The sequence below is a fragment of the Amblyraja radiata genome, chromosome 27 (assembly GCF_010909765.2).
Source record: "Amblyraja radiata isolate CabotCenter1 chromosome 27, sAmbRad1.1.pri, whole genome shotgun sequence".
In the NCBI taxonomy this organism is placed as follows: Eukaryota; Metazoa; Chordata; class Chondrichthyes; order Rajiformes; family Rajidae; genus Amblyraja; species Amblyraja radiata.
This window is the reverse complement of record NC_045982.1, coordinates 30,518,734-30,662,912: the sequence shown is the minus strand read 5'-3', so window position 1 is coordinate 30,662,912 and position 144,179 is coordinate 30,518,734. Positions and strand designations below refer to the sequence as shown.

The window sequence follows — 144,179 nt, the reverse complement described above, 5'->3', positions numbered from 1 at the left end:
ACTCTCTGGCTGAGCAAGAACCTGATTTTGTATGGTCTCACTGTGCTGCATTGCTTTTGGGGGATTTTCAGTGTTGGCTGCTCCCTAGGTTTTAACAATATTTCAGATGTTTTGTCTTTAATCCTGACCTCGGGTATTCTCTGTGAGAAATATGCACGTTCTCCCTGTGACCGTGTGGGTTTCCCCAAGATGTTCCCAAAGACAGGTTGTAGGTTAATTGGCCTCTGCAAATTGCCCCAAGTGTGTAGGGAGTGGATGAGAAAGTGGGATAAGGTAGAACTGTGAACAGGTAGACACAAAATGCTGGAGTAGGTCAGCAGGTCAGGCAGCATCTGATCTTTCACTTTCAACCTTATCGTGCATTTCTTGCAGAACTGAGCCTCTTCACCCAAACTAATCATAACTCATGGAAATGGACAGGCTAACATTCTTTATCTTCACTCAATAATATTTTTTAAAAGTGCTAGAAATACTCAACAGGATAGATAACATCAAGTCGAGAATGTTGAATTGTCACATGTACTGATAATGGACCGTGAAATCCTCACTTGCAGCAGCATAACAGGCCTGTGGATAAACTACGCATCGATAATATATCATTAAAAATAAGTTAATATAATAATAACCACAATACTAGTGCAAGACAAAACCCAAACATCCTTAGTGCAACCAAAGACAGTCCATAGAAGTTCATAGATGAGGTTTAGTTTAGTTTAGTTTAATTTAGAGATACAATGCAAAAACAGGCCTTTCTGCCCACTGAGTCTATGCCGACCATCGATCCTCGTACACTAGCGCTATACCACACACTAACGACTATTTACAATTTTACCAAAGCCAATTAACCTACAAACCTGCCCATCTTTGGAGTGTAGGAGGAAACCGGAACACCCGGTAAAACCCACGCCGTCATGGCCCATACAGACAGCACCCGTAGTCAGGATCGAACCCGGATCTCTGGCGCTGTAAGGCAGCAACTCTACTGCTGTGCCACCGTGCCCCGTTAGCGTGCACCAATTGTGTTGGGCAGTGCAGTGTTGTGTGGTGTTCAAGAGCCTGATAGTTACTGGAAAAACTATACTTGAAACTGGAGGGCATGGTTTTCAGACTCCTGTACCTTCCTCACAATTTTTGGAGTGATATGAGAAATATCTGTGGATACTTAAACAAAATTCATGTTTCTGGTCAAAACCTGTTTTGTAATCTGTATTTATGATACCGTCTTTGTTTATTTGTTTCAACAAATTATTCTGATAGTTTTTAACTCTGCTGGAACAAGCGGCATTTTAAATGGTACATTTCAGCTCATGTTAACCTTTTATATTCCACTTTACATTTAACATTGCCTATCTTTTATAATTATATAATTTACTCATTCCTACTGTTCTCATCTACCATTTCTGCTATTCAGCCCTCTGCATTGCCCTTTGGATCCGCCTAACACAGCTTTCAATGCTAAGAAATATTGTTAGAAGAATTAGTTATATGCATCAAAGTCATTCATCAGCCTTGGTCGGTAGTCAAGGATCGAGAGTCAAAAGTGTTTAATTGTAACATATACTGACAGGAGAACAGTGGTGCAGTGGTAGAGTTGCTTTCTCACAGCGCCAGAGACTCTGATTCAATCCTGACTGCGGGTGCTGTCTGTGCGGAGTTTGTACGTTCTACCCGTGACCGCATGAGTTTTCTCCGCTTTCCTCCCACAGTCCAAAGCCGTACAGGTTTGTAGGTTAATTAGCTTCAGTAGAATTGTAAATTGGACTCAGTGGGCCGAAGGGCCTGTTTCCACCCTGTATCTCTAAGGCCTAAAGTAAAGGACCGGGCAATGTTTTGGGTCTGCGACTCGACTCTAGAAGTGATAAAGAGAGATGCAAGTCAGTGTTCAGTAGGAGTGAAGATGGGGAAGGATATGTAGCACAAAGTATAAAACTGTGCGAGGATGTTGAAATAGCATTAGTTACCAACATGTCACAGTTGTTGGTCACTGTAATGAACTGAGAATGGTAAGGTGGTGTAAATCTATTCTGACAGTAGAATACTGCCTAATAATAATTCTGAATAATCCTGAATAATCCTGAAGAAAGAAGAAGAAAGGTCTGAAGAAGGGTCTCGACCCGATACGTCATATTTTCCCTTTCTCTAGAAATGCTGCCTGAACTGCTGAGTTCATTTTGTGTCTATCTTCAATAATCCTCGAAGATGGGTTCAAACTCCCTCATGATAGTCTGGGAATTTTGGAATTAAACTTCATGAATGAAAATACAACAAAAATAATGCCCCTGCCCCACTTAGGAAACCTGAACGGAAACCTCTGGAGACTTTGCGCCCCACCCAAGGTTTCCGTGCGGTTCCCGAAGGTTTTTGTCAGTCTCCCTACCTGCTTCCACTACCTGCAACCTCCGGCAACCACCTACAACCTCCGGGAACCTTGGGTGGGGCACAAAGTCTCCAGAGGTTTCCGTTCAGGTTTCCTAAGTGGGACAGGGGCATTAGAGCATCTTGCGGAGCATCTTGGACAATACAGCTCACCCCCTCCGTGACATGCTGATCAACCTGAGGAGCACCTTCAGCAACAGACAAAATGTGTTTAAGGGGGAGGTCAGGGGGGATGGTGAACACGCGGCAAGGGTGGGGGTTGGGGTGGGAGGAAGGCAAGTTGGTAGATAGAGGCCTGGTGGGGGGATGGTGGGTGTTCGAGAAGAGTTTTAAGGGGTCTCAACCTGAAAATCAGTCTGAAGAAGGGTCTCGATCTGAAACGTCACCCATTCCTTCTCTCCAGAGATGCTGCCTGTCCCGCCGAGTTACTCCAGCATTTTGTGTCCACCTTCAGTAGCAGACTGGTTCCACCAAGGACAGAACTGTGCAATTCCTCCCCTTCCCTTTCCCCCCCTCCCCCCCTAAACACCTCCCCCCTCCCCCCTTCCACCCCCTCCTCGTCCCCAATCTTTGGACATCCCCAATCCTGGACTTTCCACTTGTCATTTTAATTTTATGTATCATTTATCTTGTGTTTTATGACTGTTGACGGACCAATTTCCCTCCTGGGACAAATAAAGTTTTATTGTGTCGTATCATAGCATAAGGACTATCACAAACTATGAACTGGTTTAATGACGTTGTGCACAAACCACCTAGTGCTGGAGGAGCTCAGCCAACAATAAGTGTCCAGTAACCGTGAGTGTAACCTAGGGTGAAGCTGGTTAACCAATGCCAAGTTTATTATAAAAGTTTGCTTCCGTAAGGGCCTGGCAACATCCCATCAAATCACACCAGCTAAAGGCTGGCAAACAATATTCCAAGGATATATATGTAAATGATCCCTTATAAAATTATTCTCCATCATGCCATTTGAACGTAATGCATTATAATTGCCCTGTGACTGTGCTAAATACATTTATTAAATATACAACAGTCAGAGGCTGCACTGTGATATGCCGATTGCTTTATTATTAATGCAGCTATTGACAGAGTCTTTTAATCCACAGATGTTGCAACTGGGCCTGACTGGGTGACAGTGCGGAGATGGCAAATGTATCTAAGAGGCTGGCAAGAGCAGCCAGCACCTCCTCAGTATCACCATCAGCGTTCTCGACTTGGCCTCTCGTTAACAAGACTAGGCCTAGTTCAGCTTAGGAAAGACACAAAATACTGGCGTAATTCAGCGGGTCAAGTAACACCACTGGAGAACATGGATAGCTGACGTTTTGGGTTGGGACCTTCCGTCGAGTCCAGCTGAAGAACGGTATCGACCCGAAACGTCACCTATGCATGTTGTCCAGGGATGCTGCTGACCTGCTGAATTACTCCAGCACTTTGAGTTTTTCCTTGGTAAGCCAGCAGCTGCAGTTCTTTCTTTTGACATTTTCCCAGTTTACCTGATATACAAGCTACCTCCCCACCCCCCAATAATGGGTAATGATGAGTCAGAGTACAGGAGGGAAGGTGAAAATTTGATTGAATAATGCCAGGACACAATCTTGATCTCAATGTATAACAAAGAACTGCAAATGCTGATTTAAATTGAAGACGGACACAAAATGCTGGAGTAACTCAGCGGGACAGGCAGCGTATCGGAGAGAAGAAATGGGTGACGTTTCGGTCGAGACCCTTCTTCAGACTGATGTCAGGGGAGTGGGTGGGATAGAGATAAAATGTAGGTGGACACAGTAAGACTGGTGGGAGAACTGGGAAGGGGCAGGTATATCTCTATTTCCTTTTTTTTTTCTTTTTTTTCTCTCTAATATCTTTATTCACTTTTTGGCCACACTGGTAGTCTAGGGGTCTTTTCTATGTGCTTTTTCGAGCTATCTTTTCACCTAACCTTTTCCCTCTCTTGTTCTTTCTCTCTTCTTTTCTCTCAATTTCAGGTTAAAAGGTTAAAATTGAAGCTGTACAATAATTGTATAATTTTATATGCCGAATGTTTTATCCTTGTACAATTGCTTCTAATAAAAATAATTTTAAAAACTTTATGACAAGGTGAAAGTTTTGGTTGAACCAGCCAAATAACCTAATAATGTACAAAATGCCTGAATTTTACTTTGGGAATGCTCAAATAAAGATTAACATAGATTAACACATGGGCTTTGCAAACTAACAGCTCCGACTTCAAGGCATTGATTCTTAAATAATCTTTAAACAATAATTCTGAAGCCTCATGATCAGCGGTGTTTTCAAATAAGTATGTATTTTGTGTAATATGATAAATTATATTTGATCACCTGTAACTATTTATACTGGATGTTGTAAATGCATGTGGAAATAAAGAAAAGATAGTCATGTTTCTCAAAAAAAAAAAAAAAAATTTAAAAATCATCATTTATTGAATTTAAAAATATATATTATATATTATCATTTATGTCGACCATCGCTTTACTTGTGTCATTGGGGAGCAAGTCCACTGTACTATACGTGACTCCAAACCAACATCTAAGCGGTTTAGTTTCGTTTCGTTTGGAGATACAGTGCAGAAGCAGGCCCTTCAGCCCTGCAAGCCCGCACCGACCAGCGATCCCCGCACATTAACACCACCCTCAACACACTAGGGAGAATTTTTTTTTAAATGACACCAAGCCAATTAACCTACAAACCTGTACATCTTTGGAATGTGAGAGGAAACCGAAGATCTCGGAGAAAACCCACGCAGGTCACGGAGAAAATATACAAACCCCAGTTGGCTCTCCCTGACAGCAGACCTTGGCTCGCCCACCATAGATTTGGGTGAGGCCAGGCTCCTGCTTGACCTCGAAGACCAGGACCCAGAGGGAAGGTGGAGGGAGTCGGCGACAGTGGCGGATGCTGGATAAGGACGGTAAGAAGAACCGAGGGTCTTACTCTCCACACCCTCAAGGTCGGTGGCGGGAGGCACTACTGGGGCATGAAGGTCTGAAGAAGGGTCTCGACTGGAAACGTCACCCATTCCTTCTCTCCAGAGATGCTGCCTGTCCCGCTGAGTTACTCCAGCTTTTTTGCGTCTATCATGAGGGTTCAAGATGGAGAGGGACGATGGTTCACGGGACAACCGTAAGAAGGCGATGGCTGCAACGGATCTTTATGGCCAGCTGCAGCTGGGAAATGGCACCGAAACCTGGCGACTCTTGCATATAGACTCAGTGGACTGTTTCTATGCATTATGACTTAATCAGAGATTGTACTAATGCAGGGTAATAATCCTATTGATTTGAATGCAAAAAATAAGAATTTCACTGTATCTTGGCACACAAGATTATGATTAAGCCATTGAACCATAGTGAAGGTAACTAAGGTCATGCTAGAAGTTTTGGAAGTGTTTAGATTGCAAGGCACAGCAAGCTGGAGTAAAAATAAACACAGGCATAGCAGACAGAAGGCAATATAACTGATCCAGAAATAAAGTTGTCCTTTATTGCACACACTTGTCAGACAAATCGGAGAATACCTTTCTAAGTAACAGGCAACAGAAGATTAAAGATAACTCTGGGAAAAGAAACAAAGATGAAACATTACAAAGCGTTCATTGATCATTGTTAAATTATTTCGAAAAATGTAAAATCCACATGTAACCATTGGGCGGCAAGTGTATAAAAGCCCATAGATGCTGCGGATCATTGAAACACTTTGGGTTCTCTCAGATAGTTTCCCCATATCTCGAACAACTCCGTTACAGAGGACTGTGATTTACGGATTGTTCCCAGGGACACATTCAGAGACTGACACCGAGTGTTGCTGGCAGCTCATCAACTCGGTGAAAGACGCTCTTTGGTCCGCCCAAAACTTTTGGTCTCCCAGCAAATTGAGATGTCCGTCGGCGAATGTTGCCAACTGGCCCGCTTCGGATTGCAAGAGTACGTGCTGAGGGACGCACTAAAGCTCAGTGTAGCCAACAGCCAACACTATGGGGGAGGACAACAGTCAAGGGTCCCTCCGCTCTTGGCATGGGGGGGGGGATGGGCAGGGTGTGGTGGAGATGCCCCTCAAACGGTGGATGGGATATCACCCCAGGGGGCCGCATGAGTGGCAAGGGTGCGAAGTGACATTATGGATTTTAGAAACACTACCAAATATAAAGTGAATTAATATATGTATATGCGGAGAAATTCAGAGGATATTTGCACAGTTCTTGTTTTGTATATATTTTTTATTCTGAATAAAGTTTATTTTTATTAATTTAAAAAACACATACGGTGTTGATTAAACCAACTTGTTTAAGGAACTCACCACTGTTCCACAAGAAGGTAGACAAAAATGCTGGAGAAACTCAGCGGGTGAGGCAGCATCTACGGAGTGAAGCATCTATCCTTCGCTCCATAGATGCTGCCTCACCCACTGAGTTTCTCCAGCATTTTTCTCTATCTTCGATTTTCCAGCATCTGCCGTTCTTTCTTAAACAAACTGTTCTACAAGATGTTCTTTGTGTCTGTTCTTATCTGAGCCATAATAAAGGGGGCAACTGGGTCCAACGTGAAAACCAGATTCAGGGTACAGGGTTAAATGGTACGGCACGGTGGAGCAGCGGTAGAGTTGCTGCCTTACAGCACTTTCAGCGACAGAAACCCGGGTTCAATCCCGACTATAGGTGTTGCCTGTACGGAGTTTGGACTTTCCCCCCGTGACTGCGTGGGTTTCCTCAGAGATCTTCGGTTTCCTCTCACACTCCAAAGACGTATAGGTTTGTAGGTTAATTGGCTTTCTATAAATGTAAATTGTCCCTAGTGTGTGTAGGATAGTGTTAATGTGCGGCGATCAGTGGGCCGATGGGCCTGTATCTGCGCTGTATCTCTAAACTAAATTAAACTAAACTAAGCACACAAATCCCTCCAACAGCACCCATTTCTTCCTATAACCTGCTCCTATTTAGGGACGACAGATGGTACAATGGGCTAAGTGTTCGGCTGGCAACCGGAAGGTAGCCGGTTCGAATCCCGCTTGGAGTGCATACTGTCGTTGTGTCCTTGGGCAAGACACTTCACCAACCTTTGCCTGTGTGTGAATGCGTGTGAGTGATTGGTGGTGGTCGGAGGGGCCGTAGGCGCAGGTTGGCAGCCACGCTTCCGTCAGTCTGCCCCAGGGCAGCTGTGGCTACAGAAGTAGCTTACCACCACCGAGTGTGACTGAGGAGTGAATGAATAATGCGATGTAAAGCGCCTTGAGTATTAGAAAGGCGCTATATAAATCCCATCCATTATTATTATTATTATTATTCTCCTATCCCAACTATATATTTTCCTCTGGCTTCACATTTTACGCCCGTTAAGGGCCTGTCCCACGAGCATGCGACAGCATGCGGCAAGTGCAACCAAACCGGAAGCAGAGGCCGTGCAGGGGTCGCGTGGAGGTTGAGTGATCCCCGTCCAGGGTCGGTCCCACCAGCATGCGCCTGCATGAGGCGAGCGCGACCAAACCGGAAGCTGGGGCCGCACGGAGGTCGTGTGAGTGACGTGAAGTTCGAGCGAAGTCCGCGGGAAGTTTGCACGTGACGTACGGCGTCAAGACGGTGCGTACGCCCATCGAGACGGTGCGTGCGGCCTCAATGCAGCTGTGGGCCAGCAGGCCGTTGCCGCGCGGAAGTTTTTAACACTGTCAGTTTTCCGGAGCCCCGCGCGTATTCGGGATCAGCTCCGCACAACTCCATATGGCTCCGGCGATCAAAGTGGGACCGGCCCCGCGAGGCCGTATGACTCAAGCGACCACGTTAGGTCGCGCTTGCCGCATGCAGTTGCATGCTCGTGGGACAGGCCCTTTACTTTCCTTGTCTGACAACCTTCTGCCTTTTCATCTTGAGTCTTTGTCCACCCATCTGCCAATTAAACCCTCCCTTCCCCAAATGTATCCACCCATCACTTGCCATGCTTTGTCCCACCCCCACCTCTATTCCAGCTATCTCCCCCCCCCCCACAATCAGTCTAAAGAAGGGTCTCAACCCAAAACGTCCCCTGTCCATGTCCTCCAGGGATGCTGCCTGACTCACTGAGTTATTCCAGCATTTTGTGGGGGGGTTTTGTAAACCAACATCTGAAATTCCTTGTGGGTCCAAGTAGTTTTACTATTTGGTTTCATCGTAATCTGTGTTGCAGCAGGTAGTGCTGTTACCGCAGAGCTCTAGTTATGGAATGGGGGTGAAGCAGAGGGGAATAAAATCCTGATGCTGGGTGCTGCGCATAAGTTCACATTAGAGTAGATCTGGCCCATCGAGTCTACTCCGCCATTCAATCTATCTTTCACTCTCAACCCGATTCTCCTGCCTTCTCCCCATAACTCCTGAACACCCGTATTAATCAAGAATCTGTTCATCTCCACCTTAAAAATATCAATTGACGGCCTCCACAGCTGTCTGTGGCAATGAATTCCACAGATTCATCACTTTCTGACTAAGGGAATTCCTCCTCTTCTCCTTTCTAAAGGTACGTCCCTTTATTCTGAGGCTATGACCTCTGGTCTTAGACTCTCCCACTAGTGGAAACACCCTCTCCACATCCACTCTCTCCAGGTCATTCACTATTCAGTACGTTTCAATGAGGTTCCCCCTCATCCTTCTAAACTCCAGTGAGTACCGGCCCAGTGCTGTCAAATGCTCATCATATGTTAACCCGGTCATTCCCGGGATCATTCTCGTAAACCTCCTCTGGACCCTCTCCGTGGCAGAACATCCTTCCTCAGAAATGGGGACCAAAACAGCTCACAATACTCACAATGCAGTCTGACCAGTGTCTTATAAAGCCTCAGCATTACATCCTTTCCATTACATCCATGCTGTCTGAGTGAACTTTCTCCCTGAGGCCGTATGCATTTCCCCAGCTCCCTTGGCTTCCTCTTATAGCCCAAAGACAAGCTCCCAGGTTAATTAGTTAAGGGCCTGTCCCACTTTCCCGAGTTATTCACGAATTCTCCCGAGTTTTCAAACTCGCAGAATGTTCGTAACGAGTCCGTAGGAGGCTGTGGATATATCGTAGCGGCTCGTTATGTCAGCCGTAGGTACTCGGGGCTATTTATTTACTCGTGGACATTTTTTATCAGGCTGGAAAAAACTTTCCGACTTACCTGATGCCCCGAGTACCTATGGCTGGCTTAACGAGCCGCTACGATATATCCACGGACTCCTATGGACTCGTTACGAACATTCTACGATTTTGAATCAAGGGGAAAATTCGGGAGAATTTGTGAATAACTCGGGAAAGTGGGACAGGCCCTTTACTGTAAGCTATGCCTTGCGCAGGTGAATGTTAAGTTGATGGGGCAGGTGAAAGAAAATAGAGCACAGGGAAATAATGTAGCTGATGGGGATGTCTAAAGCCCACAAAGGTTTTATAGACCATTTGGCTCCTTCTAAGTTGGAAGAAAATATGAGAAATATCGTTCCCCAGGGATATGTTCCACATAGGAAGTGAGGAAGATAAAGTAGGTTACAATATTGTAGCTGACACTTTAACCCAACAGTGTAGTCAGTTCCCTGGGTAAAGCCTAAATAATAAATGTGATAGCTGTTCCTTTGCCTCAAACTCAATGCAATTTCCTTGGCAGTGTGCAAGGTGAAAGGAGAACTTAAAGCATGTTCATAAGGTCCAAAAGCAAACTTAGGGCATTCGGCCCATCAATTCTTTTATTTATTTATTTTTTAAAATAATATTTTTATTAGAAGTAGACATATTATAAAGTATAGTTACATATTATAGTAAAAAAAATTTTCATATACATCAGTCATACATTATTAAAATTTTCAATTGTCGATTACTTCTGCTTCTAGTGTTTTTTTTACATAGAAAAAGAGAGAAAGAGAGAATAAAGAGTTACAAATATCAAAAAAACAAAAAAGGTGGAATGGATTACTTATAATACATCCTTGGAGATAGGTCCGTAGATTATAAAGTATGACTTTTCATCTAATCCTGAGTTCAAGTTTCAGTTGGGTTTTTGTGCTGGGCCAATCTATCCCGTCAGATAATTAATGAATGGAGCCCATATTTTATCAAAAAGTTCTTGTTTGTCCATTAAGACAAGTCTAATTCTTTCTAGATATAGGGTCTCCGACATTTCCACAATCCACATTTTAATTGTGGGGGTTGTAGGGCCTTTCCAAAATTTTAATATTAATTTTTTCCCGGTTATTATACTGTAGTCGAGGAAATTTTTTTGGCTTGTTGTGAGTGTTAAACTTTGCTCTGATATTCCAAGTATTATTAATTTTGAGTTTGGATCCAGTTTTGTATTAATAACTTCGGCCCATCAATTCTACTCCGCCATTCTATCAAGGCTAATCTATCTTTCCCTCTCAACCCCATTCTCCTGCCTTCTCCCCAAAACCCCTAACACCCTCACAAATCAAGAATCTATCTATCTCTGCCTTAAAAATATTAATTGACGTCCTCCACAGCCTTCTGTGGCAGTGAATTCCACAGATTCACCACCCTCTGAGTAAAAAAATTCCCCCTCATCTCCTTCCTAAAGGTTTTATTCAGAGGCTATGACCTCTGGTCATAGATTCTCCCAATAGTGGAAACATCCTCTCCACATCCACTCTATCCAGGCATTTCACTCATCAAAATGAATACACAAAAAGTCTACTTGACACCATGGCTTTTATTATACCGCCAGTGCCTCTTCCCATCCCAAAACTGATAATGTGGCAGAGAAATTGTACACTGCTACTCTCTCAGAAAAGACACAGAGTGCTGGAGAGCTCAGTGGATCAGGCAGCATTCCTGGAAGAAGGGTCCCGACCCAAAATATCACCTATCCGTGTTTTCCAGAGATGCTACCTGACCTTATGAGTTATAGAGTCATACAGTCATACAGTGTGGAAACAGGCTCTTCGGTCCAACTTGCCCACACCAACCAACATGTCCCATCTACACTAGTCCCACTTGCCAGCGTTTGGCCCATATCCCTCTAAACCTGTCGTATCCATGTACCTGTCTAATTGCATCTTAAAAGTTGCGATAGTCCTTGCCTCAACTACCTCCTCCGGCAGCTCGTTCCATACACCCACCACCCTTTGTGTGAAAAAGTTACCCCTCAGATTCCAGTAAAATCTTTCCCCCTTCACCTTAAACCTATGCCCTCTGGTTCTCGATTCACCTACTCTGGACAAGAGGCTCTATAAGATCACCTCTCATCCTCCTGCACACAAGGGAATAGAGTCCCGCCCCATTCAACCTCTCCCTATAGCTCAGACCCTCACGTCCTGGCAACATTCTTATAAATCTTCTCTGCACCCTTTCCAGTTACTCCAGCACTTTATATCTTTTATTTTAAACCAGCATCTGCAGTTCCTTATTACATCTCAGTTTATTTCTCGCTTGACTACTTACAAATGGTGTTGGTAAATGAGATTAAATACAGAATATTAGTCTGATTCCGTTTTCTTTTGCCCCACACCTACCCATTCAACCCCCATTCAACCAGATCATTATAATCGTCTTATCCACATCTTTGCTCGGGTTAATTTCATTCTTTCCAATTCATCACACAGACCGATGTCTTCACAAAGCCAAAAGAAAATGTCATGAATTGTTCATGAAATTATACATCTGCACCAGATGGAACATTATATTCTGTTTAAAGGGCTCATTAAAAAATACCATGTGACATTCTCGCAGTGAATAATGTTTGCGTTTCTTGGACACACACTCTCACAGTTCTTTCAGTCTCCGTGACGCCAATAGCTTTTGTCGTATCTTCTGTGTCTCTCCCTTCCCCAAACTCATAACGTGGCAGATAAATTATACACCCGCTACTCCTCTATCTGTACAGTGTCCGCCTTGTTTCATTTGATGCCACTCTTGCCTGTGAGTCAGAAAGTTTCAGGTTCATTTTTACACCTCATAGACTTCAACATTGAAGGGTGGTTTGCCCAACTGGACATCCATTATGTCCTCCTGGATAATGTCTGTCCATTCCACTTGCTGGTGTAGCACGAGCCTGTTGACCTCTGGAATGAGCTTTGCCGTCTAACCCTGTGGTCCACTCAACACTCACCATCAATTCGAAGAGGTCACATGAACTAACCCTTGTTCACGCACCCTTCATTTAATCTGAACTAAACAAGCTTTGAGGATTCGGATCAATGACGGAGAAAGGCTTTCTTCAACCACCCTTTATACCTGCATTGCCACTTTCAGGAAACTATGCACTTGCACTGACTCCTTGGTCTCTCTGTTCTATAACACTCTCCTGGGACCTTCTCTTTACTGTGTAAGTCCTGCCCCGGTTTAACTTTTCAAAATGCAACACTCCACGCATGTCCAGCTTAAATTCCATTTGCCAATCCTTGGCCCACTTCTTCAATGTTATCTTCAATGGACATTGAAGATAATCTTCTTCAATGTCCAAACCATACCATCTGCAAACCTACTAACCATGCCAACTACATTCTCCTTCAAAGGTACACAAAAATGCTGGAGAAACTCAGCGGGTGCAACAGCATCTATGGAGCGAAGGAAATAGGCAACGTTTCGGGGCGAAACCCTTCTTCAGATTGATGGGGGGTGGCGGGGAGAAGAAAGGAAAAAGGAGGAGGAGGAACCCGAGGGCTAAGGGATGGGAGGAGACAGCACGAGGGCTGAGGAAGAGCTAACAAAATTGGGAGAATTCAATGTTCATGCCCTTGCTGTCTCCTCCCCTTCCCCAGCCCTCGGGCTGTCTCCTCCCATCCCTCAGCCCTCGGGTTCCTCCTCCTCCTTTTTCCTTTCTTCTCCCCGCCACCCCCATCAGTCTGAAGAAGGGTTTCGCCCCGAAATGTTGCCTATTTCCTTCGCTCCATAGATGCTGCTGCACCCGCTGAGTTTCTCCAGCATTTTTGTCTACCTTCGATTTTCCAGCATCTGCAGTTCCTTCTTAAATACATTCTCATTCAAATCATGTATTAGTGCTCTCCAATAATTTGCTCAATCTTAACCTGTGCGGCAGAGAGTGGCAAGTAATTCTGTTGAAGGGAGGTGAAAGGAAAGGGTTTAGGAAACCCCCTGGACCCTTCTCTCTTTAGCCGCTAGTTGACATTGCCACATGGAATGAGCACTACGGGTAAGCTGAGCTTCAATGGGCACGAACAAGAATGGAACCTGGGGCCTTTTACCATTTGTACTGTCTAGTGTGCAATGTGTGGCAGCTCACTCGATGCAACTAGTCAACATTCAATGGATCTTGCATGAGAGTCTATCTAATTATTATAACAATATCTCTGCTCTGCATTTGAAACTTGATGGAGCCTGAAATGTGGCGCCTCTTGTGTACTCTACTGCTCTTACACCCTTGTACTTAGGTTTGATTGTGCTTAATTATCGTAAGATCTTTCTGAATTGTATGCAATTTGATTTCACCAGGGTACATGTGACAATAAAGTACCATTGACCCATTGAACCTACTCAATGTGATCACCATGGTGACCAGATCTGGAATGTAAGTACAGTTGAAGAATAGTTTTGGTCGGGCCAGTTCTTGGAAGAGAAAAGTGATTGTAAATTGCTGCAATTAAAATGTTTCCTTTTCCTGCGTCCCTACCATGGGTGCATTTTCTAAATAGACACTTTGAACTTGCTCTTCACCCTTGTGCTCACTTCTCTGCTTTACGCTCCATTTTACAATTTTCGTGTTGTTTTCAAAATCTGTCACTGCCTTACATTTCCTTGTCCCTTTCACCCCGATTCCTCCAACTCTCTAATGCACACGTCCAAGTCTGGCCTCGTGCACATCTCCCATTTTCGCTGCCTACTAGGTTCAGAAGAGAGATTTCAGTTCGTACCCCAGCCCTAATGCTCCGAGTCCCCTTTTAACCTTTCTTTCTTCTTCTTTGAGTCTCCTTAGAAATGCCCAGGTTCTGCCTCTTGGTTAATTTCAAACGTTCCCTTGCAAATCATGATTGCCATTGCAAGGTGGCATGAACTTTGGGGATAGCCTATACGTTAACTACTTTCTTACACATGTGCAGGAAGGAACTACAGATGCTGGTTTACACCGAAGATAGGCACAAAAACCTGGAGTAAATAGGGGCTGCACGGTGGCGCAGCGGCAGATTTGCTGCCTTACAGTGCTTTCAGCGCCGGAGACCCGGGTTTGATCCCGACCATGGGTGCTGTCTTTACATTGTTCGTACGTTCTCCCCGTGACTATGTGGGGTTTGTCCGAGATCATCGGTTTTCTCCCACTCTCCAAAGACGTACAGGTTTGTAGGTTAATTGGCTTGGTATATAGGTAAAGAAATCGTCCCTAGTGTATATGTCGGGTGGTGTTAATGTGCGGCGATCGCTGGTCGGTGCGGACTTGGTGGGCCAAAGGGCCTGTTTCCGCTGTATCTCTAAATTAACTCAGCGGGTCCAGCAGCATTTCTTGTGAATAGGAATAGGTGATGTTTTGGGTCAAGACCCTTCTCAGACTGGGAATGCAACTAGAGAGTTTGTTGCAGAACTCTCGTCGGAGAGAGGAGAACTTCTTCAAAGCAGGTATTTCTTCAGCAGATTTCTCAGTGGTGCAGACAAAATGTGTGAAGGAACTGCAGATGCACTGCAGATAGACACAGTAGACACAAAAAGGCTCCTGCCTGTTTAAAAAAGTCACAATAGTTAAACATATAGGAGCCTTTCCCCACTCACACAACACACAGGACCCTAGCAAGCAGTTCTTCCAATGGAGCAAGTCTTTGGCAAGTCTAGGGCAGTTGTCATAGCAGCTACATTGTGATGAGAATCAGTAGCTTTGAGAAACATCAATCTGAAGAAGGGTCCCAAAACAAAAAGTCGCCTGTCCATTCCTTCCAAAGATGCTGCCTGACCCGCTGAGTTCCTCCAGCACTTTATGTTTTGTTCAAGAGTGCAGCATTTGCAATTACTTGTGTTCCCATCAGTCACTTTAAAGATTAACAGATTTAGATTTTTTTGATTTAGAGATACAGCGTGGAAACAGGAACTCCTCCCCACTGAGTTCGTGCTGACCATACACCAGCACTATCACACACACGGGACAATTTACAATTTTTACCGAAGCCCATCAACCTACAAACCTGTACGTCTTTGGCGTGTGGGAGGAAACTGGAGCACCCACGCTGTCACAGGGAGAATGTGCAAACTCCCTACGGACAGCACAAAGGGCGGTCACGGTGGCGCAGTGGTAGAGTTACTGTTTTACAGCAAATGCAGCGCTGGAGACCCGGGTTCAATCCTGACTACGGGTGCTGACTGTACGGAGTCTGTACGTTCTCCCCGTGACCTGCGTGTGTTTTCTCTGAGATCTTCGGTTTCCTCCCACACTCCAAAAACGTACAGGTTTGCTGGTCAAATGGCTTGGTAAATGTAAAAATGTCCCTAGTGGGTGTAGGATAGTGTTAATGTGCGGGGATCGCTGGTCGGCGCGGACCCTGAGGGCTGAAGAGCCTGTTTCCGCGCTGTATCTCTAAACTAAACCCATAGTCAGAATCGACCCTGGGTGTCTGGTGCTGTAAGGCAGCAACTCTACTGCTGCGCCAACATGCCGCCCCAAATCTGGTTGCTATTCATTGCACTAATTGCTTTTGAGTAGGTTACAATAAACCATATCCTTGAACAGTTCAGGTCCCTTTGGATGCTATGGACAGGAGATGTTGAAAGCACACCCATGGAGCTGTTATTGATTTACAGTATTTTGAAGCAGAGACAATAAAAGAATAGAAATATATTTCCAAATCAGGATAATATGTAACCGAAGGCTGATAGTTTTCCCTCAGCCCTTTTCTCTCTGGGTGACAGAGGTCGTGAATTTGTGAGGTTTCATTATATTTATATTTTAACTGAAAGTCACTATTCCATTTCAGAGCTTCTTCCAGCTATATACAACCAACGTGTTTGAATATCCTGACTATAAATAAAAGATAGTGTTTTTCTTTTCAAATTCGGGAGAATATTAGTTTACAATTTTGTCCCTATTAAAATAGTTAATTGGTTTAATTTGCTTGAATTACACAGATAATGGAAGATTAGTGCCAGTAATATTTAATATATATTAAATGACATTCAAAATACTGGGTCATATTGCAGGCTACATCATATTTTTAAGTTAATTCTTTACCGACTGCTGTTTGTTATTCCTGTCTGACAGAATTTCTATCAGCAGTGAAGCAGAAATAGTGACAGAGGGATATATTAATCCCCCCCAGAAGTCATATTTCCTTATGAGTTTATTAAATCAATTTCTGTAATAAAAATGTAGGAACAGTTAAATTATTATTGGCCTTGTGCATCAGTGCACATTTGCAAGAATGGCTAACCTGAAATAATTAGTGTAACTATATGAGTGAAACTGAATTAAATTTAATTCTCAAAACAATTCAAGTTAAAAAAAAAACATAATGCCATTTTATGTTTCTGAGACCATAACAATAAAGGACTTGCCAACGTTGGCAACTCTTGTTTGCCTGAGAACAAAGGGATGTAATCTTCAGCAATACACAAAGTGCTAGAGGAACTGAGGTGGCACAGTGGCACTGCGGTAGAGTTGCTGCCTTAGAGTGCCGGAGACCCGGTTTCGAGCCTGACTAAGGGTGCTATCTGTATGGAGTTTGTACGTTGTACGTTCTAACGGTGACCATGTGGGTTTTATCTGGGTGCTCCGGTTTCCTCCCACACTCCCAAGAGGTACAGGTTTCAGTAAAAAAATGTAAATTGTCCCTAGTGTACAGGATGGAGCTAGTGTGCGGGGTGATCACTGGTTGTTGTGTAAGGGCCTGTTTGCACGCTGTATCTCTAAACTAAACTAAAACTAAACAAAACTAAAGGAACTCAGCATCTGTGTTGGGAAAAGGACAGGAGACGTATTGGACCAAGAACATTTTTCAGACTGATTGGATGGTGCTAATCCAAAATATCACCTGTTCATTTGTCTCCAAAGAAGGTGCCTGTCCCATTGAGTTCCTCCAGAACTTTGTGTTTAGCTCAAGATTCCAGCATCAGCAGGCCCTTGAGTCTCGATGTATTGTGATCCATCAATAGGTGCAGTGTGGGGACAGGCCCTTCGTTGTCGCTGGTACAATTTACAGAAGCCAATTAACCTACAAACCTGTATGTCTTTGGAATGGGGGAGGAAACTGAAGCACCTGGGGAAAACCCATGCGGTCACGGGGAGAACGGACATACTGTACACAGACAACACCCGTAGTCAGGATCAAACCCAGGTCACTGTCGCTGTGAGGCAACAACTCTACCGCTGCGCCACCATGCTATGCTCTCATTGTCCTATATCCTTTGAGATAGACACAAGCACAGGCCAGGAACAATGGAATCATGTGCAGGCAACTGAGCAGGAAGGAACTGCAGATACTGGTTTAAACCAAAGATAGACACAAAAAGTTGGAGGAACTCAGCGGGACAGGCAGCATCTCTGGAGGGAAGGAATAGGTGACGTTACGGGTCGAAAACCGAAACGTCACCAATTCCTTTTCTCCAGAGAAGCTGTCTGACCCGCTGAGTTACTCCACCTTTTTGTGTCTATCTGTAGGAAGCTGAGATTAGTTAGATTGGCATCATTGTAGGCACAGATGTTGTGGGCCGAAGGGCTTATCCCTTATTGTTCTATGGTCTATGTTTGTTCTGTGTACCTCTGTTCAACTGCTGACTGGACGGATTGACTAAAATATCCCTCCCTAAACAGGCACAGTTATCACCTCCGATCTCTGCGATTTGTGATCCAATCTTGCTGAGTTGGATGTTGAATAATGCTTTGAAATGGGGATGTTACGTGGGGAACTTTGTTTTGCCTCCACAGTGCAGATTGTCCAGGTTGTCAGCTACAATCCAGGTAAGCTCATAAGTGATAGCAGCAGAAATAAGCCATTCGCCCATTAAATCTACTCCGCCATTCAATCATGGCTGATCTATCTCTCCCTCTCAACCCCATTCTCCTGCCTTCTCCCCATAACCACTGACACCCATGTATTAGCTACTAGGCGAGGTTAGATAGACTAGGATGGTTTTCCCTGGAACACCAGTGATTGAGGCGAGATCTGATAGAAGGGCGGCATGGTGGCACAGTGGTAGAGTCACTGCTTTACAGCACCAGAGACCCGGGTTCAATCCTGACTACGGGTGCTGTCTGTACGGAGTTCGTATATTCTCCCCGTGACCTGCGTGGGTTTTCTCCGAGGACTTCGGTTTCCTCCCACACTCCAAAGATGTTCAGGTTTGTAGGTTAATTGGCTTGGTATAAATGTAAAAAGTTGTCCCTACTGTGTGTAGGATAGTGTTAATGTGCGGGGATCGCTGGGCAGTGCGGACTCGGTGGGCCAAAGGGCCTGTTTCCACGCTGTATTTCTAAACTAAGTATATAAAATTATGAGAGGCATAAATATTTTAGACAGCAGGACCTTTATACCAGGATGGAAACATCAAATACTACAGGACATACTGTAGCTTTAAAGTGACAGGGGCAAAGTTGAAAGAAGCAGTGCAGGGCGTTTTTGACACAGAGGGTGGTGAGTGTCTGGAATGTTCTACCAGGGGTCGTGGTGCAAGCAGATGTGATCATGGCATTTAAGAGACTTTTGAATATACAGGGAATATACAATACAATATACACATTGATATACAGGGAATGGAGAGATGAGGATTATGTGCTGGCTGATAAGAAATAGTCTTGGCAATATATTTGGAATGGACATTGTGGGCCAAAGGGTCGGTGCCTGTGCTGTATGGTTCTAGGCTCTATGATCTAGGCGACAGATTTGCAATGGCATGCCGGCTTTTCACATCCACGGCATAATTTCAGATTTGGAAAGGCCCAGGAGCCGCGGAGAAGCCGGGCGTAGGGTCCCCACGGAGCGTTGCTGGGGCGACGCTGCGGAGCGTCAGGAGAGGACCCGGCAGCGGTTGAGGATGGGGCCGAAGGTCGAGGTCGAGAATGGGGCCGGTGGGTCGAAGCCGAGGGCGGTCTAGGTCAATGAAGGGGCCGGAGGTCGGACCGGCTACTTGGGGGCTGGCGATCGGCCGCACCGCCAAGAACAAAGGGGGACCTGGCATGGGAGGGGTCACTGAGAACAAAGAGGACCCAGCATGAGGACCTGGCGTGAGGGGGGGGGGGTGGGGGGGGGGGGGGGGGGGGGGGGGGGGGGGGGGGGGGGGGTAAGGGGCGCCGAGCACAAAGCAGGACCATTGGACACAAAATTGAATACTTTGTAACTATGTCGGTGTCCTATACGTGGCGATTCTTTGCATACCTTGGGAATCTCACTGTGACATTTCACGTGTGACAATAATACAGTATCATTCATCATTCAGAAAAGGCAAGAAGGTAAAATATAAAATTATTATCTTAAAAAGTTTGTCATCCATTTCTGGAACTCTTAACAGATGAGTGAACATAGAACACAGAACTGTACAGTACAGTAGCAGGCCCTTCGGCCCAAAATGTCCATACTGAGCATGATGCCAGGTTGAGCTAATCGCTTCTGTCTGCACGTGATCCTTATCCCTCCATATCCATGTGACTATCTAAAAGCCACAAACCAGCCTCTCTGGTGGTTGCTAAATGAATTGAGATCATGCCCTTGCGTAATATCCAGTGAAACAAGCCTGCTTAAACCATCCATCACTTAGTATTAATTGTCAATCAGAAAGGCACTCGCAGAATGAGCAAATTTTGTGCAAGGCTTCAACATAGCACTTTAGCGCCATAAAGCATACTTCAGAATGTGAGGGTTGAGCCAATTGTAAAGCCACTGTGTGTGGAAAACCTGATGTGGAAGTGCTTAATGGAAGAGGAGAAGGGAGACATGATGTTACAAAACCTGTCGGACATCAGGCTCCTCCAGTCAATAAAATCTCTCATAAAATAAACAGTTTGGGCATCTCTTGTCAGATTATGAAATTGTGTTATTTTTCCAAATGTCACATATCGTGACAAGTTAGGCCTCTTTGTCTTGAATTGGTTTTATGCAGTTCTTTCTTTAATGGACAACACAGAACTTAAGTTCATAGGTGATAAGAACAGAATGAGGCCATTCATCCCATCATGTCTCCTCCACCATTCAATCATGGCTGATCTATCTTTGCCTCTTAGCCCCATTCTCCTGCCTTCTCCCCATAACCCCCAACATAGAACAGTACAGCACAGGAACAGGCCCTTTAGCACTGAGGAGATCTTCCTGGGCTCTTAGCAACAGGCTTCTCCTCATAGTAGCAAACTATGGAGGTGATCTTCACAATCTTTCAGGATTTTATTTTGTAGAAGGTCCAAGAGAAATTGTAATGGCCATTTTAGATGAGATGGGCCAGTGAGAAGCAATGACAATGCCAGGGTCACCATGAGCTGTAACAGTTGATGCTAGCTCACCATCTTCTCAAGGACTCTGAGGGACGGCCAATAATTTAAAAAAAATTATCTCCTCACAACCAACAATATCTGACTTCTGAACGACCCTATCATAAGCTAGGCACAGTGGCGCAGCGGTCGAGTTGCTGCCTTACAGAACCAGAGACCACGTTCGATCCTAACTAAGGGTGCTTGTCTGTATGGAGTTTTACCTTCTCCCCATGAGCTGCGTGGGTTTTCTACGAGATCTTCGGTTTCCTCCCATACTCCAAGACGTACAGGTCTGCAGCTTAATTGGTTTGGTAAAAATTGTAAATTGTCCCTAGTGTTTGTAGGATAGGGTTAATGTGTGGGGATCACTGATTGATGTGGATTCGGTGGGCCGAAAGGCCTGTTTCCGCGCTGTATTGTCTATTGTCTATTATATCTCTAAACTAAACTAAAATATATGAGACAGAAATCAACCCACGCATTCTGTGGTAAACTTGATCTTTGGCAGTAGTTTTCATCCACTGATCAGCTCAGAGGGATCTGGAGTGCAATCAGACTAGGCACTGCTGGATAGTAAGACTGAAGCAGTTTAACAACAGTGTAACAGAGACAAGTGTAACCAAGTTAGAAATAATGGAAATTATGGTCAAAACAGCAGAAGAGAACAGGTTAGAAGGTCAGGTTAAAAAATATCTTAGTTACTCCTCACACCTGTGCTCCCTGTAGCTCAGTAGAAACTTCCCTCTTGCCTGTATTAGAGATTGTGTTTCAAACCTTCCACTGTAAATATAAGCTGTAGTATCTGCTTAAGTTTATGTTTATTATTGTTAGGTGTACAGAAGTACAGTGAAAAGGTTTTTTTTATGTGCTATCTAACCAGATCAGGAAATACTATACATGAATACAATTGAGCCAAGGAGAAGCACAACAGATATTGGGAAAAGGAAAATGCTAAAGTCCAGAAAATAGTTCTCAGCACTGCAGCGTAATGGTTCTATAGTAAAAGCCCAATGTCCATAACGAGGTAGGTTGGAAAATTGGGACGGTACCCGAGCTTATGAAAGGGCCATTCAGAAGTCAGATAACAGAGGGGAAGAAGCTGTTTCTAAGTCAGGTGGGTTTTATTTCATGGCACTTTATAGTCACATGTACCAAGGTGCAGTGAAATTCCTTTTTTGCATACAGTTCAGTAAAACGCTTACTATAATAGGCACAATCATACTTAAGTAAAAGAGTGTAAAAAGAGTAGATTACGCTAAATAGTAAGGGCCGCCATGTTTCTGGCGCCATGTTGAATCTTCAAAGTTGTTAAAAGAGTAGAGGCTTAACTTGGCTTTAAAGGCCTGTTGCCATGGTGCTGGCACTGGATCGGAGTTGCAGGAGTCGGCCTGGCCAGGCGATGTTGTCGATGTCCTCCCCATTCCTCCGCCGCTCCGTGCCACTACGGGCCGCGTCCGTTCTGCTCGCTCAGCCTCTTGGAGCGCGCCTGATCCAATCGATCTTCAGACTAAGAAGGGAGAACCCAAATTGTTGCGATATAGTCATGAATTTATCATCCCTTGACGCAGACAAATATGAGCAGCATTACCGTGAGCTAACTGTTTCCTATAACTGACGCTTCATTTTTGAGTAACACCAATCACCTTTATTACCAATCACCTTTAATCACTTCTTGATCTCAAACACAATCCAGGACAAGAACAGCCACTGCGTTGGTTTAGTTAATAATATCAGGTTCTCAGTTCCAAGTCCCTCATAATGCATCCAGTTACCATCAACCATAACAGCAGCAGATTAATGGTGTATCTTCTACTCAATGGGAGCAGGGAGAAGAAGGAATGATTGGGCTGGGATGCCTTTGATTATATTGGTTGCTTTTCCAATGCAGTGTGAAATGTATAGATTATGTTGGGGAGTCAGGTCTGTGTGATGAACACAACTCTCTGCAATTTCTTGCACGTGAGCAGAGGTATTCCCAAACCAGGCTGTAATGCAACCCAATAATACGTTCTTCACAATGCTCCAGCAGAAGTTGGTAAGAGTTGTTGGAGATATGCCAAACCTTCTCATAGAGGCATTGGAATTATTTTTTGTCTGTAGATTCAATGTAGTTGTTTCAGGACAGATTGCTGGCAATATTCACATGTAGCAACGTGGAGTACTCAACCATTTCCACTTGAGCACCATTTGATGCTGGTTGAGGCCTGTATTCCACCACGCTTTCTGAAGTCTAGTCTTGACATTCATGCATGCGTTTCTTGGTTGCGTTGCCGAGGAAATGCTGCACAGTTGGATGGCAGTGAGGATGGCATCGTGGGAGGCTATAAACATCCAATGGGACTCTTCCGAGAAGGACAAGGGATTTCTGTTTACCCCTTAACCATTTGAAAACAAATTGCCTGGTTGTTATATTGCCTCTGTTCATGGGAGCTTGTCTTGTGCGAACATCGAACAAAGAACAGTACAGCATAGGAAAAGGCCTTCGTGCCCACAATGCCCATACCAAACACAATACAAGTTAAACTGAGCCTTTCTGCCTGTACATGATCCATATCCCCCCATTCCCTGTATATGTGTTTGTCTATCTAAAAGCCTCTTAAATATTACTGTCAAGTTCAAGTTACATTTATTGTCACATACACCAATTGGTGCAGTGAAATTTGAGTTACCATACAGCCACACAAATAAATGTAAATGAACACAACACTATAGAATTTAACATGACATCCCCCAAAGCGGCATCAACGTTTCCCACTGTGAGGGAAGACAATAAAGTTCAGTCATCTTCCTCTTGTTCACCCGTGGTCGGGGCTTTTGAGCCCTGCGCAGCCGCCGCTACAGCTGCCCGATGTTCAGGCCCTTTTGCCAGGATGATCGGAGCACCGGCGTCGTAACGGAAGAACACTCTCAGCGGCTTGGAGTTCCGAATCGGCCACTTCTTACCGGAGACCACGGCTTCCGAAGTCCACAGGCCGAGCTGGGTGGAGCTCCAATACTGGCGATCCCTGGCAAAGGATCACAGGACTCCGTGATGTTAAAGACAGCGCCGCCCGTGGCTGGAAGCTCCGCAGACCACAGCTCCACGGTGTTAAAGTCGGCAGGCCCAACATTCCGGAGATTCAACATGGTGATCCCCGGAAAGGCATCACCCGCTCCGCGATGGTAATTCAGTGTTGCGCTGCTGCTGAAGCTCTGCCCGGACTCCGGCAGGAAAGACTGCGCCAATCCAGATGCTGGCGAGGCTGCCACACTCTATGGCGTAGCCACTGTCATATTTGCCTCCACCACCACCCCTAACAGCATGTTCCAGGCATCCACCAATCGCTGTGTAAAAAATGTATCCTGCATATCTCTTTCAAATTTTGGCCATCTCACTGTAAAGTTATGCCCTCTAGTCTTTGCCATTTCCACTCTGGGAATGTCAACTCTATCTATGCCTCTTACAGTATTATATAGTTCTATCTGGTCTCCCCTCAGCCTCTGACACTCCAGAGAAAACAATCCAAGTTTGCCCAACCTCCCCTTATATTGAATAACCTCCAATCCAGGCAACATTCCGGGAAAACCTCTTCTGCATCCTGGTCAAAGCCTCCACATTCTTAATGTAATGGGAGACCAGAACTGCATATAGTACTCCAAATGCAGCCAAACTAACGTCCTATAAAGCTGTAACAACACTCTGAGGTGACCAACAATCACCCATTGTCAAGTCAAACTGAAATGAAAGAACAGGTGCAGAGAAATGCTACAATTGAAATCACGAGACAGTGATTAAAGTGGGCGGAACCTTAGCCTGCCGAGTTCTGCCTGGGGGTCAAAAGGGCACACAGCACCAGAAGCCAGTGAAGAAGAGACAAGAGATTTGCGAGCAGAGAACTTGAACAGTAAATCAAAAGGACTGTCCGAAAAGACTGCCGCGAGAGCCAGAAAAGGCAAGCAGGTCTGATTTTCTACAGACCCGATTGGCAGCCGGTTTTTCACCTGATAAAGACCAAAACTGGTAAAGACTAAAACTGCTAAAAACTGCTAAAGACTAATCTGCCAAAATAAAAGAAGGAGAAAATAAAAAAGGTGGAAAAGAAGTGTTTGGTCTGAGTGAATCCAGTTCATCATTTCGGGGTAGATAAATCAAATCCCTTTCAAGCGGGGAAACTGCAAAAACATTAGAAGACTTGACAGTGAAAAACCGCTGTGACCAGGAGATCTGGAAACAGTAGAAGACTTGACAGTGAAAAACCGGGTGGGGCCAGGAGATCTGGAAACCTGGAAAAGAGACAGTTAAGTCAAGATAAAACATGGCTGATGAAGTGGCTGGAAAGTCAGCTGAGCAGCTCAAGCTGAAGAGGACAACAGCAAAACGGGCATTCTCTCGTCTTGTTAACAGCATCATTAGAAACCATGAAGAAATGTCTGAAGAGGAGCTCAGGAACAATTTCAACAAACTCATGCAGGAGGCCGAAAAAGTCATGGAAGCCAATGACGATGTGGAGGCTGGACTCATTGCAGAGCTGGAGGCGGAGCTGGACGCAGATGAAGAAACTGTGTTAACTGAACAGCAAAATGCCGACCTGGCAAAGACTGCAAAGGAGTGTGAGTCGAAACTAAAAGAGGTCAAAGGGCTCATCCAGGACACTCTATGGGCAAACTTTGGAAATGTTGAATTATCCACCTCACTACAGACAGCAGATGGTGCATGTGAACTTGCTGCTGCCACCGCACCATCAAATAGCAACCAAGAAGCATATGAATTCATGCTTAACCACGTGCAGAAACTGGTAGAGACTGCAAAGGAGACGTATAGTCGGTGGAAACGTTGGGTCCCTCTGGATGAGCAAGAGAGCTTCCAGAAACACCTAAGAACACTCGAGCTTCTCGTCCCCAAACTGGTTTCCAGGAAGGCTGACTTCATACAGGCAAGAATAAAGAAGGACGCTGAAGGATTAGCACAAGCGGCGAATGCTTTCAATTATCCTTCACCAGCCATCAGACTGAGGCCCATGGCTCTTCCTAAGTTTACTGGAAACAAGCGTGACTTTTATAGATGGAGGAAGGATTGGGAAGCACTGCAAAAGCAAGGTGAACCCACTGGATCAAATGAGGTGAAGAAGGTTCAATTGCTGGACAGTCTGGAGGACAAAATTACAAGAGACCTCCGCCTCAGAAGTTATAACACTGCAGATGATATATTTCGTGTCCTAGAGAACCGGTTTGGAAATCAAACAGCTATTGCTATTGAGATAGTGGAGGAGCTTCAGGGAATCCCACCTGTCAGAGGACATCAGCCACGTAAAATAGTGGAATTAATTCAAGCTGTGGAAAAGGCGCTTAATGACTTGAGCGATCTCGGAGACACAGGCGCTATTAAAAATCCACTGATGACAAAATCAATTGAAACCAAGCTTCCAAAAACCCTTAAGAAAGAATTGCTGGTTTATGTAGCTGACAAGAGGAATGCTGTGGCACCAGAGAAACGGTTTGACAGTCTCTTGTCATTTCTCAAAGAGCAGGAGAGCATATACGAACAGCTCGAGCAACTGAGGGACGAGGAGCCGAGTAGAAAGGAAACTCGGACTGAACCAAGACATGCCAGAACCAAGTCTACCAAGTCAGAAAATGACCACACAAGTTGTGTAGTCTGTGGTGACATAAAGCATAAAAGGAAGCTGTACTTCTGCAAGCAGTTTCGAGGGCTAAAGCTGACAGAGAAAAGAGCTGCAGTAAAGAAGTTGGGAGCATGCAAAAAGTGTCTTGAAGTTCATGATGATGGTTCATACTGCAAACCTGCATACCTGTGTAAAAATCAAATCTGCAAGGATGAACAGAATCCTGAGCATCATTTTTATCTGTGCCCCAATTATGAGATGAGGAAAAGCAGTGTGGATCAGAGAAGGAGTAAATTTGGTCCAGAGGAAGATAAAGGCAAGAAGAAATATACAGTGGACCAAGAGGAGTTTTTCAGCAAACTTCCACCAGAGTTGGCAAAACAATGCCGAGATGTGTTCTCGAACACTGCATCAAGAGCCTTCAACACTGCAAAGCATCAGCCAAGCCTCCTAAAGGAAGGTGGACTGCAAGAGCATCCAGTGATTATGATGCTTTTGGAGGTCATAGCAAATGCTGGACAAAAGGTTGGGACATTAATTGACTTGGCTTCAGATACCAACTACATAACTCACAAGGCTGCGAGTAGACTGAACCTTAGGAGTGAAGACATCACGCTTATCGTCCATGGAGTTGGGGGGATGAAGGTCCACGTAGAGACGATGCGCTACCTTCTAAAGAACCAAGTGAAGACTCCCAAGGGCACACTCAAGTCGCACCAGTTAGTTTGTTATGGATTGGACAGCATTGCAGATGTTCACAAACATGTGACACCACAGCAGCTGCAAAAGTTCTTTCCAGACGTCCCACTTGAGGAACTTGTGAGACCAAAAGAGATACATTTGCTCATAAGCCATAGAGAAGGTCAGCTAGCGCCTCAGAGGATTAGAACTGTTGGAGATCTCATTCTGTGGGATGGACCACTGGGAAAGACTGTTGGAGGTTGTCATCCTGAGCTGTTTGGGAAGCTTACCATGTCAGCCCACATGTCCAAAACACACTTCGCAAGATCAATGAGAGCAGCTGCTTTAAAGTATGAGGAGCTCACTGCCCCAGTCCCTGAGGAACTTTCACCAAACGAACAGGTCGCCGTCAAAGTTCAGAAGTCACGTACATCAACCGCCAATCGGGACTTCTTGGATTGGTGGAAGTGGGATAGCATTGGAGCAGCATGCGAGCCAAAGTGCGGGGGTTGCCGCTGTGGAAACTGCCAGCCAGGCGGAAAAGAAATGACTCTTGCTGAAGAGAGAGAGCTCGAAGTGGTAAGGGAAGGCCTCACCTACGTAACAGGAGACCGTCACAGTAAAGACCAACATTGGCATGCTAGCTATCCTTGGTTGGAAGACCCAGCTTCTCTACCAAATAATAAAAGGACAGTGGAAGCCACATTTCTCAGGACGGAGAGGCAGCTATCCAGAGAACCTGAATGGAAAAGTGCCTACACAGCTCAGGTGCACGACATGGTGGACCGAAAGGCTGCAATCAAATTGTCCGAAGACATGATTGCAAACTGGAAGGGACCAGTGTGGTATGTGAGTCACCTTATTGCTCCAAACCCCCACTCTGTCACAACCCCAGTGAGACTAGTGTGGAACAACAGCCAAAAGTGCAATGGTGTCAGCTTAAATGATTTGCTGATGAAAGGTCCAGACGTCCTCAACCAAATTCGCGCCGTCCTCCTCAGATTCAGAGGCGGAATCTATGCTGCTCTGGGAGATATAAAGAAGATGTATAACTCAGTCTGGTTGGAGGACCGTGAAGTACACTTACACAGATTCGTCTGGCGAGATTCCGAGGACGAGGAGCTGGGAGAGTATGCTATCACAAGAGTGAACATCGGAGACAAACCTGCGGGGTGCATTGCACAGTTGGCAATGCGTGAGACTGCTAATCTTCCTTCTTTTACCCACCTCAAGGATGAGCAGCAAGTACTCCAGAAAGACAGCTATGTTGACGACATCCTCATATCTCACAACAGCCTCGACCAGTTGAGAATCATCACAGTAAATGTGGAACGAATCCTGAAAGCTGGTGGGTTTGAGCTCAAGCCTTGGGTTCTGTCTGGCCAAAGTGGGAGGAAGGAGGACAATGATGCTTTACAGAAAAGCAAAACAAAAAGCATGATCCTACCAAACCAAATGCATGATGATGGTAACAAGGCACTTGGTCTGGGCTACATTGTTGAAGAGGACATGCTCCACGTTATGGTGGGAATCAATTTCTCCAAGAGAAAGAAAAAGATGCGGCTTGGTCAAAGCCTTCTACAAGAGCAAATCAAAACTCAGACGCCAAATCCCCTAACAAGAAGAGAGCTTCTCAGCCAGGTAGCAGGGCTATATGACCCCATCGGCATAGTGGCTCCTGTTAAGCAAAAGGGAGCGATTCTGGTACGCAGAGCTTTCCAAGAAGCAAAAGAGGGAAGCTGTTCGGTCAGAGACACATGGGACATGGCACTCTCAGATGGACTCAGGGAGGATGCAATTAAGCTCTTTGAAGAGTACGTACAACTTGGAAAAGTCAAGTTCGTCAGGGCACTGACTCCCTCTTGCTCCGCAACTGAACCCTTGGGAATCACCTTTTCTGACGGAAGTGAGCACACCTACGGGGCAGTGATGTACCTGAGATGGGATTCAGACCATGGCCCAATTGTCAGACTTGTGGAATCCAAGGCCAAGTTAACTCCCTTGGACCACAGAGGAGACGCTGTTAAAGCAGAGATGTGCGGAGCAGTGTTCGCCTCACGCTTAAAGAAGTATTTTGAGCTACACAGTCAAATTCAAGTGGAGAAGTGGTATCGTCTAGTGGATAGCCAAACAATCCTTGGTGCAATACAGCGAGAAAGCTACGGATTTCAGACATTCTTCGCCAATCGGATTGGAGAGATTCAAACAAGCACCAACATTCAGGACTGGCGGTGGATTCCTGGCCCACAAAACATCGCTGATGTAATCACCAGAGGTGCCAGCCCTCAAGACCTTGATCAATATTCGGAGTGGCAAAATGGACCGAAGTTCCTGGTATTGCCTGTGAGTGAGTGGCCAATAAAATCAGCTAAAGAACTGGCTGCCACTGCCAGAGAGAACATCAACAAGTTACAGAAGAAAGCTTTTGTTGCAGCACTATCAATAGCCAAAGTAGAGAACCAAGAACCGGAACCAACAAGCCCAAAGAGACCACCTGCAGGGTCAGCTATTCAGAACCTTGTTGATGTCAAGCGGTTCAGCATTCTAACTCGACTGATCAAGACAGTCGCATGGATTTGGAGAGCAGCGAAGAGGTTTCTTGGCAAGAACAAAGCCCTAAACAATCCAAAGTGGGAGGCCATCTCTTTGACAGGAGTCATTACAATAAGAAAACAAGAAAATGCTCTAAAATACATTTTTTGTGCTGCGCAATGGGGCACAACTTTCCCAAGCACCACAACAGATCGACTGGTAGCCTATAAAGACCAAGTTCAAACCTAGACTTCAAAGTTTGACTTTAAAGCGTCGATCTCCCAAGTGGTTCCATTGGAAGATCGAGTGGGAGGTGTCAAGTCAAACTGAAATGAAAGAACAGGTGCAGAGAAATGCTACAATTGAAATCACGAGACAGTGATTAAAGTGGGCGGAACCTTAGCCTGCCGAGTTCTGCCTGGGGGTCAAAAGGGCACACAGCACCAGAAGCCAGTGAAGAAGAGACAAGAGATTTGCGAGCAGAGAACTTGAACAGTAAATCAAAAGGACTGTCCGAAAAGACTGCCGCGAGAGCCAGAAAAGGCAAGCAGGTCTGATTTTCTACAGACCCGATTGGCAGCCGGTTTTTCACCTGATAAAGACCAAAACTGGTAAAGACTAAAACTGCTAAAAACTGCTAAAGACTAATCTGCCAAAATAAAAGAAGGAGAAAATAAAAAAGGTGGAAAAGAAGTGTTTGGTCTGAGTGAATCCAGTTCATCATTTCGGGGTAGATAAATCAAATCCCTTTCAAGCGGGGAAACTGCAAAAACATTAGAAGACTTGACACCCATTCACACTAGTTCTATCCTACACACTTGGGACAATTTACAGAAGACAATTAACCTACAACCTGCACGTTGTTAGAATGTGGGAGGAACCAGAGAACCCGGAGAAAACCCACATGGTCACAGGAAGAACGTACAAACGCCGTACAGACAGCACTCGTAGTCAGGATTGAATCCGGGTCTCTGGTGCTGTAGGGCAACAACTCTACCGCGCCACTGTGCCACTCTTAGGAAATAAGAGCATAAGAGTCAGGAAGATCCATTTTCAATGTCCCCAACAACTCTTCTGGACTCCACTACAGCTGATCCTCGACCTGCGATGGGGTTACATTCTGATAAACCCATCGAAAATCAAAAAAATATCGTGTCAAAAATGTATTTAATACAATTTGATCACCTGACCGGAAGTGAGCTGCAGTCGCTGCCGTGGCCCGGCGTTTGCACCATCGTAAAGTCGAAATATCGTAAGTCGAAGTATCGTAAATCAGGGAGCATCTGTATTCTTATTGCCTACTCTACAACAGTGACTGCACTTCCGAAATACCTAATTGATTATGCAGCACTTTGAGGTGCTTTTAGATCATGAATGATGCAAGCTAGAGGGAACCCTTTCTATTATTTTTATATAAATCAATAGATCTGTGCATAGCAAATAACCATGATTCTGAACATTGCCAGAATGAATGGAAAGAAATTGACTATTTAATTACACAAGTTTTTATTTTAGTTTTGGAACGGCATTTTGCACAGAGCAATAACAGTAACATCAGCACATTATCACGAGGAACACCTCAGGAGTTCCAGGATTTCTACATTTAAAAAGAAAATCCTGAATTCATAAGCAAATTCTTTTTCCAGCTTCAAGTTGTGAATTGAAAGATCTAAAAGGTTAGATTTAGGTTTAATATTGTCGTGTGTACCGAGGTACAGTGAAAAGCTTTTTGTTGTGTGCTATCCAATCAAATCAGAAGTCCAATCTCAATGGCCTAGAACAGTGGTTCTTAACCTTTTTGGCACCAGTACGTGCCTACGTGAACAAAATAATGTATGTGGTATGTACCTTTGTTAGGTTCCTAAACATGGGCTCAACAAATTGATATATTTGTGTCCCCTTCATGACCCTCGGCAAAGCCCCAAACGACCCCCATAGTGGGTCATGACCCCCAGGTTAAGAACTACTAGCCGAGAAGCAAGTTCACTGGCTCATATGTTAGCAAAATTATTGATTGATTTTGAACATTAAAGGGTATAGAGATGTAGTATCGGATGATGTTGTCAAGGTTAAAGATCAGTCCTGATTTTAATGAATGTTGGAGCACATAGAGGAAGCTTCCAGGCTTCTTTACAGTTTAGTTTAGTTTATTGTCAGTGTACCGAGGTACAGCAAAAAGCTTTTGTTGCGTACTGTCCAGTCAGCGGAAAGACAATGCCTGATTACCATCGAGCCATTTACAGCATATAGATACATGATAAGGACATTTGCTTATCTGTAAAGGTGTGGAATTGGGCCGCATTTACTCTGCTGTGTTGGAGGTGCATGATGTGTATTTGTTATAAGACCATTTGGAAGACGGAAAAGTTCTAAAGTCCTTTCTGCAATAAACCAAACATCAATGGAAAAGTCTGTATATAAGTAGATGAATCTTTGTTCATTGAGCAATCTCCTAGATTGCTCCCAGTGATCACTGGACTTGGCGCTCTTGAATAAAGCCTTGATTATTTTACCCGATCTTTGTGTTGTGTTTTAAAGTTTTCTTTAACAACCTCCATACTGAATACAATCAATGACTGATGGTGCACAGTCCTCTGTATGGGGAATTCCAAAGTTTAACCACTTAGTAAAATATCTTCTCATCTCAATCCTACATGGCCTACCTCTTATTCTGAGACTGTAATCGGGAGCCTGGGATCTCGCGACGTGATCGCCAGTTGAGCTCCATTCGGCGCGGCCTTGTCGGCTCTGGAAGCCACGGTCTCGAGTAGGGAGGCGGCCGTTCCAGGGTTCCCAGGCCGCTGGGAGGACTCTCCCGACGCCGGAACATCATCACCCGGCGAGGACGGCCTGGAACATCGGGCCTCCGTAGAGGCAACTGTGGAGGCCTCAATAGGCCCGACTATGGGTGGACATTGGGGATGGGACTGGACTTTGTGCCTTCCCCCATAATGGGAACCATTGTGGGGGGATGTTTTTTATGTTAAAGCTATTTATTATTGTTATGTTTGTATTCCTTTTTTAATGTGCTGCATTGGCAAAAAGAATTTCACTACATCTAGGTGTATGTAACAATAAAATAAACCTTTGAACCTTAATCCCTAAATTCTCTAGCCAAGGGAAATGTCCTCCTTCTACCTATTCTGTTGAACCCTATCAATACATTTTGTTGAAGTCACTTTTTATTCTTCTATAATCTAAAAGTACAGACCTAGACTATGCAATCTCTTCTTGTGTGACAGGCGCTCTATAACTGAGATGTATTCTCACTAAAGGTTTATATAATCCTTACTCTGGTATCTAAATCATTTCATAATGAAGGCCAAAATATAATTTGCTTTCTAAACTGTCTTCAATATGTGCATTAGCTTTCAGTGACCCAATTACAAAAGCATCCAGGTCTTCATGAACATTAACATTTCCCATTCTCTCACCATTTAACCAATGCTCAGAATTGCTGCCTTCTCCACTTAAGTGGATAACATCATCATTATATTGCATCTGCCATATTCATGCCCAATCACTTACCTTGTCTACATCCCATCGACATCCCTTTGTGTCCTCCTCACCATTCACATTCTCACTTAGCTCTGCCACTGGATCCTTCACTTTCTGATCCACACACAATAGTCAATGAGGGTATGTGACAACACCTCCTCCACATTAACTCTCAACACTATCGCCCTGCGAGGATAGGTTCTCAGTCCCCTACTATACTTCCCATACACCCACAAATGTATGGACAAATTCAGCTCCAAATCCATCTACAAGTTCATAGATGACGCCAGTGCGATGGGCTGGATCATGAACAATGACACGAAGGAGCTCAAGGAGATAGAGATGGTGACATGGTGTCAGGCAATAATTTCTCCCTCAATGTCAGAAAAATGAAAGATCTTGACTTTCTTCTTCTTCTTGCGTATGGCGTGCACAGCCTATTTGATCTTATTTGATTGTGCATGCCAGGTTGTTTGCATTCGTCGAAACAGGGCGGACCACGTGAAGGTTGCAATCTTCCACCCCAAAGGATCTTATTATTGGTAGACACAAAATGCTGGAATAACCCAGCGGGTTAGTAACTCTGCAGTCTGAAGAAGGGTTTTGATACGAAACATCACCTGTTCCTTTTCTTCAGAGATGCTGTTTGGCCCGCTGGGTTACTCCAGCATTTTGGGTCTACCTTCAGTGTAATCCAGCATCTGAAATTCCTTCCTACAGATCTAGTTATTGACTTCAGGAAGCAGGGAGGAGTACATACCCCAATCAGCATCAATGATGCCAAAGTGGAAATGGTCAAGTGCTTCAAGTTCCTAAGTGTAAATATTACCAATGATCTGTCCTGGATCAACCACATTGAAGCGATGACCAAGCAGGCACACCAATGCCTCTACTTACTTACAAACTTCTACAAATGCACTGTAGAAAGCGTATTGCTAAGATGCATCACAGCTTGGTTTAGGAATAATTGCCCAAGACCACAAGAGCTTGTGGAGAGCTGTGGATCTGGCCCAGTCCATCACAATTTCCAGTCTCTCCACCATTGATTCCATCCACACTTAACACAACTTCAGAAAGCAGCCAACATGGCCCACCGTGGTCATTACCTTTACTCCATGTTGCCAAAGGGAAGGCACAGAAGCAAGAAACCACGTACTATCAGACTCAGGAAAAGCTTCTTCCCCTTTGCCATCAGGCTACTGAACATTCCTTACATAATTAGGATACTCTTCGTTTCACATCCACTTCATTGTGGACATTGGACTTTGTCTCTGAAACTGGTGAGCTACAATACTGGCTATTTTTCCCTGCTCTCCACCTATTGCAATTGAGTTTGACTTGATTGTATTTATGCATAGTATTATCTGGTTTGATTGGATAGCATGCAAAGCTAAGCTTATCACTATACCTTGGTACAGGTGACAATAATAAACTTAAACCTGTGGCATTCTCCCTGGTAGTAATGCAATTCCTCCTCCATTTTTACTTCCCTCTCTATCTGGAATGCTCAGTTGTTACGCCCGCCTGTCTCAGCAGCACTTCTCCCTCAAAGCGGCCCCCCCCCCAAAATGGCCGCCCCGCCTGAGCCCACCTGGTTAGAATTGACCTTTAGACTTTAGAGATACTGTGCGTAAATAGGCCCTTCGGCCCACCAAGCCTGCTCCAACCAACGATCTATTTTTACTCGCATTATTCAACGCACGAGGGACAATTTACAATTTTACCAAAGCCAATTAACCTACAGACCTGTGCGTCTTTGGTGTGTGGGATGAAACCGGTGCACCCGGAGAAAGCCCACGCGGCCAAAGGAAGAACGTACACCCTCCGGCCAGACAGCACGTGTAGTTAGAATCGAACCCGGGTCCCTGGTGCTGTAAGGCAGCAACTCTACCGCTCCACCATTGTTACACCCTAAATGCTGTTACTTGCTCTTAAGACCTTAGGGCCTGAAAACAAGTCCTTACTGGTCTGACTCCTCTTGTCTGCAGCAAAGGCACCAGTTAACATGTCTGTCATTGCTGGGTGCAACAATTCATAGCTACAAGATTTCCACGGCATTGGCCCAGAGGCATTCATTGATGCCTAATTAATGTCAGAAGTCATAACTGAGATGGGATTACTATATTCATGAGACACTTACAGCACACATCCATATTTTATAGAAACAGAACTGAGCTTACTCAAGTAGACGTATGAATTGCATACTTTGGGCAGTTTAAATTATTTAGTAGCTCGTGTGCACAATTTATGCTTTCCAATTTGGGGAGTTCTCGAAACAGGAAGGATAGTTTCATACCATATTGTATTTCCTCCCTTTTGAATGGTTATCCACTCTGCTAGAGTGTAGTTCCGATCTTCCAATCTACCACATTGTGGACATTGGACTTCATCCCTGGAACTTAATGTTTTAAGGAGCAGCTCACTGGCGCAGCTGGTAGAACAACTGCTTCACAGCGCCAGAAATCCAGGTTCAATCCTGACCTTGGGTGCTGCAGTATCTGTGTTGAGTTTGCATGTTCTACATGTGGCCACATGGGTTTCCTCCGGGTGCTCCGGTTTCCTCCCACGTGGAGAGTTTGTGATGTTATGGAGTGAACAAAGTTGGATTAGATTAATGTGGGGTTTGTGTAAATGGGTGGTTGATGGTCAGCATAGACTATGTGGGCAAAAGGGCTTGTTTCCATGTTGTATCTCTCTATCTCTACCGAACTGCAATGCTACAATATTGACAAATATACTGTGCACTCTGGTAGTTTATACTTTAATATGCCTGCTGTACATGTTTGGCTTGATTGTATTCATGTATACTATCTGATTTAATTAGATAGCATGCAAACAAAGGTTTTCACTGTATTGCGATACATATGACAATAATAAGCCAATACCAATATCAGAGTCTGCATCAAGCCCAGATCAAATCCAGAAAGTTGTTCTTCTACCCTAAGCTATCTCCTTTGTTGCTTCAAATCATGAACTACAATCTCCCACCACCTCCATCCCATATTTCTATCAAGAGACACCTGACATTTCCATCTTTACGGCAAAGCTTGTTTTGGGACCTTTTGAAAGAGAGCATGCCTCAAAGATGATTCTTAATTGTTAGTTGTAGAGTAATGTTCCCACCGTGGAACTATTAATTGTTAGCACAGGGTAATTAAAGAAAATAAGGGTGGAGCCACAATTCTGTTATCAGTTTCAGTTCAGTGTAGTTGATTGTCACGGGCACTGAGTGAAACGCTTTTGTTGCGTGCTATCCAGTCAGCAGAAAGACAATAGATGAGGCTGCAGCACCGTGGATCAGGGGGCCATTCAAGAGGGGGGAGTTAGAAGAAATGCCGTTGTGATAGGGGATAGTATTATTCGGGGGGTAGATAAGCATTCTCTGCGGCCAGCAGAACATGTCCCGAAGGCTGTGTTGCCTACCCGGTGCTAGGGTTAAGGATATCTCTGCGATGCTGGAGAGAAATTTGCAGAGGGAGGGGGAGGATCCAGTGGTCATGGTCCATGTGGGGACCAATGACATAGGAAGGACGAGGAAGGAGGATCTGCTGAAGGAGTTTGAGCAGTTAGGGAATAAATTAAAAAGCAGAACCTCGAGGGTACTGATCTCCGGATTGCTACCTGAGCCACGGGCCAAATCGGCGAGGGTACGTAAAATTAAAAAGCTGAATGCGTGGCTCAAAGACTGGTGTGGGAAAAATGGGTTTGGTTTCTTGGGCCACTGGCACCAGTACTGGGACAGGGGGGATCTGTTCTGTAAGGACGGACTTCACCTGAACGGTGCTGGGACTGGGGTCCTGGCAAATCATATAACTAGGGCAGTAGAGAGGTCTTTAAACTAAGTAGCGGGGGGGAGGTATCAAGGGGGGTAATAACGGCAGGGGTAGAGGAAATAGAGCAGGGTATCAGTGGGGAAACGGAAAATCAAAATGTGACAGGAGGATCCAGAATGTGTGAAGATAAAGCTCTAGATGTAAAAGGGGCAAAAACGGAAAGGAAGGGTAGTAAAAATCATCTGAAAGTGCTTTATCTAAATGCACGGAGTATTCGAAATAAGATAAATGAATTAACGGTGCAATTAAGTATATATAGTTATGATATCGTGGCCATTACGGAGACATGGCTGCAAGGGGATCAGGACTGGGAGTTAAATATAGAGGGGTACTCGACAATTAGAAAAGATAGACAGGAAAGAAAGGGAGGAGGGGTGGCCCTTTTAATAAGGGAGGGAATAACGGCAATAGAGAGGAAGGATATTGCGTTGAAGGATCAGGATAGTGAAACAGCTTGGGTACAGATAGAGAATAACAAGGGGAAAAAAACACTAGTGGGTGTAATCTATAGACCTCCAAATAGCTGTGACGCTGTTAGTCAGAACATAAATCTGCAAATAGTTGACGCATGTAAAAAGGGAACTGCTGTAATCATGGGGGACTTCAATTTTCATATTAATTGGGCAAACCAAACTGGGCAGGGTAGACTAGAGGAAGAGTTTATAGAATGTATTAGAGACGGGTTCCTAGAACAGTATGTCACAGAACCGACAAGGGGGGAGGCAATCTTGGATCTGGTCCTGTGTAATGAAGCAGGATTAATTAAAAATGTCATAGTTAGGGACTCGTTGGGAACAAGTGACCACAATATGGTCGAATTCCATATTCAAATAGAAGGGGAGCAGGTTGAAACTCAGGCTAGGGTGCTTAGTCTAAATAAGGGGGATTATGAAGGTATGAGGACTGAGCTGATCAAAGTTGACTGGGATAGCAGACTCAAGAATAAGACGGTACATGAGCAGTGGTGTACGTTTAAGGATCTACTGTATAACCTTCAAGAAAAATTTATTCCTATGAAGAAAAAAAGGGGTAAGGGTAAGAACAGTCAGCCATGGCTCAGTAAAACTATAAAGGATAGTATTCGGCTGAAGGCAAGGGCATATAAGGTAGCCAGAGATAGTGGGAGGGTAGAGGATTGGGAAGCATTTAAAGGTCAGCAAAAAATAACTAAGAGATTAATTAAGACGGGGAAAATAGACTATGAAAGGAATTTAGCGAACAACATAAAAACTAATAGTAAGAGTTTTTATAGCTATATAAAAAGAAAAAGGGTGGCTAAGGTGAACGTTGGTCCATTGGAGGGTGAGACTGGAGAGTTGTTGGTGGGGAACATGGAAATGGCAAAGGCATTAAACGAGTATTTTGTATCAGTCTTCACCATAGAAGACACAAAAAATATTCCAACGCTGGATAAACAGGGGGCGGTAGGAATGGAGGAGCTAAATACTATTAAGATCACCAAGGAGGTGGTATTAGGGAAATTAATGAGACTGAAGGAGGATAAATCCCCTGGGCCTGATGGATTACATCCAAGGGTCTTGAGGGAGATAGCGGTGGGGATTGTGGATGCATTGGTGATAATTTTCCAAAACTCCCTGGAGGCAGGAACGGTCCCAGTGGATTGGAAAATGGCCAATGTAACACCTATATTTAAAAAAGGAAGTAAACAGAAGGCGGGTAACTATAGACCGGTTAGTCTAACATCGGTGGTGGGTAAAATGTTAGAGACAATTATTAAAGAAACACTAACGGGGCACTTGGATAAACATGACTTCATCGGACAGAACCAGCATGGTTTTGTGAAGGGGAAGTCCTGTTTAACGAATCTGCTCGAATTCTTTGAGGAAGTAACAACCCGGGTGGATAAAGGGGAACCGGTGGATGTGGTATACTTGGACTTCCAAAAGGCTTTTGACAAGGTGCCACATAAGAGACTATTGCTAAAAATAAAAAATTATGGGATTGGGGGTAATATATTAGCATTGGTAGAGGATTGGCTAACAAATAGGAAGCAGAGAGTGGGGATAAATGGTTCATACTCGGGATGGCAACCGGTAACTAGCGGGGTTCCGCAAGGGTCGGTGCTGGGACCCCAGTTGTTCACAATTTATATAAATGATTTGGAGGAGGGAACCAAGTGTAATATATCAAAATTTGCGGACGATACAAAAATGGGAGGAAAAGTAGGGGATGAGGAGGATAGGAAGAGTCTGCAAAAGGATATAGATAAGCTAGGTGAGTGGGCAACAACTTGGCAGATGAAATTTAATACTAATAAATGTGAAGTCATTCACTTTGGGGAAAAAAATGATAGGGCAAGTTTTTTTCTAAATGAGGAGGAGCTGCGTTGTAATGCAACGCAAAGGGATCTAGGGGTAGTAGTACATGAATCACTAAAAGTTAGTATGCAGGTGCAGCAAGCAATCAGGAAGGCCAATGGAGTTTTGGCCTTTATTGCTAGGGGGATTGAGTATAAAAACACGGAGGTCTTGCTGCAGCTGTACACAGTATTAGTGAGACCACATTTGGAATACTGTGTACAGTTCTGGGGTCCATACTTAAGAAAGGATGTACTAGCCCTGGAGGCAGTGCAGCGAAGGTTTACAAGATTAATTCCTGCAATGAGGGGATTGACATATGAGGAAAGGTTAAGTAGGCTGGAACTCTACTCTTTGGAGTTTAGAAGAATGAGAGGCGATCTCATTGAAACATATAAGATCGTGAGGGGCCTTGATCGGGTGGATGCACCGAGGATGTTCCCAATGATCGGGGAAACTAGAACTAGGGGACATAGTTGCAGAATAAGGGGGGGCTCTTTTAAAACTGAGATGAGGAAGAACTTCTTCACCCAGAGGGTGGTTAATTTATGGAATTCACTGCCCCAGGGAGCAGTGGAAGCAGAAACGTTAAATATATTTAAGTCTAAAATAGATGTTTTTTTAGCTGCCAAGGGGATAAGGGGCTACGGGGAGAGGGCAGGGATATGGACCTAGGTATGGTTAGTATAGTAAGACCTGAGTGATCTCCTGGACAAGTGTCGATCGCCTGGATTGGGGTCGGAGAGGAATTTCCCGGATTTTTTTCCCGAATTGGACCTGGGTTTTTATCCGTTTTTTTGCCTCCCCCAGGAGATCACGCGGTTCTTGGGGTGGAGAGGGGTGATAGCGGTATAAAGGGGAGGGTAGTGTCTTGTGTTCTGTGTCTTGTGTCTACTGTTTGTGGGTAAGTGTGTCTGTTTAGTGTTCAGCCATGAGCGAATGGCGGTGCGGGCTCGACGGACCTGGTGGTCTACTCTCGCACCTACTTTCTATGTTTCTATGTTTCTATGTTAGATGATAATAATCAAGCCATCACAGATACATGATAAGGGAATAACATTTAGTGCAAGGTAAAGCTAGCAAAGTCCGATCAAGGATAGTCCAAGGGTCTCCAATGAGGTAGATAGTAATTTAGCACTGCGCTCTGGTTGTGGTAGAATGATTCAGTCGCCTGAATTTGCCGCAGCATGTTAAATTTCTATTGGACCTGGACCTCATAGTACTTATGCAGATAACAATAAACTTGAAATTCTGTTCACAAGGTTTGTCAATTGAAGGGTTTCATGGCATAAAACAATATGTTTTCAAATCGGGTTCTCGAGAGAGAGAGAGAGAACAACGTACTGATGGAAACTGCAGATTATTTGCCCCATTGGGTCTCTGCATCTCACATCGAACAATTCCCATTCTCCCTCTTTTTTTTTGTTGGAATTGATTTTATTAGAAGCAATTGTACAGGGATAAGGCGATCGACATAACAGTTATACAATTATTGTACAGCTTCATTTTTACCATTAAAACCTAAATTTTAAAAAAGAGAAAAAAGGAAATAAAAAGAGAAAAAAGAAGAGAATAAAGAAAGAGAAAATAAGAGAAAGCAAGAAAAAGACCCCTAAGCTACCAAAGAAATGCAAAAGAAAAGAAAAGAAATAAGAAGAGAAAAGAAGTAGATATACCTTCCCCCCACCCCCTCCTCCCCTGCACGGGAAGGTAGACGCTCCAGCCCCTATGAGTCTCGGCAGATGGGGCTCGTCAGCCTGGGAAGGCAGTCCATCTAGGAGAGGGAAAACTCTGATTTAAAACCTCCATGGCCATATCCAGTCATGGAAAAGGCTCCAGGAGCAAACCTCAAGAATATCCGGAGTCGGAGCCCCTAAGGCAGTTCATCGTTGTCTACAACCTCACTCTGGCAGCTCCTGCGACGGCGCTGTTGCCAAACTGTATCGGCCTTGCTGTTCCTTTGGATCGATCAGCGACGTGGAGAGGGGGGACGTGCTGCATGGGCAACAGCCTGTCCTCCATATGACATCGCCCAGGCTTGCATCCGATCTGACCAGGATGCATCACCCATGGTCAGTCATGACCGAGAGGGGCCTACTACTACTGTGCATCTATGTGATATGTGATAATACAAGAGGATCTAGTGGAAACCTTATAACCACAGGAAAAACATTGAATCTGTACTCTCTATATATACCTATATGGTTTTTTTTCTGAATGAATTTTACTAGTTTAGTGCAGTATTGTGTTATAAACTTTTGCAGAGTTTGAGCGAGAACTGAACTCCATTTCCAGAGATTAGACCTTAGAAAATATGAAAGAAACACAGCGAGGGGTTGTCGTATGAGGATAAAATGAAGAACAATAGCTGGGCTGAAATAGAGGGGACTGCTCAGTTTTATGTTTTGTTACTTCTATTACTGATTGATATCTTCAAATAAAGATGTGATATGTTTTTAGTGCTCATGCACGCAAACAAATGTTTTTCACTGTACCTCGGTACACGTGACAATAAATTTAACTAAATCGGTAGCAGGGAGACATTTATGTCTGGATCGTACTCTGAGTACAGTTAGTGTTTACTTGTTAACTGTTCATCAGGCATTCTGTGCACCAACTGGTAACTTGAAAGACTTCAAAAAAACTTGCCAGCTGTACAAACCTACATGAACATATGTACATTTGGGGCATATCTATGTTTTGTTATCACTTTCCTCAAGACTCTTTCACTATACGTGGCGTAGTGCAGTCAGAAACTCATTGGTATTGGTACTGGTTTATTGTTGTCACGTGTATCGAAAAACTTTGTATGCCAAGGAGGGAAGTTTTAAGGATAAGGGGGAAGTCTTTTAGGACCGAGATGAGAAAAAAATGTTTCACACAGAGTGGTGAATCTGTAGAATTCTCTACCACAGAAGGTAGTTGAGGCCAGTTCATTGGCTATATTTAAGAGGGAGTTAGATGTGGCCCTTGTGGCTAAAGGGATCAGGGGGTATGGAGAGAAGGCAGGTACAGGAGACTGAGTTGGATGATCAGCCATGATCATATTGAATGGCGGTGCAGGCTCGAAGGGCCGAATGGCCTACTCCTGCACCTATTTTCTATGTTTCTATCTAATCAAATAATAATGCGTATGAGCACAATTAAACTAGCACAACTGGTAGTGCTGGCAGAAAAATACCAGCGTGTAGAATAAGTGTTACAACATTATGGCAGTACAGTTACAGAGAAAGTGCAGGTAAACGTTCAGTGCAAGGGACACAATGAGGTAGGTTGGAAGATCAGGGTCACACCCTTTAGGAACTGTATAATAACATTGGGGAAGAAACTGTTCCTGAATCAATGTTTTCAAACTTTTGCATTTTCTGCCCGATGGGAGAGGGGAGAAGTGGGAATGACAGGGATGTAAAAGGCCCTTGATCATGTTGCCTTCTTTTTCTAAGGCAGCGTAAAGTTAAGATGGAATCGATGAGGGGCTCCTGGTTTGTGTGATGAACTGGGCTCCATCCACAAAATGCTGAAATTTCTTGCTGTTTTGTTGCAAAAGCAAGCAGTAATGCGGCCTCTGACAGAATGATTTCGGTGGTACATCCCTGTTTATAGGTTTCATTGCTTTCTTTGGATCTGCATATTTATGGGTACGGATTTTAGAAACATAGACAAATAGGTGCAGGAGTAGGCCATTCGGCCCTTCAAGACAGCACTGCCATGCAATATGATCATGGCTGATCATCTAAAACAGTACCCTTCCTACTTTTTCCCCATATCCCTTGATTTATTTAGCCCTAAGAGCTAAATCTAACTCTCTCTTGAAAACATCCAATGAATTGGCCTCTACTGCCTTCTGTGGCAGAGAATTCCAGATTCACAACTCTTTGGGTGAAGAAGTTTTTTCCTCATCTAAGTCCTAAATGGCCTACCATTTGAGAACGCAGAACCAAGGAACTGCAGGTGCTGTTTTACAAACAAATTACACAAATGCTGGAGTAACTCAGTGCATCAGGCAGCATTTCTGAGGAAAAGGTGACGTTTCGGGTTGGGGCCTTTCTTTAGAATGGGGAACATGGCTAGGTGATGTTTCAGGTCGGGTCAGTGTTGCATTACCAGCTCTCTCCCCACCCCCACCACAATCAATCTAAAGAAGTGTCCAGACCCCAAACGGCACCTATCCATGTTCTCCAGAGAGGCTGCCTGACACGTTGAGTTACTCAAGCACTTTGTGTTTATTTTGGTTTATGAGAACACCTGACTTAGAATCAGTTATGACTTTTACCGCCGCAAACTATTTATTATCACTTTTCCCAGCTGTAACATATCATCTCGCAGGAGCAACAAATAATTTATTGCACAGTACAAAGGCAATGCAACCAAGATGATGCAGCCTTCTGGAAGAATAATGGCCAATATTCAGCATTGCAATGATGCCATCTTCCCCTTGGTGTTTTAATGTAATGAGTACCTGTGAAACTGAAATGAATGCTTCAGTTTTACAATTATGTCTGACTGGGGCTTCAGTTTGTCTTTTCTCTTTAAAAAAAAATGTATCCATGCCATGGGTCAAAAATCTCCCTGGATGCCCAGCGCTTTAGAGCAGATAATAACCCATCTCTAATTGGCAGTCTCCACACAAGGCTGACAGCAATGGTTTAAGAAACAGTGGAGGTACTGCTTTAAGAATGAACTTTAAGCCATGATGTTGTGGCAGAACAAGCACTGTTTAATTTCAGTTGAATCTGAGCTATCTAATCAAGAAGTACTTGCCATTGACTCTGACTGCAGTGGAGGGAGGGGTAAATTCTATTTCCCATATCTCCATCACCATAGATATTTAATAAGGACTAAAATATATATTTTGAATTTAAAAGCTGCACTTTCTTCTGCAACATTTTCTTCACTTTTCTGCTGCAATTATATTAAATGTGCATTCAGCCATGTAGACACACGGAACTGAAGATGCAGGAATCTTGAGCAAAACAAAGAGCTGGAGGGACTCAGTGGATCAGGGAAGGGAAATAGACAGACAACATTAAATGTCGAGACCCTTCTTCATACTGGTTCAATCTGCAGTTCCCATCAATGTGGAGACCTGAAATGTTGTCTGTCCATACCCTCCACAGATGCTGCCTGACACGAACGTGAGAAGCAAAGGCTGGTAGGAGGGTGAACCGGGGTAATGCCTCCAGCACCTTCAAGGCAGGCTGCAGGATGTGCCCATGAGACTCAAAGATGGCTGGGCAAGGAGATGGCCGGGCGTGGAGGGGGCTGTCGGTTCGCAGGAACTCCTCCACTACAAATAAGCACCATTGAACCTGCTGAGTTCCTCCAGCACTTTGTGTTGTCATTAAGCCCTATAATTGTGCCATTGCAGTAGAATATTCTCACATCACTATCAGAAGGTTGTGGATGTCATTCTTACCGCAGAGACCTGTGATCATAGCCTAAGCTAAAGACCTCAGCGTTGTACTGGCCGAATACTGCACTGATTGAGTTGCTATTGTTCTTATGTCATATTGTATGAGGCCCCTTCTTCTTTCTCAGGCAAATTTTTAAAAAAACATTTTTTAAGAGCAAGGTATCTTCTGGCAAATACTGTACATTTCTCTCAACCAACGTCATCTGAGAATAAGAGTTGCTGGACACCAACTGTACAGTGAGGTACAGTGGCGCAGCTGATAAGAGCTTCCGCCTCAGAGCGCCAGAGACCCGGTTTCCACCCTGACCTCAGGTGTTGTCTAAGTGCAGGTTGCATGTTCTCCCTGTCACTGCGTGGGTGCTCTGGTTTCCTCCAACAACCCAGACGTGCCGGTTTTTAGGTTATTTGGCCTCTGTAAGTTGCCCCTTGATGTGTAGGGAGTGGACGAGAATGTGGAATAATGTGGAACTAGTATGAACGGTTGACGGGTGTAGACTCAAAGGGCCAAAGGGCCTGTTTCCATGCTGTTCCTTCAATCAATCATTCAACTGAATGCTGCTTGTGGGATCTTAGTGTATGTAGGTTAGCTATTCATACATTACAACAGAGACTCCATTGCAATAAGTATTTTCTGGTTTGAGTTGCTTTAGCAGATTCTGACATTGTGAAAAAACACTGCATAAATGCATATGATAACTTGGGTTTTATAGTACAATAGCGCCATCTGCTGCTTATCCTTGTTAAAGCATTGGACCAAGCAAATATCTAAAACCCTCAAAAAATTGTTTTTTTTGCGAGATGTGTGAATATAAACAACTTTCATGTAATAAAACACAAAAGAAAATACACATCTAAATAGAAAAAACAAAGGAGAACATTTTCTTGCTATTCCAAAGGCATGCAGGTAGGTTAATTGGCCCCAGTGTGCAGGATAGAACTACAGAACAGGTAATCATTGGTCGCCGTGGGCCGAAGGGCCTGTTTCCACGTCGTATCTCTAAATGTGACTAAGTCTAGGCAGCTTGATTCATCCTTAGCTGATTAAACATGACATTAAATTTGCTGGTCCCTTCTACCCACCAATGCTACTCAACCACTTGCTGTAACTAGTACAGACCCTCTGACCTCATACATGTCTGTCCAAGACCCTGCCCGTTGAAACTTCCTATGGCCAAGGATTAGAAATCAGAGAATGAAGGGATTTGCAAAAGCAGCACAGGAAGAAAACAAGCCATTAGGATCTGGAATGTAGCAAGGAGGCATTGGAGGCTGATTCAATCATGGCAGTCGAAAGAGAACTGTAGTTGGTGTTGGAAATTAGAGGTTACCAGCGATCACAGCTGGTAGAGCTGCTGCCTTGCAGCGCCAGAGACCCGGGTTCGATCCTGACCTCGCATGCTGTCTGTGTGGACGTTGCACATTCTCTCTGTGACCCCGTGGGTTTCCTCCCACATCCCAAAGATGTGTAGGTTTGTAAATAAATGGGCCTCTGTGAATTGCCCTTAGTGTGTGTGGAGTGGATGTGGAAGTGGGATAACATAGAACAAGTATGAACGGGTGATCGACTGTCGATGTGGACTCGGTGGGCCGAAGGGCCTGTTTCCACGCTGTACCTTTCAATCAGTCAATACTAATTTCTGCAGCCAGTTCCACATTGCTGTCTGGTGCATCACAGCAAACTGAGGCGTGAATGCCTTTTTTTAACCTTCACCAGAGTTCCACCTTACGAACTCATTTCTTTCTCTTGAAGGGGCACCACCACAAATGTTTTTCCAGCTTCACAAAGGTGAGCTTTACATGATGAATGTGTGAACTCAATTTTTTGTAAGACAGCTTGCACAAGCCTTCAAAAATAAATAATAGCATTCAAAGTAACTGTTCCTTGTCAGAATGCTACATCGACTTTAAAAAAAAACTCAAATGAAAAGCTAATGACAATGTAATGAAAGAAATACAATGCATTACTGCAGCGACATTTGAAATTGGCTTAACATCAATCAAATGGGGCATTAATGATGGTTAAACTGCTGAACAGATACAGTTACTATTTTCTAACAGCCTGCACTGAGAATTTATTAGACATAAATATATCCAAAATGTCCAGCCACAAATTCCCCATGGCTTATTTTAATTAATTATGAGTGACATTCAATACAGAACTCTTGGGGCAACTTGCCAAAGCAGAGGAAATTTTGATTTTGAAAACCCTGTCAACATAGCACACTAATAATTTAGGCAAGCAACCCCATTTAATTTAATTGTTGCAGTGGAATGAGATTCATGGCTTTCTGCTGGTTCAAAAGAGCAAATGTGTTTTCATTAACTGTACTTGGGTGTACAAACCTAATTTCACGCAACACATATAGAAATCTCAAAGGGTCAGATCCATCGACCTGTTGGAGCCGAACATTCTATCGATTAAAACACAGGAAAGATGACTTACTTCTTATGGACATACAACCCACTAGATTGTCTTCCATATATTTCCCCCCCCCCCAAGATATCCTTCGTGCTCAGCCAAATGGAGGCAATTCGGTCCCACAAAGAAATCAAGAATGTATCGAGGACCGATGGCTGTGTGCCTTTTAAAGGACAAAGTCTAGCTGTAGAATTTCCTTGGTGTTGCATTGTTAGTTTGAGACTGTAGTCCTGACCTGAAATGTCTCCTATCTATGTTCTCCATAGATGCTGCCCGACCCGCTGAGTGACTCCAGCGCTTTGTGTCCTTTTCCCATAAAAATTAGATTTTACAATCTTCTAACTCCGAGGCAGGATGCTACCAACTAGGCTTAAAAGTACCCCGAGTCTATTACAGAAGATACAGCACAGGAACAGACCCTTCCGCCCACAAAGTCTGTGCCGAACATAATGCCAATATAAACTAATCTCTGCCTGCAGGTGGTTCATATCCCTCCATGTATATCCATGTGTCTATCTAACTATCTGCCTCCATAACCCAAATGCCAATATCCTCTAATCTAGCAGCATTCTGGTAAACCTCTTCTGCACCCCCTCCTTCTGCTGGTGGGGTTTCTAACCTTCTTTTGTATAAGTCTCTCTGGATGCCCAGTGTCAACCCCAAGCCAAATAGTTTTGTATTCATATTTCTCTCAAAAGAAGGCCATTGAGATCATTAAGTCTCCACTGGCTCGCAGAACAGTTCCATTCTACAAATATTTCCTAGAGGACAAGGAAGTGTGGATGATTGTATATGCAGTAAATGTAACTTAATTTTTGTAAAGCCAGTTAGTTATGGGTTCACTTACTAGCATATTGCAGTGAGCTTACCAAAGAGGAATCCCTGCATTGTCCAATGGGTCTTTATTGTCACATATGCACAGCACAGTGAAATTCTTTTGCACCACCCACAAATACACAATTACCATATTCTGGCACCCTTTACAAAGAAAAAGTACAAAGTCCAGTCCACATGTTGAGAGCACTGGAGTTCCCCGATCCGGGTCAGCTCCAGGCTGCTGCAGGCCCACAACCTGAAGTCCCTCTCCTTGCCCGACCGCCTCTGTGTCCCTGGGGCACCTCCTGCTGCCTACCTTGAAGTCCCTCTCCTACTGCTGTCGCTAGTAGTTTCCTCCTCGACCCTCTGGACTTCAAGGCTTTTAAGCTTCCCCCTGCTGGCAGCAACCCTTTTTTGCAGCAGCGAACCTAGGCCAGTCGCCGCACAAGGCCACAGACGGCCCGCTGAGTCTTCATTTTCTGCAGCCGCCAGGTCCACTCTTGCACAGCTCTGCGGTGGCCACCGGGAACTTTCATTCTGCCAATGGTCTGCACTCCTCTTTCTCCTTCCAATCCTCGTGACTGAAGGATTGAGCCCCAGTGGAAAACAAGGGGGGGCCCTGAACCAGATCTTTCTGGGTGGGTGGATCTATTCCAGAGTTTGAGATTACCACCACATTTGCACATGGGCTCAAGTATTGGTGGAGCAGGTGGCCGCATTTTCCCTTGACCCGAGGAAATTCTGTTTTGAGGGTTGTCCACCATCTTTGAGGAAAGTTGTAGCCAGGGACTGATGTGATGCCACTGATGAGGAACTTCTTCCAAACACTGGATGAATGCCTTATATTGTTCAATCTGGATAATGAGCTTGTGCTTACAGTATAGACAGTGGTTAGTCTTCCTGAAATGGCTGGCTGGATGTTGAAGGCTTTCGTGCTGTTTTTTTTATTCTGGGTAAATTGGTCTTTAATCTATGTTCCAGTGGACATTTGAATTGCAATACATGGCCAGTGGAGCAGCAAGGACTAGAACAATTTGCCATTTTAAATATCTCCACCCACATGACATTATTGATATGTATACCCATTGCCTTAGTGGTTGCTGCAGGACTAGGAGATGGGGAAGTACTAGACAGTGGGGTACACTAAGACAGGGATATGACAAACAGATTCTCAAGGCAAGGTAAAGTACAAACTATGCTTGCAGTCGAGGCTCAATTAAACCTCATTCGGGATAAGATAGAGCATGTAAAAATCAATCTGACGGCCACCTTTTGCTTCGGCACACGACAAGGCACTTCTTTTGGCATTAAGGAGAAAACTAAACCAGGGGTTCCAGTGAACAGGCGCAGCTATTAGGATCCTTGGCGAGACTCCAGGAAGAATGCCACCCTGAGCAGAGTCTCTGCATCATAAAAAAGGCCAATGTCAGTGACTCTTCACAAAACAAAGCTACGCAAATATCTTATTCCCCCCAGTTTAAAGATTTTCAACCAATTCGGTTTTAATAAAGTGAAATGGTGTGAGTTTCCCCTCACCCCTCCCCGCATTTTGAGTGTATGGCCGTCACTGCCAAGTGGGCACTTGTTTTGTTGATGCATCTTGGCCAATTCAAATAGTTATTAGTCAACCACTTTGATTTGGGAATGGATTTACTAATGGTACGATAGAGACCCACATTTCCTAATCCCACAACTAGTCATAGAGTGATACAGTGTGGAAACAGGCTATTCGGCTCAACTTGCTCACACCGGCCAACATGTCCCAGCTACACTAGTCCCACCTGCCTGCCCTTGGTCCATATCCCTCCACACTTGTCCTATCCATGTACCTGTCTAACTGTTTCTTAAACGTTGGGATAATCCCAGCCTCAACTACCTCCTCTGGCAGCTTGTTCCATACACTCACCACCCTTTGTGTGAAAATGTTACCCCTCAGATTCCTATTAAATATTTGCCCCTTCACCTTGAACCTATGTCCTCTGGCCCTCGATTCCCCTACTCTGGGCAAGAGACTCTGTGCATCTACCTGATCTACTCCTCTCATGATTTTATAAGATCGCCCCTCATTCTCCTGCACTCCAAGGGACCCAGCCTATTCAATCTCTCCCTATAGCTCACCACCCTCTAGTCCTGGCAACATCCTCGTAAATCTTTTCTGAATCCTTTCAAGCTTGACAATATCTTTCCTATAACATGATGCCCAGAATTGAACACAATATTCTAAATGCAGTCTCACCAATGTCCCATACAACTGCAACATGACCTCCCAACTTCTATGCTCAATACTCTGACTGATGAAGGCCACAGTGCCAAAAGCCTTCTTGACCACCTTATCTACCTGTGACTCGACCTTCAAGGAACCATGCACCTGTACTCCTAGGTCCCTCTGCTCTACACTACCCAGAGGCCTACCATTCACTGTGTATGTCCTGCCATTGTTAGTAGCCCCCAAAATGCAACACCTCACACTTCTCTGCATTAAATTCTATCAACCATTCCTCAGCCGACCAGGCTAATCGATCCAGATCCTGCTGCAATCATTCTCAACCATCTTCACTATCTGCAAAACCACCTACTTTTGTATCATCAGCAAACTTGCTAATCCTGCCCTGTATGTTCTCATCCAAATCATTGATGTGGATGACAAACAGTAATGGGCCCAGCACTGAACCCTGAGGTACACCACTAGTAACAGGCCTCCAGCCCGAGAAGCAACCTTCCACTATCACCCTCTGCTTCCCTCCATGAAGCCAATTTGCTATCCATTCAGATTTCTCTCCTTGGATCCCATGCAATCTAACCTTCCAGAGCAGCCTGCCATGCAGAACCTTGTCAAATGCCTTACTGAAATCCATGTTTACAACATCTACAGCTCTGCCCTCATCGACCTTTTTGGTCACGTCTTCAAAAAAATCAATCAGATTTGTAAGACTCGACCTCTCACCCACGTACCATGCTGACTGTCCCGCTGTATAACCTATCCCTTAGAATACCTTCTAGCAACTTTCCAATTACAGATGTTAAGCTCACCGGCATATAGTTCCCTGCAGCTTGAAAAGAGGCACAACATTTTGCCCGGCATTCCCTCTCTCTCTATCCCTCCCCCACCCAAGTCACACTAGCTTCTCATTTTCACCCTACAAACAGCTAACAAATGGCCTGTTTCCTTTATCATTGTTACTTTTTTTCAACTTTTATTCATTTGTTCTATATCTCTCTACATCACCGTCTATATCTCAAGTTTCCCTTATCTCTAACCAGTCTGAAGAAGCGTCTCGACCCGAAACGTCACCCATTTCTTCTTTCCAGAGATGCTGCCTGTCCCGCTGAGTTACTCCAGCTTTTTGTTTCTATCTAAGATGTTTATCTGAGTCAGTCCCATTTGCCTACATTTGGCCCAGATATCTCTAAACCTTTACTCTGTGTACTTGACTCAATGCCTTTTAAACATTGCAATTGTTCCTACCACTACAGCTTCCTCAGACAGCTCGTTCCACAATTAACCTGTTTAGGTATGTTTAAATATATCTTCAATTAATGCCCATGCAGTGGTTCACCCAGTTATGGTGAAATGATAATGATATATCAGATATGCCAGCCCTAAAAGGCTGGAACACTTGGGTTTTCTTGTAGATTGCTGAGTTTAAGTGGTGGAGAAATCATCCCAACTTTATATTCCCACTGGATCTGAGAGATCATCTAATCTCAGCAAAATGAGGAAACAGCTGAACACAACTTAAGGAAATGACATCCATGTACAAAAAGCCCGTCCCTTGTTAAATTGTGTAATTCTGGTTTCAGATTTAAACTAATTTCTGTCCTCTTAGAGACACTAAAGGCTGGAGTAACTCAGCGGGTCAAGGCAACATCCCTGGAGAGCATGGATAGGTGGCGTTTCTGGTCAGGTCCCTACTTCAGACTCAAAACCACTTCGTACCTCTCCCCCTTCCAACAGGGAACTGCCACCTGCCACTTCAAGTACCACCTCCACAACGGTACCACTGGGTCTTGCTTCACACCCCCCCTATTCTAACCACGCTATTCTCCTACCCCTTCCCTCCGAACTATTATCCCCCCACATTACCTCGCCCGAGCCTCTCTCCTCTGACCCATCCTCACCCATGTCGTGTTTGTATCATCCCGGCTGACCTCTTTCCGTTGCAGAACAGTCTTCAAACATAAAATGATGGGTCTGAAGAAGGCTCGACCCGAAACGTCACCCATTCTTTCTATCTAGAGATGCTGCCTGTCCTGCTGAGTCACTGCAGCATTTTGTGTCTATATAACAATGGAACTTCTGTCCTCCTAATTTTATCCACAATGCCATTCAAAGTAGCAGTACTAGCTTCAGGTGTAGTCCATCCAACTTGCCATTCCTTTGCTGTGATAGGAGCTTAAAGAAGATGGGAACAGAATGAAGGAATGTCCAAATTACCTTGAATCAAGTCTTGATCCATCTGTTCTGACACTCTGTTCCAGGATTGTGGGAGAGCTTGAATATTTTGCAGATTATCACAGTTGATGTTCTGAAGCAAAATTTTCCTGTCAAGATACCTTGTGTGATTGTTAAAGAAAATGGTGTGATAGAATAACTAATTATTTGAGAACCAGATGAATCTTTCAATCACTACCTTCATCTTCCATAACCACCTTAAATTTATTTTTTAGCTTTAGGACAAGAAACTAATAACAGGCAGAGGCCTGGGCTGAGTTATATAGTTAATGAAGACAGACATGAAATATTCTGTCAGGACAGTACAATGGCTTAGCTGGTGGAAGTGTTGCATCACAGCACCAGAGACCCAGGTTCGATCATGACTCGGGTGTTGTCTGCGCGGGGTTTGTGACTGCATAGGTTTCCATCGGGTGCTGCAGTTTCTTCCCATAACCCAAAGACATGCTGGAATTTCAATTAATTGGCCTTTGTACATTGCCCCTATTGTGCAGGGAGTGGATGTTAAAGTGGGATAACATATAAAAAGTGTGAACGGGTGATCAATGGTCAGCGTGGACCAGGTGGGCCGAAGGGCCACTTTCAGACTATCAAGAAAGTGAAAATAAATCAAAAAACTACCAGTGCTGGAAATCTGAAATAAAAACAGAAACACTCAGCAAGTCAGTGCGAAGATGCTACCCGACTTGCTGAGTGTTTCCTGCATTTTCTATCCTGGGTAAGCAGGCTCTTGGTTGGGAGTGGCAAGATGTAGTATAATAATAATAATATATTTTATTGTCATTGCACGTCAGTGCACCGAGATTTAGTATGCAGCTCCAACCGATGAAAAAGAAAAGTAAAATAAATAAATAAGCTGTGTGTCGTGACCATCCGAGGGAGACAGTCCAGGGGGGGTGGGGGGCACTCAGCAGGGCCGGTTCAGAGCCGCTATAGCTCTTGGAATAAAGCTGTTTCTGAGTCTGGAGGTTCGGGCATAGAAGGCCTTGTAACGTCTGCCGGAGGGAAGTAGTTCGAACAGACCGTTACAGGGGTGTGATGAGTCTTTATGGATGCTGACGGCCTTCCTGAGGCACCGTGTGTGGTAGATGCCCTCCAAGGCTGGTAGCTCTGTCCCAATGATCCTCTGCGCTCTGTGGATGACGAGCTGAAGAGCTCTCCTCTCCGCCGCCTCCGTGCAGCTGAGATACCACACAAAGATGCCATACGTTAATATGCTCTCTGTGGTGCAGCGGTAAAAAGTTTTCAGCAGCTGTTGGGGCAGACCAGTTTTAATGTCCTCAGGAAGAACAGTCGTTGCTGTGCCTTCTTGACCAGCGCAGCAGTGTTGGTGGACCATGTGAGGTCCTCTGAAATGTGAGTGCCCAGAAACTTAAAGCTGGACACTCTCTCCACTTTCCCCGTAAATGGAGATTGGGGCGTATTCTCCATTATGGGACCTCCAGAAGTCAATAATCAGCTCCTTGGTCTTGGAGGTGTTTAGTGACAAGTTGTTACGTGTGCAACAGTCCGCCAGGTTCTGCACCTCCGCCCTGTATTTTGTTTCATCACCGTTGGTGATCAGCCCAATCACTGTTGTGTCGTCTGCAAACTTCACGATGGTGTTGGTGTCGAATGCAGGAACACAGTCATGAGTGAAGAGGGAGTAGAGCATGGGGCTTAGTACACAGCCCTGTGGTGTGCCGGTGCTCAGGGTGATAGTGGAGGACAAGTGCGGGCCCAGTCTCACTGCCTGCGGTCGCTCCGTCAGAAAGTTCAGGATCCAATCACATATCGGCGAGCTGAGGCCTAGCTGGTGGAGTTTGGTGGTGAGCTTGGTGGGGATGACCGTATTGAATGCAGAGCTATAGTCAACGAAGAGCATCCTCACGTACGTATGAGAACATTCTAAGGAAAAAAGGAGGGAAAACTTGAGAGACGGTTGCTTGGTAAAACAAGTTGCGGTGGACTTAAAATGGGGGCAGGAGAGTGAACTCCATTACTACTGTCGCTGGTATAATCTTCATAGTTCACTATGAAACAGGAGCAGGTGTCTCGAAAATAATAAGATAAAAGTCATCTCTGTACTGTGGTCACTGAGTGTCATTGGTGATATGGCCAATGATAGGCTTAGGAAACTGCACCCAGGGATTGTGATTAAAATGTCACCTGAAAGCTCTGGCTCCAACAACTAAAACAGATCGAAGGTAGACACAAAATGCTGGAGTAACTCAGCGGGACAGGCAGCATCTCTGGAGAAAAGGAATGGGTGTCGTTTCGGGTCGAGACCCTTCTCATACTGATCAGTCTGAAGAAGGGTCTCGATCTGAAATGTCACCCATTCCTTCTGTCCAGAGATGCTGCCTATCCCACTGAGCTACTCCAGCATTTTGTGTCCACCTTTGATTTAACCCAGCATCTGCAGTTTTTTCCTGTACATGTAAAACAGATCATTCCGGTGTTCCTGTTTCTATCTTGGGATGGGAGCTACTGGCTGGAAATAATTCCCATCAGTACAGCAGTAGAGTTCTTGTCTTACAGCGCCAGAGACCCAGGTTCGATCCCGACTACGGGTGCTGTCTGCACGGAATTTGTACCCTCTCACCGTGACTACGTGGGTTTTCTCTGAGAGGTTCGATTTCCTCCCACACTCCAAAGACGTACAGGTTTACAGGTTATTTGGCTTGGTATAAGTGTAAATTGTCCCAAGTGTGTGTAGGATAGATAGTGTTAATGTGCAGGGATCGCTGATCAGTGCGGACTCAGTGGGCCGAATGGCCTGTTTCCCCAAACTAAACAAAAGTGCCACCATTAAATGTCTTCACTGCATCGTACCATCTGCAGATTTTGTTCCAATGATCAAGACTTCACAGTTGGTTTATACCAGTTCTTCCATTTCAAGAAATAGGAATTTACAAACTGCAGGTCCAACGTTACTAGTGAAATTACAGCAGATGGAGCAGTGTCAGCCATGAAGAAAGCTCCCTGAACTTTAGATATGCACAAAAGGATACTGGCTTTGGTAAAACCGTTCGATGTCCTGAAGCCATTCCAGCATATCTGCCACAGAAGGGTAGAGACTGGAGTGCTCAAGTACTGAAGTTAAACCAATTGTGTCAGCATGTAGCTCATACATTTGGAAGCACGTTGCCACTTGGTTACTTGTCGTGTCTCGCACCCTCTGTAGAACGTTCCTTAAAAGATGGGAGGAAAGCACACAATTAATTCCCCGTTCTCATTCCAATAAAAGCCTCATGGACAATTGCATAAATGAGTGGGTTAGCATATGATGTGCATTTGACAAATGGGCTTCTGCTGCCTGGAGTTTAGAAGGGTGAGAGGGGACCTCAATGAAACTTACAGAATAATGAAAGGCATAGATAGAGTGGATGTGGAAAGGATGTTTCCACTGGTGGGAGAGTCCAGGACCAGAGGTCATAGCCTCAGAATTAAAGGGCACTCTTTTAGACAGGAGGTGAGGAGGAACTTCTCTAATCTGGGGAACTCATTGCCACAGAGGGCTGTGGAGACCGTCAGTGGATATTTTTAAGGCAGAGATAGACAAATTCTTGATTAGAAATTGTGTCAAGGGTTATGGGGAGAATGCAGGAAAATGGGATTAGGAGGCAGAGATCAGCCATGATTGAGTAACGTGATGGGCGAAATGGCCTAATTCTACTCCTATAACTTGTGAACTTGTGACAACATAGTTTTTAGAAGGAGCATTCCTTCTAGGCTCTCCCTTCATGAGAAATACGATGACTCTGCATCACTAGAAATTCATTTCAACATTTTGAAACTGCTCAAAATTAAACAATTACAGTTCTTCTTTAGCACTGTTTTCATGCATTGTGAAACAATTTAGTCTAGCAGTGCTTAAATCTAGTCAGATTATAGGTCCAGTGGAAACATCATTTGAGCAGGACCTGTATCAACAATCTATATTGTTTAGGTGGTGCTGTATCATCATGTGCGTCTTTGCTCAAATATTTAACCGATTTTGAAGGATTCAGTTTTCAAGCCAACAAATGCTTTTCAGCTATCAAGGCAGACAAACAATTGCCTTTTTTTAGTTGGATTTTTAATTTAAATTCTCACTATGCTTCATGCACATTATCTATATGTAGTTCTCTACATCTCAAAGATGATAAAAGCTTCCTCAAAGAGATGTACTAAAATAAAGTTTCTGTTTTGTTCTAAACATTATCCTGCATTAGTAATCTGTCAGTAAATAGCCTGAGCAATAACTACTCCACATTGGGACCAAAGTTATTAGTATTGCCTTTTAGATTCAGCAAGTCCAATGCAGGTTTGCAGCAACTAAGAAATCAGAACTAAAGTACATGGGGCAATGTGACATTTCATGAGAAGTGCAAATCCCACAACTGATGGGATGAACACTGACCTTTTGTGCACCACACTTGCTTGGAGCACCGTAATGGCCCCAAAAGGCAGGAAGCTGAGCAAAATACAGCAATTATAAGAGGCTTGTTGAACTTTGTGTTCATCCAGGTGTCAGGTAGGGGAACAGATTTTCAGATGTGACAAATCAAAAATACGATTAACCCTCTGAAGAGAAAAATGCCAATTAAAATATGGTGTTATGCTGGATGTTGAGCTCCATAGAGTTACCGTTCAGGCAAGTATCTGCCACAAAACCAGATAGCTTTATTCTGGACTCAACCTTGCTGGCTGCAACAAGGAACTATGCATTTAAAAAAATGCTCAAACAGAAAATATTTTCTTTCACCAAATCCAACATGACAACTAGGTTCCTATAACTGCTGTATTTTTCTCAGGTTCTCCAGTCTTTTGGGGCCAGTAACTCATTCCAAGCCAGTTGCCGAACCTGAGACAATGAATTATTTCTACCTTTGCTTGGTAGTTTTTGTCTAATTTCACCATTACACAAATAAACAGGACACTTTAGGCTTCATTATCAATAGTTGCTCAACATGAAGCATACATTATCTCTTCAAGTTTTTCCAAATTGATTTCCATTGCCTGGGTAAGTTTGTACTTGAGGCGGTGTTTCAGATCAGGAAACTCTCGAAAGGGTGTCGTCTTGAAGTCAACGTTGTTGCATGCCCGGAGTTGCTCGGCCAGATTACTCGAGGAGCTCAGGAGATGAGTGCATTCCAACAACGTACTGTCCCACAAACTTTGTTGCTTCTCAATGGCCTTGAAGCTTTTCTCCAGGGATTGATGAACAGCCAGCAATGCTTGTTTCTGAGCCATTAATTTCCCTTGTAGCAACCTAAATAGAGAATTGTGCAGTAATAAATCCAACCTATGAAATCAAGCATCTTGGGATTAAACACCATTAAGGAAAATGCTTAATTAGCTCAACAATGTGAAAATGTTTGCCTAATGCATTGATTGGCACACTATAGATATTTTTTTTTTATAGTGCATGGTTAAATAAACAAAAGCTGGTCATTCTTCCATTGTGGGGGAAAAAAGTATGTGATTTAAAAGGTCCAATCTAAAAATTAATCCCACAGATTCTATCTGACCAATGTTTGTTGCTATTTAGCAACCCATTACCAATTAAATCATGAAGCGTTAATTAATTGAATTAATTAACTGCACGTCAAAGATTTATGCAAACATTTAGCATAAAAATGCTATATTGCAAAACACACCATAGCTGTGACAACATTTGTAAAGTACCTGATTGCTAATGAAGTATGCTTGGGGTAAACTAAGGAAACAAAGCTACCATTTAAATGTAATCTCTTGAACTATTAAAAGCACTTCATACAAAGATTTTAAAAAGTTTGTTTTAAATTGTTGGAATGTTGCGGTCAAAATTAGATAAAATGGTCGACATCAACTATAGGATAAACACTTGGTATCAGTTCGGTGCAAAGCTCCTCCATTGTGTTTTGTCATTCAAACGCAGAAGAATGGGCTCCCGCAAGGGTCAGTTTTAGCCCCAACCTTGTTCAACCTTTACACAAATGACCTACCCACCACCAAATCCCGCAAATTCATCTATGCAGATGACATCTGTTTGGCCTTCCAAGCACCAGATTTTGGTACATTGGAACAGGTGCTCAATGAAGACCTTGCTAAACTGGACGAGTACTGCAAAACCTGGCGCCTAAAACCAAGCCCAGCAAAAACGGTCTCCAATGTGTTCCACCTCCATAATGCAGAAGCCACAAGAGAACCAAACATCTATCTGAGCAGGACCAAACTGAAGTATGCCCCCACTCCAACCTACCTCGGAGTGACCCTTGACAGGACCCTGTCCTTCAAGGAACATCTCAAAAGAACAGCAGCTAAGGTGAAGTCCAGAAACAATCTCCTCAGTAAGCTTGCTGGCTCAAAGTGGGGGGCAGCAGCCCCCACACTGCGCATTTCAGCACTAACCCTTGCATTTTCTTCAGCCGAATATTGTGCCCCTGTTTGGTCCAGGTCATCCCACACACACCATGTGGACACCCAATTGAACTCAACAATGAGGATCATCACAGGAACAATCCGCTCAACACCACTCCCCTGGCTCCCTGTCCTATCCAACATAGCCCCTCCACACATCCGGCGAGTAGTCCTCACTCAAAGGATGCTCCAAAAGACCAAAAACTCCCCTCACCTGCCAATTCACATGGACATCTTCAACCCACCCACTGCTCGACTTCCATCTAGACGACCAATTTGGAAGAACCCACCACCAGCTGATTTCACCATCCAATCAGCTTGGAAAAAGGAATGGGAGTCCAAGGACATCCCAAATAAACATCTGGTGTCAGACCCCACCCTACCGGTCCCTGGCACCAATCTCCCAAGGCAGCAGTGGACGACGCTGAATAGATTCAGGACTGGACATGGCCCCTGCTTGGCCAGCCTTCACAAATGGGGCAGCAGCCCAACCCCACGGTGTGCTTGTGGAGAGCAGCAAACAATGCAACACATCATTGAAGCATGCCCTCAACAAAGACTCAAAGGAGGACTTGTCACCCTTCATACAGCAGATCAAGAGGCAACTGCTTGGCTAAAGGACTTTGCATTCGCTAAATAAAATTCAAACTTAGATGTTGGTGCACTCTCCTTCCTTCCACCCCATCATGCACTGGGATTAATTTGATCCCTTTGGCATAAAACAGACAATATAATCACATTTGCACCACACCACGCAAAATATAAATCTAGATTTTGCCTTTCAATGTTTTAATCACTGATGGCAAGCTCTCAAAGTAATGAACCACACATGCAAGTGTTCACCTTTTACAGTTCTTAACTCCAACACAACAGCATGAACATTGAACTCTCCAATTTCAGGTAACTAACCTAAAAACAACCCCCCCCCCCCCCCCCCTTTCTTCTCCCTCTCTTCCCTGTGTTCTACATGGATGCACAGCCATTTCTCATTTGTCCGCCTGCGCCCCTCCCCCCATAATCATGCCTCTGGCTTCACATTTAGCGCATCTTATATCCTTATCTCATACCTTTTATCTTTTCATCTGTTGCTTTTGTCCAACCACCTACCAAATAAAATAAAATCCTCACCTATGTGCACCTACTGCCAGACTTTGTCATGCCTCTCCACTCTTCCAGCTTTTTCCCCACCACCATGACAACCAGTCTGAAGGATCCTGACCCAAAACGTCACCAATCAATGTTCTCCAGAGGTGCTGCTCGCATTTGCCGCAGCACTTCGTGCCTTATTTTGTAAACCAGCATTTGCATTTCCTTGTTTCTACATTAATCACAATTGGTTGGGAACATTAGACTTTTAGATTTTAGACTTTAAAGATGCAGCATGGGAACAGGCCCGAACAACAGTCAGCACCGACCAGTGATCACCCAGGCACTACCCTACATTCAATTTACAATAGCCAATTAACCTACAAAACACACATATCTTTGTAGTGTGGGAGGAAACCAGAGCACCCGGAGAAAACACATGGAAACATTGGGGGGAAAAAAAATCACAATTTCCAGACAGACAGCATCCATAGTCAGGCTCAAATCTGGGTCTCTGGTGCTGTATGGCAGCAATTCTAACACTGTGCCACTTTGCCACCCTTTAAGAAACATTCAATTCTCCAATTAAGAAATGCACATGGTAAGCTCATAGCAAAATACAGAATAATTTGGTAAAAATCAAACTGCTAGAAGAAATCAGTGGATCAGGCAGCATCTGTGGAGGAAAACAGACAGATTACTTTTCGTGTCAGAACCTTTCCTCAGACTGATGGAATAGAAGGGAGATAGCTGGTAGAAAGTGGTGAGGCAAAACAGGGAGAACATGCAAACTCCACACAGACAGCACCCAAGGTCAGGTTCAAGCTTGGGCTCCTGGCGCTGTAAGGCCAGGTGCCCTGTGCCAGCTGCGCCACTGTGCCGCCCTATTAAAGTAATAGATAATATTTTCTAAATGGGGAAAGAATCCAGAAATAGGAGATGCAAAGGGACTTATGAGTTCTGGTGCTGATTCCCAAAATGTTAATCTGCAAATCAAATCGGTAGTAAAGAAAGCAAACGCAATGCTAGCATTTATTTTGAGAGCTTGTATACAAAAACTGGGACGTAATGTTGAGGCTCTATATGGCGCTGGTCAGGCCGCATTTGGAATATTGTGAGCAATTTTGGGCACCGCATATGAGGATGGATGGATGTGCTGGCCCTGGAGAGGGTCCAGAGGAGGTTTACAAGAATGATCCCAGGAATGAGTAGGTTAACATTTAAGCATTTGACGGCACCGGTCTTATACTCGCTGGAGTTTAGAAGGATGAGGGGTAGATCTCATTGAAACATACAGATTAGTCAACGGCTTGGATAGAGTGGATGTGGAGAGGATGTTTCCACTTGTGGGAGAGTGTAGGGGTAGAGGTCAAAGCCTCAGAATTAAAGGACGTTCTTTCATGAAGGAGATGAGGAGGAATTTCTTTAGTCAGAGTTTGGTGAATCTGTGGAATTCTATGCCACAGAAAGCTGTGGAGCCAAAGTCAGTGGATATATTTAAGGCAGAGATAGATAGATTCTTGATTAGTATGGGTGTCAGAGGTTATGGGGAGAAAGTAGGAGAATGGGGTTATGAGGGAGAGATAGATCAGCCATGATTGAATAGCAGAGTGGACTCGATGGGCCGAATGTCTTAATTCTGCTCCTATCACATGATCTTATGAATCTTCAAAATAACAATTTGGATTGTGAATTATAGTGACATCAAATTGCTGTCGTTATAGTAAATAATGAGGCAATCCACAAATAAATAAAATGTACATTTAAATGGAGATAGACACAAAATACTGGAGTAACTCAGCCGGTCAGGCAGCATCTTTGGAGAAAAGGAATATGTGACATTTCGGGTTGAGATCTTTCTTCAGACTGAGAGTCAGGGGAAAGGGAAACGAGAGACATCTACAATAATATAGAGAGATATGGAACAAATGAATGCAAAAATGTAATGATGATCAAGGAAAGGTGGAGCCCATAATGGTCCATTATTGGCTGTGGGCTGCATGACAATGAGTTACACACGAGACAATGAAACTCAACAGGACGACAGTGAAACTAGTATGACGACTAGGGTGGGGGAGGGATGGAAAAAGAGGGGATGCATGGGTTATTTGAAGTTAGAGAAATTAATATTCATACTGCTGGGTTGTAAACTGCTCAAGTGAAATATGAGGTGTTGTTCCTTCAATTTGCATTTGGTCTCACGCTGACAAGGGAGGAAGAGGCCCAGGACAGAAAGGTCAGTATGGGAATGGGAATTAAATTGTTTAGCAACCAGAGATCACGTAGGCCAAGGTGGACTGAGAGAAGAAACAATCGCCTTTCTTCTCTTGCTCTCGCCGATATATAGGAGTCCTAGAACAATCCTGGAACAACGGATACAGTAGATGAGATCAGCATCTGCAGTTCCTTGTATCTAGGATCTAAGAGTTACTTCCTTGTGTTAAGTCTACTTTTGAAATGAAAGCATCATCTCCACATCTACCAGAATAAACACTTCCCCTAGAAAAAAGAGCAAAAAGAGGAGCTCCATTATTCCTCTTCCTTAAGATACTCAGTATATGGTGGCCCTTTAAATGCGATTCATTTTCCACGTTTCACAGCTTTCATATTAATTTTTTTATAATCTGGAGAACAGAATAGTCCAATACCATGGAGTAACTCAGCAGGACAGGCAGCATCCCTGGATAGAAGGAATGGGTGATGTTTCAGCCAGTCTGAAGAAGGGTCTCGGCCCATCTCCACCCCTTTCTGCTTTCCGCAGGCACCGTTCCCTCCAAAACTCCCTGCTCAACTCGTCCCTTCCCACCCAAACCACCCCCTCCCCAGGTACTCTCCCCTGCAACCACAGGAGATGCAACTGTGCCTCACGGTCACCCCGACTGGCACAGTTATTTACAGCTCAAAAACGGGCCGTTTTCGCTGTTTTCAACGGGTGTGAAAGTGCACGTTTTCAGCATCAATAACATGTACCGGAAGTGACGCTTGTACCCCAGTTAGATTTTGCGGTCACGTGGGTGAGGATCTATGATCCAGTGACCTTTCGTGAAATAATAATAATAATAAATTTTATTTATGGGCGCCTTTCAAGAGTCTCAAGGACACCTTACAAAAATTTAGCAGCTAGAGGAAAACATGTAAGGGGAATGAAATAAATAGTAGAGACATAACTAGTACACAAAGTAAAGACAGAATTCAATTCAAAACACAATATGAGGCAATTAATGCACAGATGAAAAGGGAGGGGGTCGTGGGGCTAAGGATAGGCAGAGGTGAAGAGATGGGTCTTGAGGCGGGACTGGAAGATGGTGAGGGACACGGAATTGCGGATCAGTTGGGGGAGGGAGTTCCAGAGCCTGGGAGCTGCCCTGGAGAAGGCTCTGTCCCCAAAACTGCGGAGTTTGGACTTGTGGATGGAGAGGAGACCGGCTGATGTGGATCTGAGGGACCGTGAGGGTTGGTAGGGGGAGAGGAGGTCAGTGAGATATGGGGGGGGCCAGATGGTGGAGGGCTTTGTAGGTGAGGATCAGGATTTTGTAGGTGATCCGGTGGGAGATGGGAAGCCAGTGAAGTTGTTTGAGGACTGGAGTGATGTGATGCCAGGATTTGGTGTGGGTGATGAGTCGGGCGGCTGCGTTCTGGACCAGTTGGAGTCGGCTGATGTAGGTGGAGCTGATGCCAAGGAGAAGTGAGTTGCAATAGTCCAGTCGGGAGGAGATGAAGGCATGGATGAGTCTTTCAGCAGCGGGAGGTGTGAGAGAGGGTCTGAGTTTGACGATGTTGCGGAGATGAAAGAAGGAGGTTTTAATGACATGGCGGATGTGAGGCTCAAGGGAGAGGGTGGAATCAAAGATCACGCCAAGGTTGCGGGCCTGGGGAGATGGGGAGACAGTGTTGCCGTCGATGATGAGAGTGGGGTTATTGATTTTGCTGAGTGTGGATTTGGAGCCTATGAGGAGGAATTCTGTCTTATCGAGAAATCACCCTATACTGGTACTGTTGTTCCCTGTATGTTCTAAAAGCCACTCTGTACTGTGGTGCCCAAGACATGGATGTGCCAGAGAGGGAGCAATGTGACAGATGTGCCCGAGATGGGGATATATGAGAGATACCTCATTAAAAAACACTCACTTGCACTAACCCATGTTATATGTTATTGCCCCTATTTCTCAACCTCCCCCGAGTTCCCCACTCACCTTCACACCAGGAAACTGGAGCAACGCGGTCACAGGGAGAACCTGCAAACTCCACACGGACAGCTCGAGGTCCGGCTCCAGCAGCAACAGCCGAGTCGCGCCGCACTAATAACCCGGCCACACGGACGACAACCCGGGCGGACACGGACACGGACACGGACAAGGCAACATCAGGGCGGGCGGTCAGCGCCTGCTCCACATCCCGCAGGCCCAGCGGACAGCGCCTGCGCATTGACGACAACCTCCCCTACCCGGAACTACAACTCCCATCATGCCTTGCCCTGCCTCCAACTCCAATTCATTTCTGTCTCAACTCTGGGAAACTTTCGTTCAGTGTCAGAGAGAGAAAAACAAGCTCAAGCGGGGTAGAAATAGTACTAAACCCGAGAGGAAGAAGGATGAGAAAGACCAGAGGAGGATTATATCATTGAATGTCAAAATGTAACACCGATATCTTCTAGAAACAGTCCTCTCCAGTCAACTTTGCTATCAAAGTTTCACGAACTGGCAACGTTGCTGTGTCCAGCTGGAGTCCGTGGGAGGTGAGGGTCAGCATCGGAGCGGATCCATAGCCCGAGATTCATCCCCGCGGCTCCAGAGGCGGCACCGACGTCCCCACTCACCCGGTCCGCTCCTGGCTCCGGGCCGGGGTTAAAATTCCATGCGGTGTGGACAGAGCGGCCGATGGACACAGAGCCGCCGGAGGCGAGGGTGGGAGGTGTGAGGGACCTCTCACCTATCACACCATCTGCACGGGAATGTGTAGTTTAGACTCTAAACGAAACTACTTTCCCCCTCCCCCCCCAAAATCATCCCGCGGGCCAGATTGGACCCCTTCGCCATTCGGGAAGTAGGTCATTCGGCCCTTCGAGCCTGCACCGCCATTCAATATGATCATGGCTGATCATCCAACTCAGTATCCTGTACCTGCCTTCTCTCCATACCCCCTGATCCCTTTAGCCACAAGGGCCACATCTAACTCCCTCTTAAATACAGCCAATGAACTGGCCTCAACTACCTTCTGCGGCAGAGAATTCCAGAGATTCACCTGTGTGAAAAAAGTTTTCCTCATCTCGGTCCTAAAGGATTTCCTCCTTATCCTTAAACTGTGACCCTTTGTTCTGGACTTCCCCAACATCGGGAACAATCTTCCTGCATCTAGCCTGTCCAACCCCTTAAGAATCTTGTAAGTTTCTATAAGATCCCCCCTCAATCTTCTAAATTCTAGCGAGTACAAACCAAGTCTATCCAGTCTTCATATGAAAGTCCTGACATCCCAGGAATCAGTCTGGTGAACCTTCTCTGTACTCCCTCTATGGCAAGAATGTCTTTCCTCAGATTAGGAGACCAAAACTGTACGCAATACTCCAGGTGTGGTCTCACCAAGACCCTGTACAACTGCAGTAGAACCTCCCTGCTCCTATACTCAAATCCTTTTGCTATGAATGCTAACATACCATTCGCCTTCTTCACTGCCTGCTGCACCTGCATGCCTACTTTTAATGACTGGTGTACCATGACACCCAGGTCTCGTTGCATCTTCCCCTTTCCTAATCGGCCACCATTCAGATAATAATCTACTTTCCTGTTTTTGCCACCAAAGTGGATAACCTCACATTTATCCACATTATACTGCATCTGCCATGCATTTGCCCACTCACCCAGCCTATCCAAGTCACCTTGCAGCCTCCTAGCATCCTCCTCACAGCTAACACTGCCCCCCAGCTTCGTGTCATCCGCAAACTTGGAAATGTTGCATTCAATTCCCTCCTCCACATCATTAATATATATCGTAAATAGCTGAGGTCCCAGAACTGAGCCTTGCGGTACCCCACTAGTCACTGCCTGCCATTGTGAAAAGGACCCGTTTACTCCTACTCTTTGCTTCCTGTCTGCCAACCAGTTCTCTATCCACATCAATACTTAAGTTTGTATACTAATCTCTTATGTGGGACCTTGTCGAAAGCCTTATGGAAGTCCAGATATAACACATCCACTGGTTCTCCCTTATCCACTCTACTAGTTACATCCTCGAAAAATTCTATAAGATTCGTCAGACATGATTTACCCTTCATAAATCCATGCTGACTTTGTCCAATGATTTCACCACTTTCCAAATGTGCTGCTATCCCATCTTTAATAATTGATTCTAGCAGTTTCCCCACTACCGATGTTAGACTAACTGGTCTGTAATTCCCCGTTTTCTCTCTCCCTCCCTTTTTAAAAAGTGGTGTTACATTAGCTACCTTCCAATCCTCAGGAACTACTCCAGAATCTAAAGAGTTTTGAAAAATTATCACTAATGCATCCACTATTTCTGGGGCTACTTCCTTAAGTACTCTGGGATGCAGCCTATCTGGCCCTGGGGATTTATCGGCCTTTAATCCATTCAATTTACCTAACACCACTTCCCAGCTAACCTGGATTTCACTCAGTTCCTCCATCTCATTTGACCCCCGGTCCCCTGCTATTTCCGGCAGATTTTTTATGTCTTCCTTAGTGAAGACAGAACCAAAGTAGCTATTCAATTGGTCTGCCATGTCCTTGTTCCCCATGATCAATTCACCCGTTTCCGACTGCAAAGGACCTACATTTGTTTTAACTAATCTTTTTCTCTTCACATATCTATAAAAGCTTTTGCAGTCAGTTTTTATGTTCCCTGCCAGTTTTCTTTCATAATCTATTTTCCCTTTCCTAATTAAGCCCTTTGTCCTCCTCTGCTGGTCTCTGAATTTCTCCCAGTCCTCTGGTAGGCTGCTTTTTCTGGCAAATTTGTACGCTTCATCTTTTGTTTTGATACTATCCCTGATTTCCCTTGTTATCCACGGATGCACTACCTTCCCTGATTTATTTGACACCCCTGCCTTAAACCCTCTAGTTCTTGAATCACATATCGTGGAAAGAAATATGCATTCACCTTATATATTCCCCTCGTGGTTTTTACTCACCTCTAAAACAATTTTTGCTGTATTTTGAATTTCCAGCACCAGCAGATTTTGGTTCCATGAATGTCAAATGGAATCATTAGTACTGCAGTTACATTGCCATTTTAAATAGTGTGCGATGGGCTTAAGAGAATCAAATTGCTCGTTCTTTACAGGAAACCCGACGACAGAAAACTATTCTCATTGGTGAGTGTGGAGGAGATCTGGAAGCCTTGGGCGAATTGAATTCTTTGTAACTTTCTTTATTTTTAAAATAAAATGTCAATTAATTTTTTGAGCGTGAGAAATTCTGTGATCAGCGTGTGAATTGCGTGAAATGCGTGAATCTCACACTCACATGGCACTTAAAACCGAATACCTTTCATGAATTACCTCAGGAAAATTCACAGAGATCCCACCCCGTGTGAAGATCTTCAAAACATCTGCAAAGTGGCTCGTAATATTTGGTGCACAAATGTGAGAAATGGCAAAAAGGATAGTGAGGGACTAGATGAAGCGAGTTGGGTATTCCGACTGCACATGCCCAGGTCATGGGTCACTCGCGATAAACACCTGCGTTTCGTCCGTGGTCGGGATCGGGTCTCCGGCGATGCAGGCGCTGTTGAGTTGCTGCTGGGCCACCCCATCCTCTCCCGGGTGTCCCATCCCTATCCGGGGGCAACCGGGGATGTTCGGTGTGGCCCTGGACTGGCGGGGCGCCGGTCCGTTGCCATGGCGGCCCAGGCTTGCAGCCGGCGCAGAAGAAAAGCTCTGGCTTGACTCTGCCTGTCCCGCCGGGTTGACCGGCAGCCCTGGACTGGTGGGGCGCTGGCCCGTTGCGGTGGCGGACCGCTGCTCCAGGCTAGTGTCCCGTCAGTCCAGGGCTGTCTGTTAACCCGGCAAGACAGGCAGAGTTGAGCTGGAGTTGGCGTTTCTTCTCCACGCATTGCTGTCGGCCTGGGCCGCCGCTGTGAACACGCCGGTGTCCCGTCTGTCCAGGGCTGTCGGTTGGTCCAACGAGGTGGGCGGAGTTGGGCTGGAGTTGGCGCTGGCTGTGGGCCTGGGCCGCTGCTGCAGCTGGCCGGTGTCCCGTTGGTCCGGGATCGCCCCGGGCATTACCGGCCACCCCCGGACGGCGATGAGGCGCTCGGGGGGGGGGGATGGGGATGGTCCAGTGGCGGATCGGCGGCGCGGGTTCGATCCTGGCTACAGATGGGGCGCGGGTCTGTGTGCATGCGGCGGCACGGTTGCCGGGGGTGATTATCGTGAGTGACCTTTGACATTGATTCCTTGCAATTTTCGGAATACCGAACTCGCTTATTAATAGGACTGTTCCGAAGGAGTAGGCCATTTGGTCCTTCGAGCCAGCACCGCCATTCAATGTGATCAGCCACAATTAGTACCCCGTTCCTGCCTTCTCACCATATCCCTAGACACTGCGATCTTTAGGAGCTCTATCTAACTATGAAAGCATCCAGAGAATTGGCCTCCACTACCTTCTGAGGCAGAGAATTCCACAGATTTACAACTCTCAAGGTGAAAATGTTATTCCTCATTTCCATTCTAAATGATCTACCCCTTATTCTTCAACTGTGGCCCCTGGTTTTGGACTCCCCCAACATTTGGAACATGTTTCCTGGCTCTAGCATGTCCAATCCCTTAATAATCTTATATGTTTCAATACAATATCCTCTCATCCTTCTAAATTCCAGAGTATACAAGCCCAGCCGTCCATTCTATCAACATATGACAGTCCCGCCTTCCCTGGAATTATCCTCGTGAACCTACCCTGTATTCCCTCAATAGCAAGAATGTCCTTCCTCAAATTTGGAGACCAAAACTGCACACAACACTCCAGGTGTGGTCTCACTAGGGCCCTGGACAACTGCATAGGATGCTCTACGTATATGTGTAAGAAAGAGCTGCAGATGCTGGTTAAAATCAAAGGTAGACACAAAATGCTGGAGTAACTCAGTGGGTGAGGCAGCATCTCAGATAGAAGGAATGGGCGACATTTCGGGTCGAGACCCTTTTTCAGACTGATGTCAGGGAAAGGGGCGGGACAAAGATAGAGTGTAGGCAGAGACAATAAGACTAGTGGGAAAACTGGGTAGGGAAGGGGATGGAGAGAGAAAGCTAGGGCTATCTGAAGTTAGAGAAGTGAATGTTCACACCACTGGGGTGTGAACTACCCAAGTGAAATGTGGGTGCAGTTCCTCCAATTTGTGCTGGGCCTTACTCTAACAATGGAGCAGGCCCAGGACGGAAAGGTCAGATTCCCAATCTGACTTTTTTTTTAAATTTCAAACTAGACTTTATTCAAGTGATAAATATATATAATACAGGAACCATGCAAAAAATTCATCCGACATTCTCAGAGGCTATAAAAACGTTCAATACTGTTTACATAAATCACACCAATTTTTTCTCCCACCCTTGCCACTCATGTGGCCCACTGGCATGAAATCCCTTCCCTTACTTTGAGGGGTGTCTCCACCACTGTCCCCCATGTCCAGCAGCTGAAGGACCTTAGACTGTGGTCCTCCCCCACCGAGCCTTGGCGTTGGCTGCACCAAGCTTCAATGCGTCCCTCAGCAGGTACTCCTGCAGTCTGCAGCGGGCCAGTCGGCAAAATTCCCCGACGGACATCTCGCTTCGCTGGGTGGTCAACAAAGCTCGGGCAGACAAAATAGCGTCTTTCACCAAGTTGATGACCTTCCAGCAGCACTCTATGTCAGTCTCTGAATGCGTCCCTGGGAACAGTCCGTAAATCCACACCACACCATCCTGGCCACACACTCATCTCCCTGCTACTTTCAGGTAGAAGGTACAGGGGCCTGAAGACTGCAACGACCAGATTCAGGAATAGCTACTTCTCCACAGCCATCAGGCTAGTAAACTTGGCTCGGACAAAACTCTGAACATTAATAGCCCATTATCTGTTATTTGCACCATATCAGTTTATTTATTCATGTGTGTATATACGTATATAATGGTATATGGACACACTGATCTGTTTTGTAGTCAATGCCTACTATGTTCTGTTGTGCTGAAGCAAAGCAAGAATTTCATTGTCCTATCAGGGACACATGACAATAAACTCTTGAATCTTGAATCTTAAATCACAGAGTCCTCTGTGACAGAGCTGTTCGGAATAAATCGTGACAGGGCCCCTTGTAAATTTCTCCAGACTCGTTTTGCAAATCCACACTCTTCTTCCCCCACAGCCATCAGGCTATTAAACACAACTTCAAACAAACTCTGAACTATAACAGCCTATTGCATTTTATCTATTTATTTATGTGTATATATATATATATATATTCTATGATATATGGTATACTGATATGATATATGTATATATGACTACAATATTCTGTTGTGCTGCAGAACTATCTGGGACACATGACAATAAACTCTCTTGACTCTTGACTTGACCCGAAACGTCACCCATTCCTCTCCTTAGATGCTGCCTCACCCGCTGAGTTACTCCAGCATTTTGTGTCTATCCTCGATGTATATATGCATAAAGCCTCAAAAACAATGGGTCAGATTGGGAGATAGATTAGCAAATTACAAAGCATCCTGATACCCATAAATAGAAATAAAAGACCGCAAAAGGTGAAAGTTTATATTGAAAATGAAAAATTGAATTGAATTTCCTTTATTGTCTTTTAAACAAGTTTGAACGAGAAACATAACTACATTATTTTGCCGTACTTTGACAAAATGAAGCAACTGACAGAAAGGAGTTTTCTTGTAAATGAGGAAAACGTGTTTTTCTTTCAGCTCTCTGTGACGGAATTTTTTACTTCTCTGGTATATTTTCAAATTGTACTCAGAGAAGATATTTTAGGCATATGTGTTCGAAGATATGAATTCATATTTTTTTATGAGGATTATGTAAGTTGCTTCCTTTTGTCATAGTATTATTGGAATAGTTTCCTGTCTAATACTTTGACAAAAGGAAGCGACTGTTCTATGTTCTCACCACTCTGGTATTTAACTATGTTAGGTATTATGTTTTGTACTGTCATATTAATCATCCTCTCACACACGCGCACACACACACAACCAACCAGACACACAAACTAACGTACAAGCACACATACTTGCAAAAACACAAAAGTAAAAAGAAGCACAAACTTACACAAACATATGCACAAAAGCAGACACACACACATACAGCACAGTTCACACATACCCAATATCTCTTGTATGAGCGTGTTCCCATTTTACCAGATAATTCATTTACTTCTTTTTCTTCTCTTTGTGTCTCTAATGATTTCTATAACAATGAGAAAATTATTATGATGGTGATGATGATGATAATAATAATAATAATTATTATTATTATTATTCATTTACATTTAAATAGTATGGCTGCAATTGTTAGCTTACACAAAAAATAAATTATACAAATGACAGAGAGACCTATTTTTCATGTGGAAGCCTCCACATTGAGTTATAATTAACCATGTCAAAATACATACATGCAGGAGATGAATGTTAAATGAAGTGCTAAATTACTATTCGAGCCAAATTAAGGTAGGACACTGTACATGGTAATTACTATCCAAAATGGCGCCATGTTGGGAAAAGGGGAAGTACAACGGTTAATAGCCAGACACTTACATATCTCTCAAATGTGCAAAAACATCAGAGAATGTCAGCAGTTCCAGGTGAGTTCACAACCAAAACACAGAGCGAAAGCCAGGCAGGATGTAAGAGCTCTCTGATTGGTTGATTTCCACAAGCTGTCATTTAGAAACATAGAAAATTAGGTGCAGGAGTAGGCCATTCGCCCTTCGAGCCTGCATCGCCATTCAATATGACTCATGGCTGATTCATCCAACTCAGTATCCCGTACCTGCCTCTCTCCATACCCTTGACCCCTTAGCCACAAGGGCCACATCTACTCCCTCTTAAATATAGCCAATGAACTGGCCTCGACTACCCTCTTGTGGCAGAGAGTTCCAGAGATTCACCACTCTCTGTGTGAAAAAGTTCTTCTCACTCGGTTTTAAAGGATTTCCCCCTTATCCTTAAGCTGTGACCCCTTGTCCTGGACTTCCCAACATCGGGAGCAACTCTTCCTGCATCTAGCCTGAATAGAATAGAATAGAATAGTTATCTTTATGTCATTGTAACATGAACCATGTACACGAAATTGTAAAATGTCATCCAGTCAGTGCACCATTCAAATTTCTAAAAGCTAACGATACATACAAGGTAAATATTTAAACAAAGATAACAACTAAAATAAATATCATAAAATATTTTCCTCACACAAGCATGGTTTTTTTTTGTCCAAAAATAACCCTCCACTTCTGAGATATTAACATGTCAAGAGGTAGCAACTGACATGTTCCACTAAGCCAACCATCAAGCAGCAGAGAAACTCTCTAGAATTTAGGAGATTGAGAGGGGATCTTATAGAAACTTACAAAATCTTAAAGGTTGGATCTTTGGTTTCCACAATAGGCAAACCATGTGAGCAGGGAAATGGTGTTGGGAGAGAGGCGAACCAAAGATCTTAGAGTGAACCGGGGTAGATTGGCCACTGCGAGTGAGCCCGGGTTGATTGGGCGCGGCATTCGGCGTAGGCGTAGAAATACGTGCGGTGATTGGGCGTGACGTATACAGGCGTGCTTTGATTGGGCGTGACGTATGCAGGCGTGCTGTGATTGGTCAGTGCTTGGCCCGCCTACGGCTGTGATTGGTTGGTGGCAGGGGAGGAGGGCGGGTCCCCGAGCCCCGGTTTGTCCGTTGCGTTTGAAATTAAATTGTGGCGCGGGCGGGCGGGAGGCGGCTGGAGTGGTGAAGCGGAGAGAGACAAGACTGAGGTCAGTAGCGGCGGGCGGGCAGACAGACCCTCGGCCGTATCCCCGCAGGCCGCTGTGTGTCTGATAGTGGTTGATACTTCATTAGCACACGTGATAGTGAGAATCTTTGTTTTGATAACCATACACACATTACGCCAGCCGGAGTCAACACGTATAGGGCGCCGACACATGGACTGCAGACACGGGCTTAAGCCGAAGGTAGACACAAAAAGCTGGAGTAACTCCGACAGATTCTGCCTCTCCCGCTGGCTACTGAAGCTTTTTGTGTCTATCTAGAGTTACGAAGGTGTTGACCGGAGTCCCAATGGTCCCTCTGTGTTGGAGGGCTCGGTGGCCCGCCTGGCCTTCGGCACCCACTGCTAGCCCGCCCTTGTTCTGGGCAAACCTGATGGCTCTGTGGTGCTAAGCTGGAGGGTCCTGGCCTGAGGACTACCCTCCAGATGCTGCCTGAATTCCTCCAACACTTTGTTCATGGTTGATCTGTGACTTAATTACAGTACCATCTTTCCATGTGTCTTAGCAATGTTACAAAATTTTGAGATTTAAAAATTCAAGTAGCAATGTTACAACATTTTGAGATTTAAAAAATCAAGTCTGTAATTTATCCATCAGATAAAGCATAAAAAGAAGGTTTAATTTGACACCTAATTCACTTTCATATCTTCAGTATTAAAAAAGGTTATGGCCATTTCATACTCGGAAATTAGCATCTTGTTCCCTATTGCTTTTCCATTGACTTAACCAAAAGCTGTGATCGAGAACAGTCAAAAGCCCATAACTTTCTTAAAAATTAAGAGAACTGAAAGAAATGTTCAGTTATTATAGATTGAAGCATCTGAAACAAATATGAAACAATCTTACTTAGATGACTTGAACTTAAAGCATATAATTAGTTAGTTACCTAATTATAGCTAATTAAAAATTCAATTACTAGATCTAAACATCTATCCATTTCTTAAGAATAGATTAACATTTTAAGTACCCAAATAACATTCACACAAGAATTCACAACATGACATACTTTTGAAATCTCATTGTCATGGGTTTAGAAACTGTTGTGTCTTCGTGTTTGATATCCTGATAATAACGACACAATTCAGGTTGTTTCAGTTGCCTTAATTACTCCTTTATTCAGCTCCTTTATCTGTGTGGCGTAGTAATACTGAAAGTGCTTACATACCTAATCACAGTGTGTGTGTGTGTGGTGAGTGTGCCTGATACAAAGTAGTGCAGGAGGTTGGGACTGCTACAATGAATATGTAGCATATGTAACATCCCCCCTTCTCAAAGAAAGGAACAAAATTAGTGACACTAGAGGATTGCCAGAGCGAGGGTGGCAATCCTGTAGCAGATACCGTGGGATTATTCTGCCCACATTCATGGCATTCTGCTTTCTACTATACTACACAACAAATATATAATGGCAGCTTGTTTTCTTTCAGGTAGTGCGTAGCCAGTCAAGAGTCATGTCTTGGCGTGACTTGTCCCTTCCAGTGCTAGCGATAACGCGCTGGGGTAAGATGTTGCTCCTGGATCTAGTAGATCTGGTTGTTGCCTGCAGTGTTGCACTCGATGTATTGGTAACTTGTTGAGTTGTTTCCTGGCCATTGGTTGGTGCTGGTTGACTATATGACTCACTGGTAGCAGTTTGTGAGAATGTGTTGTCATCAATGGCAGGTGTTGCTGCTGCTGTGGGTGGTGTCCTAGGAGTTGCTGGTGTTGTCTTTGAAGTTGCAGGTGTTGACATTTCAGGTGTCGGGCGGATGTGAATTCTGTTTCGTCTCAACTGCCTGCCCGGTTCTGTCTCTATGATATATGATTTTGGGGTTCCAGCCCTGCTGGTGATTTGTGCTGGGGTCCATTTCTTTGTTGTTGGATCCTGAGCATGTACGTTTGGCCTTGAAATAGTTCAGGCAAGTACTGTGCATTTTTGTTGTATTGTTTCAGCCCCTCCTCTGGGCAGCTGCCAATTTGCCCTTGTTTCTTCTTGGTCGATAGGGGGTTGGATTTGCTTGGCAGGGTGGTTTTGTATTTCCTGCCATTTAGCATTTCTGCAGGAGACTTCATGTCAGCCTTTAGTGGAGTTGCCCGTAAGGATAAAATTGCCAGGTTTGGATCCTCCTTTGCCTCTCGGCATTTTATTAGTGTTTTCTTGGCTGTCTGTACTTGCCTTTCAATAACCCATGGCCCTTTGGGTAATGTGGTGAAGATGTTGTGATTTTGAACCCGTATTCGGTGGCCAGCTCTCTGAATTCCCGAGATGTGAATTGGGTTCCATTGTCACATACGATCTGCTCAGGTATTCCTTGCTCTGCAAACAACCCTCTAACAATTGACACAATTGTTTTAGCTTTCAAGTCCTTTATGTTTCTCACAAATGGGAATTTGGAGTAGTAGCAGGCCTAATCAAATACCATTGCTGGTTCTCTGTGAACAGGTCTGCTCCAATGGTTGCCATGGCCGGCTTGGGATATCACTGGGTGTCATTTCCTCCTCTGTTGTGAATTCCTGTATTGTTGGCATATGTGGCATGTAGATACCAGCTTTTCTATGTCCTTGTACATGCCTATCCAGTACACAGCGGATTTAGCACGGAGTCTGCACTTTTCCATTCCTAAGTGTCCCTGGTGGATCTTTCGAGGATTTCTTTTTTCATGGACTTGGGTATGATGATTCGTGATCCGGCCATCAGGACTCCATTCTCTACCGAAATATCATCACGGATGGTCCAGTATTCGCGGAGGATAGGCTGAACTTGTTGTCTCTTTTCTGGCCACCCCTGTATTACCATTTGGTGAGGAGCTGGAGTTCTCATCTCTGGCCTGTTTCCCTCTTTGATCTGTTTCCAGCTTCACGCTTGTCACACTCACAATGTGGTGGATCTTTATGCTCAGCCCTTCCATCTCTTGTTTGTCATGTGTTGATAGTCTGGATAGGGCGTCAGCTAGCAGCAGGTCTTTTCCTGGCTTGTATCTGATGTTGTAGTCGTAGCTCTGTAGCCTCAGTAATAGTCTCTGTAGTCTGGCTGGTGCTTTGGTGAGGTTTTTTTTTTTCGATTTGTTCTAGAGGGGCGGGTGGTCTGTTCGATGTCGAAATACCTTCCATATAGGTAAGTGTGAAATTTCTCGCAGCCATAGACTACTGCTAAGAGTTCTCTCTCTATGTTTGCGTACCTTGATTCTGTAGGAGTGAGTGCTTTGGATGCATACGCAATAGGTCGGCCCATTTTGTGTCAGTACTGCTCCAACTCCTCTCATGGAGGCATCAACTTGGAGTGTTACTGGTTTCTGTCTGTCATAGTACTGCAGGATCGTTTCTTTGGCTGATGAGTTGTTTTAATTTCCCAAAATCTTGGCTATGTGAAGCACACCAATCAAATTCAGCGTCGTCTTTCATCAATTCACGGAGATTTGCTGTGTGATTAGCAAGCTTAGGTATGAAGACTCCCATGTATTGTATGAGCCCTAGGAAACTTCTTAGCTGTTTCTTGTCTTTGGGTTCCTCCATGTGGTTGATAGCATCCACTTTTGTAGGTCCGGTTTCACTCCTCTGCAGAGTAAATCAGTCCAAAGAATTTGCACTCCCTTTCTTTGATTATGCATTTGTCTGCATTGAGCTTTATGCCGGCTCTTCGAGTTTTTTCCATAGCCTCATGGAGGTTGTAATCATGCGTGTTTTTCATCTCTGCCGTATACTTGGATATCATCTGCTATCCCGATTGCCCCTTTACAGCCTTTGTATGTTTCATCTATTTTCCGCTGGAAGACATCTTGACTCACCTTCAGCCCGAATGGGAGCCTGTTGAATCTGAATCTGCCAAATGGCGTGTTGAAAGTGGTGAGCATTGATGACTTCCGGTCTATTTTGATGTTCCAATATCCATTGCTAGCATCCAGCTTGCTGAACACCTTGGAACCGGCCAGTGCGGTGTGATCTCTTCAAGGGTTGGAGTTGGATAATGTCGCGCTTCAATGCATTGTTCAGATCCCTGGGATCAAGGCATATCCTTAGTTTTCCGTTTGCTTTTCTTTGATAACAATTGAATTTACCCAATCAGTTGGTTTAGTTATTGCTGTGATGATGCCCTTTTCTTCCATTTCGTTTAGTTGTTCCCTTAGCCTCTCTTTCAGTTCAAGGGGAACACGGCGGGGTGGTGGATCACTGGTTTCACACTGGGGTCTACTGTGATATGGTATTCGTATTCCTCAAAACAACCAACGGTATCGTCAAAACACTCTGGGTACATGTCCATCAATTCTTCTTTGTTCCTGATGGGAGGCCGGTTTTTGATGGGTATGTTTCTGTCAATTCTGCAGGAGTTTGTCTTGATTCCATGGTTGATTGACACAATCTTCAGTCTTTGGCACGTGTCCAGGCCGAGAATAGCAGGTCCTTTCGATTTAGTGATGTAGAAGGGGCATTTCACTTCTTTCCCTTTGTATGTTCCTGCTATGATTGTTTTGCCTAGCTGTGGGATTATGGAACCTCCGTATGCAGCTAGGACTACATCGCTACTTACAAGGATTCCTTTCCTGACGCTGCCATCTTTTGTCATGTGTTCAGGGAATATCTTTCCGTAAAGATTGACTGGTAAGATATTGCTCTGGGCTCCAGGTATCAATTTTGAGCCTTAGATTAATCGTTGTTCTTTTCTTTCCCACTTTTTTCTGTAGTTGTATTATAGTATATGCTTCATCTCTGTTGCTATGTGGTTTGTTGTTTCCCATTTCGTGGACGTCAATGGTCCCAACGGAAAGGAATTCTTCCTCAGAGGTATCTGAGGTTATCTCCTCTTCCTGTTGGACGTGTGCGTGTATTTGTTTCCTTCTCGTATTTCTATCGTTCTTTGACCATTGCTGCTTTGGCTTGGTGCTGTATGATTTTGTTGACCTACACCTTTTCTTCCAGTGGTTAGGCCTCCCACAGGAGTTGCAGGTAGTCCCGTATGCTGGGCACTCCCTGCGATCATCAAATGCATGCTCTGTACCACAGTTCCAGCAGCTTCTTTGGCTTGCTTGTTTGTTTGCATGCCTAGAAAATGTCTGCTTTGGAGCCTTTAAGGTGGAGCCAGGGTCACGTTTTGAGAGAGCGTCTATATTCACTCTGGTGCTGCTCTGAGATGAGCCAACTTGAAGGCAGAGGGAGGACATTTGTTTCCTTGTGGCTTCGAAAGCTCTGGCAGCATCTACGGCGTCTTTTAGGTTGAGGGTGTCTTTCCCTATTAGGGACTTTTGGACCTCTTGGTGGGCGCACCCCCATATTAGCTGGTCGACAATTCTGTCATCTTCATCACCAAATCTGCATTTCTTGGCCACGTTCCTTAGTCTCGACAGGAAAGTGTCGGTTGTTTCTTGTGGGTCTTGTCTTAGCCCTTGGAACTCATACCGATGGATTCTGTGGTTTGATTTGGGCTCCATATGGTTCGCAAACCTTTCAAGGACTATTCCCGGATTATTGCAGTCGGGCTCTGTTAAGCTCCAACTGTTAAAATGTCTAGACCCTTCTCCCCGAGCCATAGTAAAATATAACTGACCTTCTCTTCATCTGCAGTTCCTTTCAGGAAGCTTTTGAATGCCAGCTGGCTCTTTTGTTTGAATTTCTTGAACGCCTCCACCACATCATCGGCGTCCCAGTTCATCGTAGGGTGGAGGCTCATTGCTGCTGTGGAGGGCCGCCATCTTGTGTTGTTAGGCGGGTGCACAAAAAAAAATCAATTTCTCTGCAGCCGCTGTTCCTAATTCACAATAGCGATTCACAATAGCGCGGTTTTTTACTCGAAAGTCACCGCTGCCACCATGTTGTGTCTTCGTGTTTGATATCCTGATAATAACGACACAATTCAGGTTGTTTCAATTGCCTTAATTTACTCCTTTATTCAGCTCCTTTATCTGTGTGGCGTAGTAATACTGAAAGTGCTTACATACCTAATCACAGTGTGTGTGTGTGTGGTGAGTGTGCCTGATACAAAGTAGTGCAGGAGGTTGGGACTGCTACAATGAATATGTAGCATATGTAACAGAAACATAGAAATTAGGTGCAGGAGTAGGCCATTCGGCACTTCGAGCCTGCACCGCCATTCAATATGATCATGGCTGATCATCCAACTCAGTATCCCGTACCTGCCTTCTCTCCATACCCTCTGATCCCCTTAGCCACAAGGGCCACATCTAACTCCCTCTTAAATATAGCCAATGAACTGGCCTCGACTACCTTCTGTGGCAGGGAGTTCCAGAGATTCACTACTCTCTGTGTGAAAAAAGTTCTTCTCATCTCGGTTTTAAAGGATTTCCCCCTTATCCTTAAGCTGTGACCCCTTGGCCAAATGGAAGGAATTTAATGTTAAATATCTGTAAATTAATGGCCATTCAAATCAATTTGCGAGTGGGTTTTTCTGGAAAGCGATCAATTGGAATGTTGCGGTTGCGGTGGATTTAAACCCGTATCGGCATGAAAAATACTGCTGGCTCATACGGGGGGGAAAATCACCGTTTCGCAATTTAAAATGTGAATTAAAGGCATCTTAAGAAACACTTTTATACATAACAATAAACGACTTTCTTTTAATCCGTCGGCGTTGACGGCTTCAGAAGCTGATTTTAAAATCACTCCAGCAATGAACTTGTCGGGAGAATTTTTTTAAAAAAGACACAGAATGGCCATCGGAACAATTCTTCAGCAAAAGCTTGCACTCGAACAAAATATTATCCAGGACAAGGTAGGAGAAAACCGCGTTTCAACCCTGCCCCCCTCAAACGTGCCAAAATCGCGCACACGGCCAGTGGCAGAACTGCAGCGTCGCTGAAGGTAAGTATTGTAACATACCTAAATCAAGTCTGCAATTTATCCCATCAGATAAAGCATAAAAAGAAGTTTAATTTGACACCTAATTCACTTTCATATCTTCAGTATTAAAAAAGTTATGGCAATTTTCATACTCGGAAATTAGCATCTTGCTTTTCCATTGACTTAACACAAAAGCTGTGATTGAGGACAGTCAAAAGCCCATAACTTTCTTAAAAATTAAGAGAACTGAATGAAATTTTCAGTTATTATAGATTGAAGCATTCTGAAACAAATATAAAATATCTTACTTGGATGACCTGAAATTAAAGCATATAATTAGTTAGTTACCTAATTGTAGCTAATTACAAAATTGACTGTTGTGACGGGAATAGTAATAAACTCCAAGACTGCCTTGAAAATTCAAAAATGTGATATTCTCAAGATCAGAACTATAATATTATTGTATTATGTGCTGTAAGTCCATAACAGATAGGTAAATAAATTACAATTTTTAGCAATAGACCAAGTCTTTATGGAGAAGATCAGTTGCTAGCTGGTACATTGGCATATCATAATCAGTAGCATCATCATACTCCTCAGATTGTCACCAACAAGCAACTCTGTACACCTTGTTTTTCCTCAACTTTTCAATTTTGGCACTACAAGTTTTTGCTCTCCAAACCATGCATGACATGCCTTTCTGCCCACTACTTTCCCATTAAGAATGTCCTGTAGATCATTACATTTGGAGTAATCTCTGTGAATGCTGTCTAAATCAGTCTCTTTTGCTGGGCATTTGGATTGACAATTTTGCATTTCTTCTTCGGAGACATTTGTTTAAAATGTAAAGGAAAAAAAAACACTGAACAGCATTAACAGAAACAAGTTATTATTTGCAGTTTTAGAAAAAAGGTAGAAATGATAGTTAAACGTTAAAACAAATAGTAAATACCCAACAAAATATTTATATTCATCAGTTTCATCAAATCAATAATTTCATCTAAACAATCTAAATTCAATTACTAGATCTAAACATCTATCCATTTCTTAAGAAAAGGATAATTTTTTTTTAGTAGCCTATGTATCCAAATAACAAACTAATCCCATTCACACAAGAATTCACAATATAGCATGATTTTTAAATCTCACTGTCATGAACATGCCAGATGGAAGGAATTTAATGTTTAATTCCCATAAATTAATCTAGAAACATCCACTCTCTATATAATCAAAAATTTTTTTTTTTGCACAATACATGTGGCTAAAACTGTTGTGGCTATTTAGTATAAAAATATTGATTATGGATAGACAATAACACAAAAAATAGACGATTTAGATCCTCTTATGACATGATCGTCAAAAAAACCCGAGAATTTATATCATCTTGCGAGGTGGGTGTTTCTAGAATGCGATCGATTGGAACGTTGCTGTGAACTTAAACCCCATATCAGCAGGCAAAGTCACTGCTGGTTCGTATGGGGCCCGAATAACATTAGATTAAAGCCACCCCAAGAAGCAAGATTATATGTGCAATAGGCGACTTACTTTTAGTTTTGTCCTGATATTATGATCCGTCACGTTGTAGGCGTTGAGGGCGTTTGAAGCCGCTTTTTACTTTAATCCAACTATTAAATTGTCCAGCGTTTAAAAAAAATAAAACCGGGAACGGAAGCCGATCGATTTTTCTTCATCGACTAGCAGCCCGAGGAAATCCCTCTCCGACAAGTCAAACCTGCATTTTAATCTCCCCCCCCCCCCCCCCCCACAAAAGGCGTCAAAGTCGCGCACACGGCCAGTGGCAGAACTGCAGCGCCACTGAAGGTAGGTTTTATAACATCGCTACTCTTTAAATAATGTGCCACTCTGATAGTTATGATCTAACAAGCGCAGCGGTGGAGTTGCATTCTCGCAGTGCCGGAGACACAGATTCGATCCTGACTACGGGTGCTGTCTACGGAGTTTGTACATTCTCCCCGTGACTGAGTTTTTTGCGGGATCTCTGGTTTCCTCCCACACTCCAAAGACGTACAGGCTTGTAGGGTAAATGACTTGGTGTATGTGTAAATAGTCCCCAGTGTGTAGAATAATGTGGGGATATCGCCAATGGTGCAGACTCAGTGGGCCGAAAGGCCTGTTTCTGTGCTGTGTATCTAAACTCAAGATTCCACCAGCTGCATTTCCTTCTGTGCCCAAAGTGCAGGACATGACCTTAATGTGGGCTATAGGATCTGTGGGCAGCAGGGCCTGTTTCTGTGCTGTGCAGCTCTGATTCACAATGGTTTGTAATTGCTCCCTAATGGGGTGGTATTGCCAGTGGAAGGAGTTAAAGTATAGTCAGTGACCACGCCCCATATGTGCAAGAATCTTTAGTTTGAACAGAAAACCTTTAATAAAATCTGTAGGAAGAAACTGCAGACGCTGGTTTATACTGAACGTAGACACTCAGTACTGAAGTAAATGTGGGTCACCCAACATCTCTGGAGAAAAAGAACAGTTGTCTTGTAAAGGAATAACCTTTAATAAAACTGAGTGCATGCTTGCCGGCATTGTATCATAGTCAGGAAATCGCGCTGCTGCTTTATAACAATTTGGTTCGGCTGCATTTGGAATATTGTGTGCAGTTCTGGTAATTCTATTGCATGAATAACATGCAGGCTTTGTAGAGGATGGAGAAGAGGAGGTTTGCCAGAATGCTGCCTGGATTAGAGGGTATTAGCTATAAGGAGAGATTGGACACATCTTGGATTGTTTTCTCTAAGTGTTGGAGGTTGAGGTGAGATAATACAAGTATATAAAATTATCCATCTGTTAATGGATATCGGCACTGTGGTGCGGTGGTAGAGTTGCTGCCTTACAGCGCTCAAGGCCATGGTTTGATCCTGACAGGATTTGTACATTCTTCCTGTGACCTCGTGGGTTTACTCCATGTGCTCTGGTTTCCTACAGATTTGTAGGTTAATTGGCATTGGTGAAGTTGTAAATTGTCCCTAGTGTGCAGGATAGTGATAGTGGATGGGGCTCTCTGGTCTGTGTGGGCTCGGTGGGCCCGTTTCTGCAATGTATCTAAACTAATAAGGAAAACTACATATTTCCCTACTGGAAATATCTCGGCAATGCCCTATAAATCAGTAGAACCATGATAAATTGAAAGTTGTTCGTGGATCACCTTGTACCTACTCCATTATTCAATAAGATCAGGACTGATATTTGATTAATCGACTTTCCTGCAGTTAATAAGCCTTTGCTCAATGTGCTGTTTGCCTTCCTAACTTGCAGTACCTGATCACTAATTTTCAGTGATTCATGCTCTTGAATATCTTGTGAATGCCAATAGTGAATCTGCCTTCCTATTTTTGTACCAAAATGGATAGCCATATTTCTGCACATTATTTATTTGTCATGTCCTTATGTATTCACTTAATGCCTCTATATCCCAGTGGGGCCTTTCTGCATTCTCTTTGTGGTTCTCGCTGTCCTCAATCAGAACAATTGTATATATTGCACTGGATCCTCCCATCTCAATCATTGATATTAATCGTTAACAGTTGGGGCTCAGCAATGATCTCTGTGGCATTTTAGCTTTTGCCACTGCAACAACGTTCAAATCTGTGGGAGCTGATCCTAACAATATTTCTGGTCCTAACAATATTTTGTGCAAATTAATTTTTAATGAACATTGTATTCCTGTAATGGGTCTTTCAAGCATTTGTTTCCACTTTGACTATTTAGCAGTTATAATCTTATTTTTCCCTGCCCTTTTCCGACACATGTAGCTATAGCACTGGGCTGACAACAAAGCCGATGCAGAGAAAAGCCCCAAACCGTACTCCCCTGATCACTACCATGTTCCTTTTTAATCCTTCAACTAGAATTATATCCAGCATCACGATAGTACGGTCAATTTACTCTTGTCCTTGGGTCCTGCAGTCTCTGGTTTCGTCATCACAGACTACAAAAAGTTGTATTTGTGGGACAAATGCAAAGACGAGTTTCTGCATGGCTACAATCTGAATTCCAAAACTTGCCTCACTTGTAGTCCAACCATCTTACCTCTCTTGATCGACTATTGATTGCAGTAAAATTCAACTGATAAATTTATGTTATGTAATTCAACATTTGGTTTGGTCTTTTAAATGAATCCAATGGATTGGACCTGTCAGCCTGAGGCAGTTTGAATTTGGCATCTCGACACATATGGAAGATGTAAACTGGGGGAAATGTTGGGTGACTGATTGATGAGAATGTACATTGGTGAAGAATTGCCTCTTGTGGCTTGCAACATGCTATCGTGCAAGATCCACATTGGATTCTGAGTCTGCAATATTGATGTCAAGTGGAAATGAGCCTCTAAGGAGACATGCATCTGGCATTGGCTTGCAGGGTCAATGATTGGTCAGTTAAGACCTTTAGCCTCTTCTGCCATGTGAAACCATGCTGATGTGCAATTCAGTGTCCATTAGGCTGTTTGACGATTTTCAGTCGGTTCCATTATTTTAATTATTCTTATACCTGCTGTTTCTACATTTTCACTATTTAGAATGAGCTATGATTTTTTTTAGTTTGCACATTGAGCATGGAAATGGGCCCTTCGGCCCACCAAGTCAATACTGGCCATTGATCACCTGTTCCCACTAGTCCTGTTATCCCACTTTCGCATTCACTCCCTACACAGTAGGGGCTTTTTACAGAGGCCAATTAACCTGCAAGTCTTTGGGACTTGGGAGGAAACAGGAGAACACCGATGAAACCCACGTGGCCGTGGGGAGAACGGCAAACTCTACGCCCTGGAGGTCGGGATCAAACCCGTGTCTCCTGGGCTGTGAGGGAGCAGCTCTACCAATTGTGCCACAGTGCCCCCAAATATGCTTTTCAGAACCAAAGTGGACATTGTAACTTTCAAGTATATTGGAATATATATTTTTAATGTGCTGCCTGTTGCTGTGTGAGCTCCTGGGCTCTCTCACTTCAGCATCGTGCTTACTGACCCAAGATTCTTGATATTAATGGGATTTTTGGCTAGAAACAGCAAGGTTTCTATCATTCAAAAATGTTGCTGCTTTAACTTTGCAACAGCTGTATGGGAATTGTTTATACCAAAGATCCTATAGCGAGCTACCGGATCTTTGGTTTATATTATGTCTGGTGGAATTGTATTAATTAGTGAACTGTATTAGGTATTGACTTTGAGAGGTAAGCTCACTGATGTTAATCTTTGAAAGTACAGGATTAACATTTGATAAGTATTGACCCAAAGCTCTAACATCTGAATTTTAAAGCTGATAAAAGTAAATCAGAATTTCTTTTTGTATTCTTGGGAAGCTCTGTTTCATTAATCCTTGAGTAAAAGTCAGAACATTGGTTGCCATGACTACTGTATCAGGTTATTTTAAATTTCTCTTTCAGGAAAGAATGCCTTCAAAGCGGAAAGTAACCGGTCGCAAAAATAATTCTCTGGAATTAAAGAAGCGTGAAAAGCATCAGGCTTTTCTGAAAGATTTTGACCTTGAAGGTATTATAGTTCACAACAATCATATCTAAAGTCTGTGCAGACAACATCTTCAAATTTACCCTGATCCTCTGCCTTTCTTTGTTTAAACTTGGTTAATCCTATGATCATTCCTCTAGCAATTGTCTGTCTGTCACTCATGTTCATTGTTGCCATAACTGTTTGACTTTGCAGTCACTGTTTTTAGTTTGTCAAAGTGAATGATAACTTTCAGCAAACTGATTCCGCTTCTGATAGAGCAGAGCTCAGGCCACTGGAGATAGGGGGCGAGGAGGTGGAAAGGGTGCCTAGTTGTAAATTTCTGGGGATCAACATCAGTGAGGATCTTAAATGGTCTGTGAACTCTGCTGTAGTTGTAAAAAAGGCACAACAGAGACTTTACTTCCTCAGAACACTGAGGAAGGCCCATCTGTCTGCTAAACTGCTGGAGTCTTTCTACCGCTGTTCGGTAGAAAGCATACTGACTTACTGCATAACTGCCTGGTTTGGGAACTGTTCAGCAGCTGACAGAGCAGCTCTCCAGAGGGTGATAAAAACTGCCCAGGGTATTATTGGACTCCCCCTGCCCCCTCTGGAGGACATTTGCCACTCCAGATGCCGCAGCAGGACCTGTAATATCGTGAAAGACATTACACATCCTTGTCACCACCTTTTCACACTGCTGCCCTCAGGAAAAAGGTACAGGTCACTAAAGTCACGCACTGCCAGACTCAAGAACAGCTTTTACCCATCAGCAATCTTGGAACTGAACTGTCTCGGGAGCGGGTTATGGGGAAGGAGGGGGGGTGGGAGAGAGTGTTAATTTATGTAAATGTGAATCCATGGGTGGGTTTGGGGAGGGAGTGTAAAAAATATGAGTATGTGAATGTTGACGTTCTTTTAAATGGAGAGACACAGTAATCTCGTTGTATGTGACACATGCAATGACAATAAAGCATTCTGATTCTGATGCAAGATCATCAAAGGTTTCGGCCCGAAGCGTTGCCTATTTCCTTCGCTCCATAGATGCTGCTGCACCCACTGAGTTTCTCCAGCTTTTTTGTGTACCTTTGAACTTTTAATTGTTTTTCTACAGATAGCCTAAATCTGTGGTTTTAGTGTTTTCTAATTTGCTCGCTGATTTCTTCATGAAGTTTAACCACTATGTAATAACTTGGTTTTGCACGTACTTTTTCAATTGGTGTTATGCACACAATTATAACTTATTTTATATTAGGGATAGACTTCCAACAATATTTTGTCTCTCCTAACCAGTCTTCACCATTCCACCTTGCCCCTTTTGGGGGTAAATTATTAGTATAGTGTTTCCTTTGAGTTTAGGGGCAAAGGTAAGTTGCATTTGGCATTTCTGTACCAAGCTTCAAATAATTGCAATATATTTTATAAAAAATCTTCTCTTAAGCATCAGAACAGCAAATTAAAATCTATATTAAGGCATTAGATTAATTTGTATGTAACTTCTCAGAGGTTACTTTCACCTCTTAAAGAAAGGGTGACGAGGTGGCGCAGCGGTAAAGTTGCTACCTTCCAGCACCAGAGACCTGGGTTTGATCCTGACCATGGGTGCTGTATGTACGGGGTTTGTTCCTTCTCCCCGTCACCTTCATGGGTTTTCTCGGGTGCTCTGGTCTTCTCCCACACCCCAAAGACATACAGGTTTGTAGGTAAATTGGCTTCATTAAAATTTAGTAAATTGGCTTGTTTGTGTAGGATAGTGTTAGTGTGTGGGGATTGCTGGTCAGCACAGATGGTTGGCCGAAGGGGCTGTTTATATGCTTTGTCTCTAAACTAAGCTAAAGCAGTGACTACAGCATTACGTTTCCAATGTAGTAATGCCCCTGTCCCACTTAGGAAACCTGAACGGAAACCTCTGGAGACTTTGCGCCCCACCCAAGGTTTCCGTGCGGTTCCCGGAGGTTGCAGATGGTTGCTGGAGGTTGCAGGTAGTGGAAGCAGAAAATTGTTGATTCTAATTGGCTGCCGAGCGAGATTTGTGATTGAGCTCTTCGACCTCACTTTCCTGCCGAGCTGACTAGTTATGATACGGCAGTCGGGGCTCTCCTTGAACTTATTGGGGGGTGAAAGGTTTACTGTGTAAATATTTGAAAAGAACTGGAGCAAGTTCAGAGCACAAATGTGGCTTGTTTTCCTCTCAAAAGTAATATTGATGGCCTTGTTTACTGATCTGAACCCAGTATTTTTGATATTTCTTTGACTATATGTCAAGCATAACATTTTGCCAGACTCTGCTGCAAGCTTTTTGGTCTCTCTGATGATAATCTTTTCACGAGGGAAGAAATGGCTACAGGATTTCTCATGCAACTAGAATTGGTGGCATGGCTGAGTCAAGGAATGGCTATTCTATTTAAGAAGACTTCAAGGACTTTGTATATGGTTAATTGTTCTGTAACATTAGCTGTTCTAAAAATACCTCCATGGTTTCAGAATTGCAGCGTATGTGTCTGGTGATGTTGCAGGAATACTCCCACTATGGAATTCCACTGAATGCACTGCAATAACTGGGAAAACTGCTTGCTTTCTCAAACAATAATACAATTTTCTTCAGCATTCAATTCCGAATGATAGCAAACAATTAATTTATTAGTAACTAATGTTATATCCACTGTTCTTTCGCAGTTGATCGGCGGAAAAGAGAAATGGAGAAAGCATTGAACAGTCTACTCATTCAATTAGATGCCAATTACAGTCGTGCAATTATGAAACTCCCACTGGCTGTTAGACAAATGAATAACTTGCATTACTTTGGTAAGATATTGCATTCCAGATAATTGCTATGTATGGGGAATATCCACAAATACATCAATAATGCTTCCTTCTGATCTGTTCCACTAGGGATGTGAATCTTCACCACAAGTTTGCAGGATCTTAAAAAATAAACTACATTTAATCTCTCCCTTCCGGAACTTGGAAATCATAGCAGAGTCCTAAATTTACTCTGTAGGTAGAATTGAGTGAAAATGTCTCCAGGTTTTTGAGGCTTTTTATTTCTGTTTGGAGGCGAGAAATGAAACTTCCATTTTGTTCATTTTCTATTGTTTTAATTGATCTAAATTTTTAAAATCTAAGTTTTGATTTCAGTATTGAAATATATTTGTAAACAGTTTCCATGCTTTATCTCTAAATTGAGTCTTATTTCTACGCTAGCAACCTGGATCATATGAGAAATTGTGTTTATCTGAATATAACTGAACAAATTCAGGTTTTTGCAAGTCCTAACAATGCAGTCAACAATTCACCACTGCTTGTCATGGAAGTGCTCTGCTGGGTTCCTCCTCAGGCCTTGGGAGCCCTGAGCTGTGGTAATATGCCACTGCAAATGGTGCTGTGATCACTGCAAGATTGAAGATGTGTGTAAGGATTGCTTGCCCGTGCGCTTCAGTGGAGGATGGAACCACGAGGGACTATACGTTTGAATAGATAATTCGGATGTTTTACATTGGGTATGGGTTTAAGTTAATTTTGATTTGGGTTTATAGCACCAGAAACACATTGTTTGACATCCAGTTAAACTGTGGATTGTAGCTTGCCTATACATCAGTTTATCCATTCTGGCATAATGCTTCCAAACCACTGACTTATGATTATTTTACGATGTGGATGTTTTAGTTACCACATTGTCCTGTGACGGATGCGGCAGACTGCTGCTTGTATTCTGTGAGTTGGCTGACAGCAAGTTCCTAGCTAATGCACTTGAGAATGCTAAAAGGTATACTAAAGTGAGCATATTTGTTTGTCGTATTTTACGCGTTAAAACGCTCACGCTGCATTCAAGAGTCTGTACGTCATAGACAATCCAATGTTTTTTTTTACCCGATTCAATATGGTAAAATGTGTTATTGTAAGGTATGATTTAAAAAAATTACAGTACAGGTATAAATTACGGGTGAATAAGCAAGGAAATTGGTATTTAAAGGTATAATTATCAAAAAACGTATCAAAGATTTCCTGTGTAAAGAATGCATCTCTCTAAATAGAATAAAGAAGCAAGGAACAGGTATTGTGTTACAAGTAGGTGTAGATGTAATATAAAATATTCAAGTTGACTTAAGTGTAAACAAGCAAGGAGTTTATGTCATTTTAAGGTATGATTATCACAAAGTTTCTGTGTAAATTAAGAAGTTACAAGCAAATAAAATGTGTTATTTTATGGTTCAATTAAAAAAAAAATTAAAGTGTAAATTAAGGGTAAACAGGCATGAAAATGGTGCCAATTCAAGGTACAGTTAAAAAAAATCAGCATAAAGGGGGCGCTGCCTCCTTTTACCCCTGCCAGGGGCATTGCCCCTAGGAACCCTACATGGACCCCCACCTCTTTTTTCATTTTTTTCCTGTCTCATGCCTGTGAGTTACTACAACCTTTTGTGTCTACCTTTGATTTAAACCAGCATCTGCAGTTCTTTCCTACACATTTTGTCTGCTCCACTGTGAAATCTCCTCAAGGTATGTCTACTTTGAAGAAGTTCTCCTGTCTCCGACGAGAGTTCAGCGGACCCATTCCTTCCTTCTCTCCAGCATTTTGTGTCACACATCCTATTGCCCTATTCTCGCTAATTGAAGTCTGGGTCAGAAAGTCGAGGTTCATGGCAGAGGGGATGCTTATTCCTAGGTTCAGGACTTTGGATGGGATTATGATGTTGAAGGCAGAGCTGTAGTCTATAAATAAATCCTTGTTGGCTTGGTGTTCCAGAGATGAGTTTAGGGCTAGGGAGATGCCATTTGCTGTGGATCTTCAAACCGCCTCCAACCCCTTCACTACAGTCCTCTTCACTCTTGTAAAGTACAATCTTGTAAGTTTAATCAGAGCTGAATTCCGGCTTCTGCTCAAGTCCTGCGTTCAACCACTGCTTCAGGATTTGAGTACACAAATTGACTGTACTCTTCTGTCAGATTGGATGTTAGCCTTGTTACATATTCTTTGTTCAAATTAGTTGCTAAATATTAAATTGGTGGCAAAATGACCTGAAGAATTGATATGCTAGAAAGAAAGCAGAAAATGCTTCTCAGGTCAGGCTTTAATAGATAACGTTTGACCTCAAATATTACTTGTTTCCCTTTCCAAAGATGCAGCCTAACCTGCTCTTTCCTGTTTTTTTGTTAAATTTCATACATCTGAGCAGTTCTGTGCAGCTGGAAATTATTTTAGCGAATTATTTAGACTGATGGAGAAAAATTAATGAAAATACTTGCAACGCTGCATCTTAAAATTGAATTTAACTTTGATATTCTCTATGGTGTGTTCATGGAACATGTTATCACTTACATTTTTGGATATGTCAGTAATGCTCTTTTATAGATCTAATTTTATGTACCCCTGAGTTCTTATTTCTATTTTTCCTCCTTAGCTTTGGGTGGAAGTGCAGATGCTGTGGCTGAAATTGAACAAGTAAGACTTTTCCTGACCTTGTTGCATGGAACCTGCGTGTGACCAGTGAAAAATAAATTCTCAATGCATTATAATGCCGCTACAATAAGGCAAGATCTGAAGCTTCTTGGTGGTTTATTAAGTAAATAAGAACTTTCTCGTTTGGCGCTAACCTGGCATTGTCCAAGATATTTGCCATGCATTGGGGTTTGAAATATCTGCACAACAAAAGTGAAGAGCTACAAGGAACTGTGGATGTTGGTTTACAAAAAAAAGACAGTGCTGGGGTAACTCGGCTGGTCAGGTAGTAACTCTGGAGGTCAAAGGTCAAAAACTTTATTTGCCATTTGTGCTTACACACATAGGAACTCTTGTGCGGTTGTTCAGAGAGTCAAGTCAAATTAAAAAGACACACAGAAAGACACATAATCTATAAAAACATATACTTCTCTAGAAATAAAAAAGAAAGTGCCTAAAACCCTATATAAAGGGGAAAGTGAGAGCATTGTAAATTGCACAAACCCTATATAAAAGTGTCGATTGCATTGTAAATTGCACAGGCCCAGGAGACAATATAATATGATATGCTATGAGGTAGGTCAGGACATCAGTTCATTTTGTTTTGGCCAAGAGTCTCACTGTGGCAGGGAAGAAGCTCTTAAAAAAGCGTGTTCTGTTTGTGGCGATGCTGTCCGCTCGTCTGTGCCTGAGGTTGTATGTGCAGTTTTTGTGTTTGAGCAGGGAGTGAGCTGGATGTAGTGTGTCTCTGATGATTCTCTCTGCTCTTTTTTTGACAGCGCTGTGTGTAGATTGTGTCCATGGAGGGGAGTTCCGTTCTGATAATCCTCTCTGCAGTCTTTATGACTCTTTGCAGAGCCTTCCTCTCTGTCTGTGTGGTGTTTCCATACCACACCGTGATGCGTGTGGTGAGGATGCTCTCTATCAGTCCTTTGTAGACCTGGGTGAGAGGGCGACAGTGCAGACCAGCTTTTCTGAGCAGCCTGATGAAGTACAGTCTGCTGGGCTTTTTTTCACTGTGGCAGCAGTGTTCAAAATCCAGTTCAGATCTGATGTTACTTGTAATCCCAGGTATCTGTAACTGTCAGCCCTCTCCACCACAGTCCCCTTGATGATAAGGGGCTGCAGGGGGGGTGGATTTTTTCTGAAGTCCATTATTATTTCTCTTGTCTTGTCTGTGTTGAGGCTTAGGTCGTTCACCTCACCATAGGCAAGAATGTCGTTCACCAGACTCCTGTAGCCCGACTCGTCCCCCCCCCTTGATGAGGCCCAGGATGGTGGTATCATCCGCATACTTAATAATGATGGTATTTTCCTGGGTGGAGACACAGTCGTGTGTGTACAGGGTGAGAAGTTTGGGACTGAGACAGCAGCCTTGTGATGATCCTGTGTTGATGGTGAGCTCTGCAGACACCCTCCTTCCCATCCTCACCACCTGTGGTCTTTCAGTCAGGAAATCCAAGATCCAGTTGCAGGTGGGAGTCGGGACGCCGAGGTCTGTCAGCTTCTCAGTCAGCCTGCCCGGGCGAATGGTGTTAAAAGCCGAGCTGTAATCCAGGAACAGCGTTCTGACGTATGTTCCTCTGCTGTCCAGGTGTTGCAGGATGTGGTGTAAAGCAATGGCCACTGCGTCCACTGAGCGGTTGGGGCGGTAAGAGAACTGGAGGGGGTCGATCGTGCCTGGGACCATGTGATTGATATGTGTGAGAACCAGTTTCTCTAGACACTTCATGGCAACTGGCGTGAGTGCCACTGGCCTGAAGTCATTCAGGGTGGATGGGTTTTTTTTTTTTGGAACTGGTACAATGGTGGAAAATTTAAAAATACGGGGGACCACTGCTTGGTTTAAAGACAGATGGAAGATGTCTACATACACTCCAGTGAGTTGTTCTGCACAGGCCTTCAGAACTTTAGGAGGGACGCCATCTGGTCCCACAGTCTTGTGGGGGTTCACCTGCCTCAGAGCTTTCAGGACCTGTGTGGGTGTCACCTGAAAGACAGTGTCCGTGGGGTTGCAGGGGGCTTTTGAGGGGGTGTCTGTGTTCAGTCTGTCAAACCTGGTGTAGAAGGTATTAAGGCTGTCTGGGAGGGTGACATCCTGGGGGTCTGTGGTTGGTACTGTTTTCTTGTTTGTGACTGCTTGGATTCCCTGCCACATACTGCGTGTGTTGTTACTTAGGTAAAAGCTTTCAAGTTTTTGGGAATAAGCCCTCTTTGCAGCTCTGATGGACTTCTGTAGCTCGTACTGGGCTTTCTTGTACTCCCTTTGATCTCCTGACTTAAAAGCTTCCTGCCTTTTCCTGATCTTCTGTTTTATGTTTCCATTGAACCAAGGTTTCTGGTTTGGAAACACACGCACAGTTCTGGGAGGGGCACATATAGATGTGCACCAGCTGATGTAGTCACTCACAGCCTCTGTGTATTCATGAATGTCATCTGTGGCCACCTTAAAGATGTTCCAGTCTGTAGCCTCTAAACATCCCTGCAGGCTAGCCTGTGCACAGTCCGTCCAGGTGTTAACAGTTCTGACTGTGACTGGCTGTGCCTTAAGCCTCTTGGTGTAGGTGGGCTTGAGCCGAATTGCCAGGTGGTCAGACTTGCCGAAGTGGGGTATTGGTTCAGCTATAAAAGCATTTTTGATATTACTGTAGCAGTGGTCCAGTATCTTATTTCCTCTAGTTGGGAAAGTCACAAACTGATACAGTTTTGGAATGTTTTTCTTGAGGTTGCAATGATTAAAGTCTCCCAGAATAATAAAAGCAGCATCAGGATATTTGTTTTCATGCTCATTGATCATGTTGTGTAGCTCCCTGAGTGCAGCCTCTTCTTTGGCGGAAGGGGGAATATACACGACACTCACAATAATACATTGCAGTTCTCTGGGTAGATAAAACGGCCGTAGCTTCACAGTTAGATACTCCACATTCTCAGAGCAAGATTTAGAAATAAGCTTACAGTCGGTACACCAGGTTTGTTTGACGAGGACGGCCGCTCCTCCGCCGCGGGTCTTGCCGCTGTCCGCTGCGCTCCGGTCCTCCCTGAAGGCCGTGTAGCCGTCTGGTGTTATCGCCTCGTCGGGTGTCCTTTTCCCCAGCCATGTTTCACAGAAGCACAGCATGGAGCAGTCCTGTAAGTCCCTCTGTGTGGAGATCCGAGCATGGAGCTCATCCATCTTATTTACCAGAGACTGGACGTTAGCAAACAGTATGACCGGGAGGGCTAACCTTGCACTGCTAACCAAGCGCCGGAGTCGTCGTTCGGCCCCTCCCCGTCTGCCGCGTCTCCGCCTGGGCCTGTCGTTGTCCGGGTGTCGGCCTAGCGTTGAGTCGCCTTAGCGTATTAGCTCAGGGTAGGGGTTAGACGTGCTCGGGTCTAAATGTCCAAAAGGACTGCACTCTCTCAGCCGTAGTAGGGTCGCCTGGTCATAGACGCCGTTTGCTGACCATGCTGTTACCGTAGTATGGCACAAAATAACAAGAGACAGACAAAAAAGCAGGTTGACTCTGAGAGCTCCGCGACGTCGCCCTCAGGAGCGCCATCTTGATCTGTAATGTGAACATTGATGGGTAATGTTTCAGGTCAGGCCTTTTTCAGACTGAAGTTGCTTTTGAAAATGTAATTAAAATTAGATATTATCTAATAGCCTGAGAGGATGATGAAGGGCAATGTTTATTACATTATGTCTGTTTTTAGCAGGTATATGCACAATCTGCTGATTGGTCTGGATAATGCGTTTCTATAATAAAACTTACATGATATTTGCTTAGCAAATTATCAGGTTATTCAAAGTAGTGAGATGGATGGTGGAAGCATTTCCCATGGCAGAATTGGGAACAAAGACACAATCTTAAAAATAAAGTTTGGTAACTTGCAACAAGAGATTCCCTTCCTCTGTCGACTATAGATCCTGCAACAACTAAAATGGTCAAAATGGGATTTTATCGAACTGACAAGATCCTGAGTAAATGATTCAAGTGCAGATTAACCATGGTTGAACCTTTGTGACTAGACTAGGGATTGAATGTGCTACTACTGTTCATCTATCACATATTAACAAGGAAATTAATTGTGGGTAGACTGGACAAGGTGAAATATCTTGGCTACTTTAATTTATATTTCTTCCTTGTTAAAGTATTAGTGTGTTTTTGTTAACCACAGATTGCAGTTTGAGGCTTTTTGAAACAATTGTAAAGTACTTCTAAATCTACCTGGCTATTCTTTTTGAAAATAGCAAATATATTATTGCTTAATGTCATTATTTGCTTTTTAATCCTGAATGGAATCTAACTTTCTGGGCAATATATACTCCACCTTTGGAAATTGTATTTTTATTGTTTCGTTGTTTACTGCAGAAACGTATTAATGCTGACTGTTTGGAAGTGGAAGCTATAGAGTCTGAGATTTTGAAAGATGCTACACAGCTGAAGACTACTAGAAAACGTAAGCTTGATCAAACGATTGCCAATAATGTCACAGCTCTGCCATTGTAGTGTGGCTAAGCAGCTTATGGATGCCGTCCTGAATCTATCTTTTCTAGTAGAAAGCCAAGAAGTAAATTAAATGTTTAAATGAAATACACTACATATCATCATGTTTTTCATGGTTATTTAATTTTCTGCTTTAGTGAAAAGCTGACTGCTTACAAATTACTCTTGTAATGCAAATTAGGAACATGTTTCTCTCGGGCAGTGCTAGATTATTTGTGTAAAAGTCGTTGCAGAACTGTAGAAAATGATGGTTTCAGTAGGTCGGCAATACTGTTCAATTTATACGTATTTCCAGCTCTTGGGCAATGGCTTTTAAGTTACAGTACAGGTGCACAACCTTTTATCCGGAGTTCCGGAAACCGAAAAACTCCGAAAACCGGCCATTTTTTCCAGGATGTCGTCTGCACACCAGAGCTCGCGTTTGGCGCCAAACTTGACCCGAAACTACCCACGGTCAACCCAGGTCTGTACTACTGTAGCGGCTGCCTCCTCCCCGGAGACCGGGGAGACACTTAAACATCTGTAAATCATTGCTTAAATGTTAGTCAGTTAGTTTGGAGGGCTTTTATGTGAAGGGGGGGAGGGGGGGTGAAGGGGGAAACTTTAATTCTTAGTCCCCTACCTGGTCGGAGAGGCGGGGAGCGGTCAATGCCTTACCGGGTCGCCGTGCAGTAAGCTCCGGAGCGCTGTGGCCGCCGACTCCCAGCTGGGGCTGCGGGCGGCGCCGGTTGTAGCTCCGACCCCGGCAACTCTACCCCTGGCTGCGCGGCGCTCCAAATCCAGCGCGGCCCGCGGCCGGACGCCCGCAGCCCCAGCACCGCTGTGGCCGCCGACATGTTGTGTGTCGGCGGCCACAGCGCTCCGGAGCTTACCGCACGGCGACCCGGTAAGGCATTGCCCGCTCCCCGCTGGTATCCCAGCGCTGCGACGCCGCCGACTCCTAACATCGCGGCGCTGGGGCTGCAGGCGTCCGGCCGCGGGCCGCGCTGGATTTGGAGCGCCGTGCAGCCAGGGGTAGAGTTGCCGGGGTCGGAGCTCCGACCGGCGCCGCCCGCGGCCGGACGCCCGCAGCTTGGGAGTCGGCGGCCACAGCGCTCCGGAGCTTACTGCACGGCGACCCGGTAAGGCATTGCCCGCTCCCCGCCTCTCCGACCAGGTAGGGGACTAAGAATTAAAGTTTCCCCCTTAACCGCCCCCCCCCCCACCACATAAAATCCCTCCAAACTAACTGACTAACATTTATGCAATGATTCTCCGGGGAGGAGGCAGCCGCTCCAGACTTCTCAAGCCGCCCGCGCTACGTACCTACCTAATCTAGGCTAAAAATCTTCCATTCGGAAATCCAAAAAATTCCGAAATCCGACAAGTGTCTGGTCCCAAGGCTTTCGGATAAAAGGTTGTGCACCTGTATATCAAGCACCTCGGTGTGCTGAAGGTTTCTGCATTTTGTATTTTTTGGGTGGCAATTCAATAATTAATTGTCCACTGTTTTAAGCTCCAGTCCCCTATAATTACATAAGCCATTTTTTTTGTCTCCTGGCTATTGAGTTTTCTCCCAAGGGAAATTAGTGACTTATCTGTGTATTTGAAATTGTGGATATCTTAGTTAAATCTGTCAGCTTTTCCTATTTCCAAAAAACTCTCTCCTGAGCCTAGCTAACGTTTTCTAATAATTAAAAAAACCCAGCCCTAGCAATGTGTAGGAAAGAACTGCGGATGCTGGTTTAAATCGAAGGTAGTCACAAAACTCTTCCCTTCCCACTTAAAACACCTCCTCCCCAGGTACTTTCCCCAGCAACGGCAGGAGATCCAACACCTGTCTCTTTATGTCCCCCCTCGACTCCATCCAAGGCCCCCAACCGTTTTTCCAGGTGAGGCAGAGGTTCACTTGCACCTCCTCCAACCTCTTCTGCTGTTCCAGGTGTCAACTCCTGTATTTCGGCGAGACTAAGCACAAGCTCGGCGATCGTTTTGCTGAACACATCCACTTAGACCGCCTTAACCTATCTGATCTCCTGATTGCTCAGCACTTTAACTCCCCCTCTCATTCCCAATCTGACCTTTCTGTCCTATCCCTCCTCCATTGCCAGTGAGGCCCAGCACAAATTGGAGGACCAGCACCTCATATTTTGCTTGTGGAGCTTACACCCCAGCGGTATGATCATTGACTTCTTTAACTTCAAATAGCACTTGCTTTCGCTCTCTCTCCATCCCCTCTCCTTCCCAGTTCTCCCACCAGTCTTGCTGTCTCCGACTGCATTCTCTCTGTCCTGCCCACTCCCCTGACATCAGTCTGAAGAAGGGTCTCGATGCAAAACATCACCCATTCCTTCTCTCCAGAGATGCTGCCTGTCCCGCTGAGTTACTGCAGCATTTTGTCTACCAGCGCTAGCAATGTCTGTTCCCTAACATCGCGGGAAGCTAGCGAAGAAATTGCTGGTACTCGGGCAGAGATATTTGTATCTTCAGCTATGGGGAAGGTACCAAATGACTGGCAGGACACTAATTTAATTTAGATTATTTAAGAAGGGCTGCAAGGACAAGCCAGGATGCTATAGGCCAGTGAGCCTATCGTCAGTCGTGGGTAATAACTGGAGAGAATTGAGGGACAGGATCTACTAGTATTTGGATAGGCAAGGACTGAGTAGGGATAGTCAGCTCAAATTTGTATGCGGGATATCATGCCTCAAATTGCAGGTCTTCCCATGTCCCAGCAACTGGTGCTCCGACACCATTTTAATCCAAACAAAATTATGAAAGGTCTCCCCTGGTAATCCCTGGCAATGATGTTGTGCCTAGGCCAGATGTGGAGGCTGATGTTCCTGTTCCTTGGTATTCACATTATTCAGAAATGTGCATAAATATTTGCATTTGTTTCCATTCAACAAGAGATTTGCAATACTCTCCTAGAAGCACAATATCCACTTTTCTTTTTGTTTCTTAGTTCAACGTAGTGGTTAATCGTATCATGTTAGCACAACATTACTCTCACCACAAAATGTTAAAGCAATATTTCTACTTTATTTTCCATCTTCCATTCTTTCTCAACTGAGAGTCCTGTAACCACGTTCGCCACGTTTCAGTCTTACTTATGGAAGGGTTTCGGCCCGAAACGTTGCCTATTTCCTTCGCTCCATAGATGCTGCTGCACCAGCTGAGTTTCTCCAGCACTTTTGTCTACCTTCATCACCCTTTTCTGTTTCCCCATTTTGGATGAAGCAAACCATGAGCTGTAGACGGGACGATTCACCTTTTCTATTCTGCAGTTGAACCCATTTATTTCGAGTTGGTTGAGGGTCAAATTAGAATAGCATCGAAAATGAATTGGTGTATTCACAGCAAAATAAAACTCTCCATTCAGGTGTATAGGGGAGAGAAGAGATAGATGCACAACCCAGTATCTCACTGAATGAAAGGCGCCCAATGTTTATGTTGTGGTTGGGCCATGTAGGTATGTATTGTAGAAACTCTAGATTGATTCCTATTTTATTATTGATCTTGTGTTCTAATGTGCATTTATTTACCAAAGGCAAACTGGCCTGTCTACAGGTCGAGGTTTGCATCATCCAAAATGGGGAAAACCTGTAGGTAGTAAAGTAAACACTCAAACAATATTTAGATTGGTTTATCATATAGATTGTACATGTATTGCCATAGCTTCAGTTTGGAGTACCCACTTAGGAAGACTGACAAGATTGATTGCAATGCGTTTCTCTGCCTGCCCAAGAATTTGCGTTATTAGTATTGGTACATGTATCTCAGTAACCAAGTCATATGCTGGTTAGTGATTATTGATTTGTATTGATTAGAACAGGTCACTACTTTTCTCTTTTATAAAACAAATAGTTGTAGATGTTTTCATTTTAAATGCTATATTCCCTCCAGGTAAACAGAAAACAAAGCGTGTCGATGACGCAGCAAATGATGGTGAAAATCTTCCTCCATCAAGTAAAATGTTCCGAAAGGTGAGTGCCTTTATAATGGTGCTGTCATAATACATGAGAACTCTAACCAAAATATGCTTGCTAACGTCCTGCATCAGAGCTCATGGAACTTAAAAGATGATGATGTAGGGAATCGTGTATTTGCTGGCTGGGGGTCACTTGGCGTAAACCAGTCTTTCTAGTTTACAACTGTACCAACAGGCATGGAAAGCAGAGTAGCAGCATACCAAAAACAGACACAAATGCTGCAGTAACTCTGGGTCAGACAGCATCTCTGGAGAAAAGGAATAGGTGACATTTTGGGTCAGAACAGTCCTTCAGACTGAAAGATTTGGGGGGGAGGGCTACTGAAAAGGCCAGAACAAGTCAGGGCTGGCATCCTTTTCTCACCTCTGGTTTTTCCGAACCAAAACGTCGCTTCTTTTTCTTCAGAGATGCTGCCTGACCCACTGAGTTACTTCAGCCTTTTGTGTCTATCTTTTGTTAATGAGAGTGCTGTGTTTTGAGTTGTGGGCACTAAGCTCATTGTCTATCAGACAACAGTGATCCCTGCACTTCCAAGATTACCTACAGCAGCTCAAAGGATATCTATATCTCCCAAATTACCTTGGAATCCACTAGCAAGACAAACTCTTCTCCCAAACATATATCCCCATCCTCGAGGGTCTGCTTGGCAGGTCACACCCTTTGCATGTCTGACACCATAATCGAGAAATATTGAGTTTTCAGTAGATAGTAAAATGGAAACAAAAGAGGCTACAGATGCTGCAATCTGGAGCAAAAATCAGATTGCTGGAAAAACTCGGAAGCTAAAGAACATCAGCAAAGGGAAGGATGGTCAACATTTTGGGTTGAGACTCTGCAAGGAGACTCCAGCTATCCCCTTGCATATGAAATGAAAAAATCAAAAATATATCCCAAAATATTTGATCCCGTTTGACGATCACTATTTGAAAGCATCCATAAACTACGTAGATTGAGGAAATTACTAGTTTAATAAACATTTTGCTCCTGATACCATGGTTGTGAATAGAATTAATTTCTTGACTGTTTGAGATAACTCCACCTTGGTGAGTTTTCCAGTGAAGTGTTAACAAGTCTTTTGGGTGTTGGCAGTATGGACCTTGAAGGGTCACGGGTGAGATCAGGTTTTGTAGTAGCCAGCTTCTGCTGTGCTTCTGTAACCCAAGGCTTTGATAGAACTTGGACAATGGTGGTCCCTGGGGTTCTTGTTTGAGTTTAAGAAATGTAATCTCATTGGAGATGTCAAACTTTGCCTCGTAAAAGCCATATTTTTAGGCTATGTAACCTATTCTCATGAGTTTGTTCTAAGAATTTGAGCTATTATTTTAAAACTCTTCTCCGATAGACCAAGCAAGGTGTTACCACCTCGGCTAAAAGTAGACCTCCCTCATCATCTACCACCAATGGCCGGGTTAGAAGGTAATTATTCATCAGCACTTCTCATACAGAAGAGAAATGTCATATTTTATCTTTTGATAATTACAGTTAGTGAGTTTACCAGTTTGAGAATGGTTTATTTTTGGTCATTAATACAACCTAGCTGTAGTTTTACTGCAGCAATGCTGAGCTTTGTCATCATTTTGCTCACTTTAAGCAACTACTATATATGGGTCTTCATTCGTGTTATCCCGGTACAGCTATAGGCTTCTGTGGGGATATTCTGCTTCACCTTTCCTCAATAAATAACTGAAGATGGGAATAAAACAATAAATCCCTAGAACCCATCCACCATTAAATTAGTTCTCCTCTATATCCCGTAGCCCTGCTCTCACTCACCTTCTCCCCCCCCCCCCCCCCCCCCTCCGTAACTCCTTGGTCAATTTGTTCCTTCCAAATCAAACCACCCCCTCCCCTGGTACTTTCCTTTGCAACCGCAGGAAATGCTACACTTGTCGCTTTACCTTCCCCCCTCTATTCCATCCAAGGACCCAAGCAGTCTTTACAGGTGAGGCAGAGGTTCAGCTGCACCACCTCCAATCTCATCTATTGCATCCGCTGTTCTAGGTGTTAACTGCTCTACATCGGTGAGACCAAGCGCGGGCTTGGCGATCGCTTTGCGCACACCTCCGCTCAGTTCGCAATAACCAATCTGATCTCCCGGTGGCTCAGCACTTCCACTCCCATTCCGAAACCGACCTTTCTGTCCTGGGCCTCCTCCATGGCCAGAGTGAGTCCCACTGCAAATTGGAGGAGCAGCACCTCATATTTTGCTTGGGTCGTTCACATCCCAGCGGTATGAACATTGACTTCTCCAATTTCAGGTAGTCCTTGCTTTCTCCCTCCTTCCCCTCCCCTTCCCAGCTCTCCACTGTCTCCGCCTCGTCCTTTCTTCTTCCCGCCCCACATCATTCTGAAGACGGGTCATGACCCGAAACGCCACCTATTCCTTCGCTCCACAGATGCTGCCTCACCTGCTGAGTTTCTCCAGCATTTTAGTCTACATTCAATGAGTTCATGGTTGATCTGTGACCTAACTACAGTACCAATCTTTCCATGTATCTCTTGATACTGTTTAAACAATGTGCCATTCTAATAGTTATGATCTAACAAGGGTGACACAATGGTAAAGTTGTGTTCCTACTGCACCAGAGACCCAGGGTTGTTCCTGACTATGGGTGCTGTCTGTACGGAGTTTGTACGTTCTCCCTGTGATTTTTTATTTTTTTGTATCGTATCTCCGTCCGCACAGCGGCCTAACATCGAGGAGTTGGCGGCCTTTGCTGGAGACCGACTTTGAGCTCCACCGCGGGAGCCTGCCGACTTTAACATCGTGGAGCTCCTGATCTCTGGTTAGAGACCGACAAGAGAACTCCAAGTCGCAGATGAGGGAAGATGATTAGACTTTATTGCCTTCCATCACAGCGAGGAATGTGGGGAATCCGCTGCGGTGGATATTTATGTTAACTCTTTTGTAGTTGTGTGTCGTGTTGCTTCTTCAGTATGGGTAAATCGCATATCACTATCTGAATTGGTACACGTGACAAAAAACCTTTGACCTGTGTGGGTTTTCTCCAGGAGCTCCAGTTTCCTCCCACACTCCAAAGATGTACAGGTTTGTCGGTTAATTAGCTTGGTAAAAATTGTAAATGATCCCAAGTGTGTGTAGGATAGTGTTAACGGGGTTTGCTGGTCGGCGCTGAGTCGGTGGGTCAAACGGCCTATTTCCGAGCTATATCTCCAAACTAAATTGAAAACAAACTAGGGTTCCACACTTCTATCAACCTTTGTTCATTTTTACACTGTCCCTTATTCCCAGTCCACCCTATCAGCTGCCTCTTAATATTAAGTATTAAATAGACACTTATACTAGGTTTCAATCTTAAGGGCCTGTCCCACCTGGGCTACATTTTAGGCGACAGTCAAAAAAGAGATGGTCGGGTCGTGACGCGTGTAGTGCCGCTGGTGTCTCCCTGCCGCCCCAGGATTTTGGAATGTTCAAAATCCAGGGGCGACATCTGGGTGTCTCATCATGTCGTGCGCTCTATCACACGCTGACGTATGCTGTTCTGTGGGTGATGCCCGGTTAAGATTAGGGACTGTAAAATATTTCCTTATATTAATATATTTAAATTAATACAATAATTCCTCCCTTCTCCCCACTTCACTCTTGTCCTTCCCCCCCCCCCGATCACGGGTCGGTGCGGAATCGGTGGGCCGAAGGGCACTGGACACGGGCCCCAGGGGTTGGACTCCAAACCCCCAATATTCTGCATGGGAATTAAACGGTTGGCCACGAGTTGTCCGAGAGGCAGATCTCTCTTCCAGTGGTCTCTCAAAACCCCCAGAGGCAGCGGGCGTTTCAACTGGGTGCAGGTAATGTCAATGTACCAGTGCCATCCACCTGCTCCGCCACTAAATACCCACCACCCATTTTGAAGCAAGGCGAGAGGGGCGGAGGAGGGGGGGTTGTTGTTCCTAAAGTCTGCATTTATCCCATAGTCAATGTTACTAAAACAGATGAGGTGGCCTTTGTGCAGTACTATTAGTGGGATCTAGTTGTCACAGGCTGGGTCCACAAATGGGGGGCGTCGGGGAAAGTGGGGGGGCGGGGGTTGGATAATGTGAGAAGGGGAGGTGAGTGGGGGGGAGTGGAAAAGGGGGAGAAGTGGAGAAGAGGGGGAGAGAGGAGGGTAGAAGGAGGGATGAGGTGGGTGGAGGGGAGAGGAGCGTTCAGCCTAGACGGTGATTGGATCTGGAAGCGGACCAATACATCTAAATAAAACTGAACGACTCAGACATCTTTTCATTTGCACAATTGATTTTATTGTATTAATATTAATATATTGTCCAGGATAATACTGGCTTGGCTGGATTATTTAAAAAACATCTTAGCGTAGACACGACACATTTTCTTTGGCATTTTTTAGTGTAGGTTTTAGTTTAAAGATGTAGCATGCAACTGGTCCTTCAGCTCACTGAGTCCATGCCAACTATTGATCACCTGTTCGCACTAGTTCTGTTAGTCTCACCTGCCCGTGTTTGACCCATATCTCTAAATCTTTCCTATCCATGTACCTATCCAAACGTCTTTTAAATGTTATCACACCTCCTCGAATACCTTCTCTGGCGGCTCGTTCTGTATACCTACCATCCTCAGTGAAATACATTGCCACGCGGGTTCCTATTTAATCCTTCCCCTCTCAGCTGGGGAATGTTTTGTTTTTAGTGTAGAAATACTGCGCAGAAACAGGCCCTTTGGCCCAGCGACCAGCAATCCCCACACATTAACACTATCCGACATACTTTAGGGATAATTTTATATTTATACCATGTCAATTAATCTACAATCCTGGACGTGTTTGGAGTGTGGAAGAAAACCGAAGATCTCGGAGAAAACCCACGCGTTCACGGGGAGAATGTGCAAACTCCGTCCAGACAGCACTCGGGACTCTGCGCTGCAGCACTGTAAGGCAGTAACTCTACCGCTGTGTTCAACTCTATCTTTTACTGTAAATGTTTGTGCAGGTTAGCTCTAATCGTCTTTTCAATTCTACAGGACAAGTCGGATCAAAGGGCAGAGCTCTGCAAATACTTCTGATATTTGGGGACCCACACCACTGATAACACCCAAGTTTGATTTACGGTCAGTTTATTAAATATTGAAACAAATGAGCTGGAAGCTTTTTTACATTCCATGGGATTATGTAATTGGGATCAAAACCCGAAACACGTGCTACTGTACTATGCTTCAGGAATTATGAACAATATTTCTGATTGCATAAGAAACCTCAGAAGTTTCACCTGTCATCTGTTGTGTATCTTGCTAACATAGGTTGCCAGCGACAGCGGCTCGTGTGCGAAAGATGGGGGAGCGTGTGTTTAGCTTCACGGGAAGCCCTCTCGTTGATGCCACAGAAACAGAGAATAAACAGGTGAGCTGACGACGGATTTTAATACAAGCAAAACACAAAAGTACTGCAGAAACTCAGTGGGTCAAGCAGCATCTGCAGAGGGAATGGACAGGCAACTTGGCGTTGGCACACTTCAGACTGTTTGTAGTTTGGTGGGGTGGACAATCTGGAAAAAGATGGGTGCCGGACCTTGCCTGGCAAGTGATAGGTGGATACGGGTAGGGGGGTTTGATGAACAGATGGGTGCACGAGGGCTAGAGATAAAAAGGAGACGGGGGGGGGGGGGGGGGGTGTTCTGATAAGGAGAGAAGAGATGTGGAATGTAAAGCCGGAAGCAGCGATATAGGCAGAAGGGGACATGCAGAAGAGGGAAGATGGAGGATAAAAGGGTGATGAAGCAGCAGGGGTTTGGAACATCTATAACATCTTTGGTCATTTAATAATGGGTTCTGGTTGGTTTAGTTTAGAGACAGCCTGGAGACAGGCCCTTCGGCCCACTGAGTCCACACTGACCAGTGATCCCCGTATGCAAGTACTATTCCACACAGAAGGGACAATAAACAATTTTTACCAAAGCCAATTAACCTACAAACATATATCTTTGGCGTGTGGGAGGAAACCAGAGCACCTAGAGAAAACCCGTAGGGAGAACGTACAAACTCCGTGCAGGCAGCACCCGTAGTCTGGATCGCGCCCACGTCTCATTCGTTGTAAGGCAGCAACTCTACCGCTGTGCCACCCTTTTATTCTGCCAATTTATCCTACAATCGGGTTTAAGTTGATTTAATCTCTACAGGAGTTCTATTCCCCCCCCCCCCCCCCCTCTCTGTTGTAGGACATCCAAATTCTGGCCAGCAAGATAAGCAGCACAGATTTAACTGAACTGGATGACCAGACATTTAAAAGTATTGAACAGCTATCTGTAAGTATCACATTCTTAAATGTAATGCTCCTAATTTTTCAAATATGCCTTGATCACACTATAATGATTGTAGTTGCAGCAAATTACTAATATGATATTCTGTCAGGCCGGCTGCTCCAGTTCGTGAGTCTTCATGCATGTCTAATATAATTTTCTACATTTATTAGTGACATTGAAAATAACTTTAGGTGTCTCATCATTCAAATAACTAACTTGGTTATCAATTTTTAAATTATGAGACAAAAACAGACTGCTGGAGGTGCAGCGCACAGGCCTTGAACCTGGTGAGACGCAGGAGGAGCCCGGCTAGGACTCATCCCACAGAGCCCAGTCCCAGAGTCTCCAAATCCTTGCAGAGTAGTTATTAAGATGGCTGATCCGTGGGCAATAGGCCATCTGGTCCATCATGTCTACTCCACCATTCATTCATGGCTGATCTATCTCGCCCTCCTAACATTATTTTCTCCCCTTCCTCCTCCCCATAACCTGTAATAATTAAGTATCTATCAATCTCTGCCTTAAAAATATCCATTGACTTGGCCTTCACAGCCTTCAGAGGCAAATGAGTTCTACAGATTCCACAGATCTTTAGTCATTTTCTGACTAAAGAAATTCATCCTCATCTCCTAAAGGAACATCCAACATCCTTCAATTATTACATTTATTGGGTGGATGGGTTGGGTAAGAATAGTGTAACAAATGTTAGAGTGCAGCATACATACTAATTTGTCTCTTGTTTTGTAGCGTCAGCTCAATGAAATGTTGAATACGACAAGATGAAAGCAAAGATGACAATGTAATTAATTCATGTGACTTGATTAAAGTTTGATATTATATGGTTTGAAAGTGAATAAACTTGTTATTAAACATTATAGATTTTGCAACTGGAGGGTATAAAGCATTGCTAGTTTTAGTTAACAACTACACACAGGCTATTCCTGCCTTTGAGTTTCACGTAATTATTTTTTTTGCACAGAAGTTTCCTTTCTTTAACATCCTCTCTTATCAGATTAGAGCTGCATTATTAATTTAGTGACTGCAATAAGTAAATGCCGAAAGGTGGCAGCAATGGTGGAAAACAGACAAATAACATTTTGGGTTGGGACCTGACACAATGTCACCCATCTGTTTTCTTCAGATATGCTGCCTGACCTGTTGAGTTACTCCAACACTTTGTGTCTATCTTCGGGACACTTCTTGAGACTGAAGAAGGTCCTGACTGCTTCCATGGGAGAACCTCCAACGCCACTCTATCCTGCTGCCCTTCTCTTAATGCTAACAATGCCACTTCACTTTGTCCTAAAGCAAACTACACTATCCTTTTTCTTATGAGTCCATTGCTGCTGCCCTATGATCTGATGTCTGGCCCCAACCCCTGACCTCTTCTCCAATGCTTGACTACCTATCTCCAGCAGATCACTCCCATAGTACCTCTGCTAACTCCTTGAGTTCTAAGCCCACCTTCATGTTGCACACTCTCTTATTTCCTCTTAGTGACTATCCTAGGTTGTTCTTCACATGGAAGAGCATCTTTTAATCTCTGCAGTCCACATAGTGAAGTAGGTTTTTAGCTGTGCTTTGTGCAATCTGAAATGTGGGACTGGTATCAAAGAAGGTGCACTGGGTAATCTGAGCTGTTTTTCTGTCTTATGAGCAACATACAACCATACCGCCACTATATCTAGCTTTCCCTTATTTCCAGACTATTTTTAACTGCTCAAATTTTCCAACTTCCCGTTATGTGATCTGAGCTGCAGAGAATGATGTTTAGTTTAGAGATGCAGCGTGGACATGGGCCCTTTGGCCTACTGAATCCAGGCTGACCATCAATCGCCCATTAGCATAGAGCTAGTATGATCCAACTTTTTCATCCACTCCCTACACACAAGGGGCAATTTGCAGAGCTGGGGGCAGTTAACCTACAAACCCGCACGTCTTTGGGATGTGGGAGGGAATTGAAGCATCCAGAGGAAATCCAAGTGGTCATCAGGGAGACAGCACATAAAGTCAAGATCAACCCCAGGTGTCTGGCATTGAGGCAGCAGCTCTACCAGCTGCCCTGAATAATTGTCCACTGGATTCATTTTACCTCAATTTCTTCATTTAAAACAAAAAATTGGATACTGTAAACTAGTGGCTGGGAATTTAACCTGGGCCAACTGCTCGGTGGGCAGATATGAAAGGAACGTTTATAACAATACCAAGAGAAATTGCTGAATAATCAGTTTTCAAAACTCCATGTCAATTAAACAGAAAACTGCATAATTCATCCTGCTTGGGAATTGATGCTACAGGATTCGCAGTGGGGTAGGGGGTAGATTTTAAAAATAAACCTTGCCTAATTATAAACTGTCAATCCTAGTGGCGGCGCGGCTCTGGCTGCAGCGGCTCTCCGGCAGTCCTGTTTGTTTTGTGTTTTTTGGGTTGTTTATTTTTGTTTTGGTTAGTCTAGTTTTGGTTTTTAGTTTGTGTTTTTGGGGGGGGGGGGGGTTGAAACGGGGCTTGCTGTCTCTCCCTGCGGGGGAATGCGACTTTTTTGTCGTATTCCCCTTCTCTGCCTCCGTCTGCGCTGAGGCCTAGTGGCGGAGCTGGCGACCTCGAGGCTCAGGAGGCAGAGCCTGCCAGGACTTGCACTGAGCTCGCTCCCGTGAGGACGGCCCGGCTCGGGGCTGGAACAGGGCTTTCGTGAGGGGCTGTGACGCTACCGTGAGGACGGCCGGCCCGAGGAGTAGCCGAGCTCGGGGAGGTACGGCGTTCCCAGCCTGAGGGAGGAGCGGCGCCCGGTCGGGGCGGCGCCCGGTCGGGGCGGCCCAGCCTGAGGGAGGAGCGGCGCCCGGTCGGGCGGCCTGGCGCGAGGGAGGAGCGGCGGCCTGGCGCGAGGCTGAGACGGTGGCAGTACTCACGTGAGGGCGATCCGGCTCGGGGCTGGAACGATGCTCCGGGGGCTGGGACGGCAGTTCTGGTGGCGGTGGCCTGAGACCGGGGGTTCGGCCGCGGGCCAGCGGCTGCGTCAGCAGGTCTGGTGAGCGGCAGCTTCGACTACCCCGGGCCGCGGTGTTTGAGCCGCGAGGACAGGTTTTAACATCGCCCGGGGGGTATCGCCTCAGCGCAGAAGGAGAAGAGGAGGGAAGAGACTGCAGCCCTAAGACTTTTGCCTCCATCACAGTGAGGAGATGTTGGGTGGACTCACTGTGGTGGATGTTAATATGTGTTTATTGTTGTTTTTTATTGTATTGTATTATATGTATGACTGCTTAAATTTCGTTCAGACTTCGGTCTGGATGACAAATAAAAGGAATTCAATTCAATTCAATTCAATTCAATCCTCCAAAAAAAGGTGCCTTTGGTCCCATGTCTGTTGTACTGCTTTATGAAAAGGTGCAACTATTTCAATAAATCTGCCTTGTAATGAATACAGCTGGAGTGATTCATGGATAAAATGAATGCCCTTTTCACCACAAGATGGCAATATGTCAACAAATAGAGTGAATGAAAGTAGGAATGCACTGTCAAGAGTCTAACCAAATTGCAGTAAAAAATAAGTTGTTTCTAAGATATTTGTAACAGAGGACTTTAGTTTTGGATTCATCTTGTTTAACAACTCAAGGCTGAGCCTGCAAGTGTTTATTGAAGAACAACAACAATCCATAGCACAGAAAATATTTGTTGACTACTGTACTGTAAATCAGTATTAGAAACCACCAGCAATGGTTGCCTCGCCAACAGTCTGTCTGTCCTTTCCTTTGTGTTTTAATTGTATGTTAAATGTATGTTTTTAGTGTTCTTTGGTTTTTATTTGGGGGGGGAGGGGGGGGGGATTGTGGGAGACTTTTGCTAACCTCTTACCTCGACTGAGATGCAATTTATTTTCCCGCCGTATGGTATCTGTCTGCACTGCGGCCAAACATCGAGGAGTTGGCGGCTTTTGCTGGAGACCGATTTTGAGAGCTGCACTGCGGGTGCCTGCGGGACTTTAACATTGCGGAGCTCACGATCCCTTTGCCAGGGGTCGACCTCTCAGCTCCAACCGTGGGTGCTTACAGATTTAACATCACGGAGACCGCGGTCTCTGGTCGGAGACCGACTTTGGGAACTCCAAGCCGCAGGAGTTTCGATCGCCCTGATGCGGGGGCTTCAATCGCCCTGCCGGATGGTTCGACTGCCCCAACCACGGGAGAATTATAGAGGAAGAAAATTGGACTTTATTGCCTTTCATCACAGTGAGGAATGTGGGGAATCTGCTGTGGTATATGTTTATGTTAACTTTTATATAGTTGTGCCTTGTTGCTTTTTTTGTATGGTTGTATGGTAATTTGCATATCATTGGTACATGTGACAATAAAAGACCTTTGAAAAGAACTCGCAATTCAGTAGACAATAGGTGCAGAAGTAGGTCATTCGGCCCTTGGAGCCATTCAATGTGATCATGGCTGATCATCCCCAATCAGTACCCCATTCCTGCTTTCTCCCCATATCCCCTGACTCCGCTATCTTTAGGAGCCTTATCCAGCTCTCTTGAAAGCATCCAGAGAACCTGGCTCCACAGCCCTCTGAGGCAGAGAATTCCACACACTCACAACTCGCTGTGAGAGTTTTCATAAGTGGTTTTCATAACCATGGGAGGTTCCCAAAGCAATTTACAAGCAATGAAATGTCACAGTGATATTCAAGTGTGAGCATTATCTACTGGCAAACTAGCCCAGTGTGCAATCCCTGCAGGTTTTTGACCTAAATCGTTGACAATCCCTTTCCAGCTGACTGCTATTGCTCTATTCGCCAAGATCATCCAGCAGATTATTGTGCTAAATGTATCTCCCTTCCTCAATCAAACGTTAAAGGGCTGCAGAGATAGAGCTGCTTCCTTACAACACCAGAGACCCGGGTTTGATCCTGACTATAGGTGGAGTCTGTACATTCTCCCTTTGACCTACTTGGGTTTTCTCCGAGATCTTCGGTTTCCTCCCATACTCCAAATAGGTACAGGTTTGTAGGCTAATTAACTTGGTATAAATGTAAAATTGTCTCTCGTGTGTGTTGGGTAGTGTTAATGTGTGGGGATCACTGTTCGCCGTAGACTCGGATGTGTCAAGGGGCCTGCTTCTGTGCTGTATTTCTAAACTAAACATTCATGGGGAGGGCAGCGGGTCTGTGCAGTACTTTTTATGACTTGCATATCCAGAGTACTCCAAAATGTAACATCACGTGTTGTGATTCATTTGAGTGGGACTCCTGTATATGTGGCAGATTTAACTTGGTTGGTTCAGTGGGCAGTGAGAAATCTGGATCTTGCCCTGGCACTTTCCACAGAACAGCACAGGGGGTTGGATGGAAATCTTCACAACGGCTCACTATGGGAAGTTGCTGCATGTCCTGCTGAGTTACTCCAGCATTTTGTGTCAATCTTTGCTAGGGGAAGAACCAAATGGATCTCTGAAGAAAATGCCCAATTAAGGGCCTGTCCCATTTGAACGACCTAATCCATGAGTTTAGAATACCCTAGACGAGTTGGAAAAAAATGTCAAGGGCATGTTGACTTGCCGAAGTAAGAGACCTCCTACGACTATGTCTACGACCCCCTCGACCTCATCTTTCCACACCTAAGACCAACATATTGCCTCCAGACTGCCTTCCACACTTGACCCGTTCCAGTTTGCTTACAGGCCAAACCGCTCCACAGAGGATGCCATATCCTCCGTACTCCACCTGAGCCTGGCGCATCTAGAGAAGAACACACATGTGCGAATACTGTTCGTGGACTTTAGTTCAGCATTCAATACAATCATCCCTCAGCACTTGGTAAGGAAATTTGGTTCATTGGACCTCGGCACCTCCTCGTGTAACTGGCTACCGGACTTCCTCACTGACCGACACCCGTCAGTGTGGGTTGGAAACAACACCTCCAACATCATCTCTGAGCACTGGTTCCCCTCAGGGCTGTGTCCTGAGTCCACTGCTGTTTATCCTGATGACCCACGACCGTTGTGCCAGGTTTAGTACAAACCACATCATGAAGTACGCAGATGACACAACAGTGGTGGGCCTTATCCGAGGGCCAGGGAGGAGGTGAAACAACTGGTGGACTGGTGCAACACGAACAATCTGATCCTGAATGTTGACAAAACAAAGGAGGTCATCGTTGACTTCAGGAGAAACTGGCACATTCACACACCACTTCACATTAATGACAGTGATGTGGAGTTGGTCAGTAGCACTAAGTTCCTGGGGGTGCAGATCACGAACAGTCTGACCTGGTCACAAAACATTGTATCACTAGCTAGGAGAGCACAGCAACGTTTGCACTTTCTGTGCCGGATGAGAAGAGCTCACCACCCCCATCCCATCCTCACCACTTTCTACAGGGGCACCATAGAGAGCATTTTGACCAGCTGCATCTCTGTCTGGTTTGGGGACTGCAAAGCCTCCGACTGGAAGTCTGTGCAGAGTAGTGAGGACGGCTGAAAAAATCATCGGGACTTCTCTTCCTTCAATCCGGGACATTGCGTGCAAACGTTGCTTGTCCAAAGCCAACAGCATTATAAATGACCCCACACATCTTCATCATGGACTGTTCACTCTGCTGCCCTCGGGCAAAAGGTATCGCAGTACAAGGAGCAGAACGGCCAGGTTTTACAACAGCTTCTTCCCCCGAGCCATCAGACTCTTGAATTCCATACAATGTGCCGCCACTATTATCTATTTTATCTTTTTATCTATTTTATCCTTTTGTTATTTTATGTTGCACAGTGGTCCAGATGCAACAAAATTTATGACAATAAAGTCTTTGATTGAACTACGACTAGCTACGAGTGGAAAATGATCACATGATAAAATTATGTCATGATTGCATTTTTTTTTTTCTCTGGCCAGTCACCGACCTACGACTACCATCACGACCTACCTACGAGTAAAAAGTATCAATTTTTTCCATGCCGACTTTTTTACTCGTGGACATTTTTTTATCAGGCTGCAAAAAACGCCGTGACCAACTTGAGGCACAAGTACGCGGAGACCACTCACGAGCGTGAGGAAGAGTTATGAAGACCTACGATCTCGTGGCGACCGTGCTGCGAGTATGAGTCGAGGGCAAATTAGGTCGTGAAAGTGGGACAGGGGCTTTAGTTTCCTGAAACTCAGTAGATGGCGTGGAGTACCTAACCTTTCCACTTGTAAACCTTTACCTAACCAGGTAAAAAGTCAGTGATATTCACAACTTGGATCAATCACAAAGTCATTCTAGGGGATTAGAAACATATTTAAAACAGTACATGTTCACATTTGCTTCGGTCCAATTTATAACAATATAACTGAAGAAAAACAAGAATTTTGTTTCATTTGAGGATAAGCTGAATTTGGAAGCAGTAATTCATAACACCAAAATATTACAGTAACACAGAACAAAATCTAGAAAATGGCTGAATGAGTCCCAGACACAGTGACAGCACAAGGTCGGCCCTTGGAGATAAGCAACATGACAGATTGCTCAACATCTCATCACCTTCCACGTGAAATGTTAAACCAGGTTTCTGCCATCTTTTATGCCATCTCGGATGAACAAAAAGATTCAACTGGGCAAGTTATATAGTTGGTCAATCTCCCCTGGGCTTGATTAAATCTCAGAAAGCGCAGAAACGGCCTATGTCCCACAATGTCTGTGCCCAATATAATATTTAGATAAACTAATCTCCTTTGCCTGCACATGGAGATAATTCTCAGGGAGAAGATACAAATTCCGTAAAGACAGCACCCGTACTCAGGATCAGACCTGGGTTGAATCAAACGCGGCACAGTAAAGCAGCAACTCTACTGCTGCGCCACCGTGCCACCCCAATGTCTAAAGTCTCCTCAATGGAAATGTTAAAAAAAAACAGATAGCACCCGTAGTGAGGATTGAACCCGGGTCTCCAGTGCTGGAAGCGCTGTAAGGCAGCAACTCTACCGCTGCACCACCGTGCCGCCCCTAAATGCTCTCCTTCTGCACAAGTAAACAAAGTGTGTCTGGAAAATGAATGTAAGTTGTCAGAGTCCAGTTGATCGGGGCGACAAGTTTAAACCCTCCAAAGTAACACTAGTAGATCGCCCACAGGGTTATTAGTCCTCTCCCGATGCAGCCCATTCCCCTTGGGCTCCGTTAAAGTAAGTTGATTGGAGGTGTGATGTACTGGACTAGGTTTGAGAATCGGAAAGAGAGGAATAGGTCACACATCATGAAATAGGTGCCCAGCTGAGGCATTGAATCCATGAGTGTGATATTATCCAACTATGTTTTGTTTGTGGGCTGTTCCCTCCCTTCATTGTCTGTACTTCTAGTGTTATGCTTAGGGAGACATCACCAAACACAGCCACAACCCTTGAGTCATTTCACATAATTTGTCAAATGACTAGGCCTGCTAGATCTCCCAGTTACTAACTACTCTAATTCACCTTCTCATTGCCATACCAACCTTTTTGTCCCGAGCCTCCTCATATTCCGCTTGTGTAGTTCTCCCCACCGCCACAAACAGTCTGAAGAAGAGTCTTGACCCAAAACATCACTTACTACTTACCTGTGGCCCAGAGAGATCCCAATAGTGCCGGCAGCTGAAGCCTTCCTGTCTGCACCATCTCCTCAGCAGCCCAGTCACTTGCCCCATCTCTTATTCCGACCCTCACTACCATGTGCCACACGGACTAACCTGAGATTACAACCCCAGCAGTCCTGCTTTTATACCTTCTGTCTGTCTCCAAATCAGAATCAGAAGAATCAGAATCAGATTTTATTCGCCAAGTATTTTTTGCAACATACGAGGAATTTCACTGGCCAGGTCAGTCATACAATTAAAAGCAAACATTCACTTTGCAGGAACTTAAATACTGGAGGGCAAAGCTGTGCGGCGAGAGGGGCAAAGATTAGAGATGTGTGGGACAAGGTTTTGCAGAGAGTACGGGGCACCTGGGATGCGCCACCAGGGGTGTGGTAGAGGCAAACATAACCGTGCCATTTAAAAACCGTTTCAATAGGCAAATGGATATGCAGGGAACGGAGGGACATGGATTATTGCATGCATTATGGGACATGCATTCGGGCCATCGATTCTACTCCGCCATTCAATCATGCCTGATCACTGCCTTCTCCCCATAGGTCAAAGGCTGCGATGACATCTCCAAAGTTTGTTGGCACAGTGAGATTTTTATACACAAAGATGACTCTTGTGATGTACAAACGTTAAGTAGTCCAGTGGTGATGTACACAAGTTCAGTAGGTCAATGTGTTCATCGTTCGTTCAGCCCGGCACACATCCGGAGATTGTTACTTTAAAGAGATCCCACGGTAGACTCACGAGACACTAAGGTAAACGCACGGGCCACTATGTTCTTAAAACGAGTTTAAATGTTTCAATTTTTAACTTCAGCAGTATATGTTACTCTTTGAAAACTTTAAACATGTTTGAATTTTTTCCAAGAGTTAACATGTTTCACGGGTACCTGCTGTTAGCGCCACGAGTCTCTAAGTTGCGTCCACGAGTTCCGACGTTACAGCTACGTTAATCGTACGTTATTACCACGAGTTTTAACTCGGGGTACCTCGTGGGTCAACTCGCACCGTGAGACAGGGGTTTTACTGAGTTTGCAAAATTCCAATTACAGATGTTAAGCTCACCGGCATACAGTTCCCTGCAACTTGAAAAGAGGCACAACATTTTGCCCGGCATTCCCTCTCTCTCTATCCCTCCCCCACCCAAGTCACACTAGCTTCTCATTTTCACCCTACAAACAGCTACCAATGGCCTGTTTCCTTTATCATTGTTACTTTTTTTCATCTTTTATTCATTTGTTCTATATCTCTCTACACCACCGTCTATATCTCACGTTTCCCTTATCTCTAACCAGTCTGAAGAAGGGTCTCGACCCGAAACGTCACCCATTTCTTCTTTCCAGAGATGCTGCCTGTCCCGCTGAGTTACTCCAGCTTTTTGTTTCTATCTAAGATGTTTATCTGAGTCAGTCCCATTTGCCTACATTTGGCCCGGATATCTCTAAACCTTTACTCTGTGTACTTGACTCAATGCCTTTTAAACATTGCAATTGTTCCTACCACTACAGCTTCCTCAGACAGCTCGTTCCACAATTAACCTGTTTAGGTATGTTTAAATATATCTTCAATTAATGCCCATGCAGTGGTTCACCCAGTTATGGTGAAATGATAATGATATATCAGATATGCCAGCCCTAAAAGGCTGGAACACTTGGGTTTTCTTGTAGATTGCTGAGTTTAAGTGGTGGAGAAATCATCCCAACTTTATATTCCCACTGGATCTGAGAGATCATCTAATCTCAGCAAAATGAGGAAACAGCTGAACACAACTTAAGGAAATGACATCTATGTAAAAAAGCCCGCCCCTTATTAAATTGTGTAATTCTGTGGTACTGGTTTCAGATTTAAACTAATTTCTGTCCTCTTAGAGACACAAAAGGCTGGAGTAACTCAGCGGGTCAAGGCAACATCCCTGGAGAGCATGGATAGGTGGCGTTTCTGGTCAGGTCCCTACTTCAGACTCAAAACCACTTCGTACCTCTCCCCCTTCCAACAGGGAACTGCCACCTGCCACTTCAAGTACCACCTCCACAATGGTACCACTGGGTCTTGCTTCACATCCCCCCTATTCTAACCACGCTATTCTCCTACCCCTTCCCTCCGAACTATTATCCCCCCACATTACCTCGCCCGAGCCTCTCTCCTCTGACCCATCCTCACCCTTGTCGTGTTTGTATCATCCCGGCTGACCTCTCTTTCTGTTGCAGAACAGTCTTCAAACATAAAATGATGGGTCTGAAGAAGGCTCGACCCGAAACGTCACCCATTCTTTCTATCTAGAGATGCTGCCTGTCCTGCTGAGTCACTGCAGCATTTTGTGTCTATAAAACAATGGAACTTCTGTCCTCCTAATTTTATCCTCAATGCCATTCAAAGTAGCAGTACTAGCTTCAGGTGCAGTAGTCCATCCAACTTGCCATTCCTTTGCTGTGATAGGAGCTTAAAGAAGATGGGAACAGAATGAAGGAATGTCCAAATTACCTTGAATCAAGTCTTGATCCATCTGTTCTGACACTCTGTTCCAGGATTGTGGGAGAGCTTGAATATTTTGCAGATTATCACAGTTGACGTTCTGAAGCAAAATTTTCCTGTCAAGATACCTTGTGTGATTGTTAAAGAAAATGGTGTGATAGAATAACTAATTATTTGAGAACCAGATGAATCTTTCAATCACTACCTTCATCTTCCATAACCACCTTAAATTTATTTTTTAGCTTTAGGACAAGAAACTAATAACAGGCAGAGGCCAGGGCTGAGTTATATAGTTAATGAAGACAGACATGAAATATTCTGTCAGGACAGTACAATGGCTTAGCTGGTAGAAGTGTTGCATCACAGCACCAGAGACCCAGGTTCGATCATGACTCGGGTGTTGTCTGTGCGTGGTTTGTGACTGCATAGGTTTCCATCGGGTGCTGCAGTTTCTTCCCATAACACAAAGACATGCTGGAATTTCAATTAATTGGCCTTTGTACATTGCCCCTATTGTGCAGGGAGTGGATGTTAAAGTGGGATAACATATAAAAAGTGTGAACGGGTGATCAATGGTCAGCGTGGACCAGGTGGGCCGAAGGGCCACTTTCAGCCTGTCAAGAAAGTGAAAATAAATCAAAAAACTACCAGTGCTGGAAATCTGAAATAAAAACAAAAAACACTCAGCAAGTCAGTGCGAAGATGCTACCTGACTTGCCGAGTGTTTCCTGCATTTTCTATCCTGGGTAAGCAGGCTCTTGGTTGGGAGTGGCAAGATGTAGTATAATAATAATAATAATATCTTTTATTGTCATTGCACGTCAATGCACCGAGATTTAGTATGCAGCTCCAACCGATGAAAAAGAAAAGTAAAATAAATAAATAAGCTGTGTGTCGTGACCATCCGAGGGAGACAGTCCAGGGGGGGTGGGGGGCACTCAGCAGGGCCGGTTCAGAGCCGCTATAGCTCTTGGAATAAAGCTGTTTCTGAGTCTGGAGGTTCGGGCATAGAAGGCCTTGTAACGTCTGCCGGAGGGAAGTAGTTCGAACAGACCGTTACAGGGGTGTGATGAGTCTTTATGGATGCTGACGGCCTTCCTGAGGCACCGTGTGTGGTAGATGCCCTCCAAGGCTGGTAGCTCTGTCCCAATGATCCTCTGTGCTCTGTGGATGACGTCTCCTCTCCGCCTCCGTGCAGCTGAGATACCACACAGAGATGCCATACGTTAATATGCTCTCTGTGGTGCAGCGGTAAAACGTTGTCAGCAGCTGTTGGGGCAGACCAGTCTTTTTTAATGTCCTCAGGAAGAACAGTCATTGCTATGCCTTCTTGACCAGCGCAGCGGTGTTGGTGGACCATGTGAGGTCCTCTGAAATGTGAGTGCCCAGAAACTTAAAGCTGGACACTCTCTCCACTTTCCCCGTAAATGGAGATTGGGGCGTATTCTCCATTATGGGACCTCCAGAAGTCAATAATCAGCTCCTTGGTCTTGGAGGTGTTTAGTGACAAGTTGTTACGTGTGCACCAGTCCGCCAGGTTCTGCACCTCCGCCCTGTATTTTGTTTCATCACCGTTGGTGATCAGCCCAACCACTGTTGTGTCGTCTGCAAACTTCACGATGGTGTTGGTGTCGAATGCAGGAACACAGTCGTGAGTGAAGAGGGAGTAGAGCATGGGGCTTAGTACACAGCCCTGTGATGTGCCGGTGCTCAGGGTGATAGTGGAGGACAGGTGCGGGCCCAGTCTCACTGCCTGCGGTCGCTCCGTCAGAAAGTTCAGGATCCAATCGCATATCGGCGAGCTGAGGCCTAGCTGGTGGAGTTTGGTGGTGAGCTTGGTGGGGATGACCGTATTGAATGCAGAGCTATAGTCAACGAAGAGCATCCTCACGTACGTATGAGAACATTCTAAGGAAAAAAGGAGGGAAAACTTGAGAGACGGTTGCTTGGTAAAACAAGTTGCGGTGGACTTAAAATGGGGGCAGGAGAGTGAACTCCATTACTACTGTTGCTGGTATAATCTTCATAGTTCACTATGAAACAGGAGCAGGTGTCTCGAAAATAATAAGATAAAAGTCATCTCTGTACTGTGGTCACTGAGTGTCATTGGTGATATGGTCAATGATAGGCTTAGGAAACTGCACCCAGAGATTGTGATTAAAATGTCACCTGAAAGCTCTGGCTCCAACAACTAAAACAGATCGAAGGTAGACACAAAATGCTGGAGTAACTCAGCGGGACAGGCAGCATCTCTGGAGAAAAGGAATGGGTGTCGTTTCGGGTCGAGACCCTTCTCATACTGATCAGTCTGAAGAAGGGTCTCGATCTGAAATGTCACCCATTCCTTCTGTCCAGAGATGCTGCCTATCCCACTGAGTTACTCCAGCATTTTGTGTCCACCTTTGATTTAACCCAGCATCTGCAGTTTTTTCCTGTACATGTAAAACAGATCATTCCGGTGTTCCTGTTTCTATCTTGGGATGGGAGCTACTGGCTGGAAATCATTCCCATCAGTACAGCAGTAGAGTTCTTGTCTTACAGCGCCAGAGTCCCAGGTTCGATCCCGACTACGGGTGCTGTCTGCACGGAATTTGTACCCTCTCCCCGTGACTACGTGGGTTTTCTCTGAGAGGTTCGATTTCCTCCCACACTCCAAAGACGTACAGGTTTACAGGTTATTTGGCTTGGTATAAGTGTAAATTGTCCCAAGTGTGTGTAGGATAGATAGTGTTAATGTGCAGGGATCGCTGATCAGTGCGGACTCAGTGGGCCGAATGGCCTGTTTCCCCAAACTAAACAAAAGTGCCACCATTAAATGTCTTCACTGCATCGTACCATCTGCAGATTTTGTTCCAATGATCAAGACTTCACAGTTGGTTTATACCAGTTCTTCCATTTCAAGAAATAGGAATTTACAAACCCACGTTACTAGTGAAATTACAGCAGATGGAGCAGTGTCAGCCATGAAGAAAGCTCCCTGAACTTTAGATATGCACAAAAGGATACTGGCTTTGGTAAAACCGTTCGATGTCCTGAAGCCATTCCAGCATATCTGCCACAGAAGGGTAGAGACTGGAGTGCTCAAGTACTGAAGTTAAACCAATTGTGTCAGCATGTAGCTCATACATTTGGAAGCACGTTGCCACTTGGTTACTTGTCGTGTCTCGCACCCTCTGTAGAACGTTCCTTAAAAGATGGGAGGAAAGCACACAGTTAATTCCCCGTTCTCATTCCAATAAAAGCCTCATGGACAATTGCATAAATGAGTGGGTTAGCATATGATGTGCATTTGACAAATGGGCTTCTGCTGCCTGGAGTTTAGAAGGGTGAGAGGGGACCTCAATGAAACTTACAGAATAATGAAAGGCATAGATAGAGTGGATGTGGAAAGGATGTTTCCACTGGTGGGAGAATCCAGGACCAAAGGTCATAGCCTCAGAATTAAAGGGCACTCTTTTAGACAGGAGGTGAGGAGGAACTTCTCTAATCTGGGGAACTCATTGCCACAGAGGGCTGTGGAGACCGTCAGTGGATATTTTTAAGGCAGAGATAGACAAATTCTTGATTAGAAATTGTGTCAAGGGTTATGGGGAGAATGCAGGAAAATGGGATTAGGAGGCAGAGATCAGCCATGATTGAGTAACGTGATGGGCGAAATGGCCTAATTCTACTCCTATAACTTGTGAACTTGTGACAACATAGTTTTTAGAAGGAGCATTCCTTCTAGGCTCTCCCTTCATGAGAAATACGATGACTCTGCATCACTAGAAATTCATTTCAACATTTTGAAACTGCTCAAAATTAAACAATTACAGTTCTTCTTTAGCACTGTTTTCATGCATTGTGAAACAATTTAATCTAGCAGTGCTTAAATCTAGTCAGATTATAGGTCCAGTGGAAACATCATTTGAGCAGGACCTGTATCAACAATCTATATTGTTTAGGTGGTGCTGTATCATCATGTGCGTCTTTGCTCAAATATTTAACCGATTTTGAAGGATTCAGTTTTCAAGCCAACAAATGCTTTTCAGCTATCAAGGCAGACAAACAATTGCCTTTTTTTAGTTGGATTTTTAATTTAAATTCTCACTATGCTTCCTGCACATTATCTATATGTAGTTCTCTACATCTCAAAGATGATAAAAGCTTCCTCAAAGAGATGTACTAAAATAAAGTTTCTGTTTTGTTCTAAACATTATCCTGCATTAGTAATCTGTCAGTAAATAGCCTGAGCAATAACTACTCCACATTGGGACCAAAGTTATTAGTATTGCCTTTTAGATTCAGCAAGTCCAATGCAGGTTTGCAGCAACTAAGAAATCAGAACTAAAGTACATGGGGCAATGTGACATTTCATGAGAAGTGCAAATCCCACAACTGATGGGATGAACACTGACCTTTTGTGCACCACACTTGCTTGGAGCACCGTAATGGCCCCAAAAGGCAGGAAGCTGAGCAAAATACAGCAATTATAAGAGGCTTGTTGAACTTTGTGTTCATCCAGGTGTCAGGTAGGGGAACAGAGTTCAGATGTGACAAATCAAAAATACGATTAACCCTCTGAAGAGAAAAATGCCAATTAAAATATGGTGTTATGCTGGATGTTGAGCTCCATAGAGTTACCGTTCAGGCAAGTATCTGCCACAAAACCAGATAGCTTTATTCTGGACTCAACCTTGCTGGCTGCAACAAGGAACTATGCATTTAAAAAAATGCTCAAACAGAAAATATTTTCTTTCACCAAATCCAACATGACAACTAGGTTCCTATAACTGCTGTATTTTTCTCAGGTTCTCCAGTCTTTTGGGGCCAGTAACTCATTCCAAGCCAGTTGCCGAACCTGAGACAATGAATTATTTCTATCTTTGCTTGGTAGTTTTTGTCTAATTTCACCATTACACAAATAAACAGGACACTTTAGGCTTCATTATCAATAGTTGCTCAACATGAAGCATACATTATCTCTTCAAGTTTTTCCAAATTGATTTCCATTGCCTGGGTAAGTTTGTACTTGAGGCGGTGTTTCAGATCAGGAAACTCTCGAAAGGGTGTCGTCTTGAAGTCAACGTTGTTGCATGCCCGGAGTTGCTCGGCCAGATTACTCGAGGAGCTCAGGAGATGAGTGCATTCCAACAACGTACTGTCCCACAAACTTTGTTGCTTCTCAATGGCCTTGAAGCTTTTCTCCAGGGATTGATGAACAGCCAGCAATGCTTGTTTCTGAGCCATTAATTTCCCTTGTAGCAACCTAAATAGAGAATTGTGCAGTAATAAATCCAACCTATGAAATCAAGCATCTTGGGATTAAACACCAATAAGGAAAATGCTTAATTAGCTCAACAATGTGAAAATGTTTGCCTAATGTATTGATTGGCACACTATAGATATTTTTTTTTATAGTGCATGGTTAAATAAACAAAAGCTGGTCATTCTTCCATTGTGGGGGGAAAAAAGTATGTGATTTGAGTTAAAAGGTCCAGTCTAAAAATTAATCCCACAGATTCTATCTGACCAATGTTTGTTGCTAGTTAGCAACCCATTACCAATTAAATCATGAAGTGTTAATTAATTGAATTAATTAACTGCACATGTCAAAGATTTATTCAAAAATTTAGCATAAAAATGCTATATTGCAAAACACACTATAGCTGTGACTACATTTGTAAAGTACCTGATTGCTAATGAAGTATGCTTGGGGTAAACTAAGGAAACAAAGCTACCATTTAAATGTAATCTCTTGAACTATTAAAAGCACTTCAAACAAAGATTTAAAAAAGTTTGTTTTAAATTGTTGGAATGTTGCAGTCAAAATTAGATAAAATGGTCGACATCAACTATAGGATAAACACTTGGTATCAGTTCAGTGCAAAGCTCCTCCATTGTGTTTTGTCATTCAAACGCAGAAGAATGGGCTCCCGCAAGGGTCAGTTTTAGCCCCAACCTTGTTCAACCTTTACACAAATGACCTACCCCCCACCAAATCCCGCAAATTCATCTATGCAGATGACATCTGTTTGGCCTTCCAAGCACCAGATTTTGGTACATTGGAACAGGTGCTCAATGAAGACCTTGCTAAACTGGACGAGTACTGCAAAACCTGGCGCCTAAAACCAAGCCCAGCAAAACGGTCTCCAGTGTGTTCCACCTCCATAATGCAGAAGCCACAAGAGAACCAAACATCTATCTGAGCAGGACCAAACTGAAGTATGCCCCCACTCCAACCTACCTCAGAGTGACCCTTGACAGGACCCTATCCTTCAAGGAACATCTCAAAAGAACAGCAGCTAAGGTGAAGTCCAGAAACAATCTCCTCAGTAAGCTTGCTGGCTCAAAGTGGGGGGCAGCAGCCCCCACACTGCGCATTTCAGCACTAGCCCTTGCATTTTCTTCAGCCGAATATTGTGCCCCTGTTTGGTCCAGGTCATCCCACACACACCATGTGGACACCCAATTGAACTCAACAATGAGGATCATCACAGGAACAATCCGCTCAACACCACTCCCCTGGCTCCCTGTCCTATCCAACATAGCCCCTCCACACATCCGGCGAGTAGTCCTCACTCAAAGGATGCTCCAAAAGCCAAAAAACTCCCCTCACCTGCCAATTCACATGGACATCTTCAACCCACCCACTGCTCGACTTCCATCTAGACGACCAATTTGGAAGAACCCACCACCAGCTGATTTCACCATCCAATCAGCTTGGAAAAAGGAATGGGAGTCCAAGGACGTCCCAAATAAACATCTGGTGTCAGACCCCACCCTACCGGTCCCTGGCACCAATCTCCCAAGGCAGCAGTGGACGACGCTCAATAGATTCAGGACTGGACATGGCCCCTGCTTGGCCAGCCTTCACAAATGGGGCAGCAGCCCAACCCCACGGTGTGCTTGTGGAGAGCAGCAAACAATGTTAACATATTAATGATCTGGATGAGGGAATTGAAGGCAATATCTCCAAGTTTGCGGATGACACTAAGCTGGGGGGCAGTGTTAGCTGTGAGGAGGATGCTAGGAGACTGCAAGGTGACTTGGATAGGCTGGGTGAGTGGGCAAATGTTTGGCAGATGCAGTATAATGTGGATAAATGTGAGGTTATCCATTTTGGTGGCAAAAACAGGAAAGCAGACTATTATCTAAATGGTGGCCGACTAGGAAAAGGGGAGATGCAGCGAGACCTGGGTGTCATGGTACACCAGTCATTGAAAGTGGGCATGCAGGTGCAGCAGGCAGTGAAGAAAGCGAATGGTATGTTAGCTTTCATAGCAAAAGGATTTGAGTATAGGAGCAGGGAGGTTCTACTGCAGTTGTACAGGGTCTTGGTGAGACCACACCCGGAGTATTGCGTACAGTTTTGGTCTCCAAATCTGAGGAAGGACATTATTGCCATAGAGGGAGTGCAGAGAAGGTTCACCAGACTGATTCCTGGGATGTCAGGGCTGTCTTATGAAGAAAGACTGGATAGACTTGGTTTATACTCTCTAGAATTTAGGAGATTGAGAGGGGATCTTATAGAAACTTACAAAATTCTTAAGGGGTTGGACAGGCTAGATGCAGGAAGATTGCTCCCGATGTTGGGGAAGTCCAGGACAAGGGGTCACAGCTTAAGGATAAGGGGGAAATCCTTTAAAACCGAGATGAGAAGAACTTTTTTCACACAGAGAGTGGTGAATCTCTGGAACTCCCTGCCACAGAGGGTAGTCGAGGCCAGTTCATTGGCTATATTTAAGAGGGAGTTAGATGTGGCCCTTGTGGCTAAGGGGATCAGAGGGTATGGAGAGAAGGCAGGTACGGGATACTGAGTTGGATGATCAGCCATGATCATATTGAATGGCGGTGCAGGCTCGAAGGGCCGAATGGCCTACTCCTGCACCTAATTTCTATGTTTCTAATGCAACACATCATTGAAGCATGCCCTCAACAAAGACTCAAAGGAGGACTTGTCACCCTTCATACAGCAGATCAAGAGGCAACTGCTTGGCTAAAGGACTTTGCATTCGCTAAATAAAATTCAAACTTAGATGTTGGTGCACTCTCCTTCCTTCCACCCCATCATGCACTGGCATTAATTTGATCCCTTTGGCATAAAACAGACAATATAATCACATTTGCACCACACCACGCAAAATATAAATCTAGATTTTGCCTTTCAATGTTTTAATCACTGATGGCAAGCTCTCAAAGTGATGAACCACACATGCAAGTGTTCACCTTTTACAGTTCTTAACTCCAACACAACAGCATGAACATTGAACTCTCCAATTTCAGGTAACTAACCTACAAACAACCCCCCCCCCCCCCCCCCCCTTTCCCCTCCCTCTCTTCCCTGTGTTCTACATGGATGCACAGCCATTTCTCATTTTTCCGCCTGCGCCCCTCCCCCATAATCATGCCTCTGGCTTCACATTTAGCGCATCTTATATCCTTATCTCATACCTTTTATCTTTTCATCTGTTGCTTTTGTCCAACCACCTACTAAATAAAATAAAATCCTCACCTATGTGCACCTACTGCCAGACTTTGTCATGCCTCTCCACTCTTCCAGCTTTTTCCCCACCACCATGACAACCAGTCTGAAGGATCCTGACCCAAAACGTCACCAATCAATGTTCTCCAGAGGTGCTGCTCGCATTTGCCGCAGCACTTTGTGCCTTATTTTGTAAACCAGCATTTGCATTTCCTTGTTTCTACATTAATCACAATTGGTTGGGAACATTAGACTTTTAGATTTTAGACTTTAAAGATGCATCATGGGAACAGGCCCGAACAAAAGTCAGCACCGACCAGTGATCACCCAGGCACTACCCTACATTCAATTTACAATAGCCAATTAACCTACAAAACACACATATCTTTGTAGTGTGGGAGGAAACCAGAGCACCCGGAGAAAACACATGGAAACATTGGGGGGGGAAAAAATCACAATTACAAACAGACAGCATCCATAGTCAGGCTCAAATCTGGGTCTCTGGTGCTGTATGGCAGCAATTCTACCACTGTGCCACTTTGCCACCCTTTAAGAAACATTGAATTCTCATAGCAAAATACAGAATAATTTGGTAAAAATCAAACTGCTAGAAGAAATCAGTGGATCAGGCAGCATCTGTGGAGGACAGATTACTTTTCGTGTCAGAACCTTTCCTCAGACTGATGGAATAGAAGGGAGATAGCTGGTAGAAAGTGGTGAGGCAAAACAGGGAGAACATACAAACTCCACACAGACAGCACCCAAGGTCAGGTTCAAGCTTGGGCTCCTGGCGCTGTAAGGCCAGGTGCCCTGTGCCAGCTGCGCCACTGTGCCGCCCTATTAAAGTAATAGATAATATTTTCTAAATGGGGAAAGAATCCAGAAATAGGAGATGCAAAGGGACTTATGAGTTCTGGTGCTGATTCCCAAAATGTTAATCTGCAAATCAAATCGGTAGTAAAGAAAGCAAACGCAATGCTAGCATTTATTTTGAGAGCTTGTGTACAAAAACTGGGACGTAATGTTGAGGCTCCATATGGCGCTGGTCAGGCCGCATTTGGAATATTGTGAGCAATTTTGGGCACCGTATATGAGGATGGATGTGCTGGCCCTGGAGAGGGTCCAGCGGAGGTTTAAAAGAATGATCCCAGGAATGAGTAGGTTAACATATGATAAGCATTTGACGGCACCGGTCTTATACTCGCTGGAGTTTAGAAGGATGAGGGGTAGATCTCATTGAAACATACAGATTAGTCAACGGCTTGGATAGAGTGGATGTGGAGAGGATGTTTCCACTTGTGGGAGAGTGTAGGGGTAGAGGTCAAAGCCTCAGAATTAAAGGACGTTCTTTCAGGAAGGAGATGAGGAGGAATTTCTTTAGTCAGAGTTTGGTGAATCTGTGGAATTCTATGCCACAGAAAGCTGTGGAGCCAAAGTCAGTGGATATATTTAAGGCAGAGATAGATAGATTCTTGATTAGTATGGGTGTCAGAGGTTATGGGGAGAAAGTAGGAGAATGGGGTTACGAGGGAGAGATAGATCAGCCATGATTGAATAGCAGAGTGGACTCGATCGGCCGAATGTCTTAATTCTGCTCCTATCACATGATCTTATGAATCTTCAAAATAACAATTTGGATTGTGAATTATAGTGACATCAAATTGCTGTAGTTATAGTAAATAATGAGGCAATCCACAAATAAATAAAATGTACATTTAAATGGAGATAGACACAAAATACTGGAGTAACAGCCGGTCAGGCAGCATCTTTGGAGAAAAGGAATATGTGACATTTCGGGTTGAGATCTTTCTTCAGACTGAGAGTTAGGGGAAAGGGAAACGAGAGACATCTACAATAATATAGAGAGATATGGAACAAATGAATGCAAAAATGTAATGATGATCAAGGAAAGGTGGAGCCCATAATGGTCCATTATTGGCTGTGGGCTGCATGACAATGAGTTACACACGAGACAATGAAACTCAACAGGACGACAGTGAAACTAGTATGACGACTAGGGTGGGGGAGGGATGGAAAAAGAGGGGATGCATGGGTTATTTGAAGTTAGAGAAATTAATATTCATACTGCTGGGTTGTAAACTGCTCAAGTGAAATATGAGGTGTTGTTCCTTCAATTTGCATTTGGTCTCACGCTGACAAGGGAGGAGGAGGCCCAGGACAGAAAGGTCAGTATGGGAATGGGAATTAAATTGTTTAGCAACCAGAGATCACGTAGGCCAAGGTGGAATGAGAGAAGAAACAATCGCCTTTCTTCTCTTGCTCTCGCCGATATATAGGAGTCCTAGAACAATCCTGGAACAACGGATACAGTAGATGAGATCAGCATCTGCAGTTCCTTGTATCTAGGATCTAAGAGTTACTTCCTTGTGTTAAGTCTACTTTTGAAATGAAAGCATCATCTCCACATCTAAACACTTCCCCTAGAAAAAAGAGCAAAAAGAGGAGCTCCATTATTCCTCTTCCTTAAGATACACAGTATATGGTGGCCCTTTAAATGCGATTCATTTTCCACGTTTCACAGCTTTCATATTAATTTTTTTTATAATCTGGAGAACAGAATAGTCCAATACCATGGAGTAACTCAGCAGGACAGGCAGCATCCCTGGATAGAAGGAATGGGTGATGTTTCAGCCAGTCTGAAGAAGGGTCTCGACCCATCTCCACCCCTTTCTGCTTTCCGCACACCGTTCACTCCAAAACTCCCTGCTCAACTCGTCCCTTCCCACCCAAACCACCCCCTCCCCAGGTAATCTCCCCTGCAACCACAGGAGATGCAACAGCTGTCCCTTTACCTCCCCCATCGACTCCATCCAAGGACCCAAACAGTCTTTTCAGGTGAGGCAGAGGTTCACGCACCTCCTTCCACCCAATCCACTGTATTCACTGTTCCAGGCGTCGACTTCTCTACATCGGCGAGACCAAGAGCAGGCTCGGCGATCATTTAACTGAACACCACCGCTCAGTCAGTCTTAACCGACGTGATCTCCCGGTGGCTCAGCATTTCAACTCCCCCTCCCATTCCCAATCTGACCATTCTGTCCTGGGCCTCCTCCATTGTCAGAGTGAGGCCCAGCGCAAATTGGAGGAACAGCACCTCATATTTCGATTGGGTAGTTTACACCCCAGCAGTATGAACATTAACTTCTCTAACTTCAGATAGCCCTTGGCTTCTCTCACCTAGTATTACTGATAGTATTAATACTAGTACCCAGTATTACTGATTATTAATTTATTGCATTATTGCATCTTTTATTCTGTTATTGGAATTGATTTATTATTGTCACACCACTCAAGATGGTGGCAGCGGATGAAGGAGAGGATCGGTGCTAGTGATTGGCTGTGGGCTCGCATACAGAGCAGTTGCTATGGAAGGCGAGTCGAGGTGTCTGTGGACCGCTAGAGGTTCCTCAGCAGCTGAGGGATCGCTTGGATTGGGCGCCACTGGAGGCCTCACTGAAGCCGAGTGTGCGGATCAGACATGGCTTGCAGTGGCACAGAGCAGCGCTGGAGGACACTGACACCATTGCCAGGACAGGCCGACCCTGCTACCCTGACCCATTGCCACCGCCAGGACAATGGGCCATTAAGACCTAGAGAGATCTCTATACTTTTAAGATCTTGAAATATGAAGGGCACAAGATGGCACTGGAAACATAGCGATTCTGTGTACTGTTTCGGTGAATAATATTTTTACACTACAACCTCTGTACTCACAGTCACTTGATTCTGCGGCTGGCACGGACACTTTAATAGCTGGCACTGGCCACTTTAATAACTGGCACTGGCCACTAAAATCAGCTGCCCCGGACATTTTATGATTGGTTTATTGTATTTTAACGTTGTGTTTTACCTGCTTTTAACTATTTATACTGTTCCATCAGGGACTGGATTGTTTTTAGTATTATGTGTGAAATGTTTTAAATTTCATGTGCGATGCTCCGCTATTCCCTGGGAAACGTCTTTTCATTTTGCACTGTACAACTCTTGCTTGCAAGATGACAATAAAGGTTGATTGATTGATTGATTGAACTTATTTATGATTATGCTTAGGTTTAGTATGGCTTGCATAAATTCCATAGAATCAAAGTATTTCTCTGTACCTAGAAGCATGTGACTAAATAAAGTACAATTGAACCATTGATGCATACCAAGATACAGATCATTCAGCAGTCTGATAACAGTGGGGAAGAAGCTGCTCTTGAGTATGGTGGTGTATCAAGGAACTGCAGATGCTGGTTTACACACAGGGATAGAGACAAAAAAACTGGAGTAACTCAGCGGAACAGGCAGCATCTCTGGAGAGAAGGAATGGGTGACAGTTTGGGTTAAGACCCTTCTTCAGATGACGGTCTGTCTGGTGGTATTGCGTTAATGGTCCTGTAAAGCTGATGCAAATAACAATTTCTCTGTAGCCAGTACATAGGACAATTAAACACTTTTGACCCTTGGCTCGTACAATTAGAAATGGACCATAAATACCAGCCTACATGCAAACTTTCATCCCACATCCAGACTGTTCACCAAAAATTAGAGGGCATAACTTGAAGGTAAAAATTGCAAAGTTTATAAATGTGTGTGGCTAGTTTTTCTTTACTCAGAGGACAGTGGGTGCCTGGAACATGCTACCTGAGGTAGTGGTGGAGGCAGACACAATAGTTGCATTTAAGTGGCTTTCAGATAGGCACATGGATATGCAGGGAATGGAGGGACATGGCTCAAATGTATGCAGATGTGATTAGTTTATCTTGGCACCATGTTTGGCACAGACATTGCGGGCTGAAGGACATGGTCGTATAGGGTGATTTCACGAAAGGTCACTGGATCATAGATCCTCACCCACGTGACCGCAAAATCCAACTGGGGTACAAGCGTCACTTCCGGTACATGTTATTGATGCTGAAAACGCGCACTTTCACAGCTGTTAAAAACCGCGATAACGGCCCGTTTTTGAGCTGTAAATAACTGTGCCAGTCGGGGTGACCGTGAGTTATCTTACTTTACAGTCCAGAAGATAGATAAAAACGAAGGTAAATAAAAGAGGGAGCTGAAGGGGCAACAACAGCGGAAGTGGTTAGCGGACATTCGCTGTGGAGATATAAATATTGATAATATCGGGAATTATCGCGTTTGCTCGCTGCATTTCATCAAAAGTAAGGCATTATTGACGTTTTATCTTTATTCATTTGTTATATAAAAAGTTGTAAAAGTGAAAAATCCATCAGTAAAATTGCAAAATCGCCCATGGTTCTCAGGTGGGTTTTAACATGCAAAATGAAAACGCTTCTGAAGCTACATTTACCATTTAAATAATCGTAAACTATCAATGCGTTTTGAAATAAATTGTACTCAGATGCAAGCTAAGGAATGGGATAATTGTCAGCTGTTAATTGGACAAAATCAGGACATTTAATTATTTGCCAAAATATTTTTCTCAATGTTTCTTGTTTAAAGCCTGCACAATCATCCAAACTACTTATTTATTTATCATCAAATAACAGACAAGCCTGCAGCATGGAATGATGTCACCAATCCTGATTGGGCACCCACTGTGAGCAGGATAAACAACGTGCACAAGAACACAACACACGTGCAACAACTTTTCATATAACAAATGAATAAAGATAAAACGTCAATAATGCCTTACTTTTGATGAAATGCAGCGAGCAAACGCGATAATTCCCGATATTTTCGATCTTTATATCTCCACGGCGAATGTCCGCTAACCACTTCCGCTGTTGTTGCCCCTTCAGCTCCCTCTTGTATTTACCTTCGTTTTTATCTATCTTCTGGACTGTAAAGTAAGATAACTGTGCCTCACGGTCACCCCGACTGTCACAGTAATTTACAGCTCAAAAACGGGCCGTTTTCGCGGTTTTTAACGGGTGTGAAAGTGCGCGTTTTCAGCATCAATAACATGTACCGGAAGTGACGCCTGTACCCCAGTTGGATTTTGCGGTCACGTGGGTGAGGATCTATGATCCAGTGACCTTTCGTGAAATCACCCTATACAATACAATACAATTTATTCGTCATTTGGACCCCTTGAGGTCCAAACGAAATGACGTTTCTGCAGCCATTCATTACAAAACAAAAAGACCCGAGACACAACACAATTTACACAAACATCCATCACATCGCTGTGATGGAAGGCAAATACTGGTACTGTTGTTCCCTCTATGTTCTAAAAGCCACTCTGTACTGTGGTGCCCAAGACATGGATGTGCCAGAGAGGGAGCAATGTGACAGAGTGGGGATTTATGAGAGATACCTCATTAAAAAACACTCACTTGCACTAACCCATGTTATATGTTATTGTCCCTATTTCTCAACCTCCCCCGAGTTCCCCACTCACCTTCACACCAGGAAACTGGAGCAACGCGGTCACAGGGAGAACCTGCAAACTCCACACGAGGTCCGGCTCCAGCAGCAGCAGCCGAGTCGCGCCGCACTAATAACCCGGCCACACGGACGACAACCCGGGCGGACACGGACACGGCAACATCCGGGCGGGCGGTCAGCGACTGCTCCACATCCCGCAGGCCCAGCGGACAGCGCCTGCGCATTGACGACAACCTCCCCTACCCGGAACTACAACTCCCATCATGCCTTGCCCTGCCTACAATTCCAATTCATTTCTGTCTCAACCCTGAGAAACTTTCGTTCAGTGTCAGAGAGAGAAAAACAAGCTCAAGCGGGGTAGAAATAGTACTAAACCCGAGAGGAGAGATGGGATCAGAGGAAAGGAAGAAGGATGAGAAAGACCAGAGGAGGATTATATCATTGAATGTCAAAATGTAACACCGATATCTTCTAGAAACAGTCCTCTCCAGTCAACTTTGCTATCAACGTTTCACGAACTGACAACGTTGCTGTGTCCAGCTGGAGTCCGTGGGAGGTGAGGGTCAGTGACCCGGGGGTCGGGCATCGGTGCGGATCCATAGCCCGAGATTCATCCCCGCGGCTCCAGAGGCGGCACCAACTCACCCGGTCCGCTCCTGGCTCCGGGCCTGGGTTAAAACTCCATGCGGTGTGGACAGAGCGGCCGATGGACACAGGGCCGCCGGAGGTGAGGGTGGGAGATGTGAGGGACCTATCACACCATCTGCACGGGAATGTGTAGTTTAGACCAAAGAGCTATAGGATCTTTGGTTTAGACTCTAAACGAAACTACTTTCCCCCTCCCCCCCAAAATCATCCCGCGGGCCGGATTGGACCCCTTCGCGGGCTGGATGCGGACCGCGGGCCGGTAGAAACAGAAACATAGAAAATAGGTGCAGGAGTAGGCCATTCTGCCCTTCGAGCCTGCACCGCCATTCAATATGCTCATGGCTGATCATCCAACGCAGTATCCTGTACCTGCCTTCTCTCCATACCCCCTGATCCCTTTAGCCACAAGGGCCACATCTAACTCCCTCTTAAATACAGCCAATGAACTGGCCTCAACTACCTTCTGCGGCAGAGAATTCCAGAGATTCACCACTGTCTGTGTGAAAAAAGTTTTCCTCATCTCGGTCCTAAAAGATTTCCCCCTTATCCTTAAACTGTGACCCCTTGTTCTGGACTTCCCCAACATCGGGAACAATCTTCCTGCATCTAGCCTGTCCAACCCCTTAAGAATTTTGTAAGTTTCTATAAGATCCCCCCTCAATCTTCTAAATTCTAGCGAGTACAAACCGAGTCTATCCAGTCTTTCTTCATATGAAAGTCCTGACATCCCAGAAATCAGTCTGGTGAACCTTCTCTGTACTCCCTCTATGGCAAGAATGTATTTCCTCAGATTAGGAGACAAAAACTGTACGCAATACTCCAGGTGTGGTCTCACCAAGACCCTGTACAACTGCAGTAGAACCTCCCTGCTCCTATAGTCAAATCCTTTTGCTATGAATGCTAACATACCATTCGCCTTCTTCACTGCCTGCTGCACCTGCATGCCTACTTTTAATGACTGGTGTACCATGACACCCAGGTCTAGTTGCATCTCCCCCTTTCCTAATCGGCCACCATTCAGATAATAATCTACTTTCCTGTTTTTGCCACCAAAGTGGATAACCTCACATTTATCCACATTATACTGCATCTGCCATGCATTTGCCCACTCACCCAGCCTATCCAAGTCACCTTGCAGCCTCCTAGCATCCTCCTCACAGCTAACACTGCCCCCCAGCTTCGTGTCATCCGCAAACTTGGAGATATTGCATTCAATTCCCTCCTCCAAATCATTAATATATATCGTAAATAGCTGGGGTCCCAGAACTGAGCCTTGCGGTACCCCACTAGTCACTGCCTGCCATTGTGAAAAGGACCCGTTTACTCCTACTCTTTGCTTCCTGTCTGCCAACCAGTTCTCTATCCACATCAATACTGAACCCCCAATATCATGTGCTTTAAGTTTGTATACTAATCTCTTATGTGGGACCTTGTCGAAAGCCTTCTGAAAGTCCAGATATAACACATCCACTGGTTCTCCCTTATCCACTCTACTAGTTACATCCTCAAAAAATTCTATAAGATTCGTCAGACATGATTTACCCTTCATAAATCCATGCTGACTTTGTCCAATGATTTCACCACTTTCCAAATGTGCTGCTATCCCATCTTTAATAATTGATTCTAGCAGTTTCCCCACTACCGACGTTAGACTAACTGGTCTGTAATTCCCCGTTTTCTCTCTCCCCCCCTTTTTAAAAAGTGGTGTTACATTAGCTACCTTCCAATCCTCAGGAACTACTCCAGAATCTAAAGAGTTTTGAAAAATTATCACTAATGCATCCACTATTTCTGGGGCTACTTCCTTAAGTACTCTGGGATGCAGCCTATCTGGCCCTGGGGATTTATCGGCCTTTAATCCATTCAATTTACCTAACACCACTTCCCAGCTAACCTGGATTTCACTCAGTTCCTCCATCTCATTTGACCCCCGGTCCCCGGCTATTTCCGGCAGATTTTTTATGTCTTCCTTAGTGAAGACAGAACCAAAGTAGCTATTCAATTGGTCTGCCATGTCCTTGTTCCCCATGATCAATTCACCCGTTTCCGACTGCAAGGGACCTACATTTGTTTTAACTAATCTTTTTCTCTTCACATATCTATAAAAGCTTTTGCAGTCAGTTTTTATGTTCCCTGCCAGTTTTCTTTCATAATCTATTTTCCCTTTCCTAATTAAGCCCTTTGTCCTCCTCTGCTGGTCTCTGAATTTCTCCCAGTCCTCTGGTAGGCTGCTTTTTCTGGCAAATTTGTACGCTTCATCTTTTGTTTTGATACTATCCCTGATTTCCCTTGTTATCCACGGATGCACTACCTTCCCTGATTTATTTGACACCCCTGCCTTAAACCGTCTAGTTCTTGAATCACATATCGCGGGGAAAAAATGCATTCACCTTATATATTCCCCTCGTGGTTTTTACTCACCTCTAAAACAATTTTTGCTGTATTTTGAATTTCCAGCACCAGCAGATTTTGGTTCCATGAATGTCAAATGGAATCATTAGTACTGCAGTTACATTGCCATTTTAAATAGTGTGCGATGGGTTTAAGAGAATCAATTGCTCGTTCTTTACAGGAAACCCGACGACAGAAAACTATTCTCATTGGTGAGTGTGGAGGAGATCTGGAAGCCTTGGGCGAATTGAATTCTTCGTAGCTTTCTTTATTTTTAAAAGAAAATTTCAATTAATTTTTTGAGCGTGAGAAATTCTGTGATCAGCGTGTGAAATGCGTGAATGTCACGCTCACATGGCACTTAAAACCGAATACCTTTCATGAATTACCTCAGGAAAATTCACAGAGATCCCACCCCGTGTGAAGATCTTCAAAACATCTGCAAAGTGGCTCGTAATATTTGGTGCACAAATGTGAGAAATGGCAAAAAGGATAGTGAGGGACTAGATGAAGCTAGTTGGGTATTCCGACTGCACATGCCCAGGTCATGGGTCACTCGCGATAAACACCTGCGTTTCGTCCGTGGTCGGGATCGGGTCTCCGGCAATGCAGGCGCTGTTGAGTTGCTGCTGGGCCACCCCATCCTCTCCCGGGTGTCCCGTCCCTATCCGGGGGCAACCGGGGATGTTCGGGGTGGCCCTGGACTGGCGGGGCGCCGGTCCGTTGCCATGGCGGCCCAGGCTTGCAGCCGGCGCAGAAGAAAAGCTCTAGCTTGACTCTGCCTGTCCCGCCGGGTTGACCGGCAGCCCTGGACTGGTGGGGCACTGGCCCGTTGCAGTGGCGGACCGCTGCTCCAGGCTAGTGTCCCGTCAGTCCAGGGCTGTCTGTTAACCCGGCGAGACGCAGAGTTGAGCTGGAGTTGGCGTTTCTTCTCCACGCATTGCTGTCGGCCTGGGCCGCCGCTGTGAACACGCCGGTGTCCCGTCTGTCCAGGGCTGTCGGTTGGTCCAACGAGGTGGGCGGAGTTGGGCTGGAGTTGGCGCTGGCTGTGGGCCTGGGCCGCTGCTGCAGCTGGCCGGTGTCCTGTTGATCCGGGATCGCCCCGGGCATTACCGGCCATCCCCGGACGGCGATGAGGCGCTCGGGGGGGGGGGGGGGGGGATGGGGATGGTCCAGTGGCGGATCGGCGGCGCGGGTTCGATCCTGGCTACAGATGGGGCGCGGGTCTGTGTGCATGCGGCGGCACGGTTGCCGGGGGTGTTTATCGTGAGTGACCTTTGACATTGATTCCTTGCAATTTTCGGAATACTGAACTCGCTTATTAATAGGACTGTTCCGAAGGAGTAGGCCATTTGGTCCTTCGAGCCAGCACCGCCATTCAATGTGATCAAGGCTGATCAGCCACAATTAGTACCCCGTTCCTGCCTTCTCACCATATCCCTAGACGCTGCGATCTATAGGAGCTCTATCTAACTATGAAAGCATCCAGAGAATTGGCCTCCACTACCTTCTGAGGCAGAGAATTCCACAGATTTACAACTCTCAAGGTGAAAATGTTATTCCTCATTTCCATTCTAAATGACCTACCCCTTATTCTTCAACTGTGGCCCCTGGTTTTGGACTCCCCCAACATTGGGAACATGTTTCCTGGCTCTAGCGTGTCCAATCCCTTAATAATCTTATATGTTTCAATACAATATCCTCTCATCCTTCTAAATTCCAGAGTATACAAGCCCAGCCGTCCATTCTATCAACATATGACAGTCCCGCCTTCCCTGGAATTATCCTCGTGAACCTACCCTGTACTCCCTCAACAGCAAGAATGTCCTTCCTCAAATTTGGAGACCAAAACTGCACACAATACTCCAGGTGTGGTCTCACTAGGGCCCTGGACAACTGCATAGGATGCTCTACATATATGTGTAAGAAAGAGCTGCAGATGCTGGTTAAAATCAAAGGTAGACACAAAATGCTGGAGTAACTCAGTGGGTGAGGCAGCATCTCAGATAGAAGGAATGGGCGACATTTCGGGTCGAGACCCTTTTTCAGACTGATGTCAGGGAAAGGGGCGGGACAAAGATAGAGTGTAGGCAGAGACAGTAAGACTAGTGGGAAAACTGGGTAGGGAAGGGGATGGAGAGAGAAAGCTAGGGCTATCTGAAGTTAGAGAAGTGAATGTTCACACCACTGGGGTGTAAACTACCCAAGTGAAATGTGGGTGCAGTTCCTCCAATTTGTGCTGGGCCTTACTCTAACAATGGAGCAGGCCCAGAACAGAAAGGTCAGATTCTCAATCTGACTTTTTTTTTAAATTTCAAACTAGACTTTATTCAAGTGATAAATATATATAATACAGGAACCATGCAAAAAAAATCATCCGACATTCTCAGAGGCTATAAAAACGTTCAATACTGTTTACATAAATCACACCATTTTTTTCTCCCACCCTTGCCACTCATGTGGCCCACTGGCATGGAATCCCTTCCCTTACTTTGAGGGGTGTCTCCACCACTGTCCCCCATGTCCAGCAGCTGAAGGACCTTAGACTGTGTTCCTCCCCCACCGAGCCTTGGCGTTGGCTGCACCAAGCTTCAATGCGTCCCTCAGCACGTACTCCTGCAGTCTGCAGCGGGCCAGTCGGCAAAATTCCCCGACGGACATCTCGCTTCGCTGGGTGGTCAACAAAGCTCGGGCAGACAAAATAACGTCTTTCACCGAGTTGATGACCTTCCAGCAGCACTCTATGTCAGTCTCTGAATGCGTCCCTGGGAACAGTCCGTAAATCCACACCACACCATCCTGGCCACACACTCATCTCCCTGCTACTTTCAGGTATTCCTGAAGACTGCAACGACCAGGTTCATGAATAGCTACTTCCCCACAGCCATCAGGCTAGTAAACTTGGCTCGGACAAAACTCTGAACATTAATAGCCCATTATCTGTTATTTGCACCATATCAGTTTATTTATTCATGTGTGTATATACGTATATAATGGTATATGGACACACTGATCTGTTTTGTAGTCAATGCCTACTATGTTCTGTTGTGCTGAAGCAAAGCAAGAATTTCATTGTCCTATCAGGGACACATGACAATAAACTCTTGAATCTTGAATCTTAAATCACAGAGTCCTCTGTGACAGAGCTGTTCGGAATAAATCGTGACAGGGACCCTTGTAAATTTCTCCAGACTCGTTTTGCAAATCCACACTCTGCAAAGAGGTGGACAACCGTCTCCTCTCCATAGCAGCCGTCACGAGTGCAGCGTGTACTCGTGAGGTTCCAATGGTGCAGGAAGAATCTAACTGGGAGGGCTCCCATCACCGCCAGCCAAGCCAGGACTTGGTACTTGTTGGTGAGTTCTGGCAATGAGGCATTTCACCAGACAAGCTGGGCAGTCTGCTCTGGGAACCATGCCACATGATCCATGGAGTCATTTCCCCGCAGTGCCTGCAGGACACTGCGGGCACTGCGGGGAATTAGGGGACCAAAATTAGAGTTTTGGTCCCCTAATTTGAGGAAGGACATTCTTGCTATTGAGGGAGTGCAGCGTAGGTTTACAAGGTTAATTCCCGGGATGGCGGGACTGTCATATGCTGAGAGAATGGAGCAGCTGGGCTTGTACACTCTGGAGTTTAGAAGGATGAGAGGAGATCTCATTGAAACATATAAGATTGTCAAGGGCTTGGACACGCTAGAGGCAGGAAACATGTTCCCGATGTTGGGGGAGTCCAGAACCAGGGGCCACGGTTTAAGAATAAGGAGTAAGCCATTTAGAACGGAGACAAGGAAACACATTTTCTCACAGTGAGGCTTGTGGAATTCTCTGCCTCAGAGGGCGGTGGAGGCAGGTTCTCTGGGTGCTTTCAAGAGAGAGCTAGATAGGGCTCTTAAAGATAGCGGAGTCAGGGAATATGGGGAGAAGGCAGGAACGGGGTACTGATTGGGGATGATCAGCCAGCCATGATCACATTGAATGGGGGTGCTGGCTCGAAGGGCCGAATGGCCTACCCCTGCACCTATTGTCTATTGTAATTGTAATAACTGTGACCATGTACACCAACTGAAACTGGTTTTCAGGGAGTTTCAAATTTACAGCTTACATATACATGTGCACTAACTACTGACTGGAAAGCACCACTAATAATTGTTAAACTGCAATGCTACTGATTTGAAATAACTTATCAGTATACAAAATAACACAATTCATCATTCCCCAATAAAAATTCAATTCAATACAGGTTTTATTAGAATCATGTATGGCAGCCAATGGCTGAATTGTACATGTTTACAGTGAAATGGCATACATTAACATGCACAGTAATTTGAGATAACAATGATTACAAATAAAATATTGCTGCTTAATGAAATCAAAATTGGATAATGTGATAATCATAACATACCATGAAATCATATATGTCTATAATTCAAAAGCTAAAATCCAGGGACTTATACATCAAACATTTCTACAATCTTATTATGAAAATTAAGTTTACACGCTAAAAGATTATAGATAAGAGAAAGGAGAGAGTATTGGGCAAAATTTCTTAAGCAATGAAAAATCTAATCAATGACATTTGTAAGAACTTAATCCTACAAAAACAATTGCACTGTTATTATAATACTGTTATTGCACTGTTGTAAACCATGTATGTATAATAAATAACATCCTGAAATACAATTACGCAAACCAATTTGTATGATAAAGACATAAAGACATAAAGGTGATATTAATATGTGTAACAGTGCATTACAATAATATCCATCTTAAGAGCATTTAAGATGAATTTGCTGTAACTACATAACATTTTTACATTAAGGAAAATATTAATGAGTTGAGGAAAAATTAAAACGAAATGCAATAAAGCATTAACCTTGTATGTATATAAATTAGCGGATATTTACTGAGTTGTAACATCTGGAATGGGCAAAAACATTTCATTGTAACTTTATGACACATTCAGATACAGTATCCAGTGTGGAAAGGGCAAGACATTATCTCATAAATGCAAGAATTAAACTGTATGTAGTGATAAATTATTGGCACATACTTTTATGTGTGAAAAGGGCAGTAATATCTGAAATTGCAAGAGGTCTTGAAAAAAATTGCACAAGGACATGAACATAAATGCAGCCAATATTCAGGTTAAATGAAGTGTAGAAAATGGCAAGACAAATGGAAATGCACAAATTCAACAACCCTCCCCACTAAAGAAATGTTTTAATGCATATTATCCTAGACAAAGTGTTCTATAAAGTGAACTTATAAAAAACAATTTTTTTTGGGGGGGGGGGGAGTGAAGATGTGTTTAATTATTTCACCAATAAAGACACGGAAATGTTGGAAAATTAAAGTGTTGAGTTTCTAAATCACAAATGGCCATACCACATGTGTCTCTAATTAATGCACATGTCCTACAAACGGTTTGCCAAGTACATTGATTGCCAAGTACATTGCATTAACATTGTTTGCCAAGTACATTGCATAAACATGCTTGGTCTACATAACTGCACGTGTAGAATACTGCAAAATATTTGTATTAACATTAACCAGAAAAAAAAGAAGCTTAAACAACATCAAGTCGGATGCTTCATATTATATAATGTTCATGACAATGTTCATAGAAACATAGAAAATAGGTGCAGGAGTAGGCCATTCAGCCCTTCGAGCATGCACCGCCATGCAATATGATCATGGCTGATCATCCAACTCAGTATCTTGTACCTGCCTTCTCTCCATACCCCCTGATCCCTTTAGCCACAAGGGCCACATCTAACTCCCTTTTAAATATGAACTGGCCTCAACTACCTTCTGTGGCAGAGAGTTCCAGAGATTCACCACTCTGTGTGAAAAATGTTTCTCTCATCTCGGTCCTAAAGGATTTCCCCTTTATCCTTAAACTGTGACCCCTTGTCCTGGACTTCCCCAACATCGGGAACAATCTTCCTGCATCTAGCCTGTCCAACCCCTTAAGAATTTTGTAAGTTTCTATAAGATCCCCCCTCAATCTTTTAAATTCTAGCGAGTACAAGCCGAGTCTATCCAGTCTTCCTTCATATGAAAGTCCTGACATCCCAGGAATCAGTCTGGTGAACATTCTCTGTACTCCCTCTATGGCAAGAATGTCTTTCCTCAGATTTGGAGACCAAAACTGTACACAATACTTCAGGTGTGGTCTCACCAATACCCTGTACAACTGCAGTAGAACCTCCCTGCTCCTATCCTTTTGCTATGAATGCTAACATACCATTCGCTTTCTTCACTGCCTGCTGCACCTGCATGCCTACTTTCAATGACTGGTTTGTTGCATCTCCCCTTTTCCTAATCGGCCACCATTTAGATAATAGTCTACTTTCCTGTTTTTGCCACCAAAGTGGATAACCTCACATTTATCCACATTATACTGCATCTGTCATGCATTTGTCCACTCACCCAGCCTATCCAAGTCACCTTGCAGCCTCCTAGCATCCTCCTCACAGCTAACACTGCCCCTCAGCTTCGTGTCATCCGCAAACTTGGAGATGTTGAATTCAATTCCCTCGTCCAAATCATTAATATATATTGTAAATAGCTGGGGTCCCAGCACTGAGCCTTGCGGTACCCAACTAGTCACTCCCTGCCATTATCTCCCTGTCATGATCTCATATAAACATTGCCAGACATGTTTGTTGTCCTCGTTGTTTTTTTTCACTCATTATCGATGAGATCTTGAGAGGCTTGATTCTCGACAATGTCTCTCCAGAACTGACATCTGTTGGGAGGCATGAGGGGGCACAGTTTCATCAGGATGTCATTTTTCTTGTTGCTTGGGATTCCCAGTGCACCATTCCTTGGGGGAAAGCGCTGCCCCTTCAACACCTTCTCAGCCACTTTCTTCTTCAGGAATTCCCCACACGAGAATTCCTCATCCTCGGTCGATGTCTACCAGTAGATTTTGCTGGAGCCTCGGCGAAACTGAACAACTCAGACTGTGCTGAGAACCGGTTTGTTGATGAATCCTGCGCTGCTCATTCCATTCTCCCACAGACTGAAGTCTGCTGGTCCCATCTGGATGGCAGCACCGCTGCCAAATCTATGCAAAGTCATAGATGCTCTTTTTTGCTCGCCTGCCTTTCTCAATCTGTGCATGGAATGAATCAGCAGACATGAAGGTGTGTCCTTTCTCAAAGTAGTTAAGGGTGACAGTGTTTGGCCCCCCATCCTCATTAACCATGAGCGCCATGCCTGTGAACAGAACCCAGTTCTTATTCAGAGCCGAGCAGTTGTCCACCCAAAATGTGAAGTGCTCGCAATCCCGGTAGGCCCCGTCATGAATGACCTTGTCGAACGCACTGACAACATCCTCAGCTTGCTGGCCGACAATGCCCTCGTGCCAAACTACTCCTACTGGCTTTCTGTTATTGCCTGCTGCATTTCCTCCAAGGGGTGCAAATGTCTCATGGAACAAAACAAGTCTGCGTGTGAACACACGTCTTCACACCCGGTAGCCTTGGCAACATGTCCACGGAGAGGAACGCCTCTTTGTCCCCGTGATCCTCTTCACAGGCCTTTCTGCTCCTTCTAGCATTTTCATTATGCTTTTTCCATGCTGCACATTTGGTACATTTTGACGTGTCTTCATTGTCGTGTTCATGTTTGTCATAAATTAGACAGAGCTCACATTCATCCTCCCACAATTTGGCAAAACTAATGTTCAAGCTGTTGACGGTCTTTCTGTAAGTGTCGTAACCTGCAACACCCGGGTGTGATTTCTGGAAGTCATGGTACATTTCTTTAATGCTCAGTTCTGGTGGGAGGTACTTCCTATGCGGAGCATGTTCGCGTCTGCAGTGACTGATGCATGGGTTGTAGGAGTTGATGTGGTCGGTGATGAGTGTTTGTTTTTTTGCAGAAAGTTTGTGTTTGGGGTCATGGCGTCCTCTCATGTCATCTCTCTGCAGTGATATCTCTCCTGGCGTGGCTGAGTTGAGCGTGACTGTGATGACTTTGTCACTTGTGTAGCCGAGGGTACTCAAGATAAACTTTTTGCATACCATGTGCTGGTGGCCTGTCTCGTCACTGAACCTGTAGAGACGTGTGTAGTTCCTGTCGTAGAACCCCTGGAGATTTGTCCCTGGTCCCTGGTCTTTGTCTCAGTGACCTGGATATGACACTGTCACTCAGTGACACTGTCTCCATGCTTCATACAGCATTTCCCAGAACTGGTCGTGAATAGCACGACGCCGCTCGTGTGGAATTTTGTCACTGCATTTTCGCTTACAGTTGTTGCATGGTGGTTTCATGTTGTGTTTCTCCCTTGCCTTTTCGAGTTTGCGACATGCAGGATCTGTATGAAGCCTTGCCTTCTTGGCAGGATTCTCAACTGCGTTCAGTCCTTGCATTTCCTGCAACTGAGTCCTCTGAGGCCTGTAATGTGTATTGTCTGGAAGAACGGGAACAGATTCATCATTGTTGTTACGCAAATTGACATCTTCCAATAAGGTTGGATTGCTGTTCTCTTCGTTATTCACCACATCACTGGACAGAGAGGGAAAAAAGGCACAACAACTGTAAATGTTTCTAGTTAAAAATGATAAATTTAGCTATCTATATTTCAACTGCAAATATACTATTTCCCTCATATTTTGCCATTCATATGTATTATAAATATACAATTTCATTAAACATGTAAAAAATATATAGTCTATATATAGCACCCTAAGGAAAGGAGAGTAGTTGTCGGCGTGATGGGGTTACCAGCGGTTTGCCTACTGTATTAACTGGCGCAAACAATCAATGCGTCGCCAGTAACCCATCGAGCTAAGGTATCCATAGAGCTTGCCATAGAGGGAGTACAGAGAAGGTTCACCAGACTAATTCCTGGGATGTCATGACTTTCATATGAAGAAAGACTGGATAGACTCGGCTTGTACTCGCTAGAATTTAGAAGATTGAAGGGGGATCTTATAGAAACTTACAAAATTCTTAAGGGGTTGGACAGGCTAGATGCAGGAAGATTGTTCCCGATGTTGGGGAAGTCCAGGACAAGGGGTCACAGTTTAAGGATGAAGGGGAAATCCTTTAGGACCGAGATGAGAAAAACATTTTTCACAATGAGAGTGGTAAATCTCTGGAACTCTCTGCCACAGAAGGTAGTTGAGGCCACTTCATATTTAAGAGGGAGTTAGATGTGGCCCTTGTGGCTAAAGGGATCAGGGGGTATGGAGAGAAGGCAGGTACAGGATACTGAGTTGGATGATCAGCCAGGATCATATTGAATGGCGGTGCAGGCTCGAAGGGTCGAATGGCCTACTCCTGCACCTATTTTCTATGTTTTTATGTATACTCTAAACAAATTTTCAACATAAAAACAAGACGTGCCACTGATCACTTAAATAACATTCAAATTACAAAACCCTGTACATAATCATATCAGGTTCTCCAGCATGTGTACACAAATGACACAGAGAACTGAAATCCGGCTTACTCTAGATTAACGGTTAACCCAGCTAAGACCACATTTTATGCAGCAGTGATCTTTTTTCTGTCAAAATTGCATGCCTTCAACTGAAAAAAAAATCATGAAAATTCAAGCACTAAAGTGGGAATTTATTTCAATTGCTTTTCACTTAGTCATTGCTTTCAAAAACTTGCTTATCGACCTATATTCCTAACTCCAACATTACAGGTAGTGCTTTCTTTACACAGAAGTGAGTATATGGGACTAAACTGAAACTTCATAACAACAAAGGTCGATATAAACGCCAGTTCATGGACAATATCAACCAAGTAACATTAGTTTCATTCCCAAGAGTCATTAATTTGAATGCAATATACATCATATTTAATAGCCAGACACTTACATATCTCTCAAATGTGCAAAAACATCAGAGAATGTCAGCAGTTCCAGGTGAGTTCACAACCAAAACACAGAGCGAAAGCCAGGCAGGATGTAAGGAGCTCTCTGATTGGTTGATTTCCACAAGCTGTCATTTAGAAACATAGAAATTAGGTGCAAGGAGTAGGCCATTCGGCCCTTCGAGCCTGCATCGCCATTCAATATGATCATGGCTGATCATCCAACTCAGTATCCCGTACCTGCCTTCTCTCCATACCCTCTGACCCCCTTAGCCACAAGGGCCACATCTTACTCCCTCTTAAA

At 44.4% G+C, this 144,179-nt stretch overlaps 3 protein-coding genes across 3 annotated transcripts; 1 reads left to right on the top strand and 2 right to left on the bottom strand.

Moving 5' to 3' along the window:
- Positions 1-47,912: 47,912 nt before the first annotated feature.
- LOC116988608 (uncharacterized protein C1orf109-like) lies at positions 47,913-64,101 on the bottom strand. Its single transcript, XM_033045483.1, has 5 exons — positions 63,942-64,101; positions 57,242-57,532; positions 55,290-55,469; positions 52,279-52,397; positions 47,913-49,246 (listed from the first exon to the last, which is right to left on the bottom strand). The coding sequence occupies exons 2-5, from the start codon at positions 57,511-57,513 to the stop codon at positions 49,197-49,199; spliced, it is 621 nt and encodes a 206-aa protein (XP_032901374.1). The 5' UTR covers positions 57,514-57,532; positions 63,942-64,101; the 3' UTR covers positions 47,913-49,196.
- A 15,312-nt stretch (positions 64,102-79,413) lies between these two features.
- Positions 79,414-106,014, top strand: LOC116988607 (borealin-like). The gene is made up of 11 exons (XM_033045482.1): positions 79,414-79,515; positions 84,898-85,003; positions 87,638-87,766; positions 90,364-90,404; positions 94,754-94,841; positions 98,774-98,853; positions 100,202-100,275; positions 103,853-103,939; positions 104,129-104,228; positions 105,043-105,129; positions 105,874-106,014. Exons 2-11 carry the CDS (start codon positions 84,904-84,906, stop codon positions 105,907-105,909), a joined length of 822 nt encoding a protein of 273 aa, XP_032901373.1. The 5' UTR covers positions 79,414-79,515; positions 84,898-84,903; the 3' UTR covers positions 105,910-106,014.
- A 10,127-nt stretch (positions 106,015-116,141) lies between these two features.
- LOC116988236 (uncharacterized protein C1orf109-like) lies at positions 116,142-131,068 on the bottom strand. The gene is made up of 4 exons (XM_033044786.1): positions 131,011-131,068; positions 121,116-121,421; positions 119,180-119,359; positions 116,142-116,301 (listed from the first exon to the last, which is right to left on the bottom strand). The coding sequence occupies exons 2-4, from the start codon at positions 121,400-121,402 to the stop codon at positions 116,142-116,144; spliced, it is 627 nt and encodes a 208-aa protein (XP_032900677.1). The 5' UTR covers positions 121,403-121,421; positions 131,011-131,068.
- Between the last annotated feature and the right edge of the window lie 13,111 nt (positions 131,069-144,179).

Coding starts and splice junctions, on each gene's coding strand:
- LOC116988608 (XM_033045483.1), bottom strand. CDS start 57,513: ATGGCTCAGAAACAAGCATTGCTGGCTGTTCATCAATCCCTGGAGAAA. Junction 55,470..57,241: donor GAAAAACTTGAAGAGATAAT/GTATGCTTCATG, acceptor CCATCTTTTAAG/GAACGTTCTACAGAGGGTGC. Junction 49,247..52,278: donor GGATCAAGACTTGATTCAAG/GTAATTTGGACA, acceptor TTTATGATGCAG/AGACTCTGCTCAGGGTGGCA.
- LOC116988607 (XM_033045482.1), top strand. CDS start 84,904: ATGCCTTCAAAGCGGAAAGTAACCGGTCGCAAAAATAATTCTCTGGAA. Junction 100,276..103,852: donor ACCAATGGCCGGGTTAGAAG/GTAATTATTCAT, acceptor TCAATTCTACAG/GACAAGTCGGATCAAAGGGC. Junction 104,229..105,042: donor CAGAAACAGAGAATAAACAG/GTGAGCTGACGA, acceptor TCTCTGTTGTAG/GACATCCAAATTCTGGCCAG.
- LOC116988236 (XM_033044786.1), bottom strand. CDS start 121,402: ATGGCTCAGAAACAAGCATTGCTGGCTGTTCATCAATCCCTGGAGAAA. Junction 119,360..121,115: donor ATAATGTATGCTTCATGTTG/AGCAACTATTGA, acceptor CCATCTTTTAAG/GAACGTTCTACAGAGGGTGC. Junction 116,302..119,179: donor GAACGGTTTTACCAAAGCCA/GTATCCTTTTGT, acceptor CAATCACACAAG/GTATCTTGACAGGAAAATTT.